This window comes from Taurulus bubalis, assembly GCF_910589615.1.
Source record: "Taurulus bubalis genome assembly, chromosome: 17".
In the NCBI taxonomy this organism is placed as follows: Eukaryota; Metazoa; Chordata; class Actinopteri; order Perciformes; family Cottidae; genus Taurulus; species Taurulus bubalis.
Window position 1 is genome coordinate 11,792,856 of NC_136605.1, and position 125,548 is coordinate 11,918,403.

The 125,548-nt window shown below is 41.7% G+C and overlaps 13 protein-coding genes across 15 annotated transcripts; 5 read left to right on the plus strand and 8 right to left on the minus strand.

Moving 5' to 3' along the window:
- Nucleotides 1-22,969: 22,969 nt before the first annotated feature.
- On the minus strand, nt 22,970-26,747 carry mrpl12 (mitochondrial ribosomal protein L12). Its single transcript, XM_079233673.1, has 5 exons — nt 26,597-26,747; nt 25,032-25,230; nt 24,879-24,941; nt 24,513-24,650; nt 22,970-23,530 (listed from the first exon to the last, which is right to left on the minus strand). The coding sequence occupies exons 1-5, from the start codon at nt 26,653-26,655 to the stop codon at nt 23,414-23,416; spliced, it is 576 nt and encodes a 191-aa protein (XP_079089799.1). The 5' UTR covers nt 26,656-26,747; the 3' UTR covers nt 22,970-23,413.
- Nucleotides 26,748-27,599: 852 nt separating this feature from the next.
- On the plus strand, nt 27,600-28,808 carry LOC306750145 (methyltransferase-like 26 B; the record flags this gene model as incomplete). The annotated part of the gene is made up of 6 exons (XM_079233541.1): nt 27,600-27,799; nt 27,988-28,150; nt 28,267-28,326; nt 28,425-28,492; nt 28,575-28,653; nt 28,740-28,808. 6 exons carry the CDS (start codon nt 27,600-27,602, stop codon nt 28,785-28,787), a joined length of 618 nt encoding a protein of 205 aa, XP_079089667.1. The 3' UTR covers nt 28,788-28,808.
- A 221-nt stretch (nt 28,809-29,029) lies between these two features.
- On the minus strand, nt 29,030-38,657 carry hgs (hepatocyte growth factor-regulated tyrosine kinase substrate). Of its 2 annotated transcripts, none has more exons than XM_079233841.1 (20): nt 38,518-38,657; nt 36,859-36,943; nt 36,654-36,729; nt 36,391-36,483; nt 35,444-35,561; nt 34,747-34,799; nt 34,513-34,581; nt 34,258-34,382; nt 33,379-33,490; nt 33,067-33,165; nt 32,895-32,987; nt 32,696-32,734; nt 32,398-32,592; nt 32,066-32,279; nt 31,801-31,973; nt 31,572-31,712; nt 31,129-31,312; nt 30,860-30,996; nt 30,587-30,769; nt 29,030-30,463 (listed from the first exon to the last, which is right to left on the minus strand). In XM_079233841.1, the coding sequence occupies exons 1-20, from the start codon at nt 38,552-38,554 to the stop codon at nt 30,305-30,307; spliced, it is 2,385 nt and encodes a 794-aa protein (XP_079089967.1). In that variant the 5' UTR covers nt 38,555-38,657; the 3' UTR covers nt 29,030-30,304. The 2 variants fall into 2 exon arrangements, with proteins under 2 accessions (XP_079089967.1, XP_079089966.1); XM_079233840.1 differs by having other exon boundaries at nt 32,892-32,987.
- Nucleotides 38,658-40,508: 1,851 nt separating this feature from the next.
- cldnk (claudin k) lies at nt 40,509-43,316 on the minus strand. Its single transcript, XM_079233803.1, has 2 exons — nt 42,573-43,316; nt 40,509-41,584 (listed from the first exon to the last, which is right to left on the minus strand). The coding sequence occupies exon 2, from the start codon at nt 41,380-41,382 to the stop codon at nt 40,738-40,740; it is 645 nt and encodes a 214-aa protein (XP_079089929.1). The 5' UTR covers nt 41,383-41,584; nt 42,573-43,316; the 3' UTR covers nt 40,509-40,737.
- Nucleotides 43,317-43,326: 10 nt separating this feature from the next.
- Nucleotides 43,327-45,078, minus strand: btr02 (bloodthirsty-related gene family, member 2; the record flags this gene model as incomplete). The annotated part of the gene is made up of 6 exons (XM_079233604.1): nt 43,327-43,871; nt 43,965-43,991; nt 44,080-44,227; nt 44,306-44,554; nt 44,645-44,722; nt 44,809-45,078. 6 exons carry the CDS (start codon nt 45,076-45,078, stop codon nt 43,327-43,329), a joined length of 1,317 nt encoding a protein of 438 aa, XP_079089730.1.
- Nucleotides 45,079-47,038: 1,960 nt separating this feature from the next.
- Nucleotides 47,039-48,769, minus strand: LOC306750179 (GTPase IMAP family member 9; the record flags this gene model as incomplete). Its single annotated transcript, XM_079233574.1, has 2 exons — nt 47,039-48,063; nt 48,751-48,769. 2 exons carry the CDS (start codon nt 48,767-48,769, stop codon nt 47,039-47,041), a joined length of 1,044 nt encoding a protein of 347 aa, XP_079089700.1.
- A 1,752-nt stretch (nt 48,770-50,521) lies between these two features.
- rsad1 (radical S-adenosyl methionine domain containing 1) lies at nt 50,522-54,121 on the plus strand (the record flags this gene model as incomplete). The annotated part of the gene is made up of 9 exons (XM_079233181.1): nt 50,522-50,674; nt 50,857-50,990; nt 51,073-51,277; nt 51,362-51,727; nt 52,143-52,206; nt 52,287-52,434; nt 52,701-52,755; nt 52,919-53,022; nt 53,368-54,121. The coding sequence occupies 9 exons, from the start codon at nt 50,522-50,524 to the stop codon at nt 53,516-53,518; spliced, it is 1,380 nt and encodes a 459-aa protein (XP_079089307.1). The 3' UTR covers nt 53,519-54,121.
- Nucleotides 54,122-55,837: 1,716 nt separating this feature from the next.
- On the minus strand, nt 55,838-57,161 carry rasd2a (RASD family member 2a; the record flags this gene model as incomplete). Its single annotated transcript, XM_079233277.1, has 2 exons — nt 56,532-57,161; nt 55,838-56,349 (listed from the first exon to the last, which is right to left on the minus strand). The coding sequence occupies exons 1-2, from the start codon at nt 57,070-57,072 to the stop codon at nt 55,838-55,840; spliced, it is 1,053 nt and encodes a 350-aa protein (XP_079089403.1). The 5' UTR covers nt 57,073-57,161.
- A 3,917-nt stretch (nt 57,162-61,078) lies between these two features.
- epn3a (epsin 3a) lies at nt 61,079-70,547 on the plus strand. Of its 2 annotated transcripts, none has more exons than XM_079233387.1 (11): nt 61,079-61,182; nt 63,147-63,906; nt 65,536-65,654; nt 66,306-66,383; nt 66,826-66,927; nt 67,463-67,546; nt 67,790-67,919; nt 68,186-68,344; nt 68,467-68,532; nt 68,624-68,860; nt 68,982-70,547. In XM_079233387.1, exons 2-11 carry the CDS (start codon nt 63,309-63,311, stop codon nt 69,266-69,268), a joined length of 1,860 nt encoding a protein of 619 aa, XP_079089513.1. In that variant the 5' UTR covers nt 61,079-61,182; nt 63,147-63,308; the 3' UTR covers nt 69,269-70,547. The 2 variants fall into 2 exon arrangements, with proteins under 2 accessions (XP_079089513.1, XP_079089514.1); XM_079233388.1 differs by having other exon boundaries at nt 68,189-68,344.
- Nucleotides 70,548-70,752: 205 nt separating this feature from the next.
- arl16 (ADP-ribosylation factor-like 16) lies at nt 70,753-71,993 on the minus strand (the record flags this gene model as incomplete). The annotated part of the gene is made up of 5 exons (XM_079233526.1): nt 70,753-70,918; nt 71,090-71,205; nt 71,311-71,427; nt 71,539-71,592; nt 71,916-71,993. 5 exons carry the CDS (start codon nt 71,991-71,993, stop codon nt 70,753-70,755), a joined length of 531 nt encoding a protein of 176 aa, XP_079089652.1.
- Nucleotides 71,994-72,260: 267 nt separating this feature from the next.
- fn3krp (fructosamine 3 kinase related protein) lies at nt 72,261-74,604 on the plus strand (the record flags this gene model as incomplete). The annotated part of the gene is made up of 6 exons (XM_079233782.1): nt 72,261-72,401; nt 72,669-72,820; nt 72,960-73,051; nt 73,214-73,296; nt 73,389-73,511; nt 73,622-74,604. 6 exons carry the CDS (start codon nt 72,261-72,263, stop codon nt 73,958-73,960), a joined length of 930 nt encoding a protein of 309 aa, XP_079089908.1. The 3' UTR covers nt 73,961-74,604.
- Nucleotides 74,605-75,804: 1,200 nt separating this feature from the next.
- On the plus strand, nt 75,805-99,519 carry tbcd (tubulin folding cofactor D; the record flags this gene model as incomplete). The annotated part of the gene is made up of 39 exons (XM_079233228.1): nt 75,805-75,982; nt 76,076-76,126; nt 76,236-76,333; nt 76,513-76,614; nt 76,772-76,918; nt 77,111-77,166; nt 78,028-78,160; nt 78,766-78,811; nt 79,298-79,430; nt 79,899-80,041; nt 80,127-80,187; nt 80,289-80,363; nt 80,551-80,645; nt 85,624-85,780; nt 88,125-88,182; nt 88,274-88,303; nt 88,638-88,723; nt 89,971-90,051; nt 90,273-90,346; nt 90,481-90,598; nt 90,843-90,903; nt 91,001-91,023; nt 91,115-91,146; nt 91,292-91,354; nt 91,437-91,495; nt 91,777-91,858; nt 91,946-92,064; nt 92,171-92,262; nt 92,586-92,726; nt 93,435-93,518; nt 93,969-94,127; nt 94,283-94,421; nt 96,412-96,533; nt 97,167-97,244; nt 97,328-97,414; nt 97,509-97,596; nt 98,737-98,846; nt 98,944-99,028; nt 99,122-99,519. 39 exons carry the CDS (start codon nt 75,805-75,807, stop codon nt 99,143-99,145), a joined length of 3,570 nt encoding a protein of 1,189 aa, XP_079089354.1. The 3' UTR covers nt 99,146-99,519.
- znf750 (zinc finger protein 750) lies at nt 80,717-84,632 on the minus strand. The gene is made up of 3 exons (XM_079233785.1): nt 84,504-84,632; nt 81,714-82,999; nt 80,717-81,596 (listed from the first exon to the last, which is right to left on the minus strand). The coding sequence occupies exons 2-3, from the start codon at nt 82,976-82,978 to the stop codon at nt 81,011-81,013; spliced, it is 1,851 nt and encodes a 616-aa protein (XP_079089911.1). The 5' UTR covers nt 82,979-82,999; nt 84,504-84,632; the 3' UTR covers nt 80,717-81,010.
- Nucleotides 99,520-125,548: the final 26,029 nt, after the last annotated feature.

Consider the following 125,548-nt stretch of genomic DNA (forward strand, 5'->3'; position numbering starts at 1 on the left):
ACTATTCTGGTGTTTGTTGTCCATGCACCATTTATTGTTGAACTGCAATGTAGAATAGTAGAATTATAAGTGGGTCAAAAACTGCTATGCAAAGTAAAGCAGTTAAGTTAATATATGTCTCTTCAGTGATGTACAGTATTGTGTGTGTCTGTGGGTGGGGTGTGTGTGGGGGGGGCGCAATACTCAATCTCGCCTAGGGCAACCAAAGGGCTAGAGCCGGCCCTGTGTATAAGGAGTACTTACAGAAAGCTAAAAGGTGCCCTCTATTACTTGTGGAGCCTTTAATGTCAAGAGCACTGACTGAGTAAGTGAAGAAGAAAGCATAATGATAGAAGAGAAAACATCTGTGAACCTCGAGCAACACATCTCTTACTGCACATCCTGAGTACCACATCTCTTGTTAATGACCTTGCATCCAACACAAGCTGGATTATAAAGCCGAGCCGCAGACTGCCTGCAGCCAGAAGTGGCAGAAAGCAAATGTGTCCAATAGGGGAAAAGGCTGAGCGTGTCTCTTAAGAGGGCTGTAGTTCCTTTGGGCCTAAACGGGGCATCTGGTCTCCTTGTTGATTACATCACCCACATTTATGTATTTGCTGTAGCTCCTACAGTGCCAGCGGACTTTGGGAGGTGGTGAGAGCTTTTAGGAAGAGTTAATCGATCGTCGACAGGCACCTTGGCGATGAACAAGCTCGTGAGGCAGACGTCTCTGTTTGTCCGAGATCATCCTGGTTTCAGGCTGATGTTCCCCGAGTCCCAACAAATATCATGGTTTTCACCACAATTAAAATAATAAAATACTTGTTTTTCATATCAAGACGGCCAGCTAACAATAGCGTGTGCATGAACGTGCAGTACACCAAAGGGTCTGGATTTTGAGGTTTGAAGATATGATAACCAAAATCACACTACGTCTCCACTGACAACAAGACTATGTTTCTTTACTTTTTCTTTTATGTTTCTTGGGCTCACCGATGAAAAAAAAAGAAAACTACATGAAGCAGTGCTGGATTCACATGTTGCAGTCTGGCAAGCAAATGCTTATGACTTGAGCATGTTAAGTGTAGTAAAATAGAGCAGCTACCTGGAGGCTGTATTTATTATTTTCAAAAAAGGTTCAGTTTGACCGATTAAGAACTAAAAGGGAACTGTTTACTTTGTTGAAAGAGTCCACTCTAGAGAACTTTTACTTTGTTATATGATGTCAATCTTACCCTTTTGGTGTACCCACTGACCCAAACCTGTATCACTGTGAACATGTCATGCTACATTTTATTTATTTATAGTCACATTTATCTGCATGTCCGGTTATGGGGCTAAAAATAAAACCGTTGATCCCGCCACTCGTGGATGAAAATATACCTCAATAGAATTCGATGCATTGATTCAGTTTAAGTTCCTTTATCATGAAGCCGTAGCTGACGTACATGCCAAATAATGTGCAATTCACATTAAAAGTTATCTAGAAATAATTGCTTAATCTTGAATTTGATTAATTGTTACCAACTGGAGTGTCTGTCAGCTCTAAAGAGGTCGCTGAGTCCGAGGCTTTCATCAGCAGGCAGTGTACGGGCCATGGGAACCACTGCAATGGAAACGCTCAGATACAGTATGATGCAGTACAACCACTTGATAGCAGACAGAATTAGGCCGCTGTTTATGCCTTCCCCCACTTGGTTATCTTTGTGTACCTCTATCCCTGTATGGCATTAATGTTCTGCCCTGAGGTTAAGTGTTTCCAATCTGCACTGTTTAGAGGTGATGAAGCATCCCATGCGCCTAACAGACACAACGCAGCACATAGTTGGCCTCAGGAGGATGAAAGCTAGTTTGCCTTGCAGATTTAATTCAAACATAATAGAAGAAGCGTCACATTCCGGATGCCCAGCTCCTTAGGAATGTGATTTAAAAAATAAAACAAGAAAAGCCCTCCAGCAGCATGCAAAAGATTGAAAAAGAGCCAACAACCATTTGCTCTTCTCACAACTTACAATTTCATGTTAAGGATATGTAAATAGGAGGACTATTGTATGATGAAAAAGTTACCTTTATGAAGACAAACATCTCTCTCCTTCTTTTAACTCTGTTCGGTCAGCTTAACAACTGATATATGAGCACCAGCTTTTGCCTGCCCCTGTCCAAAGGTAAGGACATGTTGTTTTAAACATTACTAAGAATTTCAAGTGGTAAAACCTCCATAAAACTAATTATTTAACTGCTTGTGTGGTGAAAGCTTAACAGGCATAGCAACAGCCTCTAAGGGGGTTAGCATAACTGATGAGGAACATTGAAGAAGAGTCAATGCAGTGCATCCAAATTATAGATTTCAACTGTTTTCAAGTTTGATAGACTGATGACAATTACTCTTTAAAATGCTAAATGCCTTCAGGGAGTCTTTATGGGAAATATGCTCAATGATCCCAAACTTACCAAATGTAGTGAGCCTAATTAGAATCATCAGTAGATAGCCTGCCGTCAGCTCGCAGATAGTTAGGAGAAACCATCGCCTCATTTTCTGAAAAATCATTATTGCTTTTTAATATAGCAGGAAAGATGAGGGAAGCTGGATTGCAATACAAGGACAGTATTGAATTACAAGCTAATGAGCGCTTGGAATAATGTGTGTGTCTTTTTACACCTCATTCCTCATTCTCAACACAAATCGTCTTTTTGTGTCTTTGTATGTGGGTGATGTCACGTTGGGTTGTTATGGGACCAACAAAAGGCACTTGTATATAAGACACATCTGAAAGTGTGTTTGTCAGATACTTGGTTTGCACATTTTCACATGATTATTGTCCTCTTGTTTTTCCCCTCAAGAATGAAACCATCTTGCATTGGTTGGCACATTACAACAGAAGAGGAAACAGGGAAATCTGTTCCCCATCCGTTTGTGACATGACTTTCTCTTATTGGGTAATTAAAAATGTCAAAATATCCATCAAGCACTGCAAACATATGGTTAATTGTTCCTTCTACATTTAAATGGTTATTTACACTGCTCCAATATCGGCATTTAACCCCAGCATAGTGATGAGAGTTACGTGTTCTCAGATTCAGGACAGATTCACAATATTAACCCAAACACTGCTTTGCTCCTCTGCAGTTGTTTTTTTAAGAGATTGATCCTCAACTTCCTCCCTGTTGTTCTCTGTGAATTTTCAGTTTCATTCACAACAGGGCTTGGAGTGCCAGCCAGTTCTGCTACGATGCTTAGTTTATTTTACTTTCAAAAGCCCCAACTGCACTTTGTGTGTGCCCTGATCAGCCAAATAACTGGAGCAGAGATGTGAGGTATCAGAAAACTGATCTGCTGCAAAGAAAAAGAACAAGACAAACATTTGCATGAATCAAACCACTGTTATTAATAAGACCAATTGATTTAGTTGTTTATTTAAATAGTAGTAATTTATTTACTGCTAAATGAATGAGTATGAATTATGCGGCCAACACATTCTCACTCTCACTGACAGATGCTTAGTCAGTGCCTCTCGGCACTGGAGATTGACGCACTGGAGTATCGGTAGCATTAACCTGTCATGATCTTCTAGATGAGACCTGATTGATGGTTCATTCCAATAAAGGCAAGAGTTGTTTTGGTAATAAATATGAAATAAGATTGATTAACATTTGAAGAAAGTGTGTTAAAAAATGCATGCAACACACGTATTTTGGTCATATGGTGAGTTATGGGATATGATAAAGGCCATGTTTGCAACAAATCAAAGAAACAATTTATGTATCGAAATAATATCACATTGTGGCTCCGTCTATGAGATCCAAATTATTTTTATGTCTGAGTCTCTGCATCTTTTCAATCTGCTTCACAGTGTCAGTTCCCAGGAATCCTTATCCTGACCAAACAGCCATTTCTTCAGACTCTGTGGTTTCATATTGCCCAGAAAGCTGAATATGAAACCGCCGTTGTAATAGTTCACTGCCGCGACAGTTTGACTCGCCAGCCTGGAGGTTGCGAGACACGGGGAGGTATTGTGGTGATTAGAAATAGATTGGAGGAAGAAAGCAGAAAGGAGTTATCTTTGGAAGGCAGGCTGCAATAATTAAACGCTATCATAGGAAACGGTGCGGTTCATACCTCACTGCAGACTGAGTGGAGTTAGGTGAGCAGTCCAGGATGTGTGGAGTGGGAAAGGAGAGCAGGATAATAAGGCAGCTGATTAAACATGTCCAGTTGCTGTCATGGTTGGGTCTGACTGCCAATCCACTGCTTCAACATCTGTCGTCTGTACTGGCCATCTGTGACCATGACCACAAATAACAACCGGGCTTCAATTGATTAACCCCTCCGAGTAGGTTTATGGACATCCATCTCTAGCCAGCTACAAGTATAGATTTTTCCTTTTTCAGTGTCATATATATTATACAATTAATTTGGCTCCATATCATTGATCAAAACATCATCAGGGCAATGAGCATATTCTACATGACGCTCAAGGATCATCCAACTATTAAAACCTTAATTAAGGACTGCATTAAAGATTCAATTACAAATGTGCTGACTCAGTACATTTAATGTCAATCTGTCTTTTAGATAATGAGATATCTTCTGTGCAATGCTGACATTTCCAAACTAGGTGAAGCTGTCCGAAATGGATTGTGATATTAGCGAGTTGAAATTGCTAAAAAGCTTTCTGATTTTGTTCTGGTTTTGCAGGCTGCCTTCCAAAGATAACTCATTTCTGCCTTCTTCCTCCAATCTATTTCCAATCACCACAATACCTCCACGTGCCTCGCAACCTCCAAGTTGGCGAGTCAAACTGTCTCCAGGCTGTCAGGTCATTGGTTGTGTTGTTGGTGAAGTAGAAATTTGCACCCGACAGTGGTGCTTCTTGAAAGCTCAATTGGCACACACAAAACATTGGGAATAAGTATCTGCTGTCGGTCATAAGCTTTCCAAATGTCTTTGCGCAACCCTAATTCCTTTAAACAATAAGTTCTTCAAATGATACAACAAATTACACATTTTTTCTTCATGCTGTCGATAATCATGCTGTCGAGAATGACACACAAATGACGTCCACAATTCCATACCAACATGTTTTTTAGTACATTTAAGCAGTATGAGAGATATTTATTATTTTGTAATTCATTGGAACCCTGAGCAAAACTAACAGTGGCTGAAATGCATACCATTTATAGTGAAATATTACAATATGGCAACACTAGACATGGCATAAATAAATAAATAAATATCCCACAATGCAATGCAATAGTTACGATTAGCTATCTAAGCAACAGGCTGCTTGATTTGGATGGAGTGACAGCCAAACCTGTACAAACAGATCAGTAAGGAACCAAGATAAACACACACCGAGCATGCAGAACCACGGAGTTAAATCCACAGAGCGGATGTCTCCCATATTCAGGTCTATCGTGTTAACCTTAAGGCATGATCCTGTATGGTCAGCTCCGAGTCAGTTTAAATTAGAGACGTTTGTAACAGAGCTCTTCCTAATGTAGAGCCTTGTTACATCATCAGTGTGCAGAGAGACGCCCGGGGGTCACAGGGCAGACCCTCTTCACAGAGAGACAACAAACGGTCACTAATGAGCCGGACACAAACGCAAACAACGTTTTTTTTTTTTTTTTATTGTTGCTGTGGTTTCATGATTACAATAATCTACAGGAGATTAATGCCAGTTTCCTGTTCACACACACTTTAAAACATCATACAGGAATTTAATAGGATCAACTCTTAATGTAGATTTAGTTGTATTTATATTATTCAGTTTAACAATTCAGAACTAAAAGAAATGATTTTTTCTGACAAAATGATTTTGACTTGAAACATAAACTGCTGTGACTTGACTCGACTCATTCAATAACATTTCTAAAGAAACATGATCAGCATTATTAGCAGAACATCCTGCATGCAAATCACAGTCCCCTCCAGAGATCCAGAGATCCATCCATTGAAGATGAACTGGAAATAGATTAAATAAATTACAACACATCACTGAACACAAATGAAAAACATCTGTGATTCTCGCTTGTCAAGCACGTGGACCATTTGCACACAATTAGCCTCCACGTACAGAGTAATTAGACTACATTATACATTTCCATCTTCAACATGCCACCGAATTGTTGTTGCCGGCTTCCAAACAGCATTGTTAAGTGACCTTTTTGTTTTGCCATGAATATCTAAAGAATAGCTCCTCATCTGCATTTCATTATGTAAAAGGTCAAATTGCTTCAGTCTTTATCCTTCCACCACTTAAAACCCTCAAAACACTTCCTATTTCTGAGTTAAAAAAGGATGACTGTCTTTGGGCTGTTTTCATCCTCAGTGCTCCAGTGTTACCAGGGCCGGTCGTGCCATGGCACCGGCATCCTCCCTGACGAGATGATTGCCCTGTTGGCTTTAGGCTCCGTTTGATTATGCAAACTTCCACTTTGTTTTCATTCAACAGCCTGCATGCCAACTGGTTCTGGGGAAATGTGCAGGAAGGGATGATGCTGCTAAGTCATCTTGTGGTGAAGTTGTGGTTGATAGAACTCTGCGCAGTGCCCATTAAAACCACTGGCACGTTAGACACACGGATGAAAACACTAGGAGGGCAGCAGAGTGATTAGTAGAGATTTTATGGGCTTTTCGTGTTCTTCACAAAAGTGTTTAATGAATGTGTGTTATTTGCATGATGATTATCATATGAAAGTGCACACTTTATAGCCGTTGGGAGTGCACAGTGGGGGGAAAAGCAAAGTTGATAACTCAGCAAACCTTCCTGCAGTCTGTGTGATGGCACACTGTATATAATTACAATTTGCATTAGCCTTGGATTCAGATTAACGAGTAAAATAGAGCAGCTGTAATTCACAAACCCGAGCTAACACTACATCAAATAGATCAATTCAATGGCAAGGCTTACATTTCTGATATCCTTGCTACTGTAGACGCTCTGTGAGAATGGGGCTAACATTAGTGTGCTAACATGCTAACCTTATAATGTTTACAATTGTATTAGGACAGGTGGTACTGATGGGTGTGTCATTGATTCTGCAGGTATTTGATCATAATCTAAAGCAGTGGATAATGATATTTTGTCACAGTTGGTATTGCTGGATGAGACCCAAATGCATTAAGCTGAGGCAGCAGGACAAATTCAGAGGTTTAATGGAAATTTAGAAGCATCAATAGTCCCAACAGGCAGATAACAGAAAAATACAGTCCAACAAAGATGATCTGACAGAGGAAGTGGATTGACAAGTGGCTGATGAGTAAATTAGATGCAGGTGAGGAGGAAGGAGGGGAAGGCCTTTGCAGAGCTGATTAGGGAAGTGGAGACAGGTGTGTAGGTGGGCGGGGATGTCAGGTTACTTGGACTGGCAAAAGAGTCTGAGGGCATCTAGTGGAGGGTTTTTAGAATGGCAGGTGTGGGGAGTAAGAGGAGAGTATGTGGCCCGAGGGAAGTGAGCAGGGACCGGAAACAGGGAACAAGAAACAAAAGTCCTCTTGACAGATTGTGTCGCCGGATGAAAGATGAAGGGTTTAACAAAGTTATTACAATTCATCCTGAGGGGAACTTGAATGTCTGTACCAAATTCATTGCAATCCATCCAGAATGTGTCTGCAACATTTCACTCAAAATCACAAACTCATGTTTGTGAAAAGTAGGATTCAACTTGAGGGGACCATGAATGCCTGTACTCGAGCAATGCTGCTTACTAGATATGTCATTCTGAGTAAAGATTTTCACATTAATTCCAATATGAGATCAATCAGATGAAACAATTCCGGAAAGAAAACTACTATAATTACAAATAGGATGTTGAGATGGAAAATGTCATTCAGAAGGTCTCATGGTGCCTGCTGGGAATCATTATCCAGCACTGGAAGCTGAACCGAGGCTGCCAAGAGTTAACATCCTGCTACCTTTTCACCCACACTCTGTGGATAGATTTTCTCTTGCGTGTGAGACTATGGAGGAGTTAAGTTTTAACAAACACAACCTTGTGCAGTCAACTGAGGGATAAAAGCCACTCACACACACTTACATACACACTCAAACTCTCTTGTTTATGTTTCTGACATATTCACTCATCTCTGTTTGAATCTCTTCTGCGAGAGTGAATCTCAGCGGGATAATTAATCAAATAGAGATTTAAGAGGCTTGTTGTCCTCTGTTGAGTGGGTTTAATGGGCCCATTATGTGATGACAAGGTTTTTACCAGGGGCTCTGACGCTGTATAGACGCTGCATGCAGACAGAACCACGGTGAGATTGCATCTGGGTTGCAGCGTTTAAACCTCCACCTTGTTAGTCTGTGAGTCGGTTATAATCACGTTCCACTGGCTGTACCTGATAAGCACCAGCAGTGTTCCCATCCAGGCCCTGTCGTATCTCTTTGTAATTTCTCTGGATCATTTACCTCTTCCATTCTTCCCCCTGAGATACTTTTTCAACCGAGAATCACAGGACATAAAATACAAACCACCCCAGCAATGAGAGTGGCTGATGTTCAGCTGCAGAGGCAATCACAGCCTCCATTACGGCCACTCCTGTATCTGAATGACTGTCATCAAGAGCCGCCTCGGTGGGAGACGTGTGCACACATTCCTTCACCTTTTTTTTAACACATTTGGGTCCAACGCAAAGCAAAGTGGACCTCATTAGTCAAACTGTAGTCAAAATTAAACATGAGGTAAACCAAACATAGTAGTAAGCCAATTACAACATGCATAAAACATCTTTTATTTGTTTTATTTGGAGATATACTCTCAAGTGTATATTACATTAGTCTGATAGAGGACAAAACTACATAGACATATAGAGACCAAATTATTGGACCATATGGACATGAGTGATGTTTATGATGTTCTGTGTTGAGTTGTGTATGCGTGTATTTTCATGTGTGCACATGCTCATTGAAAGGTTGAACATACTGTCAATTGATGGTAGACTACCTTATTACTATCATTATTGTTATTATTGTATGGTACGAGACACATATGTTTTATTTTCTATCTCCCCTGCTCCTTTTCAATATCAAAACAAATGCACATTTTTGCTTATTTTTTGTGTGTACACTGCAGTGAATGAATGAATAAAATAAAATAAACTAATTACAATAGTCTACTCCATTACAGGTCCCAAAAAATTAAAATAAATAAAGGCACTTGCCTTGCAGAAATGATGCCTGTGTCTGACAAATTATCATATATGGCAATATTAGATTTTCACTGGCCTGGAGCTAGTCTTGTCTCCCACGGTGGGATCTTGCCCCTCCAAAGACTCACAAGTTAAATCGTTGGGTCATGAGATGAGTAATACTGTTCACTTGGAATATTCTCTTGTGTTTGCTTTATTGTGAAATATTGTTTAATTTGACATCTTTGGGCCTTCAACAGTTATTTCCAAGAAACCATTTGAGATGTTTTGAGGTGGAACTCAAAGCGCATCAACATCTGAGACGCGTCAAGAAGCGCCAACTAGACATTGCTTTGTTTGGTCAGAGCTCAAAAACCCAACAGACACTGGTTTAATATTGTATCTGCATGCATTATAAAACTAAACAATGTTTTTTTTGTCAAATTGTTTAATCCGAGAAGTGAATTCCAAGTATAAGTGTCCGATGAATGTAGTAGAGCAAAAAGTATGAATAATGCTATGTATAATATTGAAGAATATTGAGTAAAATAAAAATTGTACTTTAGTAAAGTTACTTTGAAAATTGATTCAATGGATGCAGAATAATGCCACACTGAAATCTTGGACCTGTTGCAGCTCAGTGTATCAGTCTGAGAACATTGTGCTGAAACCTATTGACCTGCCACAGTGTTGGTAGAACATGCACACGGCTCTGCAAATGACTAACATCCGCCTCACTCTTTTATTTGAGGCCATGGTGTGAGCAGAACAATATCCCACTAACTCTGTTCTTCCGCTGTTTAATAGAGGGGGCATATTAGGTTTGTAATGAGAAGCTTTAAGACATCAGAAACAAGCAGCGTCCAAAATAACATCTGAATTATAATGTCTGTTATTTCCATCATCTGAAATATGCATCAATGGGTGAATCTACTGTTTATTTCAAATCAAATCAAATTGGCCTCAGGGGGAACAATATAAGGACAGGAAATGAAAGCAATTGTTTTATAATGTGACCACAAAGCCATTTGACTCTTTACGTGTGTTAATGGTAAAAAAAAAAAAAGTTCCCCCAGGCAGATTCATGCAAAACATATAAGTGAGCGAGAAGCAGACAGAGGCTCGGAGAAAATGTCTATTTTAGAGATCTATTTGGACTAAATGTCAGACCAGTTTACAACAAACAAAGCTTTAGTGAACATTGCTGTATTTGTTTTCATTTAACTTATAGTCACTTTAGAGCGCCAGAGACATTTTACCATACAAATAAAAGCCATTCAGAGCAAATGCATTATGCATTGTCTCTATCTGAAAAGGTACAGACATTTGTCTTGGTCAATTAAAAGTTACATAATGTTGCTGCAAATTGAATATAAGAGAAAAACACCATCCATCTAAGATTCCTTAAAATTTTTAGATGTGTTTTAACTAATAACATAAAATAGTGATGAACAAGAGGGAGATCTATCAACTCATCGAGTATATCAACAAATATGTTCCAAAGAAATGTGATTAATTACTTAAATGTAGTGAAAAAAATGGAAATAAATACTTTTCTCACTACACATGACCTTTTTCAATTAATCATATAAAATGTAATTTGTGATTGCAAAATAAATATTACCGCGCTGTTTTGTAGCTTCACACTGTACCTGTTTGAGACATAACTTTGTGCATATATTATTTGGACTGAATGTTTTAGTTTAATCTTGTCAAGTTTCATCTTATATTGAATACACGTTTGGAGTCCAGTAGACGTGACATATTATGGCGACTATCTGCAGTGCACAGCCTCGTGGGACATGCAGGCTGGATAAGCAGCTCTCAGTTCCACTCATACAAGCATAAAAAAGAACATGTTCTGCATGTTCGAGCCCATTGCCAAACATTATGTTTTATTAGGCATTGCACAGGTGTCAGTTTAAACCAGTACTTGGGTAATCCTTTTGTCAGTGTCATTGTAACATAGAAATGCAGTTGAAAGCACGAACTTCGTGGTCCATTCAGATCTGTTGAAAAAGCAAGAAAGAGGATTTCCTTGTTGTCGGTGACCTGAATAGCCAGAAAGCAAAACTCATAACACACACATTAAGCAAATGAAGATTGTGAAAATAATGAAATTGCGTAACCTTTTGAATTTCAGGTTGATGTTCTCAAAGGTGCCAGTGTTTCTCATTAGAAATTAAAACCTCCAATCATAAACATAATTAACGTTTTCCAATTAAAACTTAAAACACTGAGTGCCAAAAATGACGAAATGGCACAAGAAGGGAGCACAGAGACTAAAGTGATGAGGAGGGTCATAACGAGGGACCGATGAAACAATCAGGGAGGAGCAGAGGGGAAAACAAAGGCAAAAAGTGAAGTTGTCTGCCAAAAAGGCAGAGAGTATCAAAATAAAACAGGAAACACTGAACATATATGTATAACAGAAATAAGGTAATACTAAGGGAAGACCAAAAAAAACAGAAAACAAAATCCTTTGAAAGGCATAGAGCCAGACTGTGACTAGTAAGCACACACAGATTTCAGGAGATACATGCTCTGACATTTATGTAGTTGGTGAAAACATCATATATTGCAAGAGGAGAGGATTTAAGTAGCCATAAAGTAGCCATACCACCGTGTACATTTACTCTGATACATGTACAAATATTGCAGTGCATTCACAATCTTACTTAAGTTATAAACAAAAGTATTTATGTCAAAACGTACTTAAAGTACCAAAAGTGCAGATACTCATTATTGCATATTTCAGATTAACATATTGGATTATGGATATTGATGTGTCATTGTGTAAGCATCACTAATGTAGCAGCTTGTAAAGGTTGGGCTATTTGTTGCTATATTTGATCAGAATCTGCAACGTAAGTATCTGAAGCTGCCAAATAAATGTATTGCAGTGGAAGTATAAAGTAGCATGAAATGTAAATACTCAAGAAAAAATAAAAGTTCCTCAATTAAAAACTTGAGTAAATGTATTTAGTTACATTCCAGCAGTGAAAATCATTGGTCAAGTGCAAAATATAATTTTGTATTATTATAATATTATTTAAGAAGCTATCTCCATGTTGTTCCTATGGTTGTAAAAGATGGATACCAGTGTGGAACATGTGCAAGTCATTATTGCGTTTAAGACAAAAGTAGTCAGCCATTGCTTTCACTTCAATTATTGTTAACAGTTTTGTGTAATGCAGCAGTTGTAATCCACCGAGTAAATACTGTAACTTTAATTTGAATTTGAAAGAGGAAAAAAACGAGAGAGAATGAAAAGCATGAAGATAAACGTCCTCCTTTACAAGAGTGGCAGATCTGCATGAGTGAACTTTACTGTTTATCACAAACTTCCACATAATCTCAAGTGAAATTTAAAGCAAAATATGTGGATTATATCATTATACTCACGGGTAGTTTGCTTTTTTATTTCCCACCTTTCACTGTCTGTTGTTAGTCATACCTTTTTTATAGGGCAGCCAAGGGTAACAGGGTTCAGTGTCAAGGACAGGGTGTCTATATTGGGATGAAAGGCAATACGATTACCTTGGTCCACTAATAGCTTGTGTACGTCCACTGATGTTATTAAGCTTTGTGATAAATGCAAACCCCACAGTTCAGTCATCAGTTTGTTTTGTAACTTCACTTCCTGCTGCACAAAATAGGCTGAAATTAAAGCAAACACTAAATTGCTCTGACAGGGAAAATGGACCTCGGACATTTGGATGTAAAACACAACATGTCTTCATTACTGTATCTCTGTTATTTTGGATGCAGGAGTCTGACATTTCTAAGGAGGAAGAACCACAGTTAGATAATATCCTTTGTTAGCATGAGTCGTTGGTAAATTCTAACAAACATGCTGTTCCAGATTAATGACCTGCTCTGCTATGATCTGTTTAGTTTTCACTGAGACCTGCTGGCTTTTTAAAAATCTTCATAATTATCATTAGCAGTCGCAGCAGCAGACTCTTGTTTTGTCTTCTCCTTTAATTTTGTTGTCAGATTGAAAGAGCTCGTTAGCAACGCTTCACAATTAGAGAAAATGCGAGAGAACACACAGATATAAACACAATTAAGCATCTTTTGTTTGCGGTTTGGACTGATTCCAGATTAAAATATGTTTATGTAATAGCTTCTTAACACTTTGCTCAGTATGTTTAACACTGATGTGTCAGACAGAAAAACAAGTTTGGGAGTTTGAGATGTTTTAGTTCAGTTTTTTTGGTTCTGCACCAAATACTGAAATCAGACTGATGATCTGTTCCCACTATGATCCTTATGCAACGTTTTTGTGGCGTCTTCCCCATTTGGCTTTAGATCATGTTTATGCTCTGGCTGCCGGCAAATGGTGAAAGGCCGGAGCAGAGAAGAGAGGCACATACGCTCAGATCAACAGCCGGACTTGAAGAGTCTCTCGGAAGAGAAAAGCTTGGCTCCCGCTCTCCATCCCACAAACTTTTCCATAATACGAAACCATTGCTCTCAACTCTGTCATTGTTCCAAACCAAGGAGATCCGTACTCTTACCACCCAGTGAGAAAAAAATACCTCAAGAGAGAGTATCACTGTTGTCAAGTTAAGATATGGTTATTTTCCATATAATTACACTTATACGTTGCATACATTTGGTCTTCTGAAGCACTTTAAAAAAGACTTCGAAAAAAGTGGCAGAATGGAAGTACAGGTGGTGCCATGACTGAGTCCTGCACAAGTGGAGGTACTGCAGACATGGATATTAAAAACGAAAACAAAAATCCTCTCCAGCCACCAAGAACATTGGGTTGGCAAGGCAGGGAAACTAGCCCAGTCCGGTTCTCCAGTGACAATGGACCTCAATTGACTAAGCTACTGTTGCTATATTTCTGTTAAAAAATGTTTCTTATAAAACCAAGAACCCAATAAAAGGGTCCTAAATATGTACTTGGTGGCTTCGTACTTGATGTTGTAAAAGGCTAAAGCTGCATGTCCTGTGAAAAGAAAATCTGCACCCTAACCAGTGGAGGGTCCATTATCGTAGGACAAGGAATTTAATGGCATTTCATTCATACATACCACTGTTCAGCTAATTAACTTAGAGTCTGTTAGATACTTAATTGTTTCACTTAACATAGCAAATTAAAAGCTTTTCTGATTAGGACTAATCAATGTATTTGGCGAACGCTATCTAAAGGCCTCTCTAGGCCTGTCATGTCTAGTTATGGATGCTTATTGACAATCATCAAATAGATTAGCAGCTTCTCCATCTCTTCACCTCGTTTACATTCTGACCTATTACCACCCAAAAAGTAAGAGCATTGGTGGCCCCCGGTGTCCTTACACCAACCTACCAGAATATAGCAGATGTGCACGGCCAGTTAGTGTGTGCAGTGTTGCTCCAATGCAAACGTCCAGTTCAGTAAATCAAATTAAGGCAACATACAAACCAATGAAATGTTTGTTGTCGCAATGGCTCGCACCGCACACAAGAGATGTGACAATGTAGTGCAGTTAGATTAATCTGTATTGCATTAAATTGTTAACAGGTGCACGCCAATGTTGTGAGATACGGCTTCATCAAACCAGAGCTGAGGGGAAAAACATGACACTGCTTCTACATGCTCATTTGTTTTACAACAAATTATGTGAAAGTTTTAAATGTGGATGCAAATTACTCTCAGTATAGTTTACAAATATGTTTTGATGGATGGGGAATGTTAAGGACAGTCACAGTTTCAGTAAACATTAAATGTTCTCCTTTAAAGGCTTCAGAAAAGTTGAAGAGGATGACTTTCCCTGCAGACTGAGTTCATTCTTTAAACTAAATATGGACTTTCAAATGCAAAATTAATCTCGTGGATCATCATTTATATATTATTCTAAACATATTCAGTGAGGATTAGTCATTTATGTATCTTAAAATACCATCACCAATATCACGATGCAGGTAGTAGCAATAAAATAAGCATTTTTAATTCTTGGGCTTTATAGATTTCAGTTTTTCTCTTGTAATTCTGTCACATGGTGGTAAAAAACATGAGTCATAACATGTCGTGGTGTTGACTTTCCATTAAGAGTCAAATACATCATCAGTGTTTACTATTATATCAGTGGATCAGAAACCTTGTTAATGTTCCTGTTGCAACACCATGAAATTGAATGCCTGTCCTTTGCCCGTTTTTCATCAAACATTTGTCGACACTGTGTTCAGTCTTTAATATTTGCACTGCCCATGTTTCTGTGTGAGAGAGAAATGTGCTCTGTTCGTCCGATAAGACTCACAGAGACCGAAACTCTTTCAGATGATTTTCAAGGATTCAAAAGGAACAAAAGCTACAAAGCATATTTGTTCACATAGGCAGTGAGCGTCTTATCTGGTTAAAATCAAAAACTTGAAATCATTTTTCCTTGCGTGTTTAGTTATGTATCCGCAACATCTGGAATAGTAGTTGTTCCAGTCTGACATCTCAAATTCAGTCAGTTTGAGGTCCCGTTCTCCTGATTTCCCAGAAACAACAAAGATTGAAAGAAGGTATTTGTGTGTGTGTGTGTGTGTGTGTGTGTGTGTGTGTGTGTGTGTGTGTGTGTGTGTGTGTGTGTGTGTGTGTGTGTGTGTGTGTGTCATCATTACCATCATTGACTGCATCTCCAGTGGATGTTTTCCAGCACAGTGGTCAGTCCGTAATCTTTCAGTGATAGAGTGCCTGATAAAGAGGAAACTGCAAACATAAGCCTGCGTCTGCGTCTGCGTCTGCGACTTCACTACAAAGTAAAGCAGGACGTACACTGAAAAAGAAGGACGGATGCGTTGCATTATGTGTTATTACCGGTATGTCCGCATGCTCCTCTTTCAGTGAGCTCCATGACAACCACAGATGATAACTGGCTCACCATTTGATCAGTTTTTGCACAGATTCAACAAGGTTATATAACCTGTCAATTAACTTTAAGCAACATAATTGATTTTGGAGAAATTCTTCCAAACATATTCTTCTTCACTCTTTACCCATCAAAGGAAGAAAAGTAAAGCTGTCACAACTATTGTTCCTCAAGCACCGGCATCGGTGTAGACAGTGCGTAAACTGTGGGTTATGGAAAATATCAGGTCTCTTTTCAAGCTGAATTTGATGGATTGTACGGAGTAATACTCGGAAAATAACACCTGGAACGATATAAAAGAACCCAACAAAGACTCCCAGCTCTTTTCTCAGAATTTAAGAGACACAAATCTGTATCTCCCGTCAATGTGAAGATTGTTTCACAAAAAGTTGATGATTGTCCTCACGGAAGCAACGTTATATTGTATAAAAGTGTTACTAAGTGGTAGCTTTTGTTCAGTCTTGTACATGCTGAACCAGCCACTTTAAGTATTTCTGTTTAAGAGAGAGGAGGAGACCTGACAGTGCAGCGTAACAGTGGTCATTAAAGAAACAAATAATCTACAAGGTTGTAGCGGATTGTTTATTTGAATACCTCAGTCTTGTTCTCACAACTACAGCATTTCAAGTGAAATGCTAAGAGACGTCCTCTTTAACTTATTTTAGCTTGTGACTTGCCTTCAAAAACTTTTAAATATTCTTCTTTAGACAATGGTCACCAAGAATTGTGTGATACAGCTACGCTAACATTCTGCATCACTACAACAACTAATACATAGTAAACATAGGCACACTATTTGTCAGTGTAACACTGTCCCCCAGAGGGCAAATAAGGCCGCTAATCAGCTGATGTATGAACTTTAAAGACCTCTGGCTAAACACTCACTAAACCTTCTTTTCACAACCCTTGTGTGAGAATTAATTAGATTGTACATGCATGCTGTACATTTCATCACAGGTTACGTAACTCAAGTTGTGTTTGTAACGCCGTTCAAAATCATACATCTCTTTCTCTTTTCATTGTAATCTGTGTAATTTGTGACTTCCTCTTGGTTCTTGTTGCTAGAGGTTTGCAGAGTCCACTCCTGCTGAGCTGGCTGTGGAAGAACAGCCTCAGCAATGAAGCTGTCCAACACGGAGAGAAATTGCAAAGACTTCCTCACGACATCCTAAGGAGAGACAAACGCAGCTTCGAAATGCTGCCTTAGTTGTTCGAGGACTATGAAGGTGAAGACTGTGTGGGGAATGAGGTGGATGCCTGCGGGAATAAGACCCCTGTACACAAATCACGTCATTATTTCTGCAAGTGAAATACTGCGAGGTACATCAGTCGTGTCTTTGTGTTACCAACAGTGAAGGTGACATCCACCTTGGATAACGCCTTCGGGCCCAGCCTGCAACAAGGAGACGCACAAACTACCACGTGTAGTTTGTGCTACCAGGTGTGTTATCCTCTCTACACCACATGAATAAAACACACATATCAGCGAGTCGAGAGGGAGATTCCCCGAGGAAGATTATACAACCAGAGTGTACAGAGAAATCTCAAGACAGCGTGCATTGCACACAAACTCACCCCATGTTCCAATTTGATTGGCAAAGGATCGGGGCACAGCCCCCCTGAGCAGAAACAAAGAAAAGGTGTCTTATTTCAGAAAACATGATGATATTATACGTACATAAACAGTGACAGAGGAAAGTTACTTACGGCAAACATACTGGCCAGAAAGTGAGGGAAGATGTCGCCAACCGAGACCAGTTCACCTCATCCAATCTGCAAATTAAACAGCAGCCTGGAGAACATACGAAAACATCTGAAAAGTTCACTTTGAGTATAGGGTTGTCAAGATAAGAATGAATTATAAACTGAGAAGGAATTAATCATGTGACATGAAAATATGCCAGCACTATAGGCTTAAAAAACATATGCAAGAAACATTTGCTCTGCTGAAGAAATGCTCACTTTGCTTTCACAATTTTGGACATGTAATACATTTATTTTTTGTTTGCAACTGAAGAGACTTTTTCAAGTAATGTGTCATTGTGCAGTTATTTTCCTGCATATAGCGCAAAATAAGAAGGAAACAAACTTTGGCTGTCATGTAAAGTAAGAAAGGGTTTTATAATTCTTACCCTCCCTCCAAATAGCACATGTGCATAACTGGTAGAAGAAGAAAAAAGTCTGGTGATTTGGTTTGGATGACTGCAGACAGTTTCCACTACATAAAAAATATATATTCCCATTTTCAGTTATCACTTACTTTCTCCTGCAGCTCTAACAGGAACTTGACGCCATTCTACATCCTGCACAGATGACAGAAATGTCAAAGTCAAATCATTATCAGGATGAGTAACCTTCAGAATGATTATCTTTCCATTGAATGCAGTGGAAATTGGCCAATTAAACTGGAATGGCGAGCAGAAAAGGTGACGGCTTCTTCTGTTGGTGACGTCAAATCTAAATCTCACATCAACCCAACCCTGAATTTATAATTGCGGTGCTCTTAGTATTTGCTCTCCATAAAATTTTTAAAGAGACGGAACATCTTTTTATAAAACTACAACATTCTTGTTGAATTATTTATTATTTCAGTGCTGAAAAATAGTTTTTCTCTACATCTGATTTAGGCTATTGCATCCTGGTGGCAATACAGTAACAGCACTGCATTATGCAGGTTATGACTTTGGAGTCCATGCCAATAATGTGATATACAAAAGAGCTATAGTATCATACACGCAACATCTCTTTCTTGATAATAATGATTAATCCACTACACTCACTGGGCAGCTGGGGTCCCGATTAAACATTACTGCGGATGATAAAAACAGGATCAATAAAATGATCAGAAAGGCTGGCTCAGTGATTGGCCTTCCCCCGGACTTTGGAAAAGAGATCAAGAGCCAAGTTAAAAACAATTGTTTCTTTTGAAGGCCATCCACTACATTGTGTTTTTAAAGGACTCAGAAGTTCATTCAGTGAGCGATTCAGGATGCCAAAGTGTTCTACTGAACGACTCAGAAGGTCTTTGATTTTTTAATGAACACCTTCAGTTGTGGTTTTTAGATTTAGTATCTTTTCTAATGTCGGTCATTTGTCTTGTTTCGTTTGGCATTTTTTTGGTGCTTGTTGTTTGTAGTTTGTCTCTTGTCTGCTGTGCACTGTGAACTTTGTCTGTTGTTGTCTGTATGAGTCTGACTTTTGGTGACAAATGAGTTTCCCCACTGGGGATTAATAATGTTTTTTTCTAATCTTCTAATCTAACTAATAAAATAAGATATAGACTAACAACACCCGAATACTGTCAAGATGTAACACATTTACTTACAAAGACCCCCAGCAAGACGTTGTGGTAGAAAGACATGAGACCTTTGACCTGTTCATCTCATCAAATGACAAACTGTCACAGAGAATTAGTCTTCGAGGAGAAAAGAGTGAAAAGAATGAAGCCGTCGATCCAAGATTGAGCAGCATGGACAACAAAGTCACGACTGTTTGCCGTCCTGGTTCCTCAATGGTGGAATGAGCTCCCCATTGACATGGGCACAGCAGAAAGTCTCTACATCTTCCGTCGCAAACTTAAAACACATCTTTCCCGACTATACATTGAATAAAGAAAGTAGCACTTAAATAACACTTAAATGGCGATTTAAGTGATCTATAGCAATTTGTAGTTTGGCCTTCTTGAAGAAGAACTTCAAGCACTTATTGTAAGTCACTTTGGAAAAAAGCATCAGCTAAATTAAATATAATGTAATGTAATGTAGAGTGAGTTCATGATGTATTACATATATGTGTGTGCGTGTGTGTGTGTGCGTGTTTGTGTAGTTTTCCACCTTCCAGCAGAGGTGCAGAGAATCAGAAAACCTTCTCGCCACGTCAGCAGCCATTCCAGTCATCGTCACCACTCACCTCCTGCTGCGTCTGTAAGTGCACCTGGAAATAAAGGGGGGCAGACTTTACACGTGTAGCGTCTGCTGTTCTCCTAATCAGTTGTCAGTGTGCATTCAATAGCTGGGTAATAGCTGCGTGTCATCATTGTACGCACTTGAAAGCATCCAAACAATTCTATTGATCGTTATGACCGAGGTATTTCATCGGCACATCAAGGCCAAAGTGACTCACCAACTTCCAAGGAAATTGGGTAAACTGAATCATTGCGATGAAACAGCAAGCTATTCTGAAAGTTGGTGCCAACAGGATACGAGAGGATCCATTAACATTTTCCACAATGCAATGCAGACGTAACACAGACAGATCAATGGGTCCGAATTGGAGAATGTTCCTACTTTCTGAAAGTAAAAATGGCACAGTGGTAATGAAATTTAAAATCAATTATCCTTTATCTTAATTAAATCCAGTGGTTGTGTAAAAGAGGAGACTTGAGGAGACTCCAAAATGCAACTCTCCTGCATGATGTTGGTGAAACGAAGTCCAGAGCAAGAAGGCAAAGTGTCGGCTTCTCAAAGGTTACTGGGACAACTTTGTCCAAGGCTGCTCTCTTCATCCTTTAACGCTGCTGGAGATATTTGGACACTCCTTATATGGAATTCACTGAAGGCAAACTCAGTGACAGCGGCCTTTACGTAAACCTGCATTTTCTGAAAAAGAGCTAAACATTGTGGTTTAATTTATGGCTGAGTGTGTCCAGTGGAGTAAGTGCAGAGCCTCCATCCTTCTGTGCCGAGAAAGGGGTGGAGCTATTTGTTTGTGTGAGGAAATATACATGACTGATGTAAAATAGTATGTCAGCTTGAGTGCTGCTGTAGTTTTGTGAATGCTGTATGCCAACATCCCAGGATTCAACTAACACACATCAAAGGTCATTAAGTTTAAAAAAGTATTTGTCACACAAAGGGTCATGAGGTCAAAAACTAACTAACGCCTGTACTCTTATTCAGAGTTAACAGTTTGGAAAGCTACTGAATTCTTCTTCTGGAAGTTTCTAAAGCCCACACACCTGTTTTTTTAAAGGATGCCATGATTAAATGAGTAGTGCAGCAGTGGTGTGAGATGTTTAGATTCATTCTTTCCTGTGCTTGGCATCCATTAGTCTACGTCTTTAAATGTATACTTTATGTAAGAATCAGTTTACAGTTACTTGAAGGTCATAATGATGAAGACAATTATGTGGCTGAAAACTGAGTTTCCTAATTGGATAGTCTGCATTTTTAGATTTCACCCAAGTGAAGTGCTTTATTGCTCTAAGTTACCTGTTCTGATTGCATCTACATGCAGTTTAATTGTTCTCTGTTTTCTTTATATCTCAAATAAACTTGATTCAATGTCATGTCTTCCTGCAGTGGTACATCATAAAGAAGCCTGAAAGCATCATCAATGACACTGCAGGGCTCCCATGACACTCCCATGACATAACCAGAACTGAATTACATCTATGTTTAGTCTTTTTAGAAGACTTAAGAATCAGTAGTCTCTTTTAAATCAGTTCAGCCATACACATACGGGTCTATTTTCTCTGTCGCTGAAATGCGATACACAACGTTTGGTGGCTACAACTATTTTGTGCTGAAAGGGAGCTAACGATTACTATTTCTAAAGTCGCTGGTAACCGTATTATGAAAGCAATAAGGTACTCGAGGCAGTACTGTATCTACAATAATGTACTGTTCAACGTTTTGCCAACAACACCCTTGAACAGTACATTATACACGATACAGTACTGCCTCTCGTACCTTATTGCTTAATTATGCCTCAGTTTCAATAATGTTATTAGTAAAACCTGTGCTGATGACAAGTCAAAGTGTGTGCTGTAAAGGCCTTGAAACTTTTATTTTTCCTGCATTCCCTGTTTGAAAACAAGTCTTTCAATTTGAATATTTTATCTGATATGGTTCCATTTACATTTTGATTGCCATTTTTTGTGATTTAGATTTTGCATTTAACCTTTTAATCTGAGCACTTTCTATTTTTCACTTTCTATTTTCAAGCTGCCAGTTCATATACTGTTCAAAATGTCTCATAGTGTAAGATATCTTTCATTTTTCTATTCTCTCCATAAATGCTTTTTTTTCTGGGCAAATGTAAAAGCCTTAAATACAGACTACACACACCACCTGGTGGCAATCTACAATCGAAAAAATAATCAAGACAAACAGTAAAGAGTTCATCACAAAATATCTCCACCATCCAGTCTGTACTCAGCCTGTGTTTACTCAATAACATGCCAACATGGTCGTTGGTCTATTGTGCATGCTGTCTTACTGTGATAATTAAATACAACACAGCCATCGTGAATAACATTAACGTTTTTCCAACTATGATAAGTCAGCTGTGTGCAATTGTTATAGACATTAGTCATTTTTTGTTGTATTGAAGAATGTAGTGATACATTGTTAACAAAATCAACAACTTCCCTGGTGGTCTAGTGGTTAGGATTCGGCGCTCTCACCGCCGCGGCCCGGGTTCGATTCCCGGTCAGGGAACGACTGTTTTGTAATCTTGTTCGAGTGCCAAATACAGAGTCCTGCCCGTTGATTGCTAGTTCATTTGCCTCACGATCACTCATCAAGAAACCCACCGCATTAGCAATGTCATACACAGTATATCTATACATGAAAATACAGGTCTTCTTTCCATTTCAAACCTGTGTGTAAATTATTACTTTATATATTATTATTTTCCCGGACAGCAACGTAATTGTGTACGTAAAGCTTTTGGGAGATTACACTTTATATACAGACTATGGTTTAAACGGGTAACAGAAGTGTCTCAAACCCTCAAAAGATATGACCTAGAGTGGTCAAAAAACAGAAAGCACGAAGCAAACTACTGTAGATGAAAATATTCACTTCTAGCCTTTACAGTCACAATTAACTTTTCAGTCTGTGCTTATTGATATAGGTTTAACGGAACACAAAAAAAATATATTTATATCCAATATTTTCACATAACATCACACGCAAGAACATGTAAGAGAAAGTTCAAATATTTATGGATATTTCAACTTTAATCACATTATTAACAATTATATAAGTAATAAGGACTCAGCCCTGCCATCCTGAACTAGATACAGGATCTGTTGTTCTTTAACAACAAGAAAAGATTATGCAGTAGGGAATGGTAACTATGTCCCTACAGCATAATCTTTTCTTCTGTGAAAAGTTAAAACGTACACACACACGCACACACAAATTGACCAACTGACTTATCAGTCAGGCCCGTATTTCTGTTGCTTGTTTGCTTCACAAGCATCAGAAAGACACAAGAACAGACGAAAAGAAAAGCAAACAGCTGGGTGGCTATTTGTGTAGGCTGTGTGCCTGGACAGTTCAGTCTGAGTTGTACTGCCCCATCTGATGATGTTAAGAGACAATAATAATGTCAGAAGGCATTTCTTTGTTTCCCAGGATGCTCCTCTTTGTCACGTAAAAAAAAAAAGGAAATAAAAGAATGAAGGATTAAGTGCCCAAGGACAACGGATTGGCAAGTAGATCTACTCCAACACGACGGTGCCGCCTGCTGCCTCGAGGGCTGCTTTCAGTTTCCCCGCCTCTTCTTTGGACACATTGGCTCGGATTTCCTGGGGAAGAGACTCCACTAGTCTCTTCGCCTGGTTTAGGAAAGAGATGAAAAGAAGATTTAGTGTGCCTTTACCCAATCTGGAAAACAGGAACTAGGATACTGTCCTGAGTCCAGTGCAACATGTTGCAGAAACCAATAATATACATTTTTTTAAAAGGGAGTCTGATTGTGGTGTTGAGAGGCTGTCGAAATATTTCTGCTTTATCAGGTTAACGATGATGCACCTGTTTCCATAGATATTACACCAAACACCATATGAAATCTGTGATAAGCACTATATTGTCTTATATTTCATATATTATATAAATAGTCTAAATGTATATTAAGGGCACCCTGTGGAGTTTCCCTTTAAACATAGCTTCTCAACTAAACACATTGTGTGTACCCTTGAGGTGGAACAAACATGTTAAATGTTTCAGTTATAAATAATATTTAAAATCCTGCATTGTTCACATTCATGTTTGCCAACATGCAGCCGGCCTCTCTACAATGTGTTGGTTGCTTGCTGCATTTATTGGCACGTTACCGCCACCTGCTGTCAATCAGCAGACATTATTCCTCCTTATTATAACTCCAGGGTACCTTTAGAACAGTCGTTCGCAACCTTTTTTCAGTGATGTTCCCCCTATGGAATTTTTTTCCAGCCAAGTAACCCCTAACCATAGCAAAGCATTTTTGGTTGAAAAAACAATCCAATGCAGCCCTGTGCCATCAGAGTCTGATTTAATATAGAATATATATAATTCAGTTTAAGAACTTACACTTATATCATTGAATATTTATTAAATAACAATTTTAAAGGATTTTTGAATTTATGATAATTTTAAATATATATATATATATATATATATATATATATATATATATATATATATATATATATATATATATATATATATATATATTATTTTTAAATCTCAATTACCCCCTGTGGTACTAGTACCCCCATTTGAGAACCACTGGTATAGATGACTCAATATCAAGGACTAAGCACTAATGATGAGACTTACCTGCACCAGATTCAGGCCTTGGATGCAGTTCTTCACTTCTTTTATAAGTTTAACTTTCTCAGCTGCCTTTAATTCTGTCAATTTGACTGTGAAGTGAGTCTGCTCCTTCTTGACTGGCACCTCATCTTCTTCTGCGGCCTAGTTTCACACAGAGAAAAAAATATAGAAATTTAATTTGCAAACTGAAATGATAAGAAATGAGTATATCTTGCAGTGATACAACATCAATATCCTGTGTATCCTGGGAAGTGTTGATTCCAATAAAAAGTATTTTTCTTAAGTTGTAGTGTTAAGAGGTGTGATAGCAGATGAGTGGTTATGATATTGCAAAGTGTTCCAGTTACATCGTCTACTTTCTGTACTTACAGCGGCAGGTAGAGCTGATGCAGACATCGGCATCATTCCAACATCCTGAATGTTCAGAGTTTTCTGCAAAAAAAACAAAACAGATCGTCACTCAAGATGAGCTGCAGCGGTCTGACAAGACGTATTGTGGTTTAGAGTCCTGACTTGACAAACCTTGAGCAGCTCGTTGAGGTCCGACACCTCTAATAAAGTGAGGCTGGCTATGTCACCGACAAGTTGTTGGATTTTGGAGGAATACTGTTTGGGTGCTCCGTCAAGAGGAGGGGTGGCGATGGCGTCCGAGTGGAGGGTGGGGCTGGTGCTCAGGAGTCTGAGCGTACACAAGGCTGGCGTTTGCCGCTGAAGCTGTTGCCTGGAAAATGAGGAGATGGATTAACGGAGGTCCTTAAAGCTCAAGAGACAAGACTCAGCCAATCCAGATGTGCCTCTGTCAACAGAAGAGCTTTTAAATACTGACAATTGCAGAAACTGAAACTATCATTTATCAAAAAAGTGCTCCGCCTTACAAAAAGATTTGAGGTTTACAGTCAGCGTATGGTACAAACGTCCAATCCTTGTCTCAGCACACTGGATGTTTTTGGCAGTGTTTCTTCAACATTATTAAATGGATGCATTCGCAATGTACCACTGACCAGTTATTCTCAATTTGGCTTAAGTTACTGGATGATAATGCATTCACACTTGTCTAGCCGTGATCAGCTGTGGTGTGTGCAAATTATGAATGCTTGTGACCCACTCATAACAACAAAGTGTCTTCAGAAGTGCATGCATCACAGACCAGTTCAAATGATTATTCTTTCTAAACTGATTTGAATATTTTTAGGAGGTTGAAGAGGTAAAATAATTTAGAGCCAGAAGCACAACTAAATAGATATGTCAATTTATGGATAACTTGCCCGACCAAGCAACTATTTTGATGTTGATCAATACGTGATAAAAATAAACATTCCTGAGTTGCAGCTTCTCAAGTGTGAGGATTTGCTACTTTTCTGTGACTTGCATGGTCTGTCAAAAAACATGCAGTTTGAAAACATCAAATTTGGTTTAGAAACTTGTAAACTGTCCTAAAAAGAAAGTCTGCTAAAGCAGATAGTGATCCTCAGATGTATCCTTTGCCTCTTCGTGTGGAGGTGGGGTCACACACACACACACACACACACACACACACACACACACACACACACACACACACACACACACACCAGGATGAGACTACACCAGCCTGACATCAGTAGGTTAACTACTGGCAGGTCTGGTAGCTACAGTTAAAAACGGTTGTTAAAATAAATGAGTAAGCTAGGAGATGCAGCGTGCAGTTAGTTGAACAGCAAACACATGACTTCCAACAGTCACACGAGCATGACCTTGGTGACGTCCGCCGCTCCGAGGAGGAGCACGTCAAACAGATGGTACTTTAACACGATTTCCACCAGGACACTGTATCGTGTGAGCATCTGCAGAATACTACGTCGCGGTTCGACAGATAAAGCCTGAAGGTGCTCGGTTAACGGTACTGCCGGCCAAAGCTAACGTTCGCTGACATACTTCACATAACGTGACATGGTTGCGGACTACATGCAGCTGCAGAGTCAACGGAATGTTTAACAACGACGGTAACAGGCAGCAGTCACCGACTGTCTGCCCTTGAGGATGCAGGCAGTCGGATCGTGATGAACCTTTGCCTCCATTGAGGTGCCTGTTCGGCGGACGCTACGTACCGGTGTGAGGTCGCTGCGACCCGCAGCGCGGTCTGGAGGCAGCGTCTGGTGCAGTACATGCTCGCGTTAACTGGAGCCGTTTTCCCCGGTGTCCTTTAAAAATAAAACAAGCAAAGTCTGTCACAGCCGGGTCACTCTGCTTCATAAGCACATGGCGTCCTCTCGACTGCTGGTTCTCCGCTCCTGACCTACCCGCAATGCATTGCGTGAACTCGTAGAAAATCTACGGGAACCCGTAAGGGACATGGGAAAAGGAAAAATAACTGTGCATAAACTGATTCATTCAGATTATTTATCATAAATAGCGCCAGGTATCAATATGTGTATTCATAGATAATAGTACTAACTATATAACTCTAAATGTAATTATGTACTATATAATGTAATATATACATATATATATATATATATATATATATATATATATATATATATATATATATATATATATATATATATGTATATGTGCCAAAACAGCACAGGTAGACATATATATATATATATATATATATATATATATATATATATATATATATATATATATATATATATATTATTAACATATAGACTGTATATTAACCAACCAAACCACAATGTTGCAGTTCTTCAATATGACCACCAGATAGCAGCAAACACTTGTGGGTCTAAACATACACAGGTACGATATGATACACCACCATACAATATGGTCCGACACATTATGACAATGGTTATCATGTTGATTGGCATTGCTACCCAGAGACAAACTTATTGCATGAATTGATCTTTGTCTCTCTCTGTTTGTGTGTCATACCTGTACTGTACAAGTCAGTGCTGACCACTGGGGAGGAGCACTGAGGGAATCCTCTTAACCAGGTAATCTCTGCACCCATCTGTAGTTACAGTCCACCACGATCAGGCTCCACCAATATGCCATTTGCCAGCTAGGAATCCTCAGACAGTAAATCAGTGCATAGACTGGCATACTAGGGTAACACGTCCTTCTGCTTTTCTCCTCCAGACCATGCTGCTGTCTCCGCAGGCAGAGAGGAACTGGGAGAGTCTGTGTTTAATGCTTGAAGATGTGCTGGAGGACCAGTCCCACAGGCAGCTGTTCGCCTTAGAGCTGGGATCTGGAACTGGGCAGCATGTCATACGCTTTGCCCAGAAGATGCCCTTTGTTACCTGGCAGCCATCAGACATCAAAGAAGAGTCTCTGGACAGGTTTGTGTCTGACAGAAAAAGGCTTTCAATAGTTATATGGCAGTCATACAGTCAAGTGCGAGACAGTGAGTGTTGTGAGCAACAGGTTGTGCATTTTCCAGTTATGTGGATATAAAATAGTAGCAAGTGATTCATTTATTTCATATTGAAATACAAATGTAAGATTAAGTCTGCATACTCACTTTCAGTATTAAGGAATACATTGCTGCAACCCATAAAAAGAACGTGCTGCAGCCCGTCCACCTGGATGCCAGCGAGCCGTGGGAGAAATGGGCAGGCCTATCTTGCAACTCCTGTGACGTTATTATTGCCATTAACTTACTGCAATACAGCTCATTCAAAACAGCACAGGTAGGCCTGGTTATCTATATAAAAAAAACAAGATATTGAGCTATAGATTTAATAATAAGTTGTGATGGAACGAAACACAAATGTGGCAGAACCCGTTTCATAAATAATTTCCCTAGGGTGTTTTCACTGGAGCCGGTCAGATCCTCAGACAAAATGGCCTTTTGATAACATATGCGGTATGTACCAGCAGTAAGAAGGTTTCTACAGACTCAAAATACCATGATCACATGAAGTGGAAAAGCTGACACCTTTCCAAATCTTAAACTGGTTCCAGGTGTATGCGATCAATGGCACCATTACACCAAGTTGTAATGAACACCTGGATGCAGAGCTTCGACAAATGTGAGAGGCCGTTTTTTTGTGTCTAATGCAACAATATGTGTGTGGGTGTAAATAGACTGACATGATTTACGCTTTTACACAGGAATCCAGAGTGGGGTCTTCCAGACATCGATGTGCTGAGACAGCTGGCCTATGGGAACCGGATGCGCATGGAGAGGATGGTGAGTCGCATGCTTCAGCACCGGGTAACAATACCTGCTAATAACTTCAATATAGCTTTCACACCCTTATTGTTTTTCATTTCCAGATTGAGATGGAAGAATATTACAAGTGCCTCATCTTCAGAAAACTTTGAAGAAGCCAAAGTGCACAAAGAAAAGCTAATTTTCTTTTGTAATGCACAATAATAAGTTATGTTAAAGTATGTGTCATCGTATCACTCATAACTCATGTTATGGTCTTTACTCCTCTTATTGAAACATGAATGAACGTAACATGGAACACTATATTCACATGAATTAAAGTTGTCACACCATACATCTCTTTCTTTTCCAATCCTAAAAAAAATAAATAAAAAAAATAAAAAGTTCAAGCAAGTGGACAATAAGAACCAGATATTTATTAAATATAATTGTAAAATTACTTTTAAAGTCAGACAGATCATTATGATGGAATAAAGAAGTTCACAGATGTCAACTGAAGAGTTACAGAATCACTGATTGGGTGCGTGATACATACATACATACATACATACATACATACATACATGCGGCACATAATGTTTGCTCTCCTAGCATTTCCACATTTCTGGAGAGTAAAGTACACTTTAGAAACAAGCTCCCACCTTTATTTACTACGTAAATGTCCTCATCTGTGACAGTTACAACCCAATGCCTGGAGGTCATTTTCAGTTAATTATAGGTTAATGTACTTGTATCGGCAACACAAATCATTTTAATAAAGAGATGCGGGGCTGCTAGTAGAGCTACTGTAGTTTGTTTTATGGTCACGAGCCGTGTCATTTCAATTATTAAATTTATGAAACTATATTTATTGAGGATTAAACAACCACCAAGCTAATTTTCGAACACTCCTCCCACAATGCCCAATCCTTGAAATAGGTTTCGCTATTCAAGAAAGTACATGAAGACCCGTGTTAATCCAAGCAGTGCACAACTAATGAATGCCAAAACGAGATGACCCCAGTTTGTGTGCGCATGAGAAGGAATGGAACCTACAGCTGCAATGGCAAGCTGTGAACATGATGGAGATTTTAGTTAGTGCCATATATATATTTCAGGCCTTTGACTGTGCTTTCTCTTCCTAGACATCACACCCATAATCTCTTAAAACAGCACTTAGAGATGTCTCTCAATCACTGCCCAAACTGATAGGATACGTTCCAATAATTCACCTAAATTTCAGAAAATAAAGAAGCTTTAACATGCAGATTTTGCTATAGAAAAATATGAGACAAAGGATAGTTATGTCTTGTCTTTTTTGTCCTCAATTATTATCATACTTTCTTATTTTTTTTTTACTTTAATACCACTGACTATTTCTGACCTTCAGTTATTCATATAATAAGGAAATACTACATACATATCAGCTGGAAAGAGGGAGGAAGAGGGCGAAAGAGTTATGGTGCCCTCTCTTGCCGCTTCACCCTGCATTCCCAGACTACAGTGGGGGAGAGGCAAGGAGATCGACAGTTCTGCAACATCATCACAATAGTTTACATTGCCACAACATCACAGCAAGGTGGAAGGTGGGAGGTGTGTGTGTGTTTCCAGAGGGCAGAGAGTCCGGAGCGTGAGGGGAAAGACCAAAGGAGGAGAGAGGGTGTCGTGTGTCAGACCCTGCAGCATGCATTCAATCGAAGGAGATGAGCTGTGCCTCTGCACTGCCGGGCACAGCCTGAGGGACCTGCTGCTGCTGCTGCTGTTGTTGCTGTTGCTGTTGTTGCTGCTGCTGCTGCTGCTGCTGCTGCTGCTGCTGCTGCTGCTGCTGGGGGCCGCCAGGGGGAGCCACCTAGCAAGACAAATAGTAAAGTTAAAAAATAAGATTGGTGAGGATTGAAATAAAAAGCAGAAATCAAAGATTAATCATTAACATAGAAGGAAGTAAAAAAAAGAAGAAAAAAAAGCAGCTGACCTGTTGGTACATTGGTGGCTGGCTTGGCATGTACTGCTGCTGTGGGGGCATATTGGGGTCCTGTCCTGGCAATGCTGAAATCATGTTCTGCATGCTGTATGGCTGGTAGCCCATGTAACCCATACCGTTGGTGGGTGCAGGCTGGGGCATCGGGGGCATACTCTGGGGCTGAGAGACCGCATTCTGCACAGAGCAAGGATAACATCGAGTGAGCTAATTATTCTCTTCTCTCTGTAGTTCTTATCATGGAAAGAAAGTGAGAGTCATGCAGACCTGGTAGCCCTGTGTGGGTGTGGGCTGATAGTTGGTGTATGGTGGACTAGTTGTGGGCGGAGCCTGGCCAGGTGGAGGAACAGGCTGCCCATTAGTGCCTGCAGCCTGGTACATGTATGCATTTACCATATTGGGATCTGGAGGAAGAGAGGGCAATCAGTCACGCACACATAAAGGAGCACACTGAGAAATGTTTCCTGAGTATTTCGCCGTGGGGCAATTAATCAAGCTGATTTTCTAGTGAAGCTATCAAAAGTAGGTCTTCTCACCTGGGACAGCATTAGGCATAGCCTGGTACTGTGGCGGTGCAGTCTGCCCAGGCTGGTTCATATAGATGTTGTGCATAGGTGAACCCTCCACAGAACCAGCAGGGCTAAAGGTACCCGGGTAGCTGGGTGGAGCACCGGGCTGGTACACTACCCCTCCCGCCACATTGGGGGGCAAAGACTGCATCTGCGTAACAGCACATGCATATATTGTCAGACATTTAATCTCAAAGGGTTATGAAGAGGTAAATATGGTGTCTAAACCACCATTTTATTGTCAAGCCCAATTAAACATTGTTCTGCTGATTGGAATTACAAAGAGCACAGTTAATGCCCGAGGGCAGTGTGATTCTGAATCATTCAACATGAAAGCCTATGTGTCTTGCCAACGCGTCGGACTGGGATCAACCCTCTCAATCAGCCTGCTAATCGCATGCAGTGTGTACCTGAGCGTAGGGCAGAGAGAACGCAGGCATTTGGGCCCTCATCTGGATCGTGTGCTTCTGCTGCTCCAGACGCATCTGCCTCTCCTTCTCCTGCTCCTGGAGACGCTGGATGGCCAACTGTCTTTGCATCTCCAGATACTCCTGTAGTTCAAAGACAAACACTTGTGAGCATGGTTATGAACAGTGTATCAATATATGCATTTTTCCACAGAGAGCCTTATTTCATTACCTGTTTCTTCTGCCTCATGATCTCCAGTTTTTGCGCCAGCTGGATATGCCTCTGTCTCTCCGCTTCCTCTGTGGCACGACGCAGCTTCTCTCTGTGTTCGTCCCGAAGCGCGTTGAGTGCTGCCCGAGCATCGCGTACCTGAGCCAACTTGTCCTGCAGCCCCTCATAGTACACTGCAGACGGCATAAATGATGTGATAGTTCAGGGACTGGACACTCTGAAATGCATTGGGACACACACAAACTCAGGCACAGCCAACACTCACATCGCTTCTCATCCAGCTGGTTGAGGATGTCCAACAGCTGTGGATGCATGTTGTTAATGGACTGGAAGAGTGAGAGCACAGCACTGTCGTTGGTGATGCTGCGCCCGCGCATGTGGTTGCTCTTCATGCGGTTAAGGAAGGTGGTGACGGAGTTCTGCAGAGCCTTCAGAAACTGCTCGTGGTTCTCCTCCGACTCACCGTTCTGGTACTGCTGCTGCAGGTGTGTGACGAGAGGGAAGCAAAAACACGGAACGTCATTTGTCGTACTCCAGTTCAGCTCGAAGTAAAACATACCAACAAACATCAACTCTCAGCACAGAGTGTCAACATACCTCCACTATGCTGACCGGCTGGACAGGGACCGGGGCCGGGACCGGGGCCGGGACAGGGACATGACTTTCTACTGGCTGACTGATCGGTGGAAGCGGCTCAGCCATTGGCACAGGGGCAGGAGCTGAGGGGGTGGGACTCTTGCGAGACTCTTCCTGTTTCTTCTCCCAGTACGTTCTGTTCAGGTAGCGAGCCAGCTGGAATAATGTGACATATTACCATCAGTACTACAAGCATTATGTACAATCCCCATTAGTCTGCTATAATGCAGGTATTGAAGAAGAGAAGGATATGACATACCTCAGGGTCTACATCTTCAGCTGATGGAGCAGAGGAGTTCTGAAGAAGCATATTGATCACATTGGTCAGTGACAAAACTCATTTCCGTAATTTGCTCAATAATCAGTAGACGGTTTGTTTAATCACGTAAAAAATGCTTGGTGTGATAAATAATTCATTTTGCCAGAAAGAATGGCAGCATTAGGACAGGTCTCACCACCGGAGAAGTGTAGAGCGTGCTGACTGGGGGAGCTGAGGAAGTCACTGGAGTGGGATCCGCTTTGGGATACATTGAGTAGGAGTTCTTATGCCTCTGTAAGAACACACACAGGAATGCATCACTGTCTCTTTAGAGTACAAATGCAAAGCAAAGTTTCAGCTGTGCAACCCACCCCGCGCTCCTTCTCCTCAGCCTCGCTTTGGGAAAGGGCAATGGCCAGTTGTAGCTCCTCTTCCTCCTGCAGGGCTGCCTCATCTCTCTTGGGAGGCATCTAGTGAGAGAGCAGAACAATGGTAGGATCCAGAAACAGCTCACAAACTACCATAATGATTGAATGAAAAAAATAATCTCATACAGGTTACGTTGAAGCCGTGGTGATCTGTTTCCCTCTGGGGGAAGACCTTAATTGAGGACTTCCTTCCTCCACAAAATGCATATACACTATACCAGTAACACCAACAGGCATCTCATTTTTTACTTCTACCTGGGATTGTTGGGACAGCGGGCTGGTCAGGTACTCAGGAGGCAGCTCGGCAGGGCCCGGGGTGGGGGCTTTCCCCTCAGCTTTCCTAAGTGGAGGAGAGAGGGAGGGGTGGCTGGGAAGGAAAAGGGATCAGGGAGAAAAAGCATAACTGTCAATGCTGCAAATACAAGCTGAGAAACGTTAAGCTCAAAAAATTATTGGTGTGATAAATAATTCATTTTGCCAGAAAGAATGGCAGCATTAGGACAGGTCTGATGGTTTAAACGTACGAAATCAGTCAGTCAACGAATCCCATTAACACGGAATTATGTCCGACTAAAATGTTAGTTGCTATCGAGCCATTCGATGCCAAAAACCTTATTTTGCAGCACTGCTCAAAGTGAGTCTATACAGTACATAGACCAGTGAAACTGCACAATGTGTTCTTTGGTGTTTTTATCATACAAACAGTAAAAGAGTTTGTGGCATATCAAGTTGTGTTTTTCCAGGGACATCTAGTGTTAAATACCAAATCAGCAAAGTCTAAATTGTGATAGAATTCATTATAAATGGCGAGGAAACAAACGGGGCTAAAAAAAAAAGACGAACTCTTTGGGGGAGCTTGTGAAACAAAAACAAACAAAAAAGCAAAATGTCCAACGCATGGAGAAGGGCATTTAATCTTTAAAAATATTTAACCCTAAACCAAGAAGCTATCAAGGCTTACAGTGATCAGGAACAATGTATAATAGCCAAACCATATACGGCATAACTTGAGCAACATAGTAATATACAGTGTCATACTGCAGCTAATGACGTAGTGCTCTTCAGACATAGAGACACTGTTCAGAACCACCATCCACACTTCCCACTCTGAGACTGAGAGACGTGGCAACTCACTTGTTAAGCAGCTCAAAGCAGGGCTCACATACACGCACTTCCTTCTCTATGCCAAACTTTGGAATGGTGGAGTACTTCGACGAACATTTGCCACAGAAAATCTGGCCGCAGGCTCGACAATGGTGCTGGAGAAGCAGAGAACACAAATCAAGGTCAACTTCCTGACTCGCGCCACAAACATTTACTCCACTCACTCACACATGTACTGCTGTAAATGAATAAAGGAAACCATAAAATCTCCAAGTCTCAGTCTACCTTTCTTGTCATAACCCCAAACTGGACTCTGCACCGGTGGCACTCCTCAGCATCAACCCAGTCAGGGGCCTGGACGAAGCAGACAGACGTCACCTATTACTACAGATGAGGTCACATCTCTTCTGAACAGTTCAGTGCCAATGACCAGCGCCAAACCAGCATCAAATGTACAAATATCACTGACGGATGTCACTAATTCTACATCAGCGAAACAAGAAAAACTAAATGTCTCACTCTCTCAGCTGCAAACATCGCATCACTCTCCTTGAACTCGGGGAACACATGACCTGTGAGAACAGAAAAGAGAATGAATCACAAAGCCAAATTTCTTGTAAAACACTTGGCAATAAGCCATTTCTGATTCTGCTAATAATTGTTCTGTAATACAGTGTTTTTGAATATTGTTGAACCTTCAGTTCAGTTTGAAGCCATATTCATACGGGACTAATATGAACAGGGAACCTTATGAGATTTAGAAATTACCCTCAATAAAACCTCTGTGTTTCATGCAACACATTTGCAAAATAAACAAAACATTCACAAATATTTGACCCCAAATCACAGAGACTCTGATTCCCACCGGACTAATATTAGCACTTGACACTTGTGTTTGGAGAAACCTGGTACGGTAATTAGCGGTGAAATTTGAACATCCAACAAGACGGCTTCGTATGCAATTATAAACAAATTACTAAAGGTCCCAAGGATATACTAGTACCGTGCAAATAGGGCATTAATCATTAAAATATTGCTGGAATTGTAATTCCATGATTACACAAATGTTACTGTGTTTTTCATGAATGTAATTGTAGCTAAGACGGGACTGGGAAACATTTGTGTGGGTAATTATTCTTTTAGAGATCCTTAAGCTTCCTTTCAGCCAAGCTTGGTGGGAGGAAAACAAAGCATAACCCAGCATGAGTCCACTCACCTTCCACTTTCATGATCTGATAAGTGTCTTGGACCACCTTATATTTGGGTTCGTTGCGGAAGGCATGAGCCCAGGCCTGGATCAGGTACAGGATCTTGTTTCTGACATTTGGTTCCGTCTGTTTCTGGTGGTAAAAGAACCACACAATGAAATAAAAAGTCTCTGCTATCCCTCTTGTGTTTATATAGATTTCTGTTGTCAAATAACATTGTTTTAACAAGCTTTTCAAACACACACTGAATCAAACAACATTGTGTTTGGTTACAAGAACAGAGGTGGGAAGTGCCTTGTTCTTGTCTGAAAAAACACTCCTGTCACAAGGCTATGACATCATCAGGAAGTGGAAACCAGCATGAGCTGCAGGAGCTCATGTCACATGAGGCAGCAAAGATCCAATGAAATATTGCTCATCAGGCTGTTATGCAGCCAGCTGCCTGACGTGGGGAGACTTCCAGCCAAGATATGTCCAGACAGATCACTCCGTCTTTCACGAAACACTGTCTTCAAACCTCCCACTGCTTTTTTACATAAGACATAGTTGCACTGATATTATTTATATAATACATAGTTGGACTGATATTATTTATATATTGTTTAAACACATTTAGAGATGAAACAAATAGTGCACAAATCAATACTTTGACGGCCCTAAACAGAATATATTGAGATTTTGGACTGCTGGTCAAACAAAATAAGTGGACTGATAATAAAAGAATCGTTAGTTGTAGCCCTAAACTCTGACTTCAGTTCACCTTTGTCAGCAAAGGTTGTGACCATGAAAAGACAATATTGACTAAACTAGTGTCAAAACTCATGCAAATCTATGTTTTTTTTAGTTTATGTTGAGACTTGAACGATGAAAGAACGGGATTACAGGAAGAAAAGTATATTTTAAATTAAACAGAACAGGATTATGAAGCTCAAGAAATGAACAGAAAAAGGGTAACCTTGAGTAAATCCTTCAGTTCCTCCATAGTTTGTTTACTCGCCACCTCATCGTGGACTGTCTGGCCACAGTTCTTCACCACGGACTCCAGGACCTGAAGGGTGAGGTGTCATAATCCCATAATCACTCACTACGCCATCTATGTCACACACATTTCACCAAAGAAGCTTTCTCCGAAAAAGCAAGTGAAGAAATTCTGACAAAACAGCACCCCAACACAACAAAATAGACAGTTGTACGTTGTCCACTGTACACACGTCTTACCTCAAGAGCATAGAGGGCTACATGGGGATTTTTGTCATTCAGCTTCTTCTTAATGGCCCCGATAGCATACTTAGCTCTGCAGGGACACACACACAAATAATGCTGAATAGAAAACTCAAGGCAATAAATTAAGTAACAATAAACCTGATAATCAAATTAACTTCAAGGTGATATGATGAATGTGGAAATGGACAGAATGACTTACTGTGCGTCTCCTTGTCGAATGAGATCACAGATCTGCAAGATGGATTCCCAGTCAGTCTCCAGCAGCAACTGACTGGTGGCTTTATCTACAATTAGAACAGTTGGTTAAATCTTTATAACATAGGTATTATTATTATTATTATTATTATTATTATTATAGACTTGCTTCATGGAAACCATGTTCATCTAATCTTTGTATTTATGTATATATATATATATAGTTTAAACTGTTTTGGTTGGAGAGGATTTCAACAAGCTTTATGGTCATTTAGGAGGCTCTAATTTGTGACTTTTATATCAAATAAAATGTCAATAAGTGTATGTATATATACATAGATGTACTGTATCTTGTGTTAGGCTTCTTTTGATTTAATGCAATCACACAGTAATCACATCCACGTTCCTGTTTTATTGAGTAAACAAACATAAGTTGTATCTGTTGACCTTGTGTTGTGCAACATTGTCATCTGGGAATTATCTTTTTCATTATTGTACATTTTCTATAAATGTTGTCTAAGCTTAGTTTCGAAAGATGCCTGATGATTAACACAATGTTTGGACTTATTTCACTTGTTAAAATGTCCGCACTTATTTCCAAAATGTGGTTATACTGATTCCACTGTGAGTGTTGTGATTTGGTCTAGCCAAAGAGGGTAGTGGCCTCAGACTGTTTGGCATTTAGCTTGTGGCAATAAATCAACTATTTGCATCTGTGGGAATGTGTAAAAATGCACAGCTATAGTTCACTAGCCACTGACATGATGAGGGCCCTCAAGCTTTGCGCCGGATCTTGAGGCTCTGTGGTAACGACTAGTTTTAGGAATCTCGTTGCACAAGTGGATCCAGTTACATGGTGGTTATTTCTAAATCCCTGTGTTTCAAATTAACACCCCACAACACAAACAACGTGATCATCATCCATCACAATAATAATGCTCAACATGCACAGAGAGTTGTTTATCAGCTGCAGGTTCGTTTCTACTCTAGAAGGTCAAGCTACCGGTAAGTGTGTTAATACGCAATTGTGTCTGACAGTTATTAATATAACTTAAAAGTTGTGACTGTCAATTTTTAACATGTTGGACAAACTTGGCTACGGCTCGTGAAAGCTAAGCTAGTTAGCCCTGTGACATCATCTTTGCCAGCTGTATTTCAATAGAAAGGATCTAAACAAGGACTCGTTTAGCTAATCAACCTGTTGGGGAGCTGAACAACTTAAACAACACTTAGAAGTCACAAGCAGGTTATCTCACGAATGACTGCATGCTTTCTTAAACAGATGAGTCACGAGTTACACAGTAACGTTATTACTAACTAAATAATGAAGCTGAAGAAAACCATCAGCCTGGCTTATCTCAGCTAACAGCAGATAACACACGGAGACGGTAACGTGGCTTTGGGTCAACTGGGAGAGGGAACACACACACATCGGACGAATCCGATTGTAATGCCGTTTAATCGGGCTGCTGAGCCTCAGTGAGCCCGTCTGGGCCTCCGAACAATAGCAGCGAGACTGTTAGCTGGTATGAGCTAACTAGCTTGTTAGCTGGCCCGAGAGCCACAGCCCTCTGTCAAAACAATGCGTTGGGGAAAAAACATCGCACTTTGTCTCACAGTTGGCTCATAAACTACCAACTCAACGAGTGTGACGATAACTCACCAAGAAGCCTCTCAAACGTGCCTCCGCCTTTCCCCATCTCGGATCCGAAGTGTCAGAGTATCTGTCGCGGCGTCTTGTTTTTAGTGAACGGGTCTTTTCCACCGCGGAGGTTTCGCCTGTTAGCTCCTCTGTTAGCCACCGAGCACAGCTGTACGGCTTTTCCTACTTCCCACTTCCGCCGGAGAAACGACAACAGGGAGCGTTTGTCTCCCTCTAGCGACTGGAAATGACAATAGCAAGTACATTGTACAGTTATCACGAGGACAAATAGGAATCTGCTTTATTGGCTAAGTATGCGTTGCACATACAAAGAATTTGACTACAGTTTTGCATCTTTCTCAATGTACTGACACAGCAATACAAATAACTGTTTGGGACAAGCAGGACAGATAAAGGAATATACATGACTGTCATGTTTGCAAGTAGTGAACAACTAGGTGTAACGTTACATATACGTATTCATGTTATAATAATATAGACAGAGGTGGAAGTACATTTACAGTAGCAGAATACAGTTGTGACGTAGGATGCTATTTCTAGTTATATTTCAGAAGAAAACAGTGTTGCCTTCGTTTTACTCCACGACCTTTACAGTATGACAGTTATATATACCAGTTAAAACGTCAAATTTAGATTGTATGAGTATAGGATATATGATGAATTAATGAATAGTAAATTGAACTACCCAACATTACACAAAGTAGGCTTGTTAAAATTAGCTAAAGAGTAACTTGCCACCCCTAAAAATCTGTTTTTTGTTCACACATGCACCAGTGTACGTATTCCAGCAGTCTGTGACATCACTGATGGGAATGGTTGCCGGTGCATAAGGTATACATATTTCTGTCCTCACCTAATCAGTGTGCTATGGGGGACTGCTAATCGAGCCGGCTGCCTTACGGTTGCGGGACAACCACTCATCCCCCTGAGCTCCAGCCGCCCCTAATACACTGCTTAGATATGAAAATAGTGTCTTACTCTACGCGTTCCCTATTGTAGTGTTAAAGCACAGTCTGCCTTACTGTATTCACGGCGTTACTCTCCAAGCTTTGCTTAGGTCATGTATGAGTCACTACCTGGCACTTGGAACACTGGTGCCCATTGTCATTGTGGTGCTGTAATGCTTTATAAAGTGGCATTGTGTTGCTCTGTCCTCTGCTGATCAGGACGGAATCATTTGACTGTTTACAGCAAATAGAAAGCAAATAGAACGCAAATACCAGGCTAAACCTTCTATGCAGTTAATCTAGTTTAAAAACATGTAGCTTAGAAAATGAAATCGAGTGCATGCATCGAGTCAGTAATCAAAGTTCAAGGGTCTGTAATGGTTTTAATTCACTGAAATTGTTTTTTAAACTCTGGACGACTATTTACTTCAAAGTAAATGAGTCCAGAGATTATAACTACAGATAGGAACACACGTGTTACAAACATCCTGTGTTGATCTGTTTGTTAGTCAAAATCATATTAGTTCGGATATCCACGATAGGTGATTGGATGGCTTTTCCTTTGCGATTTGACAAAGAGTTACAAGTGATCTCAAAGGTACTTTGAGATCACTTGTGCTAAGAGAGTCTGGTTTGCTTTTGTTAACTGAAGGAATCCCAGGATTCTTATGTCGAGAAAGAAAGATGTGCTTTTCTTTGTCCCTGGTACAAGGAAGACGAGATGGAAGATAGGAGATGGAGTACCACACACACACACACACACACACACACACACACACACACACACACACACACACACACACACACACACACACACACACACTTCTCAACAATATGGCACCACAAGCAAAAGTACACACATCCCCATTGTTCTATTGTTCTTCTACACTCAGTAGAACACAGTAGTGTTTACATAAAGGAGCAAAACAAAGCATTTCTTATTAAAACTACTATAATACGTCTCTCAAACACATGCAGTTGTAAGATCTTATATCTGTTATCATAAAAATGTGAACACACACCATTTGCTTCAGTAGAGAATTTGGAGCACCATAACTTTTATTGTGTTTTACACCGACATACAGAGAACAAGGTTATTGAAGAATATCAGGTATGAAATAATAAAACAAGTTCAATCTTCGCTAAACAGCCTCCTGGAATAACATTAAATATAAAATAATTACAAGGAGCAAAATCAAATGGTGAGGAATCAGGTTTGTCGTCGTTTGGGGTGCATTTGTGGGACTTGAAGGCATTCAGACATTTTCAGAGCTCAAACGTAACCTTTGACTTGTGAGGCTGCCCTGCGAGGACTACTTTCTCCACTACTGAAGGTGGGAGAGCCTGGGAGGCCAGGGGGACTTGACCCGGCATAGAGCAGAGATCCCCCAATGAGGAGCAAGGCTGATGCCCCCCAGCCGATGTAGAGGCCAGGGCCGAGCTCACGCTTGTGTGGGGCCGCCACATGTGGATCATAGAAATCCCTGATGATGGAGTGGGCAGTCCAGCAGACGGGGACAAGATAGAGGAACCCTGCGAAGGCAAAGAGGGCGCCAGAGATGCGAGCAATACGGGCCTTGGCGCTGTTTACACCAATGCACTTAGTGCACTTGACTCCGAGGACCCCCATAGCCAGGGCCAGGCCACAGATCAGGATGGAGAACACTGTGAGGCCTCGGGCAGCCTGCATGTCACTGGGCAGAGCCAACAAGCTGTCATACACCTTACACTGGATTTGACCCGTGCTCTGCACAATGCAATTCATCCAGAGGCCTTCCCAAATGATCTGAGCCGTCACTATGTTGTTACCGATGAAGGCGGTGACCCGCCACAGGGGGATGACACAGACTATGAACCCACACACCCACCCCACAAGGGACATGACCAGGCCCAGCAGCTGCATGCCCGTAGTTGCCATGATGAAAGGTGTCGTTTGAATCAGATGGATTTGTCTCTGTTTTATTTCAGTCTCTGTTTGTCGCAGAGGGACAATTTATAGTCCCACAAAGAAATGTGACAGTCTATACAGTACTGGAAATATTGTGCTCCACTGCTGGATCCTCTGGTGATGATGGTGTGGAGTTCAGCTTGGGTCAGACAAGGACACGTATCCTGAAATTCTGAAAAGAAAAAAGAAAAGTAGAATATATTTTGATCTTTTTTTATCCATCACACAAATAGTGCTCCAAAACTCACAAATACAAAAACATATTTCTAACTTCCTCCCACTTGGAACAGCAAGCATTACATCAGTGAAGTACGACAAGACTAATGGAGCATATATTTATCATACACATTTGAAAACAGGCTACGAGGCCCATGTTTAGTGGATTCCAATGAGAAGCACAGAGAATAGCCGTCTTTGACACAGCTGTGGGTGTCGAGCTACGCCTTGCTTGGTGAGTGGATTATCTCAGAAAAACATGAGGAGACTCTGAACACAAGCATCTTTCATGAGGGCATGCAGAGTGGGCCAGGAAGACCTATGTCATCTATTTATCTCTGCTCTGTGTATCCACATTTCACCAATTCTGTCCCTGCACAATTAATCCAGAGGTGGCTTCATGACATGGATGGATGAGAAAATGTCATAAGGACACTTTATCCTTTTAGATAAACATGTATCCAATAGATCCCAATTTGAGAGATGTTTTATTTGATTTGATATGAATAAAGTCGAACAGTCTGTTTTTTAAGTGGGCAGATAACAATGGATCATATGAATCCTTGAAACCAGAATAATCAGTCTGACAGGCCCACATTCTCCCACTGTTACAAACATTGCGCACAAATTCCCTCAAAGGCCCCTGAAGACCCCACTTTAATAAACTATGTCTTATCTTTGATACAACTAACGGCTCTGTCTATTGGGATCATTTTCAGGACATTTTTGTAAATGAAGCACGAGTGATCCATACACCTGCTCCTAAAACTGAGACTATATAAATAAGTGATACAATATTACATTGTGATACAGCTAAACATATAATGCAAGAACAACTATGAACAGTCTTTATATTTCATCAAAATCCTCACATTTCACATAAATGTATCGGTTTTCAGGATCATTTATTTTGAAATTATGTTTTGAAATGTATGGATATTTACCTCAAAAGAAGTATAATGGACTCTGGCTGCTCCCCTCGGTCCACAGGCTAGTGCTGCTGGTCCTTTGCTTGTGTTGATCAGTTGTGGATGACCGACGGCCCTGAGGATTCAGTTCAGTCCCCAGGAAGGCTGGAGAGAAGGGGAGGCTCTGTCTCAAAGGTCAGGTGAGCTGAAGCGGAGCGGGTCGATCAGCTTGGACACCCAGGACTGGACTGGAGATGGGGCTGCCCTCCGAGATGCCAGCGCAAGTCTGTGTGGCGGTGGGCAGAAGCATGCGCTTGTGTGGACGACGGAGTTAGTGTGTGAATGAGTGAATGTGTTTCAGTGTGTCTCCCAGTGCCTGGCGTACGAGCACAATGCCCTGCTGTTTGGCTGTGCCCTCCCTCCCTGCTCCTCGTCAACCTCTGTCCCAACCCCGCAGACCCTCACGTCCATCCAACTCTGCAACCCATGTTCTCTTCTTTTTGTTCATTTATGAGAGTCTTTTCTTTTCTTCTAACCTCCTCTTTCCCTTTCAATCTGTTTATGGCTTTCATTGAAGTTTTTTCGAGTGTAGGGAGTCAGTCCTTATTCAACCTCTTTCACTGTTCCAAGTGTGGTTCATTGTAGTTTTCAGGGATTTTTGTAAATAAATAGATGTAATTGACACACTGGATTGATACTGATAATCACATGCACAGCAACTGTATACTGGAGAATTATAAATACATATACGAATAAAAACATGATGTATGAAGATGAAAAAGTATGATGTTTAAATGCTGCAGAAACTAGAAGAGATGATTAGGGGAGCATGGTTTTTGCCGCCATGCAGGCGACCAGGACTGAAGAATGGATGCAGCCTGTCAGTGAATGTATCTGTGAAGGTGTGAATGTGGATTCCAAATTCTGCGCAGTAGAAGGACACGCGGCCCTCAGTGTAGTCCAGAAACACGCCCACCTTCCGGGGTTTCTGCTCCAGAGCCAACGGCGTGACCGGAGAGGTGTTGGCATTGAGCTGGCCTCCAGCCTTCAGGCTCAGAGTCCAGAAACCATTTGCAGGACAGACGGAGAACTTGCCCTTCCGGTTTATGGACTGTCTGACAACACCCAGATTCCACTCCATCTTCCCCCCGACCTCCACCTCCCAGTAGCACCTCCCGCTGCTGAAGCTTTCCTTGGCCAGCACGTTTGCCACGCGGTCGAACCGCTTGGGGTGATCTGGTACCTCTTGAAGCTTGTCCGTATGGCTCACCTGTTTTCTGTCATCCGAGACAGAGAGGAAGGGGTGGGCTGTCTTGGCGCTCAGATTGACATCCACTAAGAAAGAGGGTGGAGAAAACGCCAAAAAGTGGTAAAATCATCCATGTTTTGTATACAGTCCCTTATATTTGTTTGTGGACAAAGCCTTACCAATGTACTTCTCTATTCTCTTCAGTTCTGTCAAAGGAGAGCCAAAAGAAAGGAACAAATTACACATGTATTGTTGAATGAATTAATGGTAAAAGATAAAAGTTGCATTGCTCACCAGATTTGGAGAGCCTGTTGACTTCTACCTTAATCTTCTCCATTATGTCTGCTAGGGCTCTTCTGGTGACCCCAACACATGGGTCAGTTTCTATGGTAACCTTGGACCAATCCTTCATGTCAGAGGGGCACATCGTGGGAACAATGTTCTGCGTAACAGAAACAAAGTTTTCACCGATGGAAGCCGGTAAACAATACCATTGCATTATCTAAAGAAGGTGCATTACCTCCGTGACTTGGTTCGTATCGTCATCTTGATCACTTTTCACAGAAACATGGGGATCTGGCTCAGTGCTCTCCTTCCTCAGCTCCTGGATCTCCTGTTCGATCTCCTTCACCAGCGTCGCCACTCTCTTCTCCTCCTCTCTCTGTCGCCCCTCAATTGCGTCAACCACGGCTTTGTGACTCTTCTCCATAGCGTGCACGAGGACAGAAAAGACCTTCTGGCTCTCTCGCACCTCTCTGAGGTAGGAGTTCTGATTGGACGCCGTCATGTGTCAACAGTCAACGATGCACATTTTTGTTAAACAGAGGATTTTAATGATGTGTAGAGGTTTTCGACGCACCTTTTGTAGCTCCAGAGCATATTTAAACCGTTCTATCTTCTGCTGCCTCTCCTGAATCATCTGCTCAACATCTATAACCTGTAACAGTGACATACACATGTAAACTACATTTATTAATAATCAGATCACTTATGAATGAATTACTGACAAATGCAATGAAGTACCATTTCCTCATCAGGTGGATTTGGTGGTCGGGTCTTTCTGTAGTTATCTGAGACTTCTGCCAGAATATGATTGACGCTGAGGTCAGGCCGGTCGCTAAACAGTCTCCTGCAGCTGGGGCAGTATTTGGACTGGTGTCGGGTCCAGTATTGGCTGAGACAGGACAAGCAGAAGCTGTGTCCACATGGGATGGTCACCGGGCCGGTGAAGATGTCTCGACACAGAGAGCACAGGAAGTGCTTCTCGGCGAGAAGGCTAATTGTAGAGGCCATACTCTGAAAATTACAATGTCAACAAAGTATGAGAAAGCTTTTTTCATTTTTGTGTTTGTTTTTAGTTTTTACCTCTGGTGAATATGTTTTCACTTGAGTGAATATTGTGTAAAACACAGAAATAACCAGTAACTTGGCTCAAGGAGTGCCTAGAACAAAAGGAAGGAATCTTTGTATTTCATGCAATCAAAAATCTGAAGTGGATTCACATTTATAATAATAAAGTTATTGAAAATATATAAATACATTAAAGGTACTATTGGAAACGGAGTATTTGTGTATTATACTCAGATACTTTCATGTAGAGAACAGAAGATATAATTAAAAATACTCCACTCTAAGTAAAAGTCCTAAATTGATTAGTTTATTTCAGTAACAGTACAAACGTATTATCAGCTAAATGTACTTAGGGTAGTACATATTAGTTAAGTGTATTTTTACCTCTACTACCTTTTAAAATCATATTACTATGGCATGTGTGTGTGTGTGTGTGAACACGCAATGTGTGTAATGACAATAAAGGCATTAATTCAGGTTTCGCTGTAAAATAGTCCTTCTGACATTAAGTAAGGAAGTAGCATTGTATTGTTGCTGGTTGAAGTGGAGCTAGTTTTAGGACTTCTATACAATACATGGTCAAAAGCCAATATTTCCAATACAATTGTTCTTAATGTACTTTCCAGCACTATTTGAGAACATATTTTTACATCTTTCAAAGCTTCATACTGCAAATTTGATAAATGCATCGTAATATCAAATCAACTATTCCATGTTGATGTACGTACTTCCCACTGACTGCTGAGCCTTTTCTCTGAACTGTGAAAGCACAACTATTTTCAGCTCAGACATGCAGCTTTCAGACTCGCAGGACAAATGGTACGTCATGTTCTTAAGCAGAACGGCACTCTTCTCATATTATGTAATGAAACAAAAAGTACAGGAGACGTGACTTTTTTTTTAAATCTACTAAAGTAACATTCATCTCACTGGTAAAAGCTCCCCATGGTGAAGCCTAAACCTCTGATTGTTTTCTCTTCTTATTGTAGTTGTCCCAGACGATTCAGTAAAAAGGAATTTCTTTGTGTTCAAGGCAATGTACTAACAGAGAACGGAAGCAGCTAAAATATATGACGTAAAGTATGTGGTCAAACAGGTAGCAACCACACTGTTACGTCTCTGGGGAGCGACAGCACAAATCAACACAAAGCAGTAATGACTGAAATGTTACGTTTTGTTCTGACATTCATGTAGAAAACACTACTGGATTATGCAGCAAGTTCATAAAGGATTTTGAATTAACTGACAGAAAAAGTAGTTTTCAAAGGAAAAACAGAACCTAGTGTAAAATATTTACTGAGCAAAGTGTGGTCTTACCTCTCTCCAGGTGAATCTTGTCCAGAAAACTCTCCAGTCTGGAGAGTCAGTCTGCACTGCTTCTACTCACAGTTTCAGGTACGTAGACTGCAAATGATTTACACTGAACAGGTGCACTAAGGTGTGTGTGTATCTGTGTGTGGGTGTGTGTGTGTGTGTGTGTGTGGGGGGGGGGGGGGGGGGGGGGGGGGGGGGGGCAGTGCTTTAGACAATGGCACTCTCAGTTGAGACTCCACCCTGAATGTTATCTGAGCTACTCAACTAGCCTACAGCGAGATACCAGGAAATGTTGGAGGTTAAATAAAACACTATTTGCTTCACAAAGAACAAACTCTCCCATGATGTGTCACAAACCAGAACTTCATTTATTCAGCTTACAAATGTACAGTTTAAATCGGCAGTGAGATTTACTATTTCAGGTTTCAGCCTCAACCTAAAGGGAGTTGTACATTTCCTTATTTAGTTTGGTATCAAGTCAGCCTGAAAGCTACATAAGCAACAGTTTGATTTCAAAGAGCCTGTGATATATATTTTTCTTTTCCATTCATTCCTGAAAAACAGGCCATACTCAGTCAAGACCACACTGTCATGGACGAGGAGTGGAAAAGAAGCGATTGATAAAGATTGAGTTAAAGTTGAGTCTGGCAGGCGGAGCCACTCTGTCCTCCATATGCTCTATAGCTACCTGGGCTGTTCCTCCTGCTGATCCACCTACTGCGCCACCTATGATCCCATAAAGAACCATCCCTCCTGGCCCCTCTATGGACCCAAACAGTGCACCAACGACAGCTCCCACAACAAAACCCGTACCCAGTCCTCTTGCCAGGGAGGTTCTGAGCCATCCGTTGTCCATCTCCGCTTTGGCTCGGATCTCTGCGCCAACATTGGTGGTGTAGGCGTCCTTCTGGTGATACAACTCCTCCGCTATGTATTGTTTCTCCATCGCAGTCCACGCCTTCTCTATCTCTCTCGTCCTCTGCTTCTTGAGCCTCTTCATCTCTTTCTTCACACAGTCCTCTGCCCTCTGGAAGGTTCTGCTGGAGAAGCAGACCCCTCCCAAAGAGGCCACCATCCTCTCGATCTTCTGCAGGAGCTCTCTGTCCCGGCTGTGATCTCTCCAGTTCTTGCTGAAAACATGGAAGCGTCCACCATACTGCTCGATCAGTTCTCTCAGGGGCCAGTCAGTCTTCTGCACCCGGTCTTCCAGCGCAGCCACCTCAAGGTTTCCCTCATAGGCCAGGAGCACCATGCAGTGCCTCAGACAGTGTCTTCCAAAGCGTTCTTTCATTAATTTGGGGCTTCTCATTTCATTTAGGGCAATTTTTTCCATGTCAAAGGTGACAAGAAAGGCATGGGGACCAGGAATACACAAGCACTTAGACCTCCTCAACTCCATTTTCCTCTTGACTTGAGATATATCCTTGTCGTAGATGTTTGGTCCATTGATCACAGCCACCCGTCTACCGGCGAGCTCTCCGGTAAACTTTATGCTGCCAGAAATGCTGGTGACATTCTTAGCAAACTCTTTCCTCCCAAGTATGTGGTTTGTTAGTAGGAACTGCGAATGTCCACTGCTGCCGACCACCATAAGCCTTAATTCTGTAGGAGATGCTGTGAAAAAGTGTTGAAAGTTTAATTTGAGAATAACACCAGGTAAATGTAAGAAGTATTGAGCGTTTGCTCCTTGTTACTGTGTCTCATTCTCTTGCCATTATTAGACTGTGATATGAGCTAAATGACATTAGCATGCTGATGTGTAGGAGGAATGAAGCCATGTTCACCATCGTAGTTTAGCAAGATAACCTTTGCCAATCAGCACAGAATGCAGAAGTGCTCCTGAGACTGATGGAAAAATTACAATGTTGACCTGATGAGGGCGCTACATGAAATGTCAAAGGATCACTAAGTCATTTAAGTTCATCCTAAGGGCAGCATGAATGCTACACAGCCTTTCATGGAAATCTATCAAACATGTCACTCAAAATCAACTTCACAAAGGAGCTTGAAGAAAAGCCAGAGGATCACCAACGTCCTCTGGCTTTGGTGATCCAGGATTCATACTCTGGGTTACACACATGTCTGTACCAAATTTCATGGCAATCGATTACATTTTTGTTGAGATAGTTCAGTCCGAATCAAAGAGGTTGTGACCTGACAAACAAACCGACACTGCCATGCCACTAGTGTGGCTAAAGCCTAACACTGATGAATGCTGCTAAATGGCACGCAAACTGAAAAGACCCCACCTTTTTAAAAACATATTTGTTAACCCTGGGCATGTTAAATCAGTGATCTTACCTTTCTTTCTCTTATCCATTTGGCAGATCTACAGCACAGATTCACTCTTTTAATTTGGATTATCACAAAGTTCTCCAGCTACTCACTGGACTGAAGTCAACACCATAATATATTCAATGAAAACACATCCCCCTTCTCCCTCCTTCCCTCCCTCCACTCTCTCTCTCTCCCTCTTCCTCTCTCTCTCCCTCCCTCTCCCTCTCTCTCTAACTTCAGTGATTAGGTAATACCAGATTTACTACGTGGAAAATTACCTCAGGGTAGAATGCTGGCAGGGAGCACATTCACAATTATTGATAACCTCAATGAAATGCTTAGATTAAGTAATAAACTATGGTGTTTTATATTTTGATGTATATCATTTTTTGCAGTTATATCCTTGGTAAAACAGTGAAGATGGAGAAGGGAATTCATATATTTGTTTGTGGTGGTCTTTATTTAAATTTAGCCACACATCATATACATTATTTATATAACCATCATCATCATCATCATCATCATCATCATCATCATCATCATCATCATCATCCACCACAAGCGCCGATCAGAGGTAATTATTTGAAGATGACTAGCATGACTGCAGAGGAGTTTAATACATATAAAACATGTAATCAACTGTAACCCTGATTGAATCATTTAACATTTGAGAGTTGAATTTGTGTTATTCTGTTAAAAATACATTAAAAAACACCCTGATTTAAAATGTGACTCTCTACTGCTATCTCTCTGTCAGTCCACCAGACAGCGTTTTTTCCTGGGATCAGAAAAATCAATAACTCATTAAATTAGTTTGATCCTGTGTGAACAGAGCACACATGTATATTCTAAATATAGACTAGTGTCTTGTTGTGACTAGTTATCTCTGCAACCACAAATGACAGTGTTTACAAAAACCTGCAGACCAGCCTCAGACTAATATTCAGTTATGCATGAACACTGTGGATTTTTGTATAATGCCTATGGTACTAGGATTTTGGATCCCAAGAGTCTTCTTATTAACTGTAATAGCAGCTTAATAAACTCATAGCTAGAGTGATCAAGCAGCTGGACATGCACCATAACTCAGTTAAAACCCGAAAAGCCACCCACAAAAAAGAAAAGAGAAATGTAAACGTGTTAGTCATTTTAGAGAGGTTTTGGATAAGTTTGGCCCACAAACGGACGCCTAGGAGCTCTACTGACTATTAGCCTCATAAAACCTAAGTACTGTTACACATTAACCTGACATTTGGTACTTGGCACTTGGACACTGTCTTGTATTCCCATGGATATTAATGAAGTCAGTAATTTATGTTTATACATCTAATGATGGTTATTAACCACAGTTATATAACATTTACATTATACAAGCAGGTGAAAACAGGTGCAGAAATGGGTCAATTCAAACTAAACTGAGCTCTAAAGTATTTGACTTCATTTGACTGCAGATTGAATGCGTACATTACAGTCACTGTCCAAAACAGGAGGCCTGACTCTTACGCCAAAAGAAATAGCGCCCCTGTGTGGTCAACCCGCGTAACACACGCAGAGGAAACCACATGTAAGTATTTCCTGTTTGGAGCGACGTCACAGCTACCCGGAAGAAAACAGACAGAAATGAGCCACTTTGAAGTAACTTCGGCCACATTGTTGTCATGAAAACTTTAAAACAAAGTCTGTCTTTATGGTGGAGCCTGACTCGTGTTGCCGCTGTCCGGGACCACGTGTCCACGTGACGGACACCCTTCAGACAGACGGGTTAAAAGGTTAAAGGTGCCGTCAGACAGACGGAATGATTCAACACACGCTGCGCGCGGGCCGACGTGCCGTCTCTCCCTCTCTGCGCTGCTTCTCTGAGACTTCCGGCGGAGAAATCATTGGGGAGGATGGCTTTGAACGGACAGGCTCTCCACGCCCCACAAAGCAGGCGTCCCTCTACGTGCACGTGAGCTAGCATTTGTCAATAACTGATTCAATGATTATATGCAGAGACATATGTATATGTATGCATGCACTGAATAAAATCTATTATATATATATATATATATATATATATATATATATATATATATATATATATATATATATATATATATATACACTTTCTCCTCTCTTCCTCTTCTTCAGTGGCCGTACTGCCTCAGACGGTGCTCCTACTGCAACTTTAATAAGTACATACCCAGAGAGAACAACGACCACATAATGACAGAGTGCCTTCAGCGGGAGACTGAGACGTTGCTGCAGCTCAGTCAGGTCTCCTGGTATGGTCATTGTCTTCCTTCCACATGAAATCAGCCTTCAACACGTGCCTTCACACCCTTCATTTAGATTTTCTCCCTGCAGCGTCACCTCTGTGTTTTTTGGCGGTGGGACTCCGAGCCTGGCTCCCCACTCGACCATCGATGCTGTCCTCAACACTGTTTCAAGGTGGGCATATCTCTCAGATAAGGCTGAGGTCACGCTAGAGGTCAACCCTACTCTTGCAGGAAAGTCAAAGTTAGAGGACTATTGCCGTGCCGGGGTGAACCGTTTATCCATCGGAGTCCAGGTAAATATATAATCTATAAAACTGATGACAGAAGATTAGATTATGAATTGTGTAGTTGCACATATCTCATGTTCAATCCTTCAGTCTTTGCAGGATGAGGATTTGAAAATTCTGGGAAGAGACCACAGCTCTCATCAGGCTCTGCAAACTGTCGAAGAGGCCAGGAGGCTGTGCCCCGGGAGGGTGTCGGTGGACGTCATGTTTGGTCGGCCCAAACAGAGCGTTGCATCCTGGGAGAACGAGTTGTCCGAGCTGTTGAGGGTGTGCGATGACCACGTGTCTCTGTACCAGCTGACCTTGGAGCGAGGCACCCAGCTGTTCAAACAGGTGCTCGGAGGAGAGATGACTGTGCCCGCTGAAGACGTGACAGCAGAGATGTACCAGTGTGCAAGGAGGACTCTCCACCAGCACGGCTTTTTGCAGTACGAGGTCTCTAACTTCGCAAGACACGTAAGTCCTCAGCAGAAGGACAGACGGCTCACTGATCTCCCTCTACGCCTTAGGAGGCATTGCTTCTTTCATAAGGTTCATTAGCGGAGAACCTTAATGCAAAGGGATTTATAGAAGGAGTAAACATGCAGCACAACAACATTTATAAGAAGGATAACTTCAAATAGAAAACACAATACAATATAGATAAAAGAATGAAGGATATCAGTAAAAATCTAATGATGAGTTTTAAGAAGACTACTGTATATATTATTGATACATTATGAATAGCATGTTGTAGAGTGAGAGTTAAGAGACATTGCTTCTTAAACGAAACATTTTGAGAGATACTTTGGCTTTTCTGTTTTTGATGGGACGTCACCAACACCAAGGCAGATGTCAGCGGCATGATAACGCTTCACTTTGTGTCACACAGAAGGCAGTGAGTCATCACAACACAAGCTACTGGAAGGGAAGACAGTACATCGGCGTCGGCCCAGGTGAGCTAATATCTAGACTCCAGACCCTGATCAGTGGAGATCGTACTAAAAGTGAGTTTTAACATTTTGATCTGTGGCAGGAGCACACGGGCGGTTTGTTCCTCTGGGGGAGGAAGGGGTTCTCCGGGAGGCGCGAACCCAGACCCTGGAGCCTGGTGCCTGGATCCGTGAAGTCCAGCAGAGGGGACATGGGACACGTAGGCGGATTCAACTCGGCCATCTTGAACTGTGAGCTGTTGCACTTACAGGCAAAAGTGTCTTGTAATGAGTGTCTGTGATTTTTACTCAAGGGGCAGCTGCCATTTCCATGTGCCCGCCAATCCACAGTGTGAGAAGCATAGTGTTGAAGGTCGCTGTACATGTGCTTGTTCTTTCAGACATGCTGTCCCTGTGAATCACTATTATCCGTCACATATACTCACTCCGTGCAGTTCTTGTTAACATCGAAGTTTAGTCACCGAGAAGTTCTCAGATGAAAGATGTTTCTTTTGCAGGCTGGAGGAGGTGTTGGTGATGGGAATGAGAATGACAGACGGCATTAATCACAAGGTGAGGGTTTTACCTGCATGACATGCACAAACTGAACATATTCTATGTCCAGTTTCTGTGTGATCTGTTCTGTCAGTGCAGTTGATGTCCAGTATTCAGGTGGTATTTGGTACATGTATCTTTGTACATGTGGTAATGTTGATCACGTTCTGATATTTAACAGCATTGGGAGATGTTTAGCCCTCAACTGGGTCTCCGGGAAGTCTTTGGCACATCCAGAGATGTCCAAGAGTTGCTCCAGAGTGGACAACTCATTCTTGATGACAGGTGACCGATGACACTTTACAATACATAACTGTTCTCTCGTATGTAAAGGTGCATTGAATCTTTTTGATGTCTATTTAATCTGCTGCTTATTTTCTCGGTTCATCGGTTCATGAAATGGTGGAAAATGCGTGTTATAATTCCCTAAAGCCTAAGGTTGATATAACCATACAGCTCATTTTACTTTACTACAAAGAAAGGCATCACAGTTAAGAAGCTGGTATCGGGGAATATTTGGCATTTTTGCTTTAAAAACCACAATCACTCTGATTAATCAGCTAATAGTTGCAGTTTTGCACTTAGGTCTGAATCTCTCATCATTTTTTTCTCTCCTTTCCTTATTATCAGAAGTCTGCGCTGCTCTTGGGATGGACTGGTCTTCCTGGACAGCATACTGCCAACTCTACTGGTGGAACTGGAAAGACAAATCAGTCAGAGGCTACAAAGAGATCACCATTCTGATGGACAAACAAAAAGCCGAACCTGCAGCCCACGATGAGAGTAATGTTAATACAGCAGATAACTTCAGAGAAGGTTTGTTTATGTGTTAGACTGACAGGAGGGTGGGACATCCTGAAAACAGGCAGATGTTTGCATTAGTTTTATGTTCAATATTTAATTACTTATTTAAGGCGTGCCAGTTTTCACATTGTATTTCTTGTACAAGTTTTTCTTCTTCAGAGTTACTTCGCTGTGCAGCTGACATGGGAATAGTCTCTTATTTGGCCCTGTGAATAGAGAAATTAAACAGGCCCCACAGGCGTTTATATTATATTGACTCTGCCACTCTGGTTTGGATGAGACCAGAACATTGGATGTGAATATTTGTTTTCAAGTCTCCTGGTGCTATAATGCAATTATTGCTTGCAGTAAACATTTCTCAGAAAGTAATTTTACTGTCATCGAAACATAATTATTTCTATCCCCGTACACAGGAATTGTGTTTTATTCTTTGAATAGATGTCAACTCTCTTTTGGAACATTCTTGTTTTAACTGATCCATCTCATAAATAGTTAAATTGGAGACAAATCTTTGTCATAAATATATTTTCACTGGTCCATAATTTCCTAATTCATCGACGTAACAATTAATCGATTAGTTGTCAACTATTAAATTCATCGCCAACTATTTTGATCATCAATTAATCGAATAGAGTCATTTTTCCTCTGATTTCAGCTTCTTAAATGTGAATATTTTCTGGTTTCTTTATCCTCTATGAAAGTAAACTGAATATATTTGAGTTTGTAAGTCATCTTGGGCTTTGGGAATCACCGAACGACATTTTCTTTACCAATTTCTGACATTGTATAGACCAAAAAATTTTGATTCATCGAGAAATGATTTAACAGATTAATGAACACTTAAAAACTAATAGTTAGTTGAAACACTAACGGAGACAATGTTCTGTTGAGTCTGAGCAGATCTTTGAAGGAAATTCCTCTGGCAATCTCACTGCTTATAAACTCAACAAACTAAACTAACAAAAGCCAAATAAGTCTCAGGCTGTGGATGTGGATTCATTTTTACCAGCTCCTTCAGCAACATCAATTAAACTCGCTCCACAAATCCTCAAAACGATAGATCTCACAGGAGGGAATATACGTGATGAACACCGATGGTGTATGTCCTCTCACTTTCTGGTGAGAACGAGTGCTCTTCAGCCAGAGAGATTCATGAACGCATACTGATCGAGTGAGTTCATTTGTCTCGAATTTTTATATTCATATAATCATCACAAGGTTTTCTCTCCGAACAGAAGCCACTTGAAAATACTTGCCTGCGCCGCCTGACGTAACTATGCATTCGAGATATTGTCAACCGTGACGTAGCTATGAGCAGTACTACTTGATATCTGCAGTGATCACGATGCTCTCAGAGTAAAAACGGGAGAAACAGCCCTTCTCTATGATTCATGAGGCCGATAGTGATGAGTCCTCTGCAGCACCTCCGTCAGCGTCAGTGACTGCAATCTGGTTGTAGTTTACACTGTATTAATACATTTTAAACACTGATGGGTGTCATATATTGCCACACTTTAAATATCTGCAGTGAGCATTGTAGCTCCAAGTCAGTGGATTGCTCAATAACTGATGTGGCTTTGTCTTAGTTAAACCATCCTTTTCACAAAACAAGGACACTCTGAAAGAAAAGCCCACACAATATTTTCGTCTTGGAAACCAGAAGAGTGGGTTGGGTATGTAAGGAAGAAAAGGCTGAGTGTTTTTCAGGAATTGTATTTCTACTGTGGTGGAGCAGAGTTTGATGTGGGCTCTCTCCGTGGTGCTGAATCCACGGAGTCCAAAATGTCTCTCACCTCCACCTCCTTCATACGGGATGCTGTTCCCTCCAAACACTATGCCGACCCATGTTGGCTATTGCCGGTGATTAATCATGCATCGTAACACTTCAGCCCTTGATGCCAGGCACAGCGCAGTGGGAGGATGTGAATGTGAACAATCTCTTGTGTACGGTAACAAATACTAGAAGACGTTTAAGGTCGCTGTGAGTCATCTCCTCACACCGAGGATCTCCCTCCCACACACTTATGCTCTTCTTTTGTATCATCACTTGAAACAATAGATATGTGACGTCCCTGAACACAATCTAAACAGTATGTCATTCTCACTGGCCGATGAATGATAGAGCAGAGGCACTAATGACAATTATAAATGTTTTATTATCAGGTTTTATATAGTTACATACAAAAAGACAAAAGATGAAAGCACTGGTCCAGCCAGGTGCTACAGAGTATAACTCCTTACATAATATGACATTGCAGCATACTACTACAATTGGTTTTTCGAGCAGGCGCACGATTCATTGAATCTGACACCTCTCGGGTTTGTTGTGTTTGGTACTTGAACGCAGCACCAGCCGCAGGTCGCTGGTGAAGCTCGGGCGGCGCGCCAGCGTGTCCACGGCGGCGCAGGGCGCGACTAGCCCCCGGCTCCCTCTCCTGCCTCGCGGTCCGATGCACATCGACTGGTAGCTGAGGATGGATATGAGCTGATGGCGCGACGGGCTCGTCTCGCCGGGCAGGCCGCCCAGAGTGGCGAGAGCTCGGAACACGCCGTCCATGCCGGTGCCGTCTTTCGCGGAGGTTTCGAAGTAGGCGACATCCTCGCCGAGTATTTCCGCCACCTCTGACCGTCTGACGGCTCTCGGTGCCGTCACGTCCGCTTTGTTCCCGCATATCACGACTGGCACTCTCGTGGGATGTTTTAAGTTCAGTAACTTTGCCCTGGCATCCTTGATCTCGTTGAGCCGCTCGCAGACTTCATTGAAGGACTCTCGGTCATCCAAACTGAACACAAGCAGGAAGGTGTCGCCTGGAGAGAGAGAGAGAGAGAGCATCACTTAATTAATTTAATTACAATGGGATACATTTCACATTTTAATGTTCAATCATATTCATAAAACACCACAAATGCACGGCTTCTCTCTGGTAAAAAAAAATATTTCTAAACATCTTATTGATACTTAAAACAACTACAGTGATGTAAGGTCTCACCTGTCAGGATGGATAACCTCCGCTTGGCAGGGAAGTCCCTCTCACTAGCGGCGTCCAGCAGATCGATCTGATATGCCTCCCCTCCTATGTGGAACAGTTTTCTGTGGAAGTCCTCTACTGTGGGTTCGTAGTGCTCTTCAAAGTCTTTACCCAAGAACCGATGGAGGATGTTGGTTTTACCTACTTTAGGTGCGCCGAGCACAACTATTCTGAGACAGTTCCTGCGCTTGGTCAGACCCAGCTCCAGCAGATCCACGGACCTTTTTGGGAGTCGATCGGTCGAAACCTGCCGATTGCCCGAACTGGAAGATCGACATGGGGACGCAGCTCTTTTATCTTGTTGTTTCAAGCGTCCTTTCACCGTTTTGATGATGCCCATGCTCGTCTTCGGTATGTTTGAGACTTTGGGGTGCTGTGGTAGTGGGGTGATGAGGGCTGCGCTCTGCGTAATGTCTGATTCGTGATGTCCGGTGAGAGAGTTGAACAATTCGAGGATGCCATCAACAGGAAGGTAAATCTTCTGATTTGCGTTCACCTCCATGTTCTTTCAAGTGTCTCCGGGCACCGAGACGAGGCTATCACAATCTTACCAACCCAGTTGCTTCCCCCATGTGTGTGCGCCGAAACAGAGCCGAGTGGCCCCTCTTATACACCAGCACCTAGCGCAGTGCCTGCGTCACCGTCTCATCCAACGAGCACACTCCTTTTATAGATGCACAGAGAAACAACAAACACAAACAGCACTCAATGTCTCCACTGTACCCTATTGTAGTGTTTATATAGTCTGGAAATATATAGAAAATAGCAGTTTTCCAAATGTGTTTAAAAAGGATCCAAGTCGGATTTATATTATGCTTTTGAACATTTTGTCCCGGGACAACACCCTTGTAAAACGAAACATTCTAATCTGTTCTGACCTAGTTAATGTACTATAGGCACCTCATGTTCAGATGTCCCTGTCTCATTATTTATAAATACATAAATTAACTAATGGACTCAGTGTTCAGATATCTGCCTGCAAATTACGGTTGTCATGGAGACTGCAGGTGTGAGCAATAATTAATTGTGTTTATACTCTCGGCGTCATGGGGCACAATAATCAGTGGTACGTTTTTAGTTCTATTCCTCCTGCTTCTTGTATCTATTTTTATGATAATATAAGCCTCACACAGTGTTCTCCCAGCAGAAGCCACTTGATAATATGATCCTGCGCATCCTGACACAACTGTGCATCTGGGATTTCGTTTTTCATGAGGCTATTATGAGCAGTACTTGCAACCCTTAATGTTTTCTGCAGTGGTCACAACACACTCAGGGTCAGGATGGAGAAACCGCTCACTCTCTGCTCTGGGATTCATGAAGCCTGCATGCAATCTGGTTTTATGTTCCGCTGTCTGGCTGGGGTCCTGCCTTCACTTTATAGTGAAGGACATGAATGCATTCATTTACATCAATTAATACATAGCTCTATTTGAGAGTGGAGGTTTAGTTCCACATGAAAGTTAAGACACCTGATTTAAAGGTACAGTTGAATAGTAATGTGTTGGAGGATGGCAGGAATCAGAACATATTGAATAACTGTATTTATTTTTTTCCATCAAACCATCCTGTGCACATAGCAAGGCCACTCCGAATGAACAGCCCACATAATAGTCTCTTTCTGGAAATCTGAAGAGTGGGTTGCATATGCAGCCATATAAGGCTGATTGCCATGGAGAATGCAATCTCATCTCACAAGTGCAGTTCAAAGAAAATTGAAAACCTGGAAGTGATGGGAAAAACAGAGGGTTGATATAAATTAATTTCAATATTTTATTTACTTTTATGGCTAATTGGACTTTACATTTTTGTTTTAATAAGGTCAGAAGGAAAATACAACATTTAAAAAGGCTTTATGTCAACAAAACACAAGAGTTAATGCTTCCGCCATTACTATAATTTCCCTTAATGAAGGGCTCAGTCGTGTCTCTATTAATACCACACTGCCCATAGTCACATTACGGCTAATAGCTAGTTGTATATGCACATACACACGCCGGTGACATGAGTAAATATAGAAACCACTTTCACATTAGATTAAATTTGGTTTGTATTTATAGAAATGATTGGACCATCATCTGAAGTAATTTCACTACACTTTACTGTGGTAATGTATCTGTATATGTACCACAAACTATTGGTCTTGTGCTGCTTTGCAACACCACGCAAATGTGGAGGGACAAATATTTTTCAGAGTATTTCCCAAGGTACAGAAAAATATTTGTCCCTCCACATTTGCGTGGTGTTGCAAAGCAGCACAAGAACAATACTCTAAAGCCGGAATTTTGATTATGGACATTTTTTGTTTCTTAATTTATAATATTGATATTTGAATATCAAATGTGAATAGTTGGTATACCAAAAAAAAAGCAATTGCTGAAACATAACTTTTCAACAAATGGCAGTCAAAAGAACTCTTTTGGTAGACATTGAATCACAATCAGAAATACTTTATTGATCGCATGGTATGGTACACTACAGTTGCTCTGACACATGAGCAAGAAAAAAAAAACACAGGACCTTGTAGAATATAAAAGATATACATAATGCTACAATACATAATGCAATATAAGTAGAGAATATATGTAAATAATAAATAAGGCATGACAAATCTAAAAATGTGCATGAAACACAGCAACGTACAGCCACAGTGCAAACACAACATGCTGAGAAGTGGGTTCCATTAAGTGTGTTAAAAATAAATGCAAGAATAGTTTAAATAAGAAAATTTATTGAAATGTACAGGGTACATGAAGTATTAATAGTACACTTTGTTGTATGTGGAGTGAACCTGAGCAGCCCTGGTATTGATCTACAGCTTAATATCTCAAAAGCAAGCAGACAAAAACGTAACAAGACCCACCAGAAGAAAACAACACTACACCACTAGAGGGCAGCAAAGAGGGACATTCGTACAACAGCGTTTAAGAAACAGGATTCTCCAGTGGACAACTCAGTGATCTCACACACACTTCATGATGTTGTTTTATAATACACACAAACACAAGAGAAGTCAGACTTCCTCTGCTACGTGACGTCACCTCTGTGTAGTAGCAGGTCCTCTCTCCTCCCCCTCTGGTCTCCCAGACCTTGTCTGCATGTCCCCACTGACCTCATCAGTCCTTTGTTGCTAAACAAAGAGTGTTCAGGCATCTGTTTTCAGAAGAAATAAAGACCGAGGGTGCCAAGACAGGGAGGAGGAGGCCTGGAGGTGCTATATGAAGTTTGGCTCCACCAACCTGATCACCGAGTCACATGAAAACTAAACAGGGAGCAGCAACAAGTCAATGTGCCCTCCCACACTACAGACACATTTGAACACTTTGTGAGAACTAGAAATACCTGGTTTAAAAGGCAGCTTCACTCCTTCATAAACTTCAGATTTTTTTTTTTACACTTTGCCTCTGTGTTGTTTCCAAGACTCTTTGTTGTTTCAAGGTGGAGCTGGTATTTCCTGTATATCCTGCTCAGTCAAGGCCCACTGCTCTCTCCCTCAGCTTTAGGTAATCATTACACACTCAACATCCCACTAAGATCCCTCTGTACTCTCATGTAGACTGCTAGATGGTATTAATCTACAGCATGTTTTAACAGAATCCAAGCCCACGTAAATACAGGAAATATTTAGGTCCTGTATAATGCATTAGAATGTGACTTCGGACAACATCCCATTAGCTGTGATGAATAAGTAAAGAGCAGAGATGCAACGTTGAAGCTGCTGAAGAGGAAATGCAGTCCATTGTGGAATCCCTATGGGACCTTCACTCACTCTGCTAGAATAAGTTACCAGCAGTGAGCGATGGGAAATTAAAGGCTCTGTGGTATACAATTATTGGTTTAGACCCACTGTATCACATATCATGGTATTTTCAGAACTGTAATATCCCAAAATGTTTCTCCCTGTGTAATCTCTGTAATATTTAAATATGAAACTACTTGCAGATTGATGATGTTTGCCGCTGAAATGTAATTCAGGCTCCCGGTTACGCAATGATATCGGGTATGGAGCAGATGTGTCCTAACAGTGTGTCTCCATTCACGCTCCGCAGTGTGCGCGTATATATTGTGTGCCTCACTGGGCGGCACGATCCTGTGTGCGATTCTTCCGCGTGCTCTGGTCACCTGCTCCTGTGAGCTCAGAATATTTTCCATCTGGCAGTGAAAGGGTTAAGTCTGACTCTGCATGCACCGAGCGGGCCTCCCTCCCTCCTCCCTCCTCTCTCACGCTCCCTCCCTCTCCATCCATTTTTACTGTGTGTGTGTGTGTGTGTGTGTGTGTGTGTGTGTGTGTGTGTGTGTGTGTGTGTGTGTGTGTGTGTGTGTGTGTGTGTTTTAAGGGGGGGGGCTGTGTCATTTGCACGGCTGGATTGCGATATGCACGCACACAACTTAGTTTGAACACAACCGCACCGCCGCGCTGTGGTTGTGGATACGGTTTGAGCACACACGGCTTTCCTCTGCGCTTTGAACACCTTCTTTTTTTTTCTCTTTATTTTTTTGAATTGTAACTCTCGTTGCTCTCTCCGCGGGATATGTCGATAGGCGGAGGCGTTTCTTCCTCCACCCAAAGCCTCTCCAAGTTGGGACCCCACTGACGCGCTATGACATGAAGGTAAGGGGGAAAGTGGATCGTGGTTCGTAGCGATTTTACTGGCTTTCTTTGAATTCTGTCGAGGATTCAACTTTTAAACTCGGAAGCACAGCTGAGTCACGGTCACACCGCGTTTGACGCAACGGGCATGATAATGGCTCCAGTCGTCCCAGTTTGGGACAGCAACAAAAAGGACGCAAATTGAATCGAAACCTGTGTTTTCATCCAGCGGGTTTTGATGTTTACGGTCCAGGGTTTGTCCACACATCTGGAGGGCATAATGAGACATACGAGCACGTAGGCCTGATCCGGGAACAGTTTGCTTCCTATAGATAAAGAATGTTCGCTCACGATGAGCTCACTTTTCACTTAGCTGGATTACTGAACCAGATCGTGTTTTACAGAACCATCGAATAAGCTCATGTGGAAAGCAGACAAAGTAAACACTTTGAGAGTTGAGTCCAGCATGTCACCACGTCAAGGTCACAAGTTACAGTACTCAAACCTGTGTGAGATATCTTCATTTTATCAGGACGTGTGTGTGTGTGTGTGTGTGTGTGTGGAAGCAAAATGTGTGAAGTGGAGGGTAGAGTGTGCTGCCTCCGTCCCCTGGCTACTATCAGTTTGACTTATGTGATAGTAATTTGTACAATAAGTCGCAACATGAATTTATCTTCATTATGGGTGTGAGTGCAGCAGCAATGGAGGCATCCTGGATTATAAATCTGTCCAAAAGGGACGGTTTAATTGCCACTATTTGATCTCTCCTGTTACAGGACTTCTCTCTCTGTCATTAGCTTTAATAAAACCACCACTTTACCGGCTTTCAGTTACAGGAACTGACTATCTAGGTACTCCTCAGACAGCTTCTAGCCAAGCGACCCCAGGGATCAGGAGATAATGGGACGTAGTCACCACGAACACATTTAGTCTCTTACTACCACTTTATGATCCATTTATAGCATAGAGCGCTCTCTCGTAGCATGACTGATATTGCAGGCCAACCCTTTATTCACAGCCTGCTTAAATAGTTAAAACTGTAATGTTTTTAGTTTACATTATTTAATACTGTATCAACCTGGCATATTCATATTCAATATTTCACTGATTCAAGGGGTAGATATTGACCATTTTAAAGCCCATCGCAAGCTCCCCTTTTTTCTAATATTTGGAAATGCTTACACATGACTCAGCACTCTTAACTGAAATGTTCGTGCATTTCAGTTCTTAGTTGAATAGATGAGACCTGGGAGGGGACACTTATCGGTTCAACTGACTCACTGCCTCGGTTGTGTACAGAGAAGCAGTCCAATGGCAAAGTGTAGACACTATACATTTATTTATGTGTGTGTGTTATATATATACACACACACTATTAATCACTATTTTGTGTGTGTTGTATATATATACACACACAAAATAGTGATTATGTTGTACTACTTCCAGTTTGGTGAGTCTTTGAATGCTTTGAAGCCCGACTGTTGATGTGGTGATGTAATCAGGTCAGAAAAACAGGTGGAGCCCCCCTCCCCCCCCTTCACTCCAAGGTGAAACACATTTCTACGCCGGCAGGTTGGGTTGAAGTCCCTTGGTCTAAACTAATATTTGCTTTTCAGGGAGGGAAACAATATTTTCAGGAATTGAAAATTGAGGAAATAGCTGTCGAGCTAATAATTGCTTACTGAGGAACAATGCACTACATGCACTCACACAGATCTCTTGCAGTTGTTTCAGGGGAAACTGAGCCCAGGTGTTGTGTTTCACATCGCTGGGAGGCGCTGAGTTGCTTCTCTCTCTCCTTCCAAACACAATTACAGAGTGAAAAAATGTGTGAGAGTTCAGCTGTGGTCCCCAGTGTTGTTAGTAACAGCATGCAAAAGGAGTAACGATACTAAATAGGGTGTTTGTGAGTGTCTATTTGTGTGTTATCTGTTAAAAAGTGAATATATGACACAAGGATAAAAATGCTTATCTTTCCTTTCCAGCAGAAACACACTCGTAGACATTACTGAAGTTCCCAATAGAAGGCCAACTTCACTGCATTTTCACACTGAACTGATCTCCAACGAGCCACTTCTCCTGAGGCAACACAGTGGCTGGCCTGCTGTTGGACTATCTCTTGCCACCCGGGAAACACAACCGCCATCATGCAGACCTCATCGCTCCGCCGGCAGGTGAAAAACATGGTCAACAACTTCACGGAGGCCGAGATCAAGGTCCGTGAGGCCACCTCCAATGATCCCTGGGGTCCTCCCAGCTCGCTCATGTCTGAAATCGCAGACCTGACTCTCAATGTCGTGGCTTTCACCGAGGTTATGGGTATGATCTGGAAGCGGCTCAACGACCACGGTAAGAACTGGCGCCATGTTTATAAGGCACTGACCCTGCTGGACTACCTGATCAAAACAGGCCCTGAGCGTGTGGCCCAGGAGTGCCGGGAGAACATTCACACCATCCAGACGCTGAGAGACTTCCAGTACATAGATCGGGACGGCCTCGACCAAGGTGCCCACGTCCGGGATAAGGCCAAGCACCTGGTGGCTCTGCTGAAGGACGAGGAGAAGCTGAAGAAGGAGAGAAGCCAGGCACTGAAGACCAAGACGCGTATGGCGGGCTCCACCAGTGGCTTGGGCTCTGGATCTCTGCCTCCTCCGTACCCGGGCCGCCGCACAAGCCAGCCCAGCGCGGCAGGGGTCCATGGGGATGAGCATGGCCGGTCCAGAGGCTCACCATCCTCTTTTCACTGTGAGTATCGGGGGAATCTAACATCTACGCAATCACCTGAATTCTTTCTTTGGCATGTGACCTGTCATTGGTCAATGTTCATCACATACATTTCCATGTGCTCTTATCGATCTTCTTTTTTAATTTGTGGAGACACTGTCAGCTATATAATTCTAGTTTCGGCACAGTTTTTGAGACCTGTCAATCAATCAGTTCACACCTGTGGTTTCTCATTGAGGCACATGCTATATACCAGCAACACATTCCAACATTTAAGCCTTGATGAGTAGAAATTGAATTGCTTGTGTTTTTTTGTGTCGGTTGGACATCTGCATTCCTGTCATTCTCTTGTATACAGTCATGTCAGCTAAACTGGATTTACAAAGAGAGGAGGCCCAGTGTGTGGTTATCTCAATCTAATTTGAAACCAAAACTGGATACCGTGTTTACTTTACAGTATGATCTGTTCCGCTACTGCAGAGATGTTGGTGAGGTGGCAAGATAATATAAGACCTAAGCGCTCCCTCTGTGAGTGTGTAGGGTGGACATCTGCTGTCATTGACTTATACAGCAAACAGCTCAAACTTGAAAACATATTGTAGAAAAGTAGCTGTGTTTGTGAATGTATGCCTGGTGTGTACCATATACTTTTGTGGTCTGCGTGGTTCACTTTATTAAAAAATGTCGGTCAGTCAGTAGCAGAGCTGTGGCTTCATGCACCAGTTACTTTGATGTCTGGGGCATGTTACATGGTTTAAACAGAGACATGCCCACAGCTGGTATCTGTTTTATTTCTAATCCATCAAAAGTCCCTTTTCCCCAATACACTTTCCACCTGATATACGCAGGGAAACATATACTTACATTCTAACAAAATGCAAAAGGCAGCTTTCAGGCTGGATAATCCTAATAATTTCACACCGACAGACTTGTGTGCTGGGCTGTGTAAATGCAGTAATTCCATTATTTACTTTTTGCAACTTGCACTTACTTTGCCCTGGCTGGATCTCGTGGCGATTCCAGGACACGGGCGCACAGGGATAGTTAGCGTGTTGGACAGACTGCTGATTGACGGCATGGGTGGGGGTCAAGAGGTTGGCAGCGGCTAATTGCCTGCAAGCATTCCAGCTCAGACGCAGGATATTGAGGGGTAGCACAGTGGAAATGATTGGTTTCTGAGACCTAACTTTGCCAATGTGTGGCCTGCTTCCCTCTTTTAGCCTTGTGACCGATAGCCTGACACCCAGACTGGTACACTGCCAGCAACCCCCCCCCCCCCCATCCCTTCCTCCAAACCAGGACCTGAGCCCTGTGACCCACCCAGCAGTATTCAGGGTAATAAGGTGGGCTCTACTCCAACCCGTCCATTCCTCTGCCCCTCCACCACACTAACTCTCCACACAGGAGCACCATTGTTCTCAGTGCAGGCAGGCAGTGGCAATCAATGCCAGCAAAGGCCCTGAACAACGGGCAGTGGAAAGAAAATGTAGATGCAAAAACAGTGCCAGCTCTTTTTCTGGCCTTAAAAAAAAAAATCACACTTAAGCGCTTCTTTCTTTGTTTTCCATCTATCTTGTTGTGTTTCTGCCGACACCCCTTTGCTCCCTGTTCCTCACTTAACACCCTATCCCCTGTGCTCTTCCTCTGTAGCCTCCACTTCCTCTCCTCGACTCGCTCCAGACATGGAGCAAGCTCGGCCGGCGACCAGTGGAGAAGAGGAGCTGCAGCTGCAGCTGGCCCTGGCAATGAGCCGAGAAGAGAGTGAAAAGGTACCTCTAACTAAGATCACACACACACAGACACACACACACACACACACACACACACACACACACACACACACACACACACACACACAAACCTCTCATCTCTACAGCAGATGCACCTAACAGAAAGAGGCTTCTTAGTCGCCATGTTGCTGACATGTCACGTTGTAACGCTGCAGTAATACATTAAACATCCCCCCCACCCTCCCCACACACACACACACACACACACACATGCGCTTGGACACTGTCATGGTGGGTGAGGCGCTCTCACTGCCTATCTCTACGGGGCCACTATTTCCCAGAAGCTTGAACTGAAAATGATATCATCAACTCGGTCTTGGATGTGGTCAATAATGGCGTAAATAATGCTGAAGAATGAGGACGCTGCGAGCGAAAGAGTGAGAGGCCAGACAGGATGTGTGCATTGATCCACTCTTAAGCATCCACAGCCCGGCGGAGTCTCCATGGCAAGGGCAGCCGCCGCCCTCTGTGACTTCTGTTCGGCTACTATAGGAATATAGTGCACAGCAGTTTCTGTGATACTCCTCTGTTCTAAATCATTAGATTTATTTAAGAGTCACTCTAGCAAAATCAAGCATTTACTTTTCCCTTTGAATAGTCTTCCTTCTTATCCCCCCTGCTTGAACCTAGCCACCTCCTACAGTGGATATGGATGAACAGACCCAGCTCCAGATCGCTATGACTCTCAGCAAGGAGGAGACCCAGAAGGTACAAGTATGCTGGGACCAGGAAGGGATGACTCTTCCTTTGCATCTCATGCCCTATAGCACATCTCCCGTTGCTCTGTACACTGAAACCAACCTCACTGCCCAGTGGGCCCCTCTGAGAAACAGCTGCATGTACTTCTCACTCTCTGTGGCCTCCATTAACCCCTGAACAGCAAAAGGACATGTCATCTTTCTCCAGCGACTAATCCAACGAGGCTTCATCCTTCTATTCCACTAACCATTACATCTCTCCTCTTAGTTCAGTAGTATGAGGTACTAATGTCAAACACTTTCCTGGTGTGGTGTCAGGGAAGGGCAAAGGGTTTGACCCCTTTTACTCTCCCTGGGTCACCTGTAGAATTGCATGCAATGTACTCTACTGTGAGTTTGACCAAGCATTAGTTACCCTTTGTTGACCAAATACAATTCCCTCCCCTGTTAAGCCCCCTCCACAGCCAGTCCAACCTGCACCTGCTGCACTGGACATGGATGAGGACACGCAGCTCCAGTTAGCCATGAGCCTGAGCAAGGAGGTGCACCAGCAGGTAGGGTTTCTGGTTTCTGGGGGTCACTGTGGGACAAAGAGAGACGTTTTGTTTGGGATTATTTATTCAAATAATGTAATGTGTTCCTATACCTACGCTCGTTTAAAGTAGTGGGAAATCCTTCTCTATGTTTGTTAATCACCCACTATAAAAGTGTTACATTTATCTCCTTACCTTCTGCTCCTTTTGTTTTGCCTATTTTTTTTTAAAGAAAAAAAAAACTTTTGTGCCTATGTATTATCTGTTGCAACATTTTTCCTCTCTTTGTCTTTTTCCTCTCTCACTCTGCCACAATAGAGCTGCTCTGTTAGAGATCACAGCGATGCTCTGCTCTCTCTTCTCTTTGACCGCTCAATTGTCTGCTTTGTGGCCATTGCACTCATCTTCATATCTGGGTCACACATGGCCCAGAAAAACTGGCTTTTGTGCTTGTGAGCATTCGCAGAGTCATGAATATAGTATGATGTAACAATATGGGAATTTTGCTGGAAGCTGTCATGCCCAACGGCGTCCATGTGTCTGTATATGTTGACAGGAGCAACTCAGTCGTCAAGGGGACGACTCAATGCTCAAGAAAGCTCTGGAGGACAGCAAACGTGAGATGGAGACTAAAGGCGGGGTATGATTTATTGGGGTATGGAATATCTCAATGGGGGTGATGAAATATAACCATATGTTATGTTTTGAGAACATGTATCTATAGAACAAGGACCGACATCTACATTATACATGATTTTTTTTTTTAAATAGAATTCATCAATAATTAAACTCAACTACCACTTTGTCAATATGGATTAGAGAACTATCTGAGTGTTGAAACAATATACTGAACTGACAGATCTTTTCTTGTTTTTGTGGTCAGACCGCCTTCATGGACCTGGTAGATGTTTTCGCATTGCCCTCAGATCCGCTTCCTAGTGACCACCGGTGGAACAATGCCCCACGCCAGCCAGCTGCTCTTCCGGGGAGCACAGACCCCTGGGACTCCCTGGGTGAGCCTGGAGTTAGCCAACCTTGACCAAAGCAGGAGCGTTTAAGCACCAAGTTGTACATTATAGTCATAAAATACTTCCTCTTTGAGGATTGAAACATTTTCAGACCGATTAATTTCAGGTGTTTTGAGAAACGGATATACGATAATAGTAGAGTGTTTTAATTAAAACCTCCTCATTCTTCATGTTCACAGTACAATTTGTTCTGCTCACATGCCAGAACAGGAGCCTCTCTCTCTCTCTAATTCACCTATCTGTTACTAAAGTAGGCAGCAACAACACCTTGAGAGTAGATGCTCCCTGGATGGCACCGCCAACATCCAACAGTCCCCCCCCACCATGGGAGCCCCCGGCCAACCCCTGGGATGACCGGCAGAGCAACCTCAACGCCACGGGCCAAGAATGGGCCTTCTCTGCCAACCCAGGTGATACATGCACTCATACAGCTCAGCCATATACATTCCTGTAAAAATTAGAAGACATACTGTATTTAAAAGTACATATAATTTAAGTAAATTGTATTTTGGTATGTTTGTCGCCGCCTCAGGAGTTGATCCATTCTCCCTCAAAGGAACTATCAGGGAACCTTGTCTCCGACCTGGAAGCCCCTCAGGTAAACAACACATACCTTTTAATGTTCCCATTGTGATTCTGTGCATCCCACCAACTTGCATTGTCAGAATTTGCTCTTTTTCTGCTGTTAGATGGGGATCTGTTTGATGAGGCCATGGATGGAGGTCAGGTGAATGTAAATGGGCGAGGGGAGAGCAGTCCTGAGATGTTTGACCTGTCACGTCTTGGAGAAAGCCTGGCAGCCCCCAGCCCTCGTCAATGCCGGACACCTGAGGCCTTCCTGGGCCCCACAGCGGCATCTTTAGTAAACCTGGATAGATTGATCCCAGTCAATCCTCCAGCCAAGACCATGAACCCCTTCCTATCAGGTATTTCTTGTAATATGCAAATGCAACACTCATTTTGTGATCCCAGTGGAAGACCAGGAACATGCTTTGATAGCTGCAAACTTAGATCTAACTTTGTTTTCTGTTGTGTCTTTCTGTTTAGGCCTCAATGCTCCATCACCCAACAATCCATTCCAAGCTGAGCAGCCCAAACTAACTCTGAATCAAATGGGCTCCAGCTCCCTCTCTTCAGCTCCCCAGGGCACTTCTCTTCCATACAGCGCCTCATTGCCCCTGCCTATGAGCCACCAGCCTGCCAGCCTCCCTGTGTCACTTACTCACCCCACCCAGCCTGGTCTGGGCCTGCCAGGGGCCCTCCCTGAGCCCTTGTTGCCCTTCTCTTCAGCCAGCACTGACGGATCACAGGCTGCACAGAACCCTTTCTTATGAGGATCAACTAAACTGGAGAAAATATCTAAGAAAAAAGGGGAATGCCATTAGGTTTTGCTCTCCAAATATAATTCTAACTGCAGATTGACCTTGAGCCCTAAGGACTTGTATGAAAACCCCATTCTTAGTTTTTATATTGTATTATAATACGGTAACCCTTAGATTGATGTAAACTGGTTCTGCTTCTCACTGCAATAATCTGTCCTGCTCCTCTCATCAATGAGGAAGTATCAGAGTATACAAAAAAGAACACCTTTGTATCAGAAACCATTAGTGTCATGTAAACATTCTTTATGGCCATAATCTATTGCAGCCTGAATACAGCCCAAAACAAACAAACACAAAAGCACAGTTTGATAATATTTTGTTGTTGCTTCACGTAGCCGCAATTACCAGGAAAATGTATTATGGCTTTTCAAGTAGTCTACAAATCCCTTGCTCACTCAGCTGTTTGTTTGATTGGCTTAGCTGGCTACTGCTGCTGTCATATACAAGTGTAAAAAATAGATTTCTTATAAGAGACCAGAGCTAAAGACCTGTCCGATTCTTGAAATGTTGCCGCATCAATACGTTAACTTTGTTGAGCGTCTGTTGGACCAAAACGGATGAGGAACATCGATGTGTACTTGATTTTACTATTGTGAAATTCATTTCTGGGGTTAACTGAATGAAATTTAGCTTGGAAGGACTGGAAGTACTTTAGAGTTCACTGTAAGCAAGGCAGCATTAGAAAATGTATGAATCATGAGTTTTATTGATTGCTTGTGAACCACTGATTCATCAAATACAAGGGTATAATTGGAACACTGCCTCATTCTTTAGTTGGTTTTATTGTTTTGTATTTCCTCAATTCCTATGACACAACACATTAAATTCTGAAATCATCACATTAGGCACACACCCAGGACCATTTACAATATGTGTTGTGCACTGTATGCCCCCTGCTGGTAGTGACTCATTTCCACTATGCTGCATCACTTACAGCAATCACGCTTATGTGTTTCTCACACTTAACTAGTAATTAAAAGCTAAGTGTAAGAGCTTATATAGTTTCAGAATAAAACTAATCCTTACTTAGAGAAGCATGAAGATCACACTGTTGTCAGTCATGAATCCAAGCAGTTTGCTGTTAATCTGGGCAGAATTGAATTAGTAAAAGTGACCAGCATAAATAATACTTTGCGTGAGGTAGGACCAACAGTAGTGTTGATTTAACAAATGGTAAAATGGTCAAACATACAATCATTCACTCCTGCCACGATATCACCAAAACATCTCCTTCCCAATTCACCATTATTAACAGTGAGTCACCATATGTATATGGTAACAAAAATACAGCAACGGCTTTTCACTAAACACATCATTAAATAGTACACAAAAAAAAAAAAAAAGTCTTTGCACACTGAGGAGACTGACATCTCTCGCCAAAAGGCTTGAAGTCATCATCCAATGTCATGTGAGTAGAAGCACACACCTATGATAGTTCACTTGACTATGATGGACTCCAGCCAGCTCAGCACCTCCTGAAGTCCCTGTCCAGTGCGGGCACTGAGTTCCAGTATTGTGATTGGCTGAGTAGCAGATGCAATGATGTCATCCATTCTAAACAATGATTTTATTTCTATGAGACTCATAGTGCATGGCATGTCCCTGGAAAAGGGTGGAAAGAAAAAGAGAAAATATACAATGGCATGAACAGCTTCCACCAAGAGACATAATTATGATATCGGACACATATTGTGCTTCAACAGCAGACACCAAAATATTGCAGGTATGGCAAGTGAAAGTAGGGATTGTTGTGTATGTGTATATGAGTGTTACCTCTTGTTGAACAGAATAAGCACAGAGGCACTGTGCAGAGGCTCCGCGGAGAGTACTGACAGCAGCTGGATGCAGGACGAGGATATCTGAGCAATGTTGGATGAGTCCACTATGAACTACGAGAAAACAAAACACACATTCCGTGAATGGATTCCAAGAGTTAGTTTGTGTACCTCTCCAAAATGTCACAAATAGATGCAGCTTGTTTCCAAAAAACATACAATGACAGAAGAGCAGTCTTTGAAGTAACTCGGCCATATCGGGCCCATGCAGCCTCCCAGCTCTCTTAGTGTCACTTTTTTCTTCTTCAGTTTCAGGTCTGTGAGGTTGGTTCCTACCTGTGGAGGTTTAAAGAAATTAGAGACATTACGGGATTGCCCGTCTCATCAAAACTGAGCCTGAACATGTATTAAAACTAGGATTAAAAAGAACCTTCCCATATTACTTACTGTAGGCAGAGTAGAAGGAGGTTCCCCCAGTTCACATAATCCATGCAAAGTAAACTGTAAACTAAATGTCAGGAAAAATATCCCCAGGAGCCAGTGCATTAGCTTCAGATAAGAAATATAACTATTTAAACTGTTTGTATGAAATTACATATTTGGTTAGTGATATATAACTAAGCTATGTAGGTTAGTGTATTGTTTAAATGTAACGTGAGTTACTACTTAGTTATCTTAACAGGTAATTATTGCATTAGCTAATATTATTATCAGGCTAAACTAGCTGACAAGCTAACTAACGTTAGTGAAGAAGCTACACAACACTTTCTATTTACAGTTTTTGTTTTGTTCTAGATCAAAACATTCAGCAATTAAAAAAGGATATTTTGTAGACGTTTCATCAACAAAGTTTTTCCGACGCCAGTCGCTCCTAGAAGCAGGCAAATGTCATGGCTGCTCATTTCGGGTTTACAACAGGACAGTCAACCGATGTAGCTTCATTTGGCACCATGGCGACGATCAGGTGACCGTGATACGCCACTGTGATAGGACGAAGAAGAAGTCACGTGTCGATATAACGGAAGAAAAACAAGACCGCAGTCTCCGATAGTGGGTGTTGGTTCATACGAGGAGAAAAAGTAACACAACTAAACTAAATTAAACTTGCGGCACCGCATTGCGTGTTAGTGCTACTACACGTCCACTAAAGTTGGTCGTAGGACATAATAATGGAAGCTACGTTAAAGAAAGAGTTGGGCACCGCAATGCTGAAGTCAACTGGTCACTCAGGTGGAGGATGTATCAGCGAGGGCCAGAGTTATGACACTGACACTGGGAGAGTGTTTGTGAAGAGAAATCACAAGAGCGAGGTATTTTATCATCGCTATTTTATTATTATTATTATTATTATTATTATTATTATTATTATTATTATTATAGTGACGTGTGTGTATCTGGTGTCTGGCTTTTCATATGTGCACCCTCTGGAATCTTAGATAGTATTTTGACTGGCACTGTACAGTGTGCACATGTTACGATGGAGACCAATCAATTACTTAATATGCATATGTAAAGTAGTGAATATGTATGTGCTACTGCACTGCTCACCAGCCGAAATCTGTTTTTGCTTGATTCAGGCCAAATTGATGTTTGATGGGGAGATGGCCAGTTTGGAAGCCATTTTAAAGACCGAAACTGTTAAAGTCCCCAAGCCTGTGAAGGTGATTGAACTTGACACAGGAGGATGTGTATTTGTGATGGAGCATCTGGACATGAGAGGTCTTACCAAGTAAGATATATCTCATACAATGTGTTCAGCACTGTATTAGTAGACTAGAGGGCAACATGAACACATCGTTTTGTACGTATAGTTTGTGCTTTTTAATTTTTTTTTTTAAACAAAACACTTTTTTCCAAATCCAATGTAGGTCCTCAAAGCACCTAGGAGAACAGCTGGCAGATCTGCATGTTCACAACAAGAGACAGTTGGAAAAAATAAATAAAGAGCAGCAGACAGTGGGTAATCCACCTTAACTTAACTTTTGTACATATAGACAAATGCAGAAACACATATTACATCATATTGCCATTACTACAGCAAATAACAGTCAGTTAACTCTTATAATTGAATTGCTGATTAGTTCTAATGTACTACAGACATAACTTATTTGGCTGTGCATAGGAAAAGGAGCTGGACAATCAGAGGTGGCCATTATTCAAAGATTTGGCTTCAGTGTACCGACATGCTGTGGATATCTACCTCAGGTAAAAATAAAGTATTGTGTCTGTATACTATATAGTATCTGGTCTCTATGTCTTTAACATGTCCTTACTGTATTTTTACCGTACCTCCCCAGGAAAATGAGTGGCAGGATGACTGGGTGGCGTTTTACTCCCAGCAGAGGCTGCAGCACCAGCTTAACATGGTGGAGAAATCTTATGGAGACAGGGAGGCCAGAGAACTATGGGCCAAGCTACAGGTGCACCCTCCTCTTAACCCCCTCAGAATCAAAACATACATAACACAAGTTTTTATGATTGTATCCATGCTTTGACACAGCAACTTACATATTATGTCTGTTATTTACAGTTGGAGATCCCTCAGTTTTTCACAGATGTGGAAATTGTCCCTGCTCTCCTCCATGGAGACTTATGGGGAGGCAACGTGGGGCAGTGTTCAGAAGGCCCAGTCATCTATGACCCGGCCTCCTTCTATGGCCATTCAGAGTATGAGCTGGGTATTGCAGGGATGTTTGGTGGCTTCAACAGCTCTTTTTACTCTGCGTACCATGAAAAGATTCCTCAAGCACCGGGCTTTGCAAAGAGAAACCAGCTTTACCAACTCTTCCACTATTTGAATCACTGGAACCACTTTGGTGGGGGCTACAGGGGCTCTTCAATCAGTATTATGAAGAACCTACTGAAATAATTGGACTCACATTCACTTGTAGAAGGCTTCACAGTCTTAAACTCAAACCAAGTATTATGTATGTATTGCCAGATGCTAATTTGACCAAAAATAGTGTGGCTAATTGTTGAAGAGACTAAACTTAATATTCTAACATTGTAATGTCTGTGACATTGTGTAAATAGTTTTGCCCGCCCTGTCTTCTCCCTCTATACCAACCTGCTTCATATGAAATATTAAATTGTATGTTTGAACAAGGACATATACTCTATAGGTATTTTTAAATTCTGTATTTCCCACAACCAAACATAAACCTTAATATGCTAAACTGTTTAAAAAGGAAGGGATTACCACACACCAAGACCTCAGCTCTGCACTAACTTAAAACTTATTGGTTTTTATTTCAATATGTTCTACCAGTGGAAGAGCAAGCAACGCCTTACAGGTATTTTTGGCCTGTTTGTCAGTTGGAACGAATACCAAGAAATGTGAAGTTGATCTGCAGCTGAGTATGCTTTGGTATGCTTATACTTTGTGCACTTTACCCTGTTTGCTGCTGTAATCCTGCTGAAATCTCCCCACTGCGGGACTAATAAAGGCATATCTAATCTAATCTAATCTCTACCCATGTTATTGACTGTTTGATTCCTGCCACTAAAATGAACAACAGCTTCTTCTCCCAGGCTGTTATACACCTTTCCTCCCAGCAATCACATACAACTTAGTAACATACACATATTAACCTAGCCATCTTAACTGTTACTTTTCTTGTATGTGTGGTGTTATGTTGATATGTATATTGTATTGTGTATGTATTTGCACTTTGCAGGATATTAAACATACTCAGACTTTAGGTGTTTTTTGTCAATATGCTTTCATGTTTTCTCAGAGATAAAATAACAATCTTTTAGGAACTTGACTTGGAATGACAAATCACAATGGTGCAGGCTGTGCCATTGAACCAGTAATCTATGTATCGTCAAACATTTTTGGGAAATTGCACCGATGGAAAAAGTATTCAATGAGTTTAGATAAAAGTAGTGAAATACAACACAAGAAATACTACAAATAAAAGTAATGGATTCAAAATGTATCTAACTGGAGTAATGTACAAAACTATTATCAGCTAATATGATCATTTGTCTGTCTGAATGGGTTCTGTCAGCATAATATTACCACAGTACTGGACCATTATTAAAGCATTAACATGTAAAACCACCTAGATGTTATAGTTGGTTGAGGTTGAGCTAATTTAAAACTAGAAGTTACTTGAAGGCAACCCAATTGAGATTTTAAATATATATATTAAAAATAAGCATAAATTCAAAAATCCTTTAAAATAGTTATTTAATAAATGTTCAATAATATAAGTGTAAGTTCTTAAACTGAATTGTATATATTCTATATTAAATCAGACACTGATCGTACATCACTGAAAAAAGTTTGAGAACCACTGGTGTACAGCGCTGAACGCTTGGCGTATCACGTGACCTACGATGCGCGTGCACATCTGAACCATCTCGCTTTCCGTATGAGGGCAGGGCTCGAGCACAGCCTTTACGCACACAAGAAAGATGACATGAACGCTCCTGCTTCGCTATTGTTGAGTGGAATTAATTTCAGTTTGCGTGCATTGAGTTTCACGTGAATACCCTCTAGACCAAGTCAGTGTCGTAGCTATTAATTATTAATTTAAGCTCATACATTTGGTTGTTTCGTGAGCTCATTTTTGTATTCACATTCGTTCCTGTTGCTTGGTAATGCTAATATTAGCTAGCGTTAGCTAACGTCAACTTGGTCATAATTTAAAAACAACAAACATCCTCTGCAACAAAGAGACTATTTGTAGGTGGACGCCGGGCATAATGGCTTTATCCGAGACAGAGAATGGATCCTCCGGCGGTGATGGAGCAGAGTCCATCGTTCAAACGTGTGTGTTGGGGGGCTTCAGTGAGAGCAGTGAGACCAGAGCTCTCCTTTCCAGCCTACTTCAGGTCCACGGCGACATTTTGACAGTCGAGACCGCTACACAGAAGTTCTTAGGTGAGATTATCACCCTCAAAGAAGAACACAAAATAATCCGTGCTTTAGATGAGTCTCATTTTAATTCATCACACTGCCTATTTCCTCCCACAGTGATAATGAACAGATATCAAGAGCAGCCTCATCTGCTGGACCCACACTTAGGTACAATGTCTCTTAATTTGAACTGTTTGAACTCTATATTCACTTGGAGAACGTGTATAAATGTGTGTATATATTTATGTATTATTGCTTCTGTTCAATGTTGTTATAGAATGGATGCTGAACATGATGCTGGAGTTTGTGAGGAGTGAAAGCTCTCCCCCTTCATTGATTAATTTGGCCTTCAAGTTTCTATACATCATTTGTAAGGTCAGTCAAAAACAGGTTCACGTTACCTGTGTTGTAAACTAGTAAATACTCTCCTGACTGCAAAAAAAAACGGATCTCATATTTCACTGACACAAAAGGTATCCAGCTAATTTAGTGATCCTAATTTGTAAGGCAGTCCCCTGTGTGTTTGTATTAATATACATTTTTTCCTGGTGCAGGTCAGAGGCTACAAAATCTTCATGCAGCTTCTCCCCCATGAGGTGGCAGATGTCCAGCCAGTTCTGGACCTGTTGTCCAAGCAGGATCCCAAAGACTCTGAGGTGAGATTGGCAAACATGATCATTTCGGCCTTCACATTTACACAGTTCTATGAATTTGCCTCAGAAAGGTTATTTTTATGCATTATGCATGTATAATTGTGTTTTTCCCTTCAGCAAATATTAAACAATAGTGCATTTTACCATCTTCTCATTCCAGACTTGGGAAACTCGCTACATGTTGTTGCTGTGGCTTTCCATGACCTGCCTCATACCTTTTGACCTTTATCGTCTGGATGGTCATTTGGAGTCAGACGATGGAAAGGCCAGAGAGTCCACCATGGACCGTATTCTCACTATTGCAAAGGCAAGTTGAACATTTAATGATAAACAAAGTGCAATAATGGGAGGAATATTTACTTTATTATATGAATTAAATTTTTTAAGCCTGGGTAATGTTTGTTGATTTGTTTGTAGTTACTCCAACATCTAAGAATGTGATGATCAGCAATAGTCATGTTACCAAACACTACAAGTAACACATGTGTTTTTTTTCCAGTCTTATCTACTTGTCAGTGATAGTCCTCGGGATGCTGCATCTGTACTTGTATCAAAGTAAGTAACAGTAACACCACACCACGCAAGTAATGCATCATATTTTCATATTGTGGTTGTATCCAAAAACATTGAAAATATGAAACATCGGAACAATAATATCATTCACAAATAAAAAACAAGTTTTAGTTTTTCAATACTTATAACTGCTCTTGCAGCACTCGCTCTCTCTCACTTGCAGACTTAATTTTACTCAAATGCCATTCATAATCAAACGTGAATATACTTTGGCAGCTGCAAAATCCCCCAAGGCTAACCCTGAGCATTGGCATTCCTGATGTATGAACATATTTATACTATAGTAATGAATGAGTGCCTCTTTTGATGAAGTCAGTGCCATCAAAAAATCAGTGGCATGCTACCCTCAAGATTTAATGCTACATATATGAAAATGAAATCAGTTGTTCCTCGTTCCCTCACTTTATTGTACTGCTTTGACCCTGTTTTCCACCGATTGCCTCCTGCTCTCGTGATTTTCCCTGAAGGATACAGGATTGAGGAAGTAAACAACTAATTCCAGATGTTGCTAAGCTAATGCTAGCGCGTTGATATTTAATGAAGAAGTGACGTTGGAGTTCCGGAAATCTTTAGCACGAAGCCACGACGGTCAATTAAACTGGTGACCGCTTCAGCAAACTGTTCCGCACAAGTTTAATTAAGCGAAATATCTCCAAAAGGTTCTATGAAAATATGGCAACTCGTAGTAACTATAAAATACAATCCAGATAGTTATTGTAATTGTAATACCCTATTCAGTCAGTAGAGGGCAACATTGCCCTTTTTAAATCTATTTACTGGTGTCTGAATCTGTTTATTCACATGAAACCAGCTTTTGTATCTTTATTGCACATGACTGTACAGGTTCATGACACGCCCTGATGTGATACAGAAGTGTCTGGGGGACTTTTTGGACTGGAGCCTGACCACTATATCCCAGACCAATGATGAGTCAATGAGAGACATTATGGTGTTGGATGGTGCGCTGCAGTCTCTGGTAAACATACATACTCACTGATCACCCTCAAACCTGTAGCGTTGCATGCACACCTGTTACCTGCGTATGTTTGAAGCCAGTGTACTCTTGCAGAGGATGGTTTACAAGAGCTAACATGTATGGTATGTCTCACACAATACCTAATGTGGTTTTAGCAGGTGTGTAATGCACCTGCTGCATGTGTGGGATCTGCAGTTACAAGTGACTCATATCATTTTAATCCACCACTGCTTTAAGATAAACAGTTCTTCATCAAATGAGAATGGTGATAAGAGTATTTCGTCCCAATGAAATCACATTACACCTGTTCTCTGCAAATCCTTAGCGAGATTTAATTTAATTTCAGCTAAGTATAATGCAGCCCTCAGGCAAGTAATGCCATTCATATCATTGGCACTTAAACCTGCGCAACATGTTTAGAAAGCTTTTCTTTGTACTTAATGTAACCTGGTTCCAGCCATGTGGTGCTTAGGGCGTTCAAAACTGCCTCTTTTAAGAGTAATTTTCAGTTTGCTCTCGCAATAAAGACGTGTGAAGCCTTCCCAAATGTTACTGTACTATCATGTATCTTAAACTAATTTGGTCCTCTTGTTTATCTCCCCCAGGCAACGCTTTTCAAACATGGAAAAAGAGATGATGTCCTACAGTATGGTGGGTTCCCTTTCCGGCCGTTATATTTATCTGCTCTAATCTCGAAAGTGGAGGTCAAAGCAAAAACTGAATTTCCAGAAGAGCGGTTATTGAATCATATGATTGACATTGTAGTCTTTGTTCAGTTGCTTTTGTTTAATAAGAACATAATTATTTGTGTTCACAAATTAAGTTAAATGGCCTATGATATTTTAATGCAGGAGAATTTTCCCTTTAAAAAGTATTTAAAAAATGCCTTCCTATACTTGAATATGATCTAGGATTTTCTTTGTTAAGCTACTACATGGCACTTTCTGTAGGGACTTTCCAGACGTAGCTGACATGTGAATCTTGTCAATAGCAGTTAGGATTATTTGTTCTTGGTTAACCTGTGATATGCAAATATTAACATGTATGTATGTATGTATGTATGTATGTATGTATGTATGTGTATATATATATATATATATACCAACAGATACTATTGATGTCTTTATTTGTTCCCAGCTCCTGCAATTCTGCAGTGTCTGGAGCAGAAGCATCTTTCAGAGAGCAGCCAGGCTATGCTGAGGAAGCTTGGTGTCAAACTAATCCAGAGACTTGGCCTCACCTTCTTGAAGCCCCGTTTGGCCATTTGGAGGTCAGACTTAAAGCCAGCTCATATCTAATGTTATAAAAACTCGGCCTCCAACGACAGTCAGCCGGCGCATTATCTGTACTACATATTGACACACATTCAGTGTGTGTTTGCCGAAAACGTTGTTCGATCTAAAGCCTGCATAGCATCACAGTACATAAACAATCAGAATCAGAAACCATTTATTTGCCAGGAATGTTTACACAAACGAGGAATTTTTCTAGGCGGAAGGTGCATACATTAGACATGAAATAATGTTGGTAATACCAAAACAAAAGTATTCCCATCACCAATCATGGCTCCCTGATCAGTTTGGAATTGATTCATCGCAGTTTACCTTCCAGCTATTTTTTCATAGTGAATAATGTCATATATGTCACAACACACTTTATATATCATTGATGAGGTGGCTAGATCAGGCAGTAGCACAGAGCTGAGTGCCTTAAAAGTTTAAATGCATTTTTTTTTTAGGTACCAGAGAGGCAACCGCTCACTAGCAGCAAACCTTTCCATGTCCCAATCTACTGCAGTCGCTACCGCTGCGACTCCTGAAGCAGAGACACAAGAAATGGAGGAGGACTATGACATTCCTGAGGAAGTGGAGACTGTTATTGGTCAGTTCCAGCCTCCACTGTGTTTAAATTGCTTGTAATTGCATTACCCCTGTTCAGAAAATGTAATGTGCGTTTTATTTTACAGAGCAACTGCTGTTAGGATTGAAAGACAAGGAAACAATTGTGCGCTGGTCTGCAGCAAAGGGGTAAAGATCTGTTCATATGTCACCTAGCAAGTTTATGTCAAAGACAACTCATCTGAAAGAGTTTGTGTTACAATAATCATCTGCTTTATTTAACCCTTCAGCATTGGAAGGGTGACTGGGAGGCTTCCCAAGGAGCTGGCAGACGAGGTGGTTGGATCAGTGCTGGACTGCTTCAGGTAGGTTCATGTGAGGGGCATATTGGCTCTCGACATCAGCTACGTTATGCTATTCATCATTTATTTTGGGATTTTGATTGTTTCCAAATACCTGTCGCATAATGGCCAATTTATCAAGCAGCCCCATATTCAACCAACGTATTTTATGTTTTCCTCCGTGTTGTGTGTGTGTATGTTCTTTTTTAAGCTTCCAGGAAACAGACAACGCTTGGCATGGCGGCTGCCTGGCACTGGCAGAACTTGGTAGGAGAGGCCTGCTGCTTCCTTCCAGGTTGACAGATGGTACGTGACTACAAATTCATATTGAGATAGTTATCATAAGATACACAGACTAGTGTAAGTCAATTCTGATGATTTATTTATTCAACATATTTGAATTTACAATACATTACCACATCATCCAAAAATATACAGATTCAAATATTAAAATCCCATATAAAAAAAAATGCTTTTTACCTTTTAGTGTGAGAACGAAACATAATAAGTCTTTGCATTTCACAATTATTTTCTTACAGTTGATCCTGTGGCAGTGCTACAGACATTTTACTTATTAATTATGTTCAATAAATTGATCTTTTCAAGGCTTGCAGTGTATGAAGGTTTGGGATATGCCATCCTTCATACCAAGTAATTACATCAGTCAGAGTTTAGCGGCAGCGAGGCCTCCTCCTCAGAGCCCGCCCTGATGCTTTTGCTCTCTTGTTTGGTTTGTGGCCCTTGTTTTCAGCCTGGCCACTGTTTGCTCTTTTCACACCGGTTTTCTTCGCCATAGTTGTGTGTTTGGTCTTCTTTGGAGAGCTAGAACTTATAGTGTCTGTGGAATTCTGTGAAGGCCTCTCTGCAGTGTTAAAGTCACGTGAAGAGGCAGCAGAACTTGCAATGGCTAGCTGACAGAGTGCCAGTGCTGCACTCTGCCTCTGGTCGCATGGTTCTTCATCCATCTCAGTGTCTGGCCTCGGCTGACGATCTTCTGAAGTGCTCAGAGCAGAGCTGTGAACAGAGCTGCTATAAGAAGGTCGCAGGCTGAGGTTCAGAGGCAACTCTTCCCTGTTTAAGTCCTCTGTGTCTGAGCACCTCAGTCTGTGGTCAGGTGGACTTTTTTCTTTGTCCTTGTTCCTTGTTGAGAGGTTTAGGGGGGTCAAATCTTCTTTGTTCTCACCATCTTGGTCTGTTTTTTTTCCAGTACATGGCTCAGAAACAGGCACAGAGGAATATCTGTTGCTCTCGGCCGGTCTGAAAGGTGAAAACAACCAGTTAAAGGACTGACCACCATTAATTCCCAATAATTGCAAAAACAACACACTGTAGCTCAACTAAACCAAGAATAAAGATTTGGGGAATTTTACTCACCCTCCATCCACATGCAGAGTTCTTAACTGCAGCAAGCTTTTTGCAGACTCTTCGAGGCTTATGTCGGTTCTGAAAGGTTCAATGGGTGTAGCTGTGTGTCCTAGTTGGGTGGTGGCCTGTGGGTCACTCTTGAGGGTGTAGTGTGGGGCTTCTGTGTCTCTCTGGATGATGTGTGCATGACTGGGTCTGTCAGGGGACCCCAATGCTGAACAGCCCTCTTTAGGACTGAGCCTGGTTTCCTTGTCGCCTCTTTGCCCGTGGTTGCTCTCCTCTTGTGTAGATGTGTTCATGTTGTCAAGACTGGACCGGGAATGCACGTATAAGTCATAATCCTTTGGCCCAAGGGCCGGGCCATACAAATCCATAGGAAGATATCTGGGTCCTGTGACTGGCATGGGGAGCTCATGGGGTCTGTACAGGGTAAAATGCAGAGGGGGGCTTGAGTGAAGAGGGTGGCAGTATCTGTATGGGTATGGGGGATAGAGGGAAGTGTGAGGTGGGGCAATGGGTTGTGGCATCACAGGCCTCTGGGGATCCATAAACTCTGGCCGGAAAGAGGAAGGGTTTGGCTCATTTGCGTGGTGGTTTCCTGGGAGGTAGTATGGTGGATACATGGGCCGGTCCGGCAGCAGATAAGGAGTGTATTCAGGAACCATGGGAGGAGGGAATGGTTTTAAGGAAATAGGTGACGAAATCGTGCCCCATGGGAAGCCTGGGTGGTTGAAAGTGGGAACAGGAGCTTGTGAATCCTCCGGCTGCTGCATAGATGACTTGAAGGCTTCTGTTCCGTCACTTTTGGGTGTGACAGGGGAGAAAGCAGATGGGCGCGGCAGAGACTTGTTCTCATTGCTGTTCTCTCCCTCTATTACTGTATTACATGTTGTCACACTCTGGCTGTCATTATTGACTGGACTGTCACACCCAACGTCTACTTCTTCTGTGTCATCTCTGCTCTCAGCTTTGTTCCCCTCAGTACCGTGTTTCTCTGGACTGTTGTTCTGAACTGCTGGCAGGGGGCTTGCACAGTCCTTCGATTTGTCAGCGAATTCCTTTACTACAGGCTTGACCTGTCGGGCTGTTTGCCCATGTTTCTGAGACATCAGGGAGATGGAGTTCTTACACAAGTTATATTTCATGTGGTTGAAGAGATGGGACTTTTCATTGCAGGTGAAAGGACACTGGAAACAATGGTACTTGTAAGGCTTGCCTGGCGGTCGAGGAATGTAGTGGGGCCTTTTTGGCTTGCGTTCCTGAGCGGTTTCCATCTTGATACCAATGGATGTTTTCTGAAAGACAAAAATACATCACATTGCAGTTTAGCAATTCATGGTGTGTTTTCTGTTATGAGGGAATGTGTCATTAAAGCGTACACAAGAAACTCATGAATCACTGTAGCTTTTGTACCACATTTTCACTGAGCTGAAGAGGCTAATGGAGTTGTTGGACTGGTTCAGGAGGAAAATCGCTCTCGTTGGAAAGTTTTTGTCTGCGTTCCTTAAGCTGCTTGCGCAGAAAAATCTCTAGCTGCACAAAACACTGCACCCTCAGGCTAATGTATTTGTGCAACTGTTACTGCTTACTAGACTAGAAACAGAGAAATAGTTGAGTAGGAAAACATGTCTACTGTATGCAAAAGTGTTCCCATATGTTTGCACAGGTGCACTCCTTTCTTTGTGTGGTTTTGGTTGATTAGCAGCAGCCTACAAACGCCTCCACATGACGGTCCACCTGTCTATCCGTTCTGATATCACTCGACTCATCTGTCCTATAAAGTCAGAGAGCTGCTCAGGCGCTAGTTAGACAGGTGTTGGGCAGACTACACACTTACTAACACAGTCTCTGCAGACCCGGAGGGCAGGCAGAGACTTGCTTTCTCTATCAACCTTACTAAACTCTGTGCTGTCGGCGTGGGAACCACAAGCCACCTGCTTCCCATGACTACACCTGCGGGATGCAGTCAGCTCCCAATCATCATATGATGAGCTCTAACAGCTCTGGAGATACAAAAATATGAGAAAGAATTCTTTAATAATTCCATAGCATGTAATGTACCAGTTAGCATTATTGGCAATTGTTAAAACCAGCCATTTTCTTAACACGGCGAATTAGGAGGCATCTGAAACATTTCAGTTTTGCCTTTGAAATGAAACATCACCTAAAGCTGTGAGTCAAGTGTTGCTGGGTGCCGCATGGAGGAACCTGCTTGTCATGCGCTGTCGCAAGAAGTTGTCACTCAAGTTTCGGTCCAGTTGTTGTAGCATGCAAAGCCACTCCTTTCTTAAAAACTGAAATTCATTTGAAAATCCCTTTATAACAATATATAACAAAATCTTATAACAGTTTCTCTCTGACTGTGAATATAATCCACTCAAAACTTTTAGTTTCAGTTTTTACCGATTAAAATATATATTTGGTTTTAGCTCAGGTGGTTCGTTTCTTCTAATTGTTAGATCAGTCTGTGATTAAGTATCTTTTAAAGATCTCGAATGATACAGTCTTTAGAGAGCGTTGGTTCTCTACAGATGGTTTAATTTTTTAGAAAGTCTTCTTCTGAGGCCGGGTACTTTAAGCTTTACCTGTGAATCAGTCATGACAGTGCAAGTAGAGGCTAATTATAATTAGGTGGATACGCAATTTATACCAACTCTTTATTATCCAAACTAGTTCATGGTACCTTTTCAAAAACAGTCTTTACCAATAACACAAAGGCTTTGACGGAGTGCTATAAAGTAAGTAAATGCAACTTAATGTCGCTTCGTGGGTGAGGGATGATAAAAATTCAGACCTTACCTGCTTTGGTTGTAGCAACAGAGTCCTCTCCTGAGTGGTCAGCCTGCAGAGAGCCGCTCCGTCGTCCTCAGCCAGCACTAGTCAGGATGTTCACTCCAATATGTGCAAAGAGATTAGAGTGTGTTTATTGAATGTGTGTGATGGTTCGTGTGTGTGCTGTATTTGGTAATGTTAGTTGTGTGGTGAGTTCCTCTCTCTTGAGATGTTGTCTAACTAGTGGGTGGGGCTTCAGCCCAAACAGCAGGGCCCTGAGGCAACATTGATGTACCTGATATTAGTCGAGCCTTAAGCGATGATTTACATGGCGGGGTGGGGTGGGGGCTCTCGCTCCTTCTCTCTTTTACCCGCTCCATCCCTGTCTTTTGAGGAAAGGACCTCACAGGCCTGCAATTCCTGGAAATAAATAATAATAATAATGTTGATTTCCACTAACGCGCCACGTTTTTAGTGTCCAATTGCAAGCTGGCAAGATTGGCATGACATATGCAAACATGCAGGTACAACTGGTGCTGATCTTGTTTATTGTGTTGAAGAAAACCAATAAAGTGCTACAGATGTATAACCTCATAGAACTTTTACTGAATCTGCTGACTTTATTGCTAACCACCTGACCTCCAAGTCATAACCGTGTTATTGCCGTTGTGCTTTCTTTTCCTGATATAATACACAATTATCATGTAAATGACTATGAACACTTATTTTACTGATGCTCTCACAGTGGGAAAGGAACAGGTGGGCAGGCACTACCTTGGATTCAATTAGGATCCCAATAGTCTTAATAATCAGCCATGTCACTGCGCTGCTCACACACAAGACATGTTCTTTTTGTGGATCATAATTAAAATCTGTAATTTTAAACGTTCATTTTGGTAGTTGCATGGTGTTGTTTATCATCTATTCTTTCAAATGAACAGTAAATGGCACTTTTTTTTTCTTCTGCAAAAGTGTTGCTTTTATAAGCACGTCATTACTACAATCTGGAATGCTTACCACAGTTATAGGCTTAGTGTATGGAACATTCAAATATTAAACAGTACATTGTCTACACACATGAATTCAGCTAGTTGGTTGTAGTCCAAGGACTTTGGTTTGATCATCCATGTCTGTTGTCTACTTGCAGTTGTGCCGCTGATTGTCAAATCCCTGACCTACGACGAAAAGAGGGGAGCATGCAGCGTTGGTTCCAATGTGCGTGACGCTGCCTGCTACGTGTGCTGGTCCTTCGCCAGGGCTTACGAACCCAAAGAGCTCGAACCTTTTGTCACTCAGATTGCCAGGTAACCTTCATAGGCATGTGATAATATTTCAAGAATTTGAAAAGCCATGGTCGGCTACAAAAAAAGACGCTTTCTGATATGCTCCCATTTTATGTTTGCATTTTAATTTAGTTTGTTGATAATACACACACATTTACTCCTTGTGAATGTATTGTACATGTTTACATCAGCATAACATCACCAGTATGCCATCATTTTCACCCTCAACAACATAATCCTTTTATCTTTCCTTACAGGTCAAATATCAATAGAACTGCACAAACATTAATGTATTTGTGATAAGACCACTATCCGTCAATTATATCATCCAACTAGTATGTACATAACACACATGATACATAAATATGTTCCTCTACTTAGAAAAAGGTGCAGCTAGAATCAAGAGATAAAAACAGGATAAACTGTTTTAATATTCAGCAAGTCATTCACTGCCTCAAACCAGTTTTTCACGTCAGTCTTGCATGTCCCCACATAACCACCTGATATGTGTGCTTCTTATATTGAAGTAGGCTGCAGTAGGTCTTAATTGCACAATGTCGTTTTAAGGTAATTCAAATAAAAAAATATTTGACATAGCTGGCTTTATGTGCCTGTTTAATTGTTTGCTTTTCGCCAGTAAGACCTAGGTGACTAGGTGATTAATTTTCATGACAACTTCTGTTTAGAAGGCAAAGAGCTGCATGCTCACGTGATGTTTGGCAGAGAGAGGCATCATTTGCATCATTTCAATTCGTAGCGTCAATAACTCGCAGCACACAAGCATTGGGTGACAGTTGGGACTTGTTTTAGTCCTGTTTGCTCACATGCTGTATGTAAAAAGTTTTACTTCATCCATATATTTATTTTACTAGATTGCCGTGAAGACTTTGGCGTAAAAGTGACCAGGTTGCTTATTCAGACATGTAACCGCATTTTAAATAATCATCAGATTATCGTCAGGGGTGCATGTCTGTAAGGGTCTTATGATTTATCTCCAGAGTGAATCAATAAACAGTTTTATTTGCAGTTTGCCCAACTGTAGGGACCAAAAAGAAATGGTCTTTTTTGGTCAGTACGCTAAAATGCAGGCCTTTTTCTCAAACCAGAAGTTGGAGCCAGTCTGAACATTAATGAGTAACCTCTTAAAACATGTATATCTATACAGCAACAAGGGTGCCATATCATCCAGTGACGTACATTCAGTCTTTGTAAATAGTAACGGTTTGCCTCCTCCTCAGTCTCCTTTCTCTCGGTGTGCATGTATGAACCTGTGGCCTCTGACTGTGCAGACCAGCTCTGCAGTGTCAGTTTGAACCCCTGTGACTACCATTACCATCAGCAGTCGTGACAACACCCTCCCTTTCCCTAGCCTACAGGATTGCCAGGTTTCGCCTGTTGCTGTAGGTTTCGGTCGCCGTTTGGCAGTAGTGCTCAGACAAGCTGGTTCCTGCTCTATTCCTCAGAACTTGATGACATTTACAGAAAACTTACAGTTGTAAATGTGTGACTTATAGGCACACACAGTTCTGTCTCTGTTCACTTATTAAGAGTAGCAGCCAAAGACATAATTCAAAATATCCTGTAGGGCATTATCCAGAGTGCAGTCAGGACTGTTTTTGTTTCCAAGCCCTCGGGGCTGGGCCAGTTAGTAAAGCCCCAGGCCTGAGTCTTGCTGTTAGGAGACAGGTAACATGGGAGGAGAGCAAACAAGGCAGTTGGTCTCAGGCTGTCACTCTGTGATGTAAAAGTAAGTTGGCCCCCCTTCATTAACTGACATTCACACACCCTCCTGAGACTTGTAGAGGCGGGGTAGAGAGGAGCCATATTGGGGTGAAAAACATAATCAGACACAGCCTCCGGTATTGCTGGAGACTCCTAGTTAATCATATTGTTGCTACACTGTTCCAGGAACCTGTGCACCTCAATCAACGTTGTATGGTGATTATGTAATCTAGATATAGACATCACTTTAATGATTCATTGGCTTGTAACTAATTATTGAGATGTTGAGAGACTCTTACAGGACAGGGGTATGAAAGGTTTGTAGCTCAGTTAAACATATCTATATAAGGTGTCTACGTTTAAAACTGCTAAAAAGGGTGATACCAAAGCAAGAAAAATGGACCAAGGAGTAAGGAGAACAAATAAATATTGAACCGGTTAACTGTCAAAAAACAATGCAAACAATGCAAGTGCATTTTCTGTAAATTGTTTCCCTTTTAAACTTGCATTTTTAAGCATCCTGTGACTGAAAACACTCAATACCCTCTTTTCGTTGCATTTGGTAGACAAATCTATTTGCACTACTTATCAGAAACGTTATACTCTCCAGTCCAATTCACACTTTGTGTTTTTTTCTTTGCAGTTCTTTGGTGATCACAGCCGTGTTCGACAGAAATGTCAACTGCCGCAGAGCTGGCTCTGTAAGTTCCCCGGTCAACTTCCTACAATAACTTAATTAAAGATTTTCAGCTCTATGACTGATTTTAATTTTTACATCTTATTTTGTCGCAGGCTGCTTTCCAAGAGAATGTCGGCAGACAGGTTTGTGGATACTTGTGTATTATGAGTTACTGTGATTTTATGTTTATTTGCTGCCAATCACTCAGGTCTTGCTCAAACTTGTCTTGTCAGTGAAAGCTTTTGAAGCAAAGCGATAACCTCCCAGTACAGCTACGGGGCACCAGCAGACATTTGATTAGCCAACAGTGCTTGAGCATAAATCTCTCTTTTATATCTTAGGTCATTACATATGTTTTGAACCAAATCATTATGTCCTTTCTCAGATTCATCTGCTCAGTGTTGAACAACGTGGGCCATTCCTACACAATGCACTGAAAACGTCTTAGCCTTTTGTTGCTTGCTTGTGTGTCAATAGGGGACATTTCCTCACGGTATTGACATCTTGACTGCAGCAGACTACTATGCTGTAGGGAATCTCAACAACTGCTATCTGAACATCAGGTAAGAATCTGTGTATGCTGCACATTGGCAGTCATATTGTTTTAGTCACACAGTAATCAAGTGACGCTGCACTTGGGTAAATGCTACAAGAGCCAAAACAATGAAGTGGGTGGCAACAGCTAGTGTCCTATCCTTCCTCATTGACAAAGGAGATGCCAAATAGAAACCAGTCCAACTTCATGGCTGAACTTGCGGCCAAAGGATTTTCTTCTCGTCTTCCTGTCCCATTGGCCAAAGCGAAAAATAGAAAAATACACTCAGGTCAAAGGAGAGTTGTGTGCAGACATTACATGATTTTTGCTTCAAAGTAAAAGTACCCGAAATGTGCTGCTTTTTAACGAATTCAACGAAATATAGCAAAGTTTAGTTTAACTAATGTGGCGCTAAAGCAAAGTTATCGAAATCTGGTGTTGAGATTACCAAAACGTGCAGCTTTGAACTCCTAAATCCTTCCCAGAACAAAGCCATTGCTAATGTTCCTATAGCTGGAAAATGTACTGCTCGTGAAGAATGTTTTTTTAGAGATGATGTTTAGAGAACTTGCCTCGCGTCGGGAAATTACCCACAGTAATTATCTCTCACTGGATATCATCATGATTTTGTGATTAGCTATCAAAACTCTTAGTTTCTAGTTTTAAGCACTCGCTCCCCGCTAATTAGTCTGCTCGGTCAGAGTGTTATCTGCTCTCCTCTCCCTCACCCCCGTCATTCCCCCCAAAATATCAAAATTTACACTAAACATGTTTGGTAACTGTCAAGCTTGAAATGACAACTAACGCGCAGAATCTACCTGTTATTTTGAGTGCGCACTGATATGGAAGGCTCAGGTAAATGTAAACAGGCGTACAGTCCGTTATGGCTCAATACAGTACACCCCGGGACTCACTCTCAACCAATCAGAATGCTTGATTGCATCTACCCGTATTATAATTATGAACTTCTGCCACCTTTTTGTATGTGCATATCTGGCATTTAAGATCTGAAGTGCAACATAATCAACATAGAAAAGCTCCCAAACCCTTTGAGTAAATTGTCATCTTTGGCAGAAGTAGAACAAACATTCAAGCAGAACAAATGAAGAAAGATGCTAGCCTCAGGGTATGACTACAGAACTGCAGATAACAAAGAAAACAGAATAAAGATGTGGAAAATTATGAGAAGTGGATTTTGAAATGTCTGATGCTGGTATTTGTTTTCTGTAGACATTAGCAGCTATGCAGCTAACGCTGTCTGTTTTGTTTTCAAAGTGTCTACATAGCCAGTTTCCCAGAGTACACCAAGGCCATGATAGATCATTTGATAGCCATGAAGATCAACCACTGGGATGGGTACGTACTTGTATTTATGTATTTTGGATGTGAGTTTGTGTGTGTTCTTATGCATGTCATGTCATATTCTGTTGTTTTTTTGTTTTCTTACTAACTTGTATAGTACACAGAGACTCTCTGGGTAATGTGCACTTTAGCTTAAATTAGTTGATGTATCTTCATATATGTCACCAAATATGGGGGTGTATCCCAATGCTGTATTCTTTATATGTGCTTTACAGAGTGATCCGAGAGCTCTCCACTAAAGCACTCCACAACCTAACGCCTCAAGCACCTGATTATATGGCAAACACAGGTAAACAATGTCACCTCACCTGTTCCACAGGCTATGGAGAAAGACAATCGCTCATGAGACATATGGAAATTGTCAGAAACCTATAATGATTGGTCATGAGTAGATTTGCTCTTTTTTCTCCCTTGTTTCGTCAGTTTTGCCACAGCTGTTGCCCATGGCAGTGGGTTTTGACCTCCACGGTCGCCATGGAGCCATCCTAGCGTGTGCAGAGATCACACACGCTCTGTACAAACTGGGCCTTCAGACCAACAGGTAGACTTCAATACCCAGTTAATGGAATAACTAATCTATGCACATTTGTAAAACGTCATAAGCATTTGACAAGAAGGTACATTTTACGAGGCGGCTATGAAACAAACGAGAACACTATATATTTGCTCATGATGCAGCTACTATAGGTTTAGTAGTAATAGTTGTGTTTCCTTCTCTGTTCTATGAATTGTTGCTTTGAACTGGGATGAATCTCACATGTTGTCTCCCTATATGTGTCTGACAGGACTGTGGTGGACATGATTTCTTCAGAATGTGTGGATGCATTAAAGAACATTCACCAGAAGGTATGTGTACCGAAACGAGCTGACTAAAAATGCTAATAATATTGAATAAACTGAGCCCTCTGTTGCTGATGATGTTCATTTGTTGGCTTACTTTCAGCTTAATGACAAAAAACAGTACAAGTAAGTGGAAAGGATATATTTTGTATTAGCAGTATCTTTGAGAAATCAAAAAGATATTTTGATTTTAATAACAATTCTGCTTTTGTTTCAGGGGTTTTGGTGGAGAGCTAATGAGGCCAGCAAGTAAGTCACACAGCAATTAGAACAACGGCTTCCACAAAGCAATGAATTGGTTTTCATGAGTTGTTGCACAAACATGAGGAAAGATGATAAGCAATGCTAAGTTCTCATAATACTGTAGACGTGATCAGTTTTATTTTTTCTACAGTGTGCTGTCTTATCGAGAAGCTGTCACTGTCCAAAATGCCTTTTAAGAACGACCCTGTAATCTGTAAGTTACCTCTTGCTTTTAAGCATGTTTTTAATTCCACGTCTCAGCTCAAAGTTTCTAAAGTTGTGACACTTTGTTTCAGCTGGCTGGCAATGGCTTATTGACGACACCATAAAGAGTAGTGTGAAGGATGGCAATATGGTGAGCTTTTCTTTTTACAATGCAAGTAACATTATAGATCCAAGAGAATACACATCTTCACTTTTTCTAGCCATTTAAATAATAGTTAAATGTTACACATTTACAAAGAAATGCACCTTAAGTTAAAAAGTGGCTTCTCTTAAGAAATGAAAATGAGCAGATACGTTTTATTTTGATTCTTTTCAAAACTGTGGAAGTCAAGACTGCCACTATGATAATGCTGCTTTTCATTCAGAAATACTATTTGTTATTTAATTTGCTTCATCCTCCTTTGTCTGCAGGTTGCCGTAGTATCAGCCTTGTCCACTCTGTGTGAGGAGTACTACCAGGCCGAGCCGGGCAAGGCGGACTCACAAATGCAGGGTGAGTTGGATATTATGTCTTTGTTCCACTAGTTATACTGTGGCTGAATTTGAAGGTAATCTCTGCATGGCATGTGTGTGTTTGTAGATGTCCTGGTATCGCAGTACATTGAAGGGCTGAGGAGTCACCAGATCGTCACTCGTTGTGGATCTGCACGTGCCCTCGGCTGTCTACCAGGATTTATGATCCAGAGCAAACTGAAGCAGGTCTGTTTACCTTTTCTAGCTATTTTACAACTAGCCGCTTCAGTATTTAGTTATTAAGTGTGTGTGTGTGTGTGTGTGTGTGTGTGTGTGTGTGTGTGTGTGTTAGATCCTTGAAGGCCTCAAGCAGATGTGCGCTGTCAGCCAGAAGGAGGGGACTTTTACAGAGCCGAGGAGAGATGCAGTCAGAGCAATTGCTCAGTGAGTTTCCATATACACTTTTATTTATTAAATATATTTTCTCATTTAATTTAGTTGTTGTGGTTCAGGCTCATGATGTGAAGGACCCTCAGTCTCTCCTCTGTTCTTTGTCTTGCCTTGTTGTTTCGGTAGTAATGCTAAAATAAACACCTGCCTGACTACCTGCACAACCTGAATGACGTATCCGACCATTTGTTTCTCTACTCCATTTCCCCTCAAAAGTCAAATTATTTCTCATTTAACTAGGTCATCAGCTTCTGTATCGCCTCTGGTGAACCTTTTGAGTATTTTTAAATATGTATTTCTTTTTAATCCTCCATCAGAGTGTGTGGGAAGGTGGTTGTTTGTCCCCACGGCTCCCCAGACTCGGCTCTATGCTCGGAGAATGTAGCAGAGGTATACGGTGTTCTGCTTCATAGTATGAATGACTACACGACAGAGAGCAGAGGGGACGTAGGCGCTTGGTAAGTTGACTTCCTCTTCATCGTACTTTCGTAAAAACACACGCAGATTACAAATACACACGTGCATTTAATGCGCCTCAGGGATTAGGAATGCTCCCCTGCCTGAGGCCTCTGGTGTTTTTCTGTCCCTCCACCTAGGGACACAAAGACATGACATTCATGCCTGTCTCACTAATAGCCCAAGGCCATGCTTGCCGCCTCGCCAGGAATGTCACCAGGCTTGTCACTTGGCCTTACTACATAGGATGGGCTTCTTCTCTCACACTGTCTAGTAATCTGTTTCTTTCCTTCAGTCTTTCTCGTGAATTGACCTAGTTTGCGTCCTTATCTCTTCTGTTTTTGTACACTTTTCTTCTTCTTTTCTCAGCCCACACCCACACAGGGAGAGATTTCTGTGCACCTGTTTCTGAGTGTGACATTTTAATTAATACGTCTTGATTAACATTTAGCATATACAAAGTGTGCCCTGTGTCCATGAAGCTAATTTGACTACAAAACTGCCAAATTTAGTGACATTCAAATATGATCTTCCAATGATGGCATCTTGCGTTTTATATGTGTAAATGTATCATTTGTTAAACGATTATGTTTAAGGAGCTGCTGCTAATGTAAGTAACATATTGACCCAGGTTGGTGTGTGTAAGGTAGATTCAAACCCATGTCATTGAAAGTATAACGTCTTCACTCTTTCTGTGCTGTGCCCACTAGGGTGAGAGAGGCAGCAATGACTAGTCTGATGGAGGTGACTTTGCTGGTGGCCAGCAGTGCTCCAGAGATCCTTCAGCCAGATCTGTGAGTAGCAAATGGAGAACACCACACTGGGTTAAAAGTCAGAATACCAGTTGTAATGTCAGTCAGTTTATGACTGTAGTCTTCACTTATTTTGATTTCTCAAGGTGTGGCCACAATACCTCCAACTTGGATTATGCAGTTTTTTAAGTTATAATAAAGGAACAGGTTAAAAAAAAATGAATGCAACATTTACTGTTACTTTATTTGATTATGGTTGAATTCACACGCAATGTTGCCTTTGGGCTTATTTATTGTGTAATATTGATTAAGTCATTTTTAATTTAAAGAACCCCAGCTACAAAGGTGCAGAAGCTGGTACAAGTTAGAACACAATCGCCGATTTGTTGATACCTTGGTGAAGTTTAATGAAGTGACACCCTCCATGGATTCTGATCAAGTAAAATAGATGATTGCACTTATTTACTTTATTTTCCACTATTTTGTATGCAGGGTGAAGTGTATGATGTGCTGCCTGGCCCAGCAGGCAGCTGAGAAAATTGACCGCTACAGAGCCCACGCTGGCAACATCTTCCTGCGCCTCCTCCACAGCACTGAGCCTGCAGTACCTCACATTCCCCAACAGGAGGAGCTGTTGAGCATCTTCCCTGTGTGAGTCACCCCCTCTCTCAACTTGCAGCATAACAAGTTGGCTGGACTGTTTTGTCAAATATGCATAAAATATGAAAGTTTGAACCATTGTATTTGCGAAGACTTAAACAAAATGATATTTGATGATCTTTTCCTCCACTTGCTATGTCTTTCAGTGAGACCACAACCAGTCTGAACTGGAATGCTCCATCACAAGCTTTCCAGTATATCACCCAGCTTCTTGGACTGCCCCAGTATCAGTACCACACCTTGCTGGGCCTCACTGTGTCTGTGGGAGGGATCACCGAGTCCACAGTAGGTCAACTGTGATGAGAGGAGTAGAAAATTGTCAAATCAGAGCTTTATGATGATTACTGTAGGGATTACTGTTTAGGGTGATTACTTTGAAAGATGGTCACCGAATTCTATCATATGATATGGCCTCTCCTTATTAAGACACTTGGTGTTCTAATGTCGTTTAATTTGTCAATAAATCTGTATTTTTTTTTTATAAAACTTCACTTTAACCTTTAGTAGATGTTTCTATAATTGTATTCACATTTCAAGGCCATAATGAAGAAGTTCACAGGAGGAAAAATATAGTGTATGGAGTTTAGTAGTATGACTATTTCACTACTGGTATAAAATATAGAACTCCTGGAAATGACATATAAGAGAGACATTTAATGGCATATGGTTGTACTTTTCTCATCAACAAGCTGTTACGTACCGCATTTCATTGTAGATATTCACATTTCATCACTTGGTAAGGTGGTAAATCCTGCTGCCTGTATAGAGTTGGCAAAGTCAGCCCTTGGCTGTTAAATTCAGGCCAACAGGGGGCGCCACGTGTCTTCGGAAGTCTACTCAGTCTTCTGCGCTGTAATCCCATACTCTAGAATGCATGACTTTCAATAATTTTTTTAAATCACAGATATCAGGCTGTGATACTTTGACTTATCTCTTCAACATGTCCCTGCTCGCAATACTGTGGCAACCACCTGAGCTTGAAGCATTGATCCAGAACAAATTGATCTGACGAGTCCCTCGTGGTACGGACAAGCGTGAATTTCCCATCATTTGAACCTTCGCTATCCACTGCTAAATAACAGCTTAAAAGCATGTCTGACACTTTCCACTCCTGACCCCTTACACAGAATCTCTCCGGAGGCTCAGCAGGGGCCCCAACAGGGGCTGATCAAGTTCTCCCTCCTGTTCCAGTATGACCTAACCCTGTTAAAACCAATCATTCAAAAGATTGTCCCGCTCACAAAGATTTGTGAGGGTTGGGTTATTTTTAACTTTTAGTGTTGGTGGATGTAAAAAAAAAAAGAAAGATAAGTTTAAAGCCTGTAGTAGCGGCAGGGAAGTTGAACTCATCTGCCAATGAAGGCTGTGAACATATCCCCTTGGAGACGATCTGGCTCTCGTCTTGATTTTACCTCCAATATCTTTGCCACAGATGCATTCTCAAGGATGGGAAAGACTGATATGTTTGTACTGGATAGCATGCCGGAAACTGAGCCAATGCTGCATCAATACATGAGCCAATATTACCATTCTCACACCACAGGCACATATTCACACAGGCCAGAGAGAGATGGAGCATCCACAAACCTTCCAAGAACTGCTTTGAAGGCCTGCCTCAATGTAGAGAGATCATAAGGCCATGCAGAAGACAAACAGCGGAAACAGTCAGTCAGTCGCAAGATGGAGAAACCTTATTCTTTACCAAGTGTTTATGTGTACTATATCTGGTAATAGGAATTATAAATGCTTGAAGTAACATTTAAGCACTGAAACACAAATATAATATAAAAATGATGGCTTTAAGTGTAGATTAGGATATCAGATACAACGTTTCCATGTTACTTTGTTTTTAGCACAATGCGTTGCTATGTTTTGTTGCTATGTTGCAAGTGTCAAGATTTGACACTTTTATTTCCTGCAGCCTGATGATATCATACTTTTTACTGTTTTTCTTTCCAAGGCCCCTCAGGTTCCCACTCACTAATAAACACACATCCATTTAGTTGTTACAGGAAGTGTTCTTTTTTTATCAGTAATTTATATTCAAACCAATATTTACTTTGTTTTTTACTATTATTTGCTGACAGAGTACAACATTTTTGAAAATGGCCCTGTTACCGTACCTTACCTGTTTTGTACTAAACTCTTTATCAACTTACAACAACAACAAAACGTATATTCTGCAGCTCTAGCTAACAACCACAATGAGTGGTAATTCCACTATTTTAATCATCAGGCGGCTCCATATTAACTGCCACTCTCTGTTTCCATTCAGGTGCATTTTTCTTCCCAGTCGCTGTTTGACTATCTGAGAGGGATTCAGGACGACAGTGCTGCTCTGACACCGTTTGGAGATACGTTGCTGAGCATCTTCAGAGACCATCTCCGCAATGACAGGTACACACACACCCATTTTGTATTTGTATTTAAACCTTTATTTAACCAGGAGAGTCCCATTGAGAATACAAATCTCTTTTTCAAGGGAAACCTGGGCAAGAAAGGCAGCAACATAAGAAACATATAGTTACAGACAGAAACACAGAACAAACAAGTAAAAAAAAACTAAAAGCTAAGAGACAGTGGTAACCACGTTAATTTAAGAAACATCGACATTTTTGGGAACCTGCCTCTATTTCTTTCATTTTAGATTTAAAAGCAGTCAGTGGTATCAGTTCTTTGAGTTTTAAATCATTCTGCAACATATTCTATGATGTGGGTGAATATATTAGTGATATGTTACCCTGTCTTTTAACTTTAATTAATTGTTCTTTACCTTCGGTTATGTGTTGCAATATTTTTAATTTTGCTTTTATTTTGTGTTTTGCTTGTATATGATGATGTAAATTATTACTTTTGATGGAACACATTTCTGTGTTTGAATTGTGATATATGCCTATTTTATCGTCAATGTTATCAATATATTTAGGGATTCATTCTTAACAAATACACTTAAAAAGCAACCAGAGAAATAGTTTAAAATAACCCTAAAATAATATACTCTCGTTGTGACTTTTCTGTTTCTTTCTATAGGGTGTCTATTCCTTTTCTTAAGATGCTCAATCAGATGCTTGCCAACAGCTGCTTTGAAATCTTCACTACAAAAGAGAAGTGAGTGTTGCAAAAGCTTTGTTTAAAAAAAGGAAATGCATATGAATGATTTGTTTGAGAGCTTGTGTTTTTTATTCTTGAAGTCATCAGTTCTGTCTGGACATTTTGACTCTTTGCAAAGAGTTCAGGAAGGCCAAAGATATTTCCAAGCTGCGCGCCTGTATATCTGTGTAAGTCTCCATCTTATTGACTTATTCAGTTATATACTGCACTGAGGCAGAAAACACACCCTCTGTGATGACTGTGCTGTTTGCTTCTTCCCAGCTTTTGTGGGCTGATCCAGTTCCCAGGTGATGTGAGGAAGAAGGTATTGTCCCAGCTGCTGATGCTACTCTGCCATTCCTTCCCTGTGGTAAGTTCACAGGACAGGAATCCACACATATCCTGACTAGATCTACAGAACCATTGACCAGCTGTCTTTCAGCATTAGAAAATGTATCCACTCTGGTTGACGGTAAAACATTCGCACTCTCACAATACCAGTGACATTTGTCTTCTTCCTGCTGAAATTACCAGTGACATAATTGTTTTGCATTGTGGTTTTAGCTCAAGGTGTCGTTGGTTGATCGGTTGGTCAACCTCTTTGTTCCAGAGATATTTTAACAGCTATTAGATGAATTCACTGAAATTCATGGTCCCAAGAGATTAATCCTAATAACTTTGGTGTTCCCCTGACCTTTTCATCCAACCACACCATGAGGTTGATATTTGTGGTTTTGAGTGAAATTAATCGACAACTAGCAGATGGATTGACATGAATTTTGGTTCGGACATTCATTTCCCCCGTTAGGATGAATAGTTATAACTTTAGTGATCCCTTGGTGTTTTGTTGAGCACCATCATCAGGTCAAGGTTTTAAGTATTTTGGTTTATGATCACATAACTGCAAGACTAATGACATTCCTATCAGCCTCAGTTTTACTTTGTGTTGAATGCTAATTAGCAAATGTTAGCACGCCAAAAACACCCCCCCCCCCCCCTCCTCGTGGTGCGTTTCCAAATGTATTAATGTTGGCACAGCTGTCAAAAGAAAAGATAACCGGATCAGTGTCTATTTTCCTCAGAGCAACTTCCAACGAAACAGGACGTACTGGATTTTGTTTCCCACGGTTAATTTAATTGTTCCCCTGTCCCCGGGATAGTTTCTACGAAGCCCTTACGTTGATACTCTTTGGTAACTGGGGATAGCGACCAGTATCTGTCAATAGCAAACTATTGCTATTCGCTTCCTGTTTTGGTTGCAGACACAATTGTTGAAGCACTTTCTTTCGTGCCATAAATCAAGCCTTCATCCTGGGGGATTTAAACAATATAGCTGCTTAACATCGGCGCGTGAGCATTATCATTGTGTACGTATTTGCATACTGAAGTTTGCAGTTGGTCAGTACAGCGTCACAAACCGGCCAGCGTGGCTGCAGACTCCTAGTCATTGATTTATGTAACAACAGCCACAACACAAACCTCATTAACTGTCCCTCTCTAACAACTCTAGATCAGAAAGACCACGGCCAGCCAGATGTACGAGATGCTTCTCACCTACGATGATGTCATAGATACAGAAGTGTTGGATGATGTCATGACCCTGCTCAGTGATGCTAATTGGTTAGTGGGCACGTTGGATGCAGTTACTAAATATCGTTTCAGTGTTAAATCCTTAAAGGCAAGTACGTATGTATATGTGACACTTTGTCTGTTCCAGGGAGAGTGACCTCGCCACAGTTCGCCCCCAGAGGAATCAGCTTTGTGATTGGCTGGGAGTCCCCAGGCCACAGGCAGTTACCAAGGTAACCAGGATCTCTGTCGGCAGATGCAAACAGCAAATATTTGTATTTTCATCACCATGTTCGATTGACTTAACCCCGACTCTCTTTCCTCAGCAGAGCCCTGCCCAGGTTTCCTGATCACCTGCGGCTGTCAACAGCAGCTGCCAGTCATGTATGAGGACAAAGGGCTGTAGTAATTAAGAATGAGCTGCTCTTCTAAAGCCGCCCTGTGTCATTAGTCTGTACGTCTGCCAAAAAACAACACGTTGAATGAATCACAATCGGACAGTTTACGTAACAATAGATGTGATCCAAACACCAGCTATCGTTACTACAAAGTGATTTAGCATGTGCACGTCAACATGTGTTTTGACGGATCTAAAACTCTGGTATCTGAAGTCCGTTGACTGTGATCAACTAATAAAATCCAGCCCACTGTCACTCACTTGTACTCACTTACGTTGTTAACAATGCTTTGGCCCTTGGCTCCTTCTTTTCAGGAGGTCTGAACATTATTATTAAAGCAAGTAAAAATAATCAGTGTGCTGGATTTCTTTCTCTCTCTGTTTTGTTATTACAAATTCCAAACCCAAAGCAGATCTCACATGTACCATTCAGGGCACAGTCCAGTGAGACTTTGGAGAAGGTTTCGATTGAGCTGTAAACTTGTAACCTGTACCTGGAACAACACCGAGAGGTGAAACTGAAACCATAGTTTGCTCGTACGCCAGGGAAATGTTTGCCATTTAGCCGTTTTGGCACAAACTGTGGATTGACACCGGGGCCCTGCTGCTGCTCCCCTTGGGGCCCACGCAGACCTACTTTTTCTGCATCGGTGGAGGTGCCAGGGATTGGAGGAGTACCAGGCCTGATAGTGGAGCCTCCCTGGTCGCCTGTTGGACAGAGCCTGTTGTTTCACCATTGGTCCAGGCGTTCTCATTACAGTCTAATAGTGGCCACATTGTCTCCGCCAGCTTCCCTGTCTTACACTGACAACGATACAAATGTTACATTCTTTCAGAATTAGGTGGTTTCTGGTTGTTTATCATACATTGCAGAAACTCCCCAGCCGAGTAATCACTATATTGCATTACATTTTTCTGTAATATAATTAATTTAACTAGGTTTGCCCATTCCCATGGAAATTGCTGTGCATTTTGACTCATAAAACTCAGTAGAAAAATGTTTTTTTCCCCCCATGTGTTTGACTGTCTTTATTTCAGCAGCTCTTGTAATTGTGTGTGTGTGTGTGTGTGTGTGTGTGTGTGCGCTGCCAAATCATTTGTAACATCTGGAGATTATCCCCTGGTTATTCTTAAAAGGTTCTCTATAAGACATTCAGAACATTAATGTAGCACCAAAAGACGATTTTCTCGGTAAAGATGTATCGTCACTATGCTTTGTTAACGTTGTTAAACTGTCTACACTAACTTGTGGATTTACTTTCTCATTTCCAAGCAACTGTTTTAAAATGGATCACGCCATTGGATTCGTTATCTCTGCAACATAAGACAACTGCTCATTTACTTCTGTGGTGATGAATACAATTCCATTACATCTGACCATGATCCGAATCAGAATTGTTTATTTGCCAAGTACATTGAACATTTGACTCTGTGATGCAAAACAAAGAACAAACATAGTCATAGAATAAAACCATACAAATATTATAAAAACGATAAACATGAACACTGGATAACGAACAGATAACAGTACTTATCAAGTAAATACAGTATTTTTTTTAAATTAAAGTGGCTAGGGGAATTTTAATAGAAGAAAAGATGTGCAAGGGTGTTTGAAAATGTACTGGGGGTGATGTTGTAATTGTACTAAAAGAATCTGGAAATTACTCTAACTTTGAGGTAATTTAAAGTTATAGCCACATGTTGTATGTTTTAGTTCTTACCCGTACTCTATACATATGTGTATATATATGTGCACACTTTTGCAAAACATAAGTTTGGTATAAAGATGTTTGTGGTCAAGACAAATGACTATCAATAGTCACATTGTTATCTTTGTTATGGCTATTTCGCCCTATAACTGCTGAGTTAGGCCTCTGACGAGTGGCTTTGCTTGCCTCTTCCTGCGCTCATTAACAAGGCCACATTCACTCTTACCCTCCATGGGTGTTGTTGAATTTGTCTGGCTAGTCCAATATTGCTGTAGCCCATAATTCGACTTTAATTAATTCCCAGCCAGATAGAAATTCCTGTAGTTTCTAATAAAAGAAATGGTGTGTTTCTCTCAAGGCGGATTGATGGTAAAGCGAGTAGTTTTGCTACAGTGCTCGGGGTAGAGAGGAATGCTAATAATTCTAAAAGGCTTACAGTTCGCAGGCAGTAGCCATGGCAATTCTTCACATACAATGGTGGCCTTTTAGAGGAGTGGGGAAGGGAGGGGACGGCTCCCTCATTGACTCAGTTTGGTGTGATATTAGGAAAGACCTCTTTTCACTTTCCGCTGTTCTGGTTATTATGAGATTAAGTGGTACCCATAGCAGTTTGCCCAAGTTAATGAGTGGAGAGGGCCATGTTTGGTGATCGGTCCACACAACACAGCCAGGTTGTCTAAGGCATTATTAATATTGGATTTGTGAGTCTATGTCTACACTGAATTCCTTCTGAAATGAAATAACACACACATTGGTGGCATTGCTGTTACTTATATTGTAAACTGTGAGTACATCATTTCTCTCAGATCATTGGAGCATCTCCCAAAAGTCCAGCAGATTACAGACCTTTCAGACCTCATGTTTCTTGTGATGGTTCAACCCTGTTTTGTTCGCCGGTGGACAACATGATTTTAACGTAACTGAAAAACTTGTTGCTGTTATTGCTCAGATAAAAACTATGTGTTTCTATTTCCCCTCATGGCCCATGGATTTACCGTTACAGCAGCATATATGATTAATCATTTCCCCTTTACAATGACTCAACTTGTGGTTGACACGTAGGCAAATTGCCCTCCAGATAACCTTCTCTTTATGCATTCATTTTCTGTTTCGGAATTACCTACTACTACGACTACTACTATCTATCTATATATATATGTATATATATACATGTATATATGTATATATGTATATATATATATATACATATATATATATACATATATATATATATATACATGTATATATATACATGTATATATATATATATTTATATATATATATATATATATATATATATATATATATTTATAATAGTGCACCAACTGATTAATGTGGAGGTCATTGTACAAAATGTGGGAATTATGCAGTTGCAAACTCTTTGAACAATCATATTTAAGTTGTTCCTGATCACAGTTTAGCGCTACTTATGAAGTGCACCTAATTGTGGTTAAACTGTTTTTATCACGGTGTTTAGCTTCACTATATGTTCTGTACACGGAAGCTTTTATCGTATTTCTGTTGTGATGGAGCTGTTGTCTGCTGAAAGAGTTTATTACTCCCAGGTGTTACTCCTACTGAGACTTCCTGTGTGAGGCCTCAACACCTGGTGTCGGAGCCACAACCCTCCTCCAGCTTGTTGGTCAGGTTCATTAGTGGAGCTCGGGCCTTAATTGCCCTAAATTTATGGAGTGAGGGTACTGTGGAGCAGCTGTTACAACTAGCTTGGCTTTCAGTTCAGGACTCTTTACAGCCCTCCAAATGAAGTTCCAACATATACAATGTTTTTAAGCTTGACTAGTTTTGTGAGATAGTTGTTTTCATCTTCTCATATCAAGTATGTGATTTGAAAAGGGAGCTGTCGACAGAAAGGTTACTGGCGTGTTGTGGCTTCGTCATAAAAATACCAAGTCAAGCACTCAAAGCAAAGCTCGTGCTGAAACTGAGGTGGAAACAAAAATCTGCAGACACCGTTCTGACTGTGTCGACTGTCATGGATCTTGATCTGTAAAGAAAACTTCAGGGAATTGCAGAAAACAAAGTTTCTAGTAGAAGTGACTGAATATGATAATTACATGACTGATAGAAATAGCAGAGATACAAAAAATCACATGATTGTTAGAAATAGCAGAAATGCTATAATTATGAATTTGACAGCTGATGCGGTCTCCCTCCAGGAAACCACGGTCTTTATCCGTTTCCAAAAAGCCATAATCAGCCGGCACCAGGCATGCGCTCTCTGCCTTGTAAATTACCACGTTGTTTAGAATTATAGTCATTTGGAAATGGAGGCAGCTGGATACGTTTGGGAATGTGGGCTAATTGCTAAGAATCTGTCCTTTTATAGACCACAGGTTAATGGGCAGTGTGTTTTTTTATATCAACGGCACACACCGTTTTTTTTATACATAATGTGGCTAATTGAATATAAATTACATTATTGACTTCTGTATCTTTGCTGTTCCTCTTGATTCCCTTTGGGACCAAAAGACATGTGTCTGTTTAAAGTCGACCAAAATGGATTGGGCAGGCATGACAATGTCTTACCGCCTTAATGTTTTCTTCCAATTTTTCCCCCTTTCTTTTTTTACAATGGGCACTCTGTATATGCTCTGACCACCTTATCGCAGCAGTCGTGTGGTCGATGCAAAATAACATGTGGTTTAGACCTGATGAACAGTTTCCTCGGCTGCTGTCTCTGGAGGACTGGCTGGCCTTGTTGGAGAAGCCTTCCTTCCTCATTGCTGCTGTCCCAGAGGAGTCTGACATCCATGATCAGCTCCAGCACCTTACAGAGTCCACATTCACCATTCATGTCATGTTTAGTATATTTGTCAAATGTGTGTGTGTGTGTGTGTGTGTGTGTGTGTGTGTGTGTGTGTGTGTGTGTGTGTGTGTGTGCTTTGTCTGTGTGGCCAGTGAACAGTGAGGGGCAGATGCTCTTGTGTTATTGCTGAGTAAGCGAGCAGAAGAGGAGGCCAGCTGGTCCGTTGGGGTTAAAATGATATCAAGAGGCCTGCTGAGGGAATTGTGATGAAAGATGCTCGGGGCTGCTTATTTGAAATTGTCATGGTCTTTCTTGCGAATAAGTTTTTGTTGTTATTTTTTCACATTACCCTGGTTATGGGTGACGAGACTAAATTTAACCTTGAAGGCATGTTTTCAAAACACCCTTCTCTAAGATGTACTCCTCTTCCTGTCGTCACTCTGGCCTTAGTTGAACCAATTCTCAATGTTTTGCAGTCCTGTCTGCTGAGACCCTGCTGCTGCTCTGTCTCGCTCTGTGTTCTGAGAGTGACTTCATGGAGACGACTCGAGACGTCAGGGGTCTGGATTGCACTCTTGTTTGGCCGGTGGCCAAAATGAGCTCATCCATGACAGCGAATCCAGCTGCTCGGTCGTAGGAGTGCTGTTCTCTCTCGACCTCTGCACCCGGCCCTGAACCCGGGAGCCGGCTGATGTGAGGATGAGGGTTAGAGTGAGTGTGACACCGTTCCCAGAAGCTCCGGCAGCGACTGACCACTGGCAGCCCGCCGCCCCCTCGGCGCCTGCTAAGCAGCACGGCCTCAGGCCTCCGCTGTTCCCCACGGAGAGGCCCAGTTTGTTCTGGACACACGCCAGCTCTGAGCGGCAGGGGGCATGGCCAGGTCAGCTCTCAGGGGTGGTCTTGTAGTCCGTGTGTGTGAATGCATGTGCATGTGTGATGTGTTTGGAGCCATAATGATTAGCTTGTGTTTTGTTTTTGTGTGATTCTATTATTTTTGCTTCAGTGCAAAGCCTTCGGGCTGTAAGATCTCTCTGTCTTTGTCGAGGCCCTTATGCGTCTTGGGAATAGAGAGGAGGACAGCGCATAAACGATTATCTTTCTAACTCATTCAACTTTTCTGTGAAGATAAATGCTGAGGGGCTTCTGGTCCTACGGAAGAATTGTGTTCGTTAAAAGACAGAGAGTCGCTTGCTCCAGCAACACGAATAACATTCACATTCTGAGTGGAGAGGTGCCGCTCTATCTTTAATATCAGCCTCAGTTAAAGATCTCTGGAGTACATGAGGTATCCACATCCCTCAAAGATAGCCCCTGCAGGGAAGATAGCTCCACTGGGCTGTGTGCGATTCTGCTAGTGAGATTATTCTGTCACTCAGTCATCTCCTGGGCTAACGCAGGCAATCTGGTCTCAATCTGTGGCAAAGCACATGAGCATGGGTGCAGCCAAAGGTCAGGACCTGAGATGGAGTCATATCTCCTCGCTCCTCCTCCTGAGCTTGCGCTCTCTCCGTGGCCACCTCCTCCAACCCTGCACCCGGTCCTACCCAAGCTCACCATTTGGAAACCATTATCCAACCCGGCTCTGAGTTTTCTGATAATTAAAAGGAGACGGTATCCCTCAGATTAACGGCTGTTCGCTGGGATCAGCCCGTGGGAGGGCTGACACAGCAGGGAGGTGGGTGCCCTGGAGACTCCAGGGCTGGAAGAAAAGGGCCTTGGGGTGGGTGATAGGTATATGGTGGTGAGCTAAGTCCAGGAGTTGGACAAGTTCTCTTAAATTGCTGGGATTTTGGGTTCAGGGAGGGTCTTTAAGAGGGTGAAGAAATGTTATTCTGGGGTACAACTTGGCATAGGCCAGAGCTGTGGTTTACTAAAACAAAAAATCTATCAAAAACATCTGTCTCATAGTGTAGTCCTGTTCTGGGCAGTCCTATCTGTGGGTCAACTCGGGATCCAGTTGGATCTGCTTGCAGTGTTGGGCAGAGGTCAGAAACACTGGGATTGCAGCTCATTGCTACAATATCATAAAACCATCCCAGCAGAAGTGCACTTGGTCAGGTTGAGTTCATCCCACGTCTCTGAAATTGTGTTTGACAGCGTTGACTTTTTGTATTATTAGGTCTTGGCTTAAACGGGTATACGCTTTCCATTGTGATTACTAAAATGCTTCTTATTATTCCAATGTCCACGTTATAAAAGAATAAAAATCAACATCTCTGATGGCAGCCAGAAGTAACATAAAAACTCTGTCCAAATACATTTTACGTTCAGTTAAATTAATTAATAAATAATGTCAAATGAAGAGGAAACGTGGTAGGAGAGGACTTTGTCTGTCGAAACACGTGAGATATACTTTAAGCAAAACTAAAATAGTGATGATGACTTTTCATTACTTAGAAAAACAGATGAGTCACATCAGATAGCATCAGTTCCAGTTCTGTGATTCATTTCCCACTCATACATGCTCCATATCTGTGTGCACATCTGCAGGACTCAGCCATGTGGTCTCAGATGATTATTTTCAGTTTGCATGGAGAAACACAGAGTTTGCGCCAATTTTTCCTTGCAAATCTAAAGTCTACCAATTAGCAGCGTGAACAGAGTCATAGCCAGTCTCTAGTTTGTGGTCGGAGCATGTGATAAGGCTGCAGCATGTATCTGATGAGGCAAAGTTGGTCTCTCCAGGGCGGTGTATTAACCGCGCCTGGTCTTGAACTTGTGGCGTGCGAACAGACGGACACTTCACGACTGCAGGGCCCAAAGATCCTCGCAGGGCTCTCAGATCAGATGATATGGTGGCTCTTAAAGTCTTTTTGTCACTCGTGTTCTCCTGTCATGTGATGCTATATTCCTGCGGGGCTGTAATGTTGAATATGGGCTGTGTTATATAGTGTGATATATATTAGTTTTCGGGGCTTTAGGATTGTTGAGTTCAGAAGACTTCAGGTCAAAGAGTCATTCAGAATTGTGCACTTTTTTTGGCAAGGATTAAAATACTCTTCTTTGTGAAGTTTATAAACAGATCTCAACCGCCCAAATATCTTTTGTGGTTTGCCGCATCAGCTGTAGCATCCTATTTTTGGTGGCGTCAACTTAATTTTGTCACTTGACTTTTGTAAAATCTGTTGGTCAGATGAGACTTTTGGTACGTTGTCAACACTTTCCCTCAGTTCAATAATCCTATTTGTTTGTCTGTGTATCGAGAGTTTTAGCATCGGAAATGTGGTTGAGGCCATTGTTTAGTCTGGTTAACCTCAGCGGGACGAATCAATATGTTTTCTCTGTTAGCACGACAGAGCGCCAGTTCTTTACTCTTTTTTTTTTTAACTATTTCTGATGTTATTGTATCGCCTTGTCTTTTAGCAGCGGCCCAAATTACAGGGCTGGAAGCTGTGACTTTCAGGTGGTTGGAGTATACATACTCAGCATAACCTCCGCTTCCTTTGAAATCTTTCAGCTGTTCATGCCTCATTTCCCACCAGCCTCCAGTGAACACAAGGACCAGAGCGGTTACACTGTGCCAGACGTGTGTGGGTTAATAACATGATAAATATCACATGAGTTACAGAGCTGCCATTCACTCACACTTCTGATGAGAGAAAACAAACACACACACACACACACACACACACACACACACACACACACACACACACACACACACATTTTTCCTATAAAACGAGATGTTTAGAGGTACTGAACCAACCGAAACATGGCTCTCAACGCCCCGTCCTCTGTTGTTAGAATCTATCCCTGATCTGGGTCCACTGCAAGCACATGTTTGTGTTTCCATTCAAATGTAAGGAATGTCTTTGAAAATACATAATACATACAAAAACCACAGGCTGGCAACGCAAGAGGCAGCGGGAGCTTTGGCCGGGGAGAGGGGTTTGTTTCTGAGTGAGTGATGCCATGCCTCTCTCCCCCACATGGCAGGCCTGCTGGCGCGGTCATGGGTCGACATCAGACTAATAACAAGTTGCTGCTCTGCTCCAATCAGAGGAATTCAGACATCCGCCCGGGCCAGCCGCCCTACTCTCTCTATTTCTCTATTTAAAGAGCCAGACCGAGGGGGGTGGAATTACACTCCAATATACTTAATCATTTCCATCAGTGATGTGGGATACGGAGCAGGGACCGAGCTACAGGGCTGTTTCCATGAGGCCCGTTCACGCTCCACATTAATGTCCTCAAACGGTTTAGAGACGATCACCGCACAACTGCCGTTTGTAGAGAAGCCTTTGGAACTATCCGTGATTTGCGTCACCAATGCTTTGACCCAGCAAGAGCGGTGCAGAGTGTGCATACTAATTCTAGTGCTGAGGAGAGAGAAAGAGAGAGAGAGAGGGAGAGAGAGAGAGAGAGATTTGGGATGAGTCGACGGAGGAAGAAAGGACATTGGATGCGGTTGCAGCGGTCTACAAGCAGCTGTCATCCCAAATGAGTGACTCAACTCTAGGAAGTGGCTTTTGACATGCAGTTTAAAGGAAGTGTGCACATAGGCTGCTCTAGGCTGAACTGTTCAGCTGTACTTTAATGCTCCACATTAAAATGAATGTGCCCAGTGTCAAAGTAGCTGCAGTATTGTCTTCACCCCTTAAGTAACCGTATCCTATTTTTCTGAGGTTCCTCAGACGGACAAGAAGATGAAATTGCAGGATGTGGGATTCCTCCTCTGAAATGATTATCCCTCTTCCTCTCATCTATGTGGTCATGGGGGGGCGAGGAAGGAACAAACGCGTGCAGGGCCACAGGCCGGCTCGCATGCTGTTGGGAAGATCACAAAGGCTTTGGCGGGAGGGCGTCTGTGATGTGGCTGCCGGCTGACACACACGGCCACCAATTTTGTCCCTGGGTGGCAACAGTGGAGTGCTGCTCATCGGAAACCCCCAATCTTCTGCTGCGTGATACAAAAAAGTGCTTTCAAGACAGCAGTGGATGTGTTTATGTGTTTCCTCTCCACTTTCCCTGCCCTGAATCTGGTACGAGACAACTGGTGACGCGATACAGTCCAGTTCACTCTGATGCAAGACATCAATCACGTACATAACAGGTTCTCTCATGACCACAAATTAAAGAAATTAGTCACTGCTGTCTTACAGATGCTGCAGTCGCTCCATCACATGCTGTTGTGGCATTCACTGAAGTGAATCAGTCTGTCATGTCTTATTACCGGCTGTCAGCTCAACCCCGCCTACCGACATTCACGATGACACTTGGTTGTGGTGGAAAGGCGAGTCTCTGCATGCAGGTGGAACAATAGCAAGTGTGATGGCAATAAATCCATGAAGATCAACAAACTGCAACACTATAACCAAAACTTCTATGGCTTGCTGAAAAGTCCTTTTTTCTACTGTATGGTCCTTTATGATATTTGATCCTTCTTTTTTTTTTATCACTGTACGGTATCTTGACATCCAGGTGAGCCAACTGACATTCTGACAGCAGTTTGAGTTCAACATGAGTTTACGTGAATGTGGGTGCCTCAAATGGTATTTAGATCACAAAGTGTGAAATATATAATTCTGATGTATCAGTAGATTGGAAACAACGGCAACTGATTCTTGAACTGAGTAAGTGTTGCTGTTCTGGGCTCTGAGCTGTTGATTCCACTCATGACAAGGCTTTTCTTTATAAATGACTACTTTTATCTTAAGATTATCTGTGCCTTTAAGCAACATTAGCTAAAAGTATAAAAAGTTTGCCTAATAGCTCAAACTAATGGACAGACAGTTGAAACAGTGAGCTAAAAGGTCTCAACAGATTAACGAGTTTGCTAAAAGTAACATAAATGTTTAAAAATGTCCAGTTATACCACTTCCTGTACAAATGCAAACCAAACAGACATATTAACCTGTACAAAAAAACATGTCCCCATATCCAAGTTTAAGTAATAATGTTAGATAACGTGCACTTTAAAATCAATAGCATTGTGAACATCATGGATCGACAGACGGACAACAGAGGATGGGAACACTGGTCTAGCTTGTGTGGTCTGAGTGGTTTGGAGGAAACATATTATAATTTTCAGCCTTTGAGCCACTCCACCAGAATTATTGAACTTCACTATTTGAACTGCTCACTCTTGAACCTCATAGCTGTATAGCTGAGCACCACTTAATATAGTGAGCCATCTGTAGTCGGCCATTCTGAATGGGTGAGTCATTAACAAGGAGTTATGAGTAGAGCCCAGGGTTTTGCATCCCCTGAAGTGCAGTAGCCATATTATGGCTGCTCGACTCTGCTGTTTACAGTCTGTGTTGACCTTTGACCCCCTCCCTCCTTTGCTGACTCCCTCCATCAAATCCCATATTTATTAAACAGCCCCACCACCTGTTTGTGCAAGAGGAATGTGTGCGCTGTCAGGGTGCAGGAGGATCGCTACCGCTGCTGCCAGTTTCTGTCTCCATTTTAGAGGAGACAGGAGAGGGAGAGGCAGCGAAAGGTTAACCGCTGGACTGCTGCGGTTTCAGGCCGGCCTTCCAGGACCAGGCAGCCTGCTGGTTCTCTCATTAGCTGCCTCTTTTTCCTTCCAAAATCTCTTATTCCCCCTCATTCCGCTGTGATGTGCCAGTGGGTTTTTTGCCTGGAACACTGAAATAGCCTATGTCTTGTTTTCTTTGTCAGGCATTCAGTGAGAATTCCCCCTCCAACCCACAGCTGGCTCAGGAATGTCCTTTGACTCCCCTCTCAAGTCTCCACTCACTTCATCACATCCCTATCCCCCACTCGCTCTTTATTTTTCTTCTTCTCCCTCACTCTCTCTCTCCACGTCGCCCCACATCACATTTTGTCTCTTGCGCTCATCGCTTGCCTTTTTCTATCTTGCCTGCTCGTCTTTTCAGGGATGGCAGTTAGGAAGGGGCGAAAGCGAGGAGACGAGTCGGTTGGTGCCAAAGCTCACAAACTGCTCGCTCCCAACACAAAGAGTTGCTGTGGCGATGGGATCACATATGGCGGAACTGGATTTGCTCACTTTGTCGTCTCTGCTCATTTATTTATATGTTTCTCTTATGTGTCGCTGCCTCTTGCTCACCTCAATGTTGCTGCTTTCCCCTCTCTGCTCCACTGCCAGTACATGCTTACCTTTCTGGGGTGTGTACCTATACAAATGATGAATGGGTTACAAACACCTGCCACGTGTTGCAAAAGTTCTAGTGATGGAGTATTGTATCGAACAAAAACACGAGTGACACTTACAATATTTTATTTGAAGGGAACAAAGAAAGCATTCATAAACAAAGCTGTAGTTCTCTGTAGCTGTAAACGCTCTGAAAGAAAATCTGCCCCGAGCACTATTTATCATCAACCCCCTGGAATGTAAGAAGAGAATACGGAGGATCTCTTCTTTAGTTTGGAGGCCTAAGAAATGACAAATAAACTCAAATCAGAAGCAGTATTTTGTTTAAAACAAGATGATCTAAATAGCTTTGCTACGTAAATCGATAATCAGATGCATGCAGATAGTTGATGTGCATATGCTCTTATATATTTTTTAAACATATATTTATAAAAGCATATCTTTCCTCGTGTAAAAGTAAATGCTTTCTGGCCGTCTCTGCAGGAAGGACACACTTTTTGGGGATTATTTTCTCTTCTCAACTGTAAAAACACGATACATTTGTGAAGCCAGTAATAATGTTTTTCTATGACTGGGGCAGCATAAGCAAGCTGTTAAATCAAATCTGACATTGTATCACCTTTTAAGTTGATATTTAACTTGTTAACTAGTTACTCATCAAGCTATACGTATTTATTTTGGGTCCCATTTCTGTTCACCAGGCGAATATAAGTCCAATATTCAGTTTCCTCTAGCTCTAGTTTTCACCAGCCAGTCCCTAACGAGAGGTTACCTTTTTTAAGCCTTTTGCTGAAAACAGCTGCCTGCTATAACATCGGTTTGACAGCGATGAGACAAAGCAAAGTGGCAGCCGCAACAGGAAACCCTCTCACTGTAACAGAGTGGGGTGTTAATTATCTGTGGGTTCGTCATTAAATGGAGTGAACATGTCACATTCAAGCAGTCCTGTGATTCATAAATAAATTATATGTATTGATAATACACTGTAAATTGCCTTAAAATGACTAAGTGACTAAGTGCTTTAAACATCCTTTATACAATAATGAAAAGCTGCTTTCAGGACAATCAGTAATTTAGATTTGCATTTAGTTGCAACCAAAGGGAACATTTTTTTTAAAGATGTAAACATCCCCCCTCTAAAATCTGCCACAGACACTATTCATCATCAACCCCTCATCCACAGGAATGTATCAGGAGACGTATGAATCATCCGTAGAGAAGTATTTCATGCTTTCATATAAATACCACAGGAGCGAGCGACTGCTTTCTGCTGAGCTACCTGCAGTCAGCTCTGCAGAAAGCAGCTGGCGGAGAGAAACAAGCTCATGGGGCTCATACTCAGCATGCTAAGCTGTTATAAACTACAACCAAAACCTGTGAACCCGTCTGCTTCAAATGATTTGCAGCATAGGACCACGGTCCCCTTCATTTTCCACTCCTCACACGGGGAACAAAGGGAGCGTTGTTCGGGACGCACAGACCGTAGTAGAAGCAGCTTTATAGACGGGGTTAGGTCAATGTTAAGGTGGTTCAGTGAATGTGTAATTTTCTTCGTAACATGCACAGCGCCCGGGTAAAGTACAGTATCTTCCAGTCCATAACTGAGCCCTCTCTCATCCAGCCTCCAAAACATGACTCTTTTTTTTCATGCAAAGAACTTTCTCTGAATGATTTACAATAATTCCTCCACAGAAGATCACCTAATACAATTATGAATGGGCCCCTCCAGTGAATAAAGAGTGATTGTGAGCTTTTGTGGACTGTAGGTATTCTAATCCTCCATCACTATGCTATGAATCTATTGTTCAGCTCTCTGTCGCCCAAACAAAACAGAGCAGCATGAATAAAACGGCATCTAATGCCTCATGAAATATACATCGAGTGCTATGCTCTCAAGCTTTGCAGCACATCATCCGCCGTGATTCCATGTGCTGTGCAAGAGAAGAAAAAAATGCATGCAGTGTGGAAGTGGAAGCACTTGTTGATGCTGCAGCTAAAGTGAACCAGATGTAGTGGATGGATTTGCTGCGTTGCTCTGCGCTGAGGTCATTCTTAGGCTCAGTTTTGGCAATAGTACATAATTTGCATGCTCACATTGGTGTTAACTTGGAAGACAAACAAGGAAGTGTTTTTGGGCAGGTGTGAATGAGGTGTTGCCCTTCTTGTCAGTGTGTTGAATAATCCCAAAGCAGTAGAGTGGACTTTAATCGAACACAGCCATGGTTGCCCTATATAGTCTTTTTTTTTGGCAGAGTCGTTGGCACATTTGAGGTAGATTTGTTCTCCATATCCTGAGGATTAATCGATGGTGAGAGTGAATACAGTCCTTCCAGCCAGAGCCTTTGGTTTACTGATGGTAAAGTGAATAAAGATAGCTTATTCATAAACTACTTGTTTGAGACGTTGAAGACTGCAGTGTCACTCGTGCATAAAAAGATAGTTGCGTAATTGCGTAATGATGATAGATTACAGAGTGAGACTGCCGTTGGCTGATTATGGTTGAGAAAGTCTTACTCAACTATTTTTTTTTCTTTTTTTTTCTATTTTGGTCTGTTTTTTATCTCCCTCTTCCATCGGTTCTGGAATATGGATTTGTATCAAATACCAAGTAATTGACTTGGAGCTTTTCTTGGCGAATCATTTCTTCTAGAGGCATTGAAGGCCAGATTACAAGTTGTTCCACTTGTTTGATAAACGAGTCCTTGTACGTCCTTGTGTTCATAATGGTCCCAGACATAGATAGGACCTGCTGCGGGTAGGAGACGAGATTTTATTCACTCATACTCTCCAGGAGGAGACCTTGAGTCCAGAACAAGCCATTCAGCTGGGTTTGAGCTGTTCTAACTTGTCTAATGGATACATATCAGCAAGTGTAAACACAAAGCACACACAACAAAGACCGCAATGTCAAGATAACAAAAAGCACGTCTGTCTTGTGACTCATGGTTCCTCTGACTCTGTATGCAAATACTGTTAAAGGTGAGCTTTGCATATTTAACATTTCCAAATGTGTGTTTAGAGATTTGGGTATACGGACGTGGGCCGCTGTGGTGGTTACCATACGTGAGTCTGCTGACCAAAAACCCATTGTTCTAAAAACAAAAGGTGTCATGCATTAAGCCAACATAAGCACTAATCTGTGAAATGGAACTAGGTGAGAATGAAAATAAAAACCACTGGTAGGCTCTGTAGTCGCTACAATTATGATTATAAAGAATTAGCAATTTTCAAATTCATGCAAACATAACAAAATAATGCAACGTCTAACGTTTAATAAAGAAATGTCAAATAGAAGGCTGAAGTTAAAGGTACATTTTAAATGATGAACTCTTTTTTTTATTTTCTCTTATGATACAAACTAAAGTGGAGGAGGAATCGACTCATAACATTTAATCACTAATACCTAATACCTATAAAGATCTGCATGCATCAGCACCTTCTCTCACCAGATCCTTCACGTGTCCAGTTCCCCCATGAACAACATGCAGGTCCACTCCAAGGTACACACAGAAGTTGCAAAGGGGGCCCCTGCTGTCCTAGTCCATTGTCGGGGGGGCCACAGGCATGCTTGGACACATCAGTCGAGGATCAGATTGCTTTTGTTGGGGCCGGTCCCGGGTCCACGCTGCTCCCCATGACTTCAAAGGGCCATGTCAGTGCGTGTTAGAGAAGATGAGAAGCGGTAACAGCGCAAGTCAGCGTAGTGGGATCAGCAGGGGCCGCGTTGCACCCTCAGGACGACACCATGTTGTCTTAGCAGGCGAGAAAGTCACGCAGGACTAACAAAACACCCATGCACAGGCGGAGAGCTGGCCAGCAAATGTGTACAACTATACTAGATGTATATAACTATACTTATAAACGTATGGAATAGATACTGTCCATGTGGAGAGGAGAGGGGTCAAATGACTCACAGAACAATAATGAGAACTGAGGCTGGCTGCTCTGATGTGAGACAGAGCCAGTGTTATCTCCTGTACGGGCCAGTGGACTGAATGTGCACAACATGCAGCTTTTTTATGAAGAGCTACAATGGGATAGAGGTGAAGCAGGTTGGGAGAGGATGGTGGGGGTCAGGAGTCACCACACAGGAGGCAAAACATCCTCCGCAATACTCCCAAAAATCACATCCCCTGGTGTCGCTGCAGCCAGACCTAAGCATCCTCTCCCCGGTCCAAACACAGCAACTCTCTTCCCTACACACCTAGTCTGCAAAGGGAAATTAAGCTGTAAAAACGTTCAGATTGTAATGTCTGAGAGGGCCGTCTGTTATCTTTTAGGGTGTTTACATGGAATAGAGGGGCAGAAGAGAATAATTTGATATGTTGTTGTGGTGGTGTAAAAGCCACTTATCTCAACCACTTTGGGATATTTCATATGTAAACTTTAAGTGAAGAGAATACTATGAGCTTTAAATGCAAATTGAATGTGCTCAAAAATACATGGCGGCCAAAAGCTGAAAACATGGCTATTATTCTTATTTTCTTAAAAGCTGACGTTTTTTAGGTTTTCCACCACACAGTGATGCACTGGTGATGTGTTTCACATGTTTTTGTGTGCAGAGGCATCTACGTGTGTCGAGTGTTTGAGGTGACGATGCCTCGTGCGCGGAGAAAGAGGTGTTTTACCGACAGGTGTGACTTTTGACCTCTGTCAACACATCCAGGCCTGATGTCTGGGCTCGGGCATGGAGAGACAAGCTGCACCACCACGGCTTTGTCTGCTCACCTGGATACAATAACCACTCTGCTGAACAGCAACAGTACGCGCGTGTACCTGGTTTTAACTATTCAGCTGTTGTAAGCAAGTCTTTGACAAGTTAAAAGCCAGAAGAAAAATGTGGTACCTGTACATAAAGCGTGTAGACATTGCAGTTTTCTTCTCTGTGCAGCAGATAATGGCAGTTACACGGTGGGCTGTCCTCTCATGAGTAACGAGGAGGGGACTGATTGTATACTTGTTGATGCTCAGCAGGAATTTGCTCACTGGAGATGATGTCAAAGCCCAAACATCTGTTGGCAATTCACCAGTGAGTTTCCTTATTTTATTTGCTGGACAGTGAGGTTAATCTTTTACACAGTGATAACATTCCTGGCAAACCTCCTGAAATACACACACATGCATGTGCATGCTTTCATTCAACCGGCAGATGATTCCAGATGTTTCCTAAACGGATGAAAGGCAGGGAGGCTCCTCACAAAGCTGCATTAGGCTCAACTAAGAGTTGGAAGCGGACCAGCTGGAACCACCCAGGCCTCCATACTGCTTCCTCCTCATTGGCCCTTCCCAAACGCAGACCCATAGTTGTGATTTATCTCCCCAGGATGTGTAAGGAGCGTGGGGAGGAGGCCCGGGCTGACGTCCCTGTCGTTAAATGCAGCGCTACATGATAAGAGACAGTCCGGGGAAATAATAGAATAAATAAATAAAACCAAAAGAGAAACCCAATCTTGGAGAATATAGATGTCCTCTTTTCAGCACATCTGTATATGCATCGTTAGAATGGCCTGCTTGTGGAAAAAGTATTTCTCATTTGGGGTTTAACATTGGCAGCAAGGGATTATTAAACTTCTCCAGAGGACTTTTCTTTCGTCACAGATCACCGATCCACTTTGTGGAAATATCAGGCTGTTATTAAACCTGTCACTCCAGCTCTACAGAGCTTGCGGTCTGGACCTCGGCACACACACACACACACACACACACACACACACACATGAAGATACAAACAGGAGCTTACTGTAGTTAAGGCTCAAGCCGCAACCTCAGGTGCGCGAGCCACCCACGTTTTCTCTCCATTAAATCTGATTAATGCTACATCACTGAAAGCCACAAACCTCTCAGGATGTCACTGGGAGTCAAAAGTGGGTGTGTTTTTCACCTGAATGGGAAGATTGTAACAATTATGGTGTTACCTCAGCACGTACAATGGGACCATTGTGCGACGTGCAACTCCCCAGGCTGCTGGTGGATCTGAGGCTTGGCGAGAGGAGAACGGGACAGGGTGGAGGTGCAGAGCGAGCCCACCGCTGAATCGCTGGCTTTGTTTGCAGACATATCCTGGGATTTTGATCATATGGTTGAAATGGCAGGGGCTCAAAGCTGCTTAGCTTTGCTTGTAGTCTGGGCTGCACATTGTCAGACACATGTAAAGGCGCACTTAATCATGCTTTATGAATATCTTATCAGTTTCCAAATCAATCTGGATTCAGTTTTAAGCACGCATATAATAATGCTACACAGTGTTAAATAGTGTGTAAGTTGTGTGAATGTGTGCTATGTTTGATTTCTGATAATGATTAGTCGGATTTCAGCCATGATTTTGATTGATTTGTAACATTGTTTTGGATACTGTACACTGCACTGAGCACTCTGCTCGTGCCTCCTTTGTGAGATTGTGTGGTTGTGGCTGTGTGTGGCTGTGTGTGTGTGTGTGTGTGTGTGTGTGTGTGTGTGTGTGTCTGTGTGTGTGTGTGTGTGTGTGTGTGTGTGTGTGTGTGTGCTTGTGGCTGTGTCACCTGCTGCAGCTCTTCACCTGCAATAGATGCATGTCTCATCATGACGGAGTATCCTCTGTGTTTCAACAGGTGTCAGGCAGCACAATAACATGAACTCCTTCCATGAGGGCATATTCAGCAAAGGGATACACAAAACAAAAGTGTGTGTGTATTTAAAAAGTTATGCTAGATTTGAATTTTATCTGAATATACATGCTAATTAGCATGAGTACTCATTCAATCTAATTACATTTAATAATGCGTGTTGTTGAGGTTGTATTTAACACCAGAATGTTGTGACGTACCATCAGTTTAACTTCTATCATACATTTGTCCTCACATTGTGAACCTTCTGTGCTTTGCTGTGAGATATGTTTCCACATGTGGTTCCACACACGACTTTTGACCTCCTGAAGCGTGTCTGTGTACTGGGACATATGACCCTGGAAGTGCGAGCGGAGTGTGCCAGCCTTGAGTATATGGGAGGATCTAGGTGTGTGTGTGTGTGTGTGTGTGTGTGTGTGTGTGTGTGTGTGTGTGTGTGTGTGTGTGTGTGTGTGTGTGTCAGATACACAAACCGGCCAGACAACTTGCTGGTTCAACCCTGCAGTGCTAAAGGTGTGTGTGTGTGTGTGTGTGTGTGTGTGTGTGTGTGTGTGTGTGTGTGTGTGTGTGTGTGTCAGATACACAAACCGGCCAGACAACTTGCTGGTTCAACCCTGCAGTGCTAAAGGTGTGTGTGTGTGTGTGTGTGTGTGTGTGTGTGTGTGTGTGTGTGTGTGTGTGTGTGTGTGTGTGTCAGACACTGAGCTACTTTGCCTGGCTAAGCCGGGCAGGCGAAGAGTGGAGTAGAGTGCCGAGCAACACAAAGCACAATAATAAGATCACAGAGCACAGCCTAAATGCCCAGCTCGCATGATCCCTCAGCTGATCACGCAGCTGATCTGGCCTCCATGTTCTACTCAGTCAGCACATCAGCCACTTTCAACCTCATCCAGGTTGCTGAATATTAAGACTTGCTCTGCATTCAGCGGCACCTGCTTAAGCCCTGAAATAATCTCCTGATGCGGACGTGGCCTTTCAGCAGAATCGCTCAGTGGGAGTGTAATCATGCAGGTGGTTCATCCAAGGTGTTTCTACCAAGCCTCATTCCTCCAACGGCTCATTGCTCACTAACAGTATTCATCTGAATGGTGACTAGATGTCTTATTGTTTTTGTCAGAGGTTAGTGATTCATTTAAATCTTTGTTTTTTGGATACCTGTTCGACCTTAAATGGCTCTTCATTTCACCACAAATTCTAGTGGCCTGACGTAACCTTCAAATGAATCCAGGAAGATACAGACCTAACAGGTTATTTGTTTGTTGTGTTCAGCTATCTACTCATGTGTCGTGTCTTAGCATGTCCACAATGTTTTTCTCATCTGGGACCACAAAACAAAGGAGAGATTTGAATATTTAGCAATGACTTGGCACACAGAATATATTTTTTTCTTTCATGTTCTTGATCAGTGAGACGAGCACTTTGCAGCGTACCGAGGGACAAGAGGATGATGAAATATGTTCATTATATACCAGCACCTGCATATACCTGCTCCCTGCCAGAAAAGCTGTCGTAAAGTCTCAAAAGCAAAAGCTTGAACAAATGTTTCCCAGTAAATCTACTGAGTGTGTATTACCTTTTCACTCTGATTAGCTGCAATTCCTTTCAAACATGCCTGAAAGTTTCAGCTTTGCAGCGGTGAGCTAGTGATGGAACAAATGTGCCCCTGTTCAGAAATTAAATAAGGCACTAGAACCTAATTTAATATGATGATGATAGGCTCATAACAACCTAACATAACTGCACTGGACCAGAACATGTAAAACAATAATATGCAAGTTTCAAGGATATGCTGTGTGTATCTTGATTTCAGTGTCTGAAAACCTCAGGAGTGAGTGTTTGTATCTCCAAGTAACCCCAAACATGAACTCTTTGTCTTCCTTATTGACCCTTATATGGTTTTCCCTGAACCGTACCTTTCCCATCAATCTGCCACCTCCTGTCACCTGTGGCCACGGCTGTCACCAGCTTGTGAATCAGCAGATGAGGCGAGTATCGCCTTCAGAGCAGACCACTCCACTGGCAGAACTCTGGGTTTCCGAAATCCAGCTCTCATTACAGGCAGAATGAGATGCATTCAGACGGGTGCCAGAGGATCTTAAAGACCCCTCTGTATCAGCGCTCCAAGAACCAGACCATTGGGTCAGAATTTCCATAAAGAGCCATCGTGCTTAGTTTAATGATTGTTATGTTCTTAATAATTTGTTGGTTGTTTCTGCAGGCAAACCATGTGCTAATATACAACAATAGGCCAACTGTTCTCCTCTCCTGCATTTCCTTTTCTTGTTCTCTCCCTTTGTAAACACATGAGCTTGTAATGTGAATTGATGTGCTTGTTGGCTGTATCAATACCACAGTGGAAAAATGCACCATTACAAGTAAACATCCTGCATCCAAACCTCACTTCAGTACATGTAGAAAGGGTATGCGGTAAATGGGACTCAAGAGTAAAATAACTCATTATACACATAACACACTATGAGAATAACATGGAAGCAGCATTTGAATGTCAATTCTGGTGAAGGTGGAGCTGATTTGAACCACTCCATCTTGCTAAGTAATTATCTATAGTGATTGAGTCATAAACGTCTTGTATTGATAGGGTAAGTGGTAATAAGGAAGTCACTCTTTGTGTGTTTTGTTATCCAAGCATCTCTTTGCTTTATTGTCACAGTCGTGCATGTTAGTGCATGTGAGTGCATGTGAGTGCATGTGAGCGTGCCCTACTGGTTAGCTCCCGGCCACCGCTGCTCTGCACTGCTCTCATATGGCGGTCACAGCTGATAATGCTGCTTCACCAGTTCCCTCAGCACTTTTCCCATTGTTTGCACTGTTAGCACCTGCTAGCTGTGAGCCGCCAGCTAAGCCATCAACATGTTGAGAGAAAACAGAATGCGTCCAATCGCGTAAATAACACTTTTTAAATATGGCTTTAAGTGTGTATAAGCAGTGTTCTTTGTTCACTTTCCAACCCTCAAAACCACACGGGGGGGAAGCTAAGAGATATCTCCTGAAAGATCTCATCCTTTAAGTATAAAGACCAAAAAACCCAACTTCCATGAACAGCTGAAAATCTCCAGGGTGTCTGGCTAAACCTCATCTGCACTGGCAGATTACTGCATCTCTGATTGAAGACAGACGACATCTCCTGCAATGTTGAAGCTCTCTAAAAAAACAAATCTGTTTTGCTTTGTTTCAGAGACACAGAGATCGACACGGCCTTCGTGAAATCAATATTATTTGGATAGTCCGATGTTTAAACGTTCTCCTGCAGTGTTAAAGAGAGAAAAAAGCGTTGCACAGGAATTAAGCCAGAGTCTTTGGGTTGATAGAGGGAGCTCCCTGTGTGAGCCAGGGAACTTGGGCATTAACAAAAGAAGGCGCTCTTGCTTCTCTCTCCCCCCACAGTCTCTGGGTCTATCATGGCTGTCACCCAGCATCAGGGAGCCTAATGGCTGAAGCTTTTTATGTACAGCATCCTGGACTGATCGAGTGAATCGAAGAATGAGTGTCCCCAACAAGGAAGCTCTCATGTCACAGGGCCATGAAGAAAAAAGAGGGACGTGAGCTCTTTCTCCACAAGAGGCCATGAGAATCAGATCAGCGAAGCTAATCTGTAGAGCGGAAGTCGTCCCGCAGAAAGGGTGCTGTAAAGACACAGAACTGCTTTCCCTTAGTGAGACACATTTTACCTTCAGTGCTGGTCCCTGTCTTCCTCTTACCTTGCAGAGTTGATTGGCTAATCCTGAAGCCTCAGAGGCACCTGGACCTGCTCGCCTAATCCATATCTGATCTCTGTGAAACTCAAAAGCATAGCGCACTTGGGTTCACTTTTATTATGTTGCTTTCATAAGAGCTGCCCACCTGCCCTGTCAAAATGAGCTCTGACACAAATTCCTCTTATGAGCACTCAGCGCTGTGGTTCCTCAAGGTTCTGCTGCTGAGTGAGGGATACGAAGGAGCTGATAGCATGGTGTTGGAAACAGCTTGAAGGCATCGTGGACTAATTCAGCATGGACTTGAGCATGTCGCAGTGTGGAGGCCTTGGCAACAACTAATCTCCTCTGCCACCCCTCACATTGCTTACAATAGTAACACCAAGGAACACCACCGTGACATTTTCTGGCTTTCTCCTCTTTGGCCTCTCTTTTCTCCGCATTTCAGCATGTTTTTCTTCTTCTTCCACAAGCACGTTAGCTATACATCACCATTACAGGGCTGAAACAAAAGACAGGCTTTGTCTTCCCTGGCTTGCAAAAACTTCGGGGAATTCTGAGTGAGATGCGCCAGTTGCTGCATACTTCAAACATGTCACTTCCTCCCACATATTTTTCCACACTCAATTGATGTATGGACTTCACTATGAGCAATACAACCACTGGCCAGGGCTGATGACTGACAGCTGGAATGTGTGTTCATGTTATTTAAGCAAGAAAAAGTATGGCAAGGTGTTGGAAGAGACAAACACTACGTCTGTCTTCAGATACGACAAGTTCCTGTTTACTAAGAGAAATGTTCATCAGGTTGGAGCTCAGCTTCTTGTCTGACAGTCTGGAAAGTAGCCAGAGAGGGATGATGACAGGCAGACAGCCTCTCGATGATATCAGCCTCTGCCTTTGCATACCACAAGATATCGGACATGCTTGTGTGACTTTACGGTTTATCTGTCCAAGATAGTAGACTAAAAGAAACAGGTTGAGACTAGCTCTGTAGCAGAGCAGTGGGTTAGGTGTTCATCAAACTGGTTCACAGGAGAAGGTTGTTAAAAATCAACTCCAGACAAGGTTATAGCCACCAACACCAAAGATCTCAGCCAAATGGATGCTTAAACTGGATCCTTTAGACACCAGATGAGAAAGTGCAAACAGTGGGTTTGTTCACTGTCTGCTGTTTTACAAAAACAACTTAAAAAACTATTCTCTTGTTTAATTATTGACAAGCTTGGTTTCTTGTTTTACCACAGTGAAACAGTTCAAGAAAAAACAAGTTAAAGAAAGAGGGGACAGTGAGGACACACACATGCAAACACACGTAAACTTCACGTCCTGTCAGCAGCCTAATCTACTTTATGACTGCTTTTTCACCTGGAGGCTATAGCTCCGGGCATAAAAGTGAGTCACACTCAGCAAGAGTTTGGGACAACAGGCCCGACAAAAAAAACAATCCTACCCCTCCCCCTCAAAGTTCAGCAGCCTCCCCTTCCCTGACTCCCAATAAACTAGATTGGCTACAAAACTCATATTTATCACCTAATCCTCTAATTAAATCTGCAGCTCAGTCTTTGTCTGTTGAACGTGACGGTTTCTCTGCCAAGTTTCAATCCAAAACCTGAGCACACTGTGTGATTAACTGCCACAGTCTCCTGCTATATGTCATCGATTTGTTTTTTTCCCACCTTCGTTTCCCACTTTCCACTCCCACAACCAGTGAAACCTCTGACAGGTGGAGGGTGAGAGAGCTAAACCTGCTTCCTTTCAGAAAATAACAAACACTGACAGCAAGTGATCAAGCAACTGGAATAACAAGAAGAGGCCAAACACCCTGTTTTTGGAAGAGATTAATTCCAGAGCTGGAGGAGATTAAATATGTGTTGTGTAATATATAGTTATTTAACCAGGATTTGAGTAGGGCTGCAACAACATATTATTTTCGCGACAGACTAATTCTTAATTATATCTGTCGATGAATCATTTAGTCTATAAAATGTCAAAGAATTGTGAAAATGCCCATCACAATTCCCCAGGGCCCAAGGTCATGTTTTCAAATGGCTTGTTTTGTCTGGCAGACATTTCAAAAGCCAAAATACTCCTTTTACAATGTTCAAACAGCAAATCTCAATGTTTGGCATTGACTTAAATGATTGATAGATTATCAAACCTGTTGTTGACTTTTTTTCAACTAATTGTTTATGCTTTAGTTGTGACATTGAAATCCATCAAACAAGGCCAGTGTGCAGACTAAGAGCTACAATACTTGGCTAAATACTTACAGATGGTAAAAAGTGAAATCATTGTTGCACATGTGATACAGTGCAATACAGTAAAGTAACGTTGTTTTACTGTAAACTGGCTGTTAAAATGATGCATTGTCATTATTAATATATACTATATTTTTGGACTGACCACTTTAACACTGTTGGACTAAAATAAAACAAAAACCTATATTACCCACAATACAACTTGACATCCAACAGTTCGGTCAGAGATGTAGGCGTGTTATCCCAGTAGCTAATGTAACCTCACTCCGCTATGCCTAAAACTCACTGTTCCAAACCCCAAGATTGTTTCTCATTTTCAAAACCTTAGTCATCAGTGGACTCACTTTTATGAGATTTCTCCTCGTTCTGGAGCCACAAAAATATAATATCGGTGGAGTTCCACTTTAATCTTAAACTATAACAAGAAAGTAGGATACACATTGTGTAATTATGATAAAATGATTGAGAAACTCATACAGGTAGCTTTGGTGTAACAGTGCAGGTGTCATTGTGATCAAGTTCGGACATGCCTCGTGGTTCTTTTACCTCATCCAGAGGTGCCAGACGGCGTGCAATACAAGGACCACAGAAACCAGACCAACTAATACAATGACTAATTTACACAACCAATACTACAACATTGCTCAATTTCAAGTCTGGAAAACACATTGAGAGAGTATCTACTGTCAAATTAAAAAACCCTTCTGGACTATGCACCTGAGGTTTGCGGCAGGGCTCTTTGGCGGCACACGGCCCAGGCTGGGACATGTACCCTGCATGTCGGGTCATACAGAGACGTCCATCACCACCCAGCCACAACCAAGTCCTGAGAAATCACAGAAGAAAAAGTAGCAGTTACAAACTGCTCTGGTTTTCCTCGTCAGACAGGTTTCTTTCCCATGCCAAAACCAGACACACATAAAACATCTTGTTTCAAGAAAACCCGGGATCCACGATTTGAGTGATGAGTAATTTATGTTTACAGATGTACCCAGTGGTTAACGGACCCCGCCACTCTACAAGTCCCTGCAGCTCTTGTTGCACGTGGAAACAGCTAAACGAGCTCAGGGGAGTTGTCTTCCAACTTTGTGTCATAAAGTAATCGATCAATTATCAAAGTATTAATAGGGATTACTATTCTTATTTGATATTCTGAAATGACTCTTTTACCGTGGAGCTGTCTGGGATGCATGGTGGGGTATTCTAGATCCTCACTCGTCATATGAATGGACTATTGCAGAGTACATTTAAATCTCAGAGCTGCTGACTTTAGGCATATTATTATTTAGGTTATTATTATTACATAAACATATCTCAATAAAAACAAAGCTATGGTAGTTGGCAGGTTAACTGCTAGTGTATTATTTATAACACACACATGCTCACCATTTTCCAGTCCTTCAATTGCAACATACTGTACAGTTGCTGAAAGCTTACATTGCAGCCAAACTGAGCAATAATCCAGTTCTCAGTAACTCTGCAGCTAAATATAATATGACTTTACACTGGTGACAGTTCATGGAAGCTTTAATCAGTTCCTTAATTTACAGGAAGCCAGCTGTAATCATGATAGTAACAAAATGCAATCCATGTGCCAATAATAAACTGGCTTAGGCAAGTTTTATTCAGTCACCTCTCTGTTGAAGGCATTTTCTAACAGATGCTCTCACTTTTCTTCCTTGTCATGTCCCACCATTTAGCCTGACTTCACTAACTTCAGGACAGACGTGATTGGAGGACTGTTCTGCCAAATCCCTGATTTAGTTAAGTACAGGGTCAACTTCATGGAGCCATTCTCAATTTAGGAATAATGCTGATTTCCCTACTTCAAATGAAAAACTGCACAATTTAGTTTCGTCTAAATATAAAAAGGCGAACATGCATTGCTGTTGTTCTTCTGTTGTCCTCTGCAAACAAAATACTTGACTTTTATGATGACTTCAAGTGCTGTCGGAATTTTTACCACTTGTTATCAGATAAATTATCTGGAAACATCTCAATAAAGAAGTAAATATATAATGAGTACTATTTTTTCATTTATATATTTTTCGTATTCACAAAATAATTAAAGGCTAGCAATATTCACAACAAAAAAGCTATTCTTCTGGAATCACAAAGAAGGAAAAGTATCTCAAGTAAACAGTTGACGCAGTTGATAAAGTATGTAAATAATGTGATGATTGCAAACCAAAAATAATCAAACAGGCCACATCTTTAATCTTA

What these genes read in the sequence shown, in the direction of transcription:
- hgs (XM_079233840.1), bottom strand. Translation starts at nt 38,554, where the DNA reads ATGGGGAAAGGCGGAGGCACGTTTGAGAGGCTTCTTG. An exon ending in ATTCGACAAGGAGACGCACA is followed by an intron (nt 36,730 to 36,858) that starts GTAAGTCATTCT and finishes GTGTCCCTGCAG; the next exon opens with AGCTAAGTATGCTATCGGGG. An exon ending in CTGAGGAGAAGGAGCGCGGG is followed by an intron (nt 32,988 to 33,066) that starts GTGGGTTGCACA and finishes GTGTTCTTACAG; the next exon opens with AGGCATAAGAACTCCTACTC.
- mrpl12 (XM_079233673.1), bottom strand. Translation starts at nt 26,655, where the DNA reads ATGTACTGCACCAGACGCTGCCTCCAGACCGCGCTGCGGGTCGCAGCG. An exon ending in GTCGCAGCGACCTCACACCG is followed by an intron (nt 25,231 to 26,596) that starts GTACGTAGCGTC and finishes CTCATTTTCCAG; the next exon opens with GCAACAGCTTCAGCGGCAAA. An exon ending in ACCTCAACGAGCTGCTCAAG is followed by an intron (nt 24,942 to 25,031) that starts GTTTGTCAAGTC and finishes TTTTTTTTGCAG; the next exon opens with AAAACTCTGAACATTCAGGA.
- epn3a (XM_079233387.1), top strand. Translation starts at nt 63,309, where the DNA reads ATGCAGACCTCATCGCTCCGCCGGCAGGTGAAAAACATGGTCAACAAC. An exon ending in GCAAGGAGGAGACCCAGAAG is followed by an intron (nt 66,384 to 66,825) that starts GTACAAGTATGC and finishes TCCCCTGTTAAG; the next exon opens with CCCCCTCCACAGCCAGTCCA. An exon ending in GCAAGGAGGTGCACCAGCAG is followed by an intron (nt 66,928 to 67,462) that starts GTAGGGTTTCTG and finishes ATATGTTGACAG; the next exon opens with GAGCAACTCAGTCGTCAAGG.
- cldnk (XM_079233803.1), bottom strand. Translation starts at nt 41,382, where the DNA reads ATGGCAACTACGGGCATGCAGCTGCTGGGCCTGGTCATGTCCCTTGTG.
- znf750 (XM_079233785.1), bottom strand. Translation starts at nt 82,978, where the DNA reads ATGGAAACCGCTCAGGAACGCAAGCCAAAAAGGCCCCACTACATTCCT. An exon ending in ACTCTGCATGTGGATGGAGG is followed by an intron (nt 81,597 to 81,713) that starts GTGAGTAAAATT and finishes TTCACCTTTCAG; the next exon opens with ACCGGCCGAGAGCAACAGAT.